Source organism: Coregonus clupeaformis, chromosome 20, assembly GCF_020615455.1.
Source record: "Coregonus clupeaformis isolate EN_2021a chromosome 20, ASM2061545v1, whole genome shotgun sequence".
In the NCBI taxonomy this organism is placed as follows: Eukaryota; Metazoa; Chordata; class Actinopteri; order Salmoniformes; family Salmonidae; genus Coregonus; species Coregonus clupeaformis.
This window is the reverse complement of record NC_059211.1, coordinates 43,902,111-44,027,470: the sequence shown is the minus strand read 5'-3', so window position 1 is coordinate 44,027,470 and position 125,360 is coordinate 43,902,111. Positions and strand designations below refer to the sequence as shown.

Genomic DNA, 125,360 nt, shown 5'->3' with positions numbered 1-125,360 from the left:
TCTGTAAATGAAAAGTTTATAGTACTTGGTGCTTATGTGTCACACGTTGCTATGATGGGGAGGAAATTTGGAGAATAGACTCTTATGGAGTGATGAGGAAAGAGTCAACATGCATAGAAATAGAGTGAGCTGTGTGTGTTTGGGCAGAAGTACAGTGAGAAAAACAAACTCCTCCCTCCCTCCCTCTTCTCTTCTCTTCACTTCTCTTCTCTCTCTATTTTCCTCTCTTTGCCTCTCTCCCTCTACTTCTCTTTCTCCTGTGCTCTTTATAGGTTACCCGACTCCCTGACAGTTTGTTTTAAATTTGACCGTGCAGATGTTTCTCCGGGTGACTGACTTTTATAGTTCAGAAAAGATTATATCAGTTTTCCCTCAGATTGTGTTACTGTATTTAAAAATGACTGGAGAGCAGGGGAGAGGTAAGGAGCACAGGGGGGAGGAAGAGGGAGACTAAGACGGGGCCGAGGGGATTTTGGGGCAGGGGGTCCTTTGGGGGGCTGTAGATCTCTAAATCCTGGGGTCTCATGGTGCAGACTTGAGCAGAGTGGACAGAGAATCACAGGGGAGAAGAGAGAGGGAGGAAAGTAGGGATGGGAGGAGGGAGAAACTTCAGGGTAGCCAGGTTTGGCTTATAGCATTAGACACAGATTCTTTCTAATTTCAAAGGACAACACAAGCGTCAAATTTGAGGATATTAGTTTTTGATAGGCAGCTGGGGCAAAGCACACAAGAGGGTGAGCCACACTGTTTCCTATTACAGCCTCTAACTCCCAGCAAGCCCTGCCTGCCAGGGAATAACAAGCTGTCACTTCAGCCCTCCTCGCTTTTTCACTCTTTCCACCCCCCATCTTTCAGTGGCTCTGCAGCGTATTGTGTGGTTGTAGAAAGGTGAAGAGGTCAAATATACAGCAAGGATTGTGAGGTGAGTATGTTGGCTGACGCAATTACAGTGATTGCTTGCTGAGGAGCATCAGTGATGGAGCATAGAATGGAAGAGCGATAGCAGCCATCAAAATAACAGCAGTTAACTCTGGAGGAAACAGCTTGAACTACGTCTAATAGCCTGGTATAAGGTAGGCTGGGGAGAAGATTAGAAAAGTACAAGGAGCCAAGACAAGCCCAGAAATAAAGTGATGTGGAGAGCAGAGGGGAAACAAAGGTGGACAGAGAGAGAGTTGAAAGGGCAGAGGCAGACAGGGGGAAAATGAAAGAATGCATATCCTTTAACTGGAGCCGTGGTGTCAGATCCATTTTCTCCAGGATCGATGTCATGATGAATCAATTAGGTCATTCATCCACACTCTCACACAAAGCCAAAGCCCCATCAGCGGCACTTCTAACATTACCTTGTGAAAATATGCCGAATAACAACAATAACAATAATGGAAAGATTAAAGAAATGGAACTCCGCCACTGGCCGGCTCATAGCGTCTGAGGTTTTGATCTGCCAGGCAACCGGGAAGATGAAGGAGGGGATAGGGGGACTTTTCTTCACAGGTCCAATCCGTTTGTTTAGAGAGGCGCTCGAGCTGTGGTAATAAAGCTGAGTTCTCTCAGCTCTCTCGGCTCATATGTGTAATGCATAAGTTATCAGACGGCATGGCAGGAACAGTTTGTCCAGCCACTTAACCATGTCCTCACTGACTAACTACCCCACTGCTAAATCACCAGACTCCTAGGACTCTGCTTGTGTGGCATGGGCCAACCATGTGGGTATACAGTATTTATCAGTATGTGTTTACTTGTACGTTAACAAAGGGATAGCTATGCAAATGGTAAATACAGTAGGCTTCTGAGACAAAGCCAGTGGTAGCTGGAAATATTGAGATGATTTTGCTATGATCACTGAAAGTCAGAATATCTTATCTATATGAAACTGCCCCTTTAAACCCCCCACTAGAACAGTCAAAGGCACCATTCATAGTTTGGGAGAAGCTTTTAGCTCCGCAATGGGATATCTCTGTAAACATTATTCCAAGTTATCTATCGGCCCAAATTGTCCTTACAAATTGAGTTTTGTTGTGTCGCAGATTTGATCTTGATATTCCAAATTGAGTTAAGTTAAATTAAATTACGTCAAGTTACCTCATTCTCTGGAATCCGTTTCTGAATGTTTATTTTTACACTTCTCTGTGTTGGCGACAAGCACAAGAGAGAAAAGTACCCTATGGCTTCAACTCCAACAACTTTGCTGCCTAACAGAGGTGTCATGCCCATAGGGGGCACAGGGGCATGTGCCCCCTCAGATTTGTCCTGTTAAAAAATAAATAATAATAATTAATGTAAAAATTAAAATATATCTCTTTAATACTACTAGCCACCTAGCCATTTTTTGAAGTTGGATAGCTAGTCCAGATATGTTCCCAATCTCCAAACCTCATAACTAGCTACCAAGAAGCCATTTCAGGCTATCAATCAAGTTAGAGTAGCTAGCTTGTCTGACTATCTTAGCTGGTATGCCTGCTGGCAAGGTTGGTAGACTTTAGAAAAGCAAACACTTACTAAATGTACTGAATAAGACTCACATTCCTTACAATCTTTTACTCAGATTTTAGCTGAGATGCAGAGAAGCATATATATTTTATTTTAAAAAAAATCCTCCAGTCAAGAGGATAGACAGCTCAAGAGGTATGCTTATATATGCAGATAACTGTACATATTTTTTTTTTTACATAGAATTAAGCATAATGATTATGACTCTAGATTGCAGGAAAAAGCTGTTTCAGGTGTTTGAAAACTGCAAAATTCTCCAACTTCCAAGCGGGGGGCTAGCCTCCCTCTGGACCACCCCCAGCCATCCTCACATAATTTGTGCCCTCTCAGATATTTGGTGTGTATGACGCCCTTGCTGCCTAATACTACTACTAGTATCACAACTACCACCCATCACTACTACTACCACTACTAACTACTACCACCGCCATTTTCAGAATATGGGATATTTTATTTCATTGCGCTTGTCTTTCTACTCTCAGTAGTGACAGTTGGATTGGCACAGTAGTTTGCAGTAATGTGCATCATAGTAGTCAACATGATTGTCTTCAATCAGATGAAAGAGCAGTCTTCCTTGAACTTCCATCTCCTCTATGATACCATGTCCACTCCCCCTGCTACAGTACTCAGAGAGAGCGAGAGAGTGAGAAGATGGTAGAGGACACAAAAACCCCTTTGTGCCTGCCTGTCCCTCCATCACAGTTAGTCACACATGATTATGCCCTGTCGGCTTCAGACCAAGTGTTGCCATTTGCCTGTAATAGCATGACAATCAGTGTCAATCCATGTCCAAGCCAAATGTTTTTCACACTGTGTACCTCTGTGCTTCTGTTTTAGATACTGTTCTTTATAGATACATGCTGCTGGATTTGTGCTTCTCCTGTTCCGGTTTAAGATGGGGTTTTTCTTCCTCAATGCATGTATGTACATATATGTATTGTATTTTTTTGCCTGTTGAGAGCCCCCTCTCCCCCTCCCCAGTCTAAACATCCTCAAGGTAAACGACAATTGTCTTGTCTGTGATTGTCAAATCAGTTTTGTTTCTGACAATCAGTCTTTCGTTTTGTTTGATTATCCACACATTTTCATGACTGGTGTTAAAGAAAGGGGGGAGGGAGGTAATGAAAAAAGAGAGAAAGGGAAAGAGAGCTAGAAGCAGCTGCTGGCAGCCTCAAGTGTCTCAGCTTTACCTTTAATCTATGGAAATGTATGGATTAGATTAAACATAATTGTAAGGTGCTTTGACCATTAAAATATCTGGAGAGCTTGTTTTATCAGGGGCCAAATATAGAACAGCAGTAAGCACTATTAATTTAGATGGGAGGAAAACAAATTAAGTCTCTCCTCAGCCAGCGCTCCATTAGACAATGGCATATATAAATATTTTATTGTGGCCAATACAGGTTAGCAAAGGTTTAGTACATCTCTATTTACACAAGGACCCACACTCCAAGCTGTAGCCTTCATACTCTCTCAGCTCTCCAGCCGAGTGCCTGCAGTCCTCTCCTTCACCCCTACATCCTCCTCTCCTCTCCTCTTCCTCACTCTCTCTCCTTCTCACTCCCTCCCTCCCTAGTTGTTTTGCACCGAGGTCTGATTGTCTGCACTGAAACTACATTCAAGGCCCTTCCCATTGGACAAAACTATAATCAATTTACTAAAGAGTATAGAGTATACCATGAAAAATAGGATACAGTTGACACAGTTCAAAATGTCATAATGATTTATGAATATATCTATAAATCAAGTTGGGGGGTGCATAGTATATAATAAAAACAACTGACTGACTTTACATTTATACTGGAACACTCCATTCAGTGTATTTTGAAATGTAGGCCTAATAAATAGTTAAATATTTCCGCATATATTATTATAATCTATCTTCCTCTTTCAGTTTCCTCAAGACTGAACAATAAAAGACAAACTCTGTCTCATATAATATTATGTGAAATCGAATAATACATGGTTCTGTAAAATATCCTAACCTTGAATGCGACTTTAGGGTCTGCCTGTAAAAAGTGTCTGCAAGGTTTCCAGTGCATAGGGCACAGTTAGCTTACTGCTGAGAGTCAAACTGTCACTTGCTGCTGTTTTAGCTAGTATTGCCAAGGTACTGCTCTGTTTTTGGAGCCTCCTTATCAAAGATATGTCACCCTGGGTTGTTATTTGGAAAGCTCAACACAATCACTATGCAATATTACATAATAAATTCAAGCAATGTTTTTGTAGTGAAGAATCTGACATATCCCATGTTGATTTTGACAAGGAGTATAACTCATTAAGTTAATAATAACCATGATAAAGACAGATTAGCCTACTCTGAAATTATTATTTCAGTGAACATTTTGGTATCCATGAATTTTAGTCTGCATAATATGAATATTAGGATATACGAACGAAACGATTAGGCTACATAGGCCAATATAATTCCCTTTCAGAGTGAACCTCTTATACTGAACCATCCATGGACGGAAGTGATATTGGGTTTCATATAAAATAGCCAGAGTGTCGAAATGATTATCGTGGATGTGTATTTTTGGCATTTTGACTTGCAGACAACAAGGTAACACAACTACCACAGCATGCGGTAATTGCGGGCGGCTCGTGAGTCTGTGCAAGAGGCGATACCCGGTGAGAAACAACATGTGCGCTCCTCCTTCTCCCGGCCCGGCGGTAGTGAGACTTTTGCTCTAATGAGGTGGATTTAATAGATTTATAGTAGTGTAGGATTTCGACGTTCCGCGGGGCTCCTCGTCTAGTCCAAATACGTCCCTAATTGGTGGTCGGTCCTCCCCACCACACACACTCTGCGCCCTTCTGAGAAATGTAGCGGAGCAGAGGAGAAGCAGAGTCCCCTGGGTCAGTCAGTCAGTCCGCTACCACGCCGCCGGTGGAGTGACGGTATGTGTGGCGGCAGAAATTGCATCATAGTGAGACAGTAATTATTTAATAAATATTTGGTCAAGCAATGTTAATGCTCAACGCACTAGCTGTGCTGGAAACGGATGCTTCCGTGGATACTACCACGGCCAATTAGCGCAAAAAACTACAGACAAAAAAAACAAAGACAAAAAAACAGACATTTTCTTTGGAGTCATTATCGGTTCTTCAAGAACGAGTGGGTTATGCAGCCCAGCTGTCACTGAGTCACCGTGTCCTCTCCCTCGTTGATCAATACTAATTTGGTGTTAATATATGTCCATTGATCAACTGTCTCCATGGGCCAGGCGCAGGTCACTTCTTCCCTTCCTCTCCAAGCACGAGATTTAATCCGGAGAATATAAGGACTCCGAACAGAAGGCCTCCGTAGACTGGCCTATAAACAGAAATTATAAAACCACAAAACCACAATGTGAAAATAAAGAATAATAATACTCTAATGCTAATACTACTACTAATAATAGTAAACCGTTAATAGTCTTAGAATCCTTAGTCTATATCTATCATAGCCTAAACATTATTATTAGCATATTAGGCTATTATTCTTAACAGCAGTAACCCAATAATCATAATAATCATAAACATAATATTGACATAGATAAGGTATATTCATGATACATTCTATTAAAACATCGAAAATATTTTCTGATTACGTTTTTCGGGAAACCACATGTAGGCGAATTATGACAATATAGTATTAATATGTTCTGTTATGGGGCTACAATTATGAATGACAAATTAGCCTACTATTCAAATGTAATATGTTGGCCTAGTTGCGTAAATATTTTTTCCTTATGTGCTTTGTCCTTGTGCTCATGACCGGACGTGTTGGAGCAACATATGACTATGACTACAAAGAATATTCTGAAATTTCGAACATGTATTTACATTATGAACATAATATATCATTTTCGTAATGTATCGCATTTTTGTGTTTGATCCAAATCAGTCGGTAAGGAGTGTAACGACCTTTACTCAACTTGCCTCGGAACCAGCTGTTTTTGGCTGAATCTACACATTCATCGAATTCCTGAAAAAAGTATTATGTCAAAAATAAAATTCAAATAAAAGTAATGTGTAAAGAGAAGGAAAATTGAGAAATGTCCAATCATTCTTCCAAAACAGGTTTAATCCGCCCTCCCTTTGTTATTGCTGGTGTCCCCTCACTCACTCACTTCGCCAGCCTATTGCACTCTCCTACCCAACTCAATGAGCTGAGGAGAATGTATACTGTAGGCTATAGGAACCGGCTGGGCAAAATAAACATTTAGTGTCTGCTTGTTTATTCCTGTGCTCTCCCTATGTTTACTTATGTCCTGTCACTCATCTTTCTCCTCCCACCTCTCTCCCCTGCAGCTTTATATCACACACAGGCTGTGTGACGGTAAGCGCTCCGGCAGGGAGCGGGAGAGAGATCTGGGCGACCATCTGAAACCAATTAGGGTGGTGCAGCAGCCACCCAGAAACTCAGTGACGGCTGGGGCTCTGTATTTATAGCCGAGGTAATTGGCAACGCACACATGTATACACACAGACACAGTAACACAAAGACACACACACAGACACAGGGAAACACATACACACACACACAGACGCAGACACAGTAACACACACACACACACACACACACACACACACACACACACCGGACACATGCTATCAGGTACACACAAACAAAGACACTCACACACAGACACATACACACACAGAGAAGTTGCATGTGCTTTCCAGAAGCAAAAAGAAAAGATGGACCCTGCATTTTGATAGCCTTTTGATGAGGACTTAAAGTATATGCTATAAGTGCACGTATGTTCCTTAGGCTTTGCTTATTACATAGTAGCATAGTAGTAACGGTTTGAAAGCTTGAGTATTGACCATACCTGTGTGTCTTGTAGTGTATATGTCAGAGTCTTGACCATACCTCTGTGTCATGAGGCAGAGAGAGAGCAAGGGGTGGATAGGCGTGCTCCTGTGTTCATGGTCTAATCACCATGGGTGTTTACAGCTGATACGGAAGTCAGTCAGCTATGGCTCAGGGCTGCAGGGTTGTACATCTCAGCTATCTGTCCCGGTCTGTCAGCGCGTCAAACCTGCATGTGAAAATATATACAATGCACATCTGCCTCTCGTTAGGAGCCATGAATGGCTGCCATGTGGTCTGCTGATAAGTAGGCCAGTCTATTTATTGGAGCACAACAAATTGGCTACAAACACTGACATGGAATCGAAGAACTATAAATACTTGACGCGATGAAGGCTTTAAAACGTGCTGCAGGTATTTTACGAGAGTCCCACTTCTTTCCCTTTTATGTAGTTGGAGGTATTTATTTTACTCCTTTCTTTCTTCTTTCACGGACAGCCTCGTAAAAGAGGAGACAATGGTACTCTCACATAGAGCTAGGCCAGGGCATGCAGAGCGTGCAGTGGACCCTCGCCACTAAAGCTCTACTTCCATCATTGAGGACGTTAAAAAAAGCACTGTACACTAAACTCCCAAAAAGACATGACCCGAAATTCCTGAATGAATCCGCAACAGACAACCCCTAAACCCTGTGTAATTACATATTTGGAGTTTATCTGGGTTTATGCGAAAATGCACAAGTTTCCCTTCCCTGGTGGTCCTTAAATACATCCATATGTCCTGAGTGTTTCCCTCTCTCTCTCTCTCTCTCTCCTCCCTCTCTCTCTCTCTCTCCCTTTCTCTCCCTCTTGCTCTTTCCTTGCTCTCTCTCTCACACTCCCTCTCTCTCTCAATTGCCTATCATTTTCTTGCTTGGAGAAACATTACCCTGCATACAAATGTGTTATATGACCCGTTAGAGCAGTTTTTTTGTATTGTTAAATTGTTGTTGAATTGTTACACTCACAATCTGGCAGATATAGTATGAGGTTTGAAGTGTGGAGAAGCCATCAGAGAAAGGCCAAGTGCTGGGTGGAACAGTTTGCAAACAGAGGAAACCACAGCACGTCCACATGTACACAGAGGAGGAACACACTGAAATCTGACTGGGGAGACATTTTTTCGTGTGTGGGCCTGCTTACATTTTTTTTCTTGAGAAAACCGATCTGTTTTGAAACACGTGCTAAATATGACCATATTTACATTTTCCTGTTTCAAGAAGGCAGGGAAGGCTGGGGAAGGGGGAGTGTGTTCTTTTTTTTTTGCAGTGGAAAGGTCTCCGTCCGGGGTTAGACTCTGTTTGAAACTCTAAACCACTTTCATGCTTATTTATTTTATGATTCTGCAGGGCACTGTGTTTACACTCAAAGTGCAACATCTGGATTAGATAATTTGTTGGGAATTAACAGAGGCTGGATGCTTATCGACCTAGTCTGACTAAATCTGTTTGATGTTTTTGTCTTTTTATTTTGCAATAATTGTTCTGGTCAGTGTGTCAGTCCCAGTTTTGCCAGAGACATTTATGTTTTATATATTTTCTATAAAGTCAAGTTGATTACATATTACTACAACACCAACCCTGTCCCTCTGCACACACACACACACACACACACACACACACACACATACACACTATCCAATCACAACCATCACCTTTGAACCATAATGGCTTATTTGCAATTAAAGCTCATGGTGACTGTTTGCCTTTCCAACAATGCAATTGGCTACTGGAGTGACCATGTCAGGTACAATGGAGGGCAGTTTCCCCTGGCATAGAGAGGGAACACTAACTCATTCCAGTTTCTCCTCTACAGAGCATATTGCACAGTTTAGTGTGGTGGTGATTATGCAAGTCATACAGATCCTAGAGAAGAAGGATTGGCATTTCTGTAAATCTGTCAAAGATAGACAGAAAAGGCTGATAGAACTTTGGGTATGCATGCGATGTGAGTAAATAAAACTAAATGCCAAATATGTATCATAAATCAAGACTTCGCAATCTGTAAACATTAGAAGCCATCTTTAGATCCTGTAGATTCGTCATACAGGGCAGTAAGTATGAAACATGTTACCTCTACTCCCTAAAGGTTTCTCACCCCAGTTTGATCCATTGCATGTGTTGTCCTCCCCTGGGAGATCCCTGTCCCCCCCTAATCTGCCTCTCCTGCTCTGATTCCATCACACCGCCCCAGCGTCCCAGCACTCCTAAAGAGCCACACAGAAAGATTAGTCAAATGCTGCAGAGCAGATGTGTCAGAGACTTGATTTCTGTGTGTTTTATTGACTCTCACCATCTGTTAATACAGTTGCTTGTTTCTCCCCTTGTGTTTCTTGATGCACAGGCAGGAGGACTGAGTGCCAGAAGAAACAGGGTGAATGAGAGAGAAAATAAAGGGCTTCCTGAAATGGAAAGAGGCTGATGTAACTGAGGGTTCAGTGTTTGTAAACAAGCCAAGTCTGCCTGTGAATTAATTGGAAAAAATATGAAAACCCCTTTTCCCCCCTTTTGCTCCGTCTCTTAACTCATCAATGTCACATTATGTTGTGTTGCAAGTAGAAACATCCATATGGTTGACTGTCCAAGTTCCATAAAAGGGAATTTATTCATTTCTTCATAGATATCTGAAATTCCATTCTGCACCATTCCTTGGATTCCATTTTTACATTGGTGGCATGGAAAGCAGTTGTTGTGTGTGTGCATGCGTGCATGTGTGTGTTTGAGAATCTGACCATGCGAAAATATGGTAATTTATGACAGTTGTAACCTTCCCTTGTTTTGGGTGTCTCACATTCTTCAGCGTTCCAGACTCTCTGCCCCCCGCCCTCTTCCCCTCCTCCCCCCACTGATCGCCCCCATCTCTCCCTCCCTCCCTCCCTCCCTCCCTCCCTCCCTCCCTCCCTCCCTTCCTTCCTGCTGTATATCTCACTCAGTACTTTAATGGTGTGGTTGGAGATACAATTGTTAGAGATGATGGCTCAATTTACGTGATGCAATGGCCTGGGAAGCCACAGAGCCCTAAGAAAGCAAAAAGTGGAATTGCCTCACAGTAGAGGGACATTATAGATTGCATTACCACCATGGTAATAAATCAAAAGGTTCAGCAAAATTGCACACCATCGAATGTTAAGATGTAAACCATCTCAGGTTACATACATGTTATATAGGTACAGTCCTCTCTCCTCTCCTCTTATTCCTCCTTCAGGACCCCTCTGTTTTCAGACGGAGGTGGAGGAGAAGGAGGCGCAGCGAGCTCCCTGGCTCTTTACGGCTCTGCCATGTCATGATGTGATTACTTGGCGTGCGCCGCCCGGCACGTTAAAGCCAAACTCCATGTGAACCTGCTGAAAGGGAGGTGGCGGCGGGCCTGGGTCAACACAGTGAGAGGGGGAGACAGGGAGACAGGGACCACGTAGCTTGTTTGTCCAAACCTGGAGAAGCCTCCATTAAATGTGCAGTGGGGAGAAGGGCGTGCCAACCATGACCTGTACAGGCTCCCTCGGATCTGTGCTACTCTGAAGGACATTTCACTTCACATTCTCTAACGATCTCTAACTCCCTTTGGATGAGTCGGGTTGAACCAAAAGCCAGGTTATACAGTGCTATGAAAAAGTATTTGCCCCCTTTCTAATTTTCTCTACTTTTGCATATTTGTGATACTGAATGTTATCAGATCTTCAACCAAAACCTAATATTAGATAAAGGGAACATAAGTGAACAAATAACACAACAATTACATATTTATTTCATTGATTTCATAAACAAAGTTATGGAACACTCAATTCCCTGTGTGAAAAAGTAATTGCCCCCTTACACTCAATAACTGGTTGTGCCACCTTTAGCATTCAATGACTCCAACCAAATGCTTCCTGTAGTTGTTGATCAGTCTCTCACGTCGCTGTGGAGGAATTTTGGCCCACTCTTCCATGCAGAACTGCTTTAACTCAGTGACGTGTGGGTTTTCAAGCATGAACTGCTCGTTTCAAGTCCTGCCACAACATCTCAATTGGGATTAGGTCTGGACTTTGACTAGGCCATTCCAAAACTTCCAATTTGTTGCTTTTTAGCAATTTTCATGTAGACTTGATTGTGTGTTTTGGATCATTGTCTTGCTGCATGACCCAGCTGCGCTTCAGCTTGAGCTCACAGACGGATGGTCTGACATTCTCCTGTAGAATTCTCTGATACAGAGTAGAATTCATGGTTCCTTCTATTAAGGCAAGTCGTCCAGGTCCTGAGGCAGCAAAGCTTCCCCAAACCATCACACCACCACCACCATGCTTGACCTTTGGTATGATGTTCTTACTGTGGAATGCAGAGTTTGGTTTTTGCCAGGCATCACTGGAACCATGTCGTATCACAAATATGCAAAAGTAGAGAAAATTAGAAAGGGGGCAAATACTTTTTCACAGCACTGTATATGGGGATTGGAATGATCAAAATGTAGTGAGACTGAAGGAACGCTGGGTTCAAACCAGAGCCAGATCGAGGTGTTGGTTTTGTCTATGGGGTGTGGAGAAGAAGGCAGAGTGCAACCCTACCTGAGGTAAGGGAACAGAGGAGTGCTGGTGGAGCCTGTGTTTTAGCTGTGTTATTGTGGTAGGCTATATTACAGTGTTTTTTATCAGCTAATTGTCCCTCAATTAATTAATAATATCAACCTATTATGGACACGTACATTTTTGAGGATATTTTATGGATTAATTTGACTGATTTGGTGTACAGTATTTATGCTGCGTAAGTAAGATGGTTTCAAAGTTAACACATCAGTTCCCCACTTGTATGTGTCACCTTTACAGCAGTAGCAGACTTGTATCCCCCTATCTCTGTCTCTCTCCATGTCTGTCTTTGTGGAAAGAGGACATAAAGCCCTGTTGAACTTGGACTCGCTCACACCCAGACCACTTGCATCGTGTCCCACCCGGGTGGCACCACACAACCCCTGGGAAACATCTCATGCTTTTAATTGGTACTTAATTAGTGAATTGACCCCTGGCAGCTTGTGGGGCAGGTGACAGTGGAGAGGGGTGGCCCAAGGTGCTTCCTGTGTCACGTCACCATTAGTCCTTCCAGTCCTCACAGCCTGGAACAGATTTCACTGGTCAAATACTGTATGTCATCTCAGCCAGGTTCTATGTACAGTGGGGGAAAAAAGTATTTAGTCAGCCACCAATTGTGCAAGTTCTCCCACTTAAAAAGATGAGAGAGGCCTGTAATTTTCATCATAGGTACACGTCAACTATGACAGACAAAATGAGAAAAAAAAATCCAAAAAATCACATTGTAGGATTTTTCATGAATTTATTTGCAAATTATGGTGGAAAATAAGTATTTGGTCAATAACTAAAGTTTCTCAATACTTTGTTATATACCCTTTGTTGGCAATGACACAGGTCAAACGTTTTCTGTAAGTCTTCACAAGGTTTTCACACACTGTTGCTGGTATTTTGGCCCATTCCTCCATGCAGATCTCCTCTAGAGCAGTGATGTTTTGGGGCTGTCGCTGGGCAACACGAACTTTCAACTCCCTCCAAAGATTTTCTATGGGGTTGAGATCTGGAGACTGGCTAGGCCACTCCAGGACCTTGAAATGCTTCTTACGAAGCCACTCCTTCGTTGCCCAGGCGGTGTGTTTGGGATCATTGTCATGCTGAAAGACCCAGCCACGTTTCATCTTCAATGCCCTTGCTGATGGAAGGAGGTTTTCACTCAAAATCTCACGATACATGGCCCCATTCATTCTTTCCTTTACACGGATCAGTCGTCCTGGTCCCTTTGCAGAAAAACAGCCCCAAAGCATGATGTTTCCACCCCCATGCTTCACAGTAGGTATGGTGTTCTTTGGATGCAACTCAGCATTCTTTGTCCTCCAAACACGACGAGTTGAGTTTTTACCAAAAAGTTATATTTTGGTTTCATCTGACCAAATGACATTCTCCCAATCCTCTTCTGGATCATCCAAATGCACTCTTACAAACTTCAGACGGGCCTGGACATGTACTTGCTTAAGCAGGGGGACACGTCTGGCACTGCAGGATTTGAGTCCCTGGCGGCGTAGTGTGTTACTGACGGTAGGCTTTGTTACTTTGGTCCCAGCTCTCTGCAGGTCATTCACTAGGTCCCCCCGTGTGGTTCTGGGATTTTTGCTCACCGTTCTTGTGATCATTTTGACCCCACGGGTGAGATCTTGCGTGGAGCCCCAGATCGAGGGAGATTATCAGTGGTCTTGTATGTCTTCCATTTCCTAATAATTGCTCCCACAGTTGATTTCTTCAAACCAAGCTGCTTACCTATTGCAGATTCAGTCTTCCCAGCCTGGTGCAGGTCTACAATTTTGTTTCTGGTGTCCTTTGACAGCTCTTTGGTCTTGGCCATAGTGGAGTTTGGAGTGTGACTGTTTGAGGTTGTGGACAGGTGTCTTTTATACTGATAACAAGTTCAAACAGGTGCCATTAATACAGGTAACGAGTGGAGGACAGAGGAGCCTCTTAAAGAAGAAGTTACAGGTCTGTGAGAGCCAGAAATCTTGCTTGTTTGTAGGTGACCAAATACTTATTTTCCACCATAATTTGCAAATAAATTCAGAAAAAATCCTACAATGTGATTTTCTGGAGAAAAAAAATCTCAATTTGTCTGTCATTGTTGACATGTACCTATGATGAAAATTACAGGCCTCTCTCATCTTTTTAAGTGGGAGAACTTGCACAATTGGTGGCTGACTAAATACTTTTTTCCCCCACTGTATATGGGACTATCTGAAAATATACAAAGTACAATTTGCCTGGAATAGTCAACCTCAGGATAATTAATCACATATGATGTGTATCAGACATTCAGTTGAGTCATCCTCCCCAGATGTCTCAGCAGGATTAGCCAGTGCTAGAGAGAAGAGTGGCTTTTAAACTGTTACTAATAAACTTTACCCAAAAAGAAAAGGGACAGCATCAACAAATGTTTGCTGGTGTAAATAAAATAAAAACATTTAAAACAATGACCATGGAACTCGTTCACCACCTCTCCCAGATAGACCAAAGGGGTTTTCTTCCTAGTTAATTGAGCAGACATGCCAAATGAGAGGAGTTTTCAGGTCAACTAAACAGGGGGAAGTAACTTTGGGCACCAGCCGCTCTGATAAAGGCTTGCAGGTGTGACTAAGAACAGTCATACATATGTAAGCAAGCTGTGGACTCTTATTGGGGCTTGTGTCAGTTTGTGTGTGGAAAATACTGCTCTGTCGGCATACGTGTTTGCTTAGGTGAAGCATTGCATGTACTCTACTTGTCGTTCTTGGTCTCATCTCATTCTTACACACATAAACCCATTTGTTCTCTCTTTCCTATAGCCATAAACACTATACAGTACTCAACTTCTCATGCATTCATGTGTGCTTGACGACCACTCTCCCTCTTGCACCCTCACTCACAAACTGAGATCCCCCCGCTCTGCTGTTTCCTTGGGGATGGTGGTCTTGGGTAGGGGGGTTGGAGGGTTGTGGGGTGTAAGAGTGGGTCCAACAGCAGGAAGTGTTTTTTTAGGTGAGAGAGAAGCCCCCACATGGGCAGCTGTGGCAGAGGGGGTCCGCCCTGATCAAAGGCCCGGGGAACAAGGGAGTGGGTTGGAGGGAGAAAGCTGGAGGCTGCGCCTCCAGAATAGGGGCTGTAGCAGGGATGAGGGTGTCCTCAGCACCGGGACACTTCAGCAGCAAAGAACAAACACCTGCTTACGGCCTCACTCTTTTTCCGTGGAACGCCTCAACTCTCTGACATGACATTCACTGGGTACATGTATGCTATAACTCAAAATAGTACTGTAGTAATATCATGGCAAATATTATTTGTCCTTGAAGGCTAGTAGTAGTAGTAGTAGTAGTAGTAGTAGCAGTGTAGTAGCATTGTTAGCAATAATTTCTAGCCTAGTTATTGTGTAGCCACATGTCAACAAAGAAGTCTATTTTTCATTTTTCAGTCTACGTTTGTCTATGTGCCAAAGCTGACTCCATTTGTGCCTTAGTAGATTTCCTTGTTTAATAAGATAAAAGGGGAAGCGGTGCACTAGTTTCCAAATAATTAAATCATGTATTTATTCAATGGGCTCAGGGCAGCGGTGTGTTGATTGTCGACAGATTGAGTTACCCAGAGAATGTGTGGGAAGTCTCACAAAAGAGACAACCTAACGAAGCGCATGTGTGCGAGGAGCTACGAGGCTATACAAATGCATTCAGATGAAATTCCTGCCGGTCTCTTTTAACACGCAGAACTGAGAGTTTCACCGACCGATCTTTGCATTGGCCTCAAGCGGACCATATTTCATATGTCCAAATTCTATAACATATTAGCATTTTGTTATGATCTCTCTTTGCCTACTATTTAAAGATGACTTTCTAAACGTAGACGTATCGTAGGCCTATACAAATTATTATGTTGGGGTCAGCTTGAAAGACTGTGGAGAATTTCATTTTATTGTATTTGTCGTTTTTTTCGTTATATTCAAACACATCACTAGTTGCTCTTCAAAAGATTTTGTGAATAGGCTAGACGAAAATCTTTTTTTGTAAAATTGTGTTAGTGCAGTGAATCTGGTTTATTTTGGTAAAGAAACAACGGGCCACTGAATAACTCACACAATAGCCTTACAACTCTGTAAATACTGGCAGGTTCAGCAGAAGAACAGAAACTCATAATGAATTAAATAAATGAGTAGGCTAAATGAAGGCTTTGAAATATGAGCAAGTTAAATCTTCAAACGCGGCTGTATGCACAATTTACAAACACGCTCCTGCAAACCCATGGTTTATTAGCCTTGACGCACTGCGACGGAAATTGTAAATTTTACGAAATAAATTAACAAAATAAATTAATAACAGAGAGCAACGCGGATGGATTTCAGTTGTGCTGTGACTCATTTTATCCTTAAGGTGATCTAAAATGTATTTTTCATCAAAAAAGTATTTGTTAAGCTACTTATTCAGGTGTAGCCTACCAGCCTATAGCAAAAAAAAAAAAGGCCTTTAATTGTTGTGCAGCAGTGTTGATCGGCCTTGGGATTAAACCAATAATAATGCTTTTCATTAGGCCTACACATTTTTATTAAAGTCCCGCACCGGCTGTGCATGCGCTGTAGCTGCATCCCATACAGTGGAGTCTTTGCGCACTCCACAAGTAATTGTATGGAAATGGAAGAAAAAATAACATGTGTTTCAACTTTGGTTCCGAGGAGGCTTTTACACGCCATATTGCACTGGATATGCCGCGGTTGGAGAATCCGTTTAATAATAATATATAATATTAATATGCCATTTAGCAGACGCTTTTATCCAAAGCGACTTACAGTCATGTGTGCATACATTTTAACGTATTTTTACGTTTCATGCCCCTTCATCTCCATGATGTCATGTGATGAAATCATTACGGGGGAGACGTTTCAATAAGAGAAAGGAAACTTACAATGAAGATAAAATGAGGTAGAATTAAATAAATCCTGGCTCTGATTGTATAGTGTAAATGGGCCTCTTTAAATACATTTACATTTACAGGCTATACATTCCTGGCAATATTTGACCCAAGCAATGACGAATTAATAAAGACATAACAAATCAAGTCCATAGGTTAAACAACAGTCTTGTTAGGGGCCCTTCGTCATTGAATGCTTGGTCGCAGCCACTCAGACGCAATCTGATACCTGCAATTTATTTTACAGTGGTGAGACTTCATTATCCTACTGTATCAGTGTAATCGGCCCATTTCATCGGTCTGCCTGCCAAGTCATGCTGAGGCAGTACATGAGGCAAGACTGATGCGATTGTAAGCTATTGAATAATGGCAAATAGAATGATTGTCTATTAATGCTAATTGTATTATCCAATAGACCTACTGTTAATGGATTCCTCACCAAATTGTTATAGTTAGCCCTATATAGGCTATTTTCCTCTATTCAATGTTTTATATAAAATGATAATGAGGAGGGCTTAGCTTTTTTTCTACTTTTGCACAGTGGGAAAATGTTGGCCCTAATCTGCATGCGCTCAGTTCCTGCTCCATGTGCGAGTAATCACGCGCCCATCCTCACCACCAAATGTTCTAAGCGGTGCCCCTGGCTTGTGTGCTCGACATTCACTCCGAGTGTGTCATCTTCTCTCGGGATCCCCAACACCCAAATACTTCCAGAATAGCTATAAACTTTCGAACTGATTGCTTATAAAAGTTGCGAGGCTGTCAAGATGTGTCTGCTGGATTTGGTGTTGATGTTGGATAACTTGGATATATAGTTTAATGTGCGCCAACGGTTGAACATTATATGGCTCTCGTTCGTGCAGTCTGTGCATCCTTTCTACATGGGACCAAACTAAAAAGCAAAACAACAATTACAGATAAATGTATGTGTGCAAACAAGAGAATCAAATGATCCGTTGTGTTCGTCGCGTCGGGTCTATGTGGGATATTTCTCCCTCTGGCCCTCTCTCTCGGTGGTGACCTCCATTTGATGCCCGGAGTGTGAGGCACAAAGGCGAGCAGATGGACGGTCCTCTCTCTCCTTTCGCCTCTCCCTCCACTGACAGACCTACAGCGCAGTGAAATCACAACACAGACACAAAACTAACACGCTTTAATGGCAGTTTTTCTGAGGCCGTGCTTTGAGCTCGATTATAAGGTCTTCAACTCACATATAATGTAAATAATAGAACAATATAGACTTCTTTATATTGAATACATTATATTGAATATAAACAGGGATATAGAACTCATTATATAATTAAATAAATGAAAACATTAACACAAATGACAAATGAACATTGCTTCATCATCAGGCTATTAGACAGACTTGTTGTGCTCAGGATTTGAAATGATGGATCAGTGTGGTTGCTGAGTGTAAAAAACATTAAGAACACCTGATCTTTCCATGACATAGACTGATCAGGTGAATCCAGGTGAAAGCTATGATCCCTTATTGATGTCACTTGTTAAATCCACTTCAGTAAGTGTAGATGAAGGGGAGGAGACAGGTTAAAGAAGGATTTTTAAGCCTTGAGACAATTGAGACATGGATTATGTATGTGTGCCATTCAGTGGGTGACTGTGCAAGACAAAATATACTATATATTCAAAAGTATGTTGACACGCCTTCAAATTAGTGGATTTGGCTATTTCAGCCACAGCGGTTGCTGACAGGTGTATAAAATCGAGCACAAAGAACTTGACTGGCCTGCACAGAGCCCTGACCTCAACCCCATCAAACACCTTTGGGGTGAAATGGAACGCTGACTGCGAGCCAGGCCTAATCGCCCAACATCAGTGCCCAATCTCACTAATGCTCTTGTGGCTGAATGGAAGCAAGTCCCCGCAGCAATGTTCTAACATCTACTGGAAAGCCTTTCCAGAAGAGTGGAGGCTGTTATAGCAGCAAAGGGGGGACCAACTCCATATTAATGCCCATGATTTTGGAATGCAGGTGTCCACATACTTTTGGTCATGTAGTGTATTTAATTGCCTTTGAATGGGGTATTGACCGGTTTGTGTCAATAACTACAACACTGCTTGGTTTTTCATGCTCAACAGTTTCCAGTGTGTATTAAGAATGGTCCACCACCCAAAGGACATCCAGCCAACTTGGCACTACTATGGGAAGCATGGGAGTCAACATGGGCCAGCAGCATCCCTGTGGAATGCTTTCAACACCTTGTAGAGCAGTCAGGTCACCCATGATACAAGTCAATATTCGACGTCCATCCATGTCTGAGAACCTCAGGAGATGATGTGGAAACTGGCCACTAGGGGCAACATTGAGTGCTGTTACCTTCAGGTATGTTTCGGTTTTGCTAGGGTGTTGTGGATGTGGATGAGGGATTGCGGATGGGCGTCAGCATCTGCCTCTGATAGAAAGTTGTTTTTGATATTTTTGTTTTAAGCCTTCACTCTAAAAATTAGGGGTTCAATAATAAACACTGAGAACTAAAATCTTGTGTTATTGTTGTTATTGTTAAGCGTATTCTTATTATTCATAATAATAATAGGGGATGGGGGGTAGTTCAAATATTTACCCCAAAAGGTTATTCGATAATCCATTAAAAGAGGTTCTTTGAAGAACCCTTTTAAAGAGTTATTTGAAGAACTTATAGCGGTTCCCCCCCAGTTTCAATTTGAAGAACTCCTAAAGGATCCTCCAGGAACTTTTACTTTTTAGAGTGTATCCCAAACCTTAACCCTTACCTTAACCATTCGCAGTTAGTGCCTAACATTAAGAATTTGTAGTTAATGCCTGAACTTAACCCTTAAAAATTCTGAGTTAATGCCTAAACTTAACTGTAAACACTTCGAAATTTGACGTTTGGAACAACTTCGAAATGTGACTTTCGAGAAACATGGATGAAAGTCTAATTCTGACGTGCGACTGTGAGAGCTGGTACACTCTAAAAATTAGGGGTTCAACAAGGGTTCTTCTAAGATCCTCAAAGTTCTTCGAAGAACCTTAGGGTTCTTGGCACTGAAAATGGTCCCCAAAAGGTTATTCCAAGAACCCCATAGGAGGTGGGGTTCATCGAGGAACCTCCTTAGTTGGTGGGGGTTCTTGCAGGAACCTAACTGCCCAACAGAAACATTTTGATTTTAATTTGAAAGGACAGCAGGTGCAGGCACTTAACTGAAAAATGTAAAAAATCTCCTCAATTTAAGGTAAGGTTTGTCCCTTTTATGATCTAAATTGATATTGTTTTATGATGATACCATCTATCTTTTCATATTTGTGCAAATCTTTCTAAAACAAAAAATGGACACAATTCAATGGATATCAATCAACAAAGAGGTAAGAATATGTATGCTATAAGAATATGTTGAAGGCTAGCTGTATTGGGTGCAGATGACTGAACTGCTCACTGTTGTGTCTGTGTCTGCAGGTTTACAGATGAGGAGACATACAAAGGTATTATCAAAACAGTTTTTTTCATTCACATTTACCACAAAAACCAAGGTATGAATACTGTTGTGTGCATGTTTTGTTAATCATCTGTATAACTACTATTTTTTGGATTCACAGACTTTACCCTCCCTACACCTCTGATGAATATAACAGGAAACCTGTTCGATCACCATGTACTGCAAAATCATTCTGGCTATGGATACGGAGAACATCAAGACATTAACATCAACACGACAGAGGATATGCCCATTGGACTTGGGGCTCTGCTGGGAGACACTGAGAACTAAAATATTGTGTTATTGTTGTTATTGTTATGGGTATTATTATTATTATTATTATTATGATTAATAATAATAATAATAATAATAATACGGGAGGAGGGGGATACACTCTAAAAAGACAAGGTTCCTGGAGTATCCTTTAGGGGTTCTTCAAATTGAAACTGTGGGGGAACCCCTATACGTTTTTCGAAGAACCCTTTAAGAGGGTTCTTCAAAGAACCCCTTTAAATGGATCCTCAAATAAACTTTTGAATAAACTGTTGGGGTTAATTTTTGAACTACCTCCCCTCCCCTATTATTATTAATAATAATATCCTCTGGCGTGTTGATGTTAATGTGTTGATGTTCTCCGTATCCATAGCCAGAATGATTTTGCAGTACATGGTGATCGAACAGGTTTCCTGTTATATTCATCAGAGGTGTAGGGAGGGTAAAGTCTGTGAATCCAAAAAATAGTAGTTATACAGATGATTAACAAAACATGCACACAACAGTATTCATACCTTGGTTTTTGTGGTAAATGTGAATGAAAAAAACTGTTTTGATAATACCTTTGTATGTCTCCTCATCTGTAAACCTGCAGACACAGACACAACAGTGAGCAGTTCAGTCATCTGCACCCAACACAGCTAGTCTTCAACATATTCTTATAGCATACATATTCTTACCTCTTTGTTGATTGATATCCATTGAATTGTGTCCATTTTTTGTTTTAGAAAGATTTGCACAAATATGAAAAGATAGATGGTATCATCATAAAACAATATCAATTTAGATCATAAAAGGGACAAACCTTACCTTAAATTGAGGAGATTTTTTACATTTTTCAGTTAAGTGCCTGCACCTGCTGTCCTTTCAAATTAAAATCAAAATGTTTCTGTTGGGCAGTTAGGTTCCTGCAAGAACCCCCACCAACTAAGGAGGTTCCTCGATGAACCCCACCTCCTATGGGGTTCTTGGAATAACCTTTTGGGGACCATTTTCAGTGCCAAGAACCCTAAGGTTCTTCAAAGAACTTTGAGGATCTTAGAAGAACCTTTGTTGAACCCCTAAGTTTTAGAGTGTAGTTCAGAAATTAACCCCAAAAGGTTCTTCAAAAGGTTCTTTGAGGATTCATTAAAAGGGGTTCTTTGAAGAACTTATAGGGGTTCCCCCACAGTTTCAATTTGAAGAATCCCGAAAGGATACTCCAGGAACCTTTTATTTTTAGAGTGTAGTGTAGAGTCCATGCCCTGACAAATTTCGACTGTTCTGAGGGCATAAGGGAAAAGGGGGAGGGGTTCAACTCAATATAAGGAAGGTGTTCTTAATGTTTTTTACACTCAGTGTATTTGGAAAGTGCACTTAACAAATCGAAAGACGTCCTTCAAGTGTTATGATTCGATTTTAGATTGAATTCAATGAATGTTGATGCTGTCTTGATGATCCCATATCATTTATGCAAGGATATTTATTTCTGTGTTAGAATAGAAATAAGAGAGCATAGGCTATTTTGTTATTTTCTATAGGCTTACATGCGTGTGTGTGTGTGTGTGTGTGTGTGTGTGTGTGTGTGTGTGTGTGTGTGTGTGTGTGGCGTGTGTGCGTGTGTGCGTGTCTTTATCCACCACAGTAGTGAGTCCATGTCTCTCTGTTGTCCTGGAAAAAACGGTGGTTTCTGAGTTTTGCAACAGGCTCCCAGGCCACGCCGGGAAGGTGATGGAGCTACAGAAGTGTATTTGGCGTGAATAGATCAGGGGTCCAACAAAGCTGTGGAGCTGAGGGGCTCTGTGGGGCTCAGCCCGGTGTTTGGAGGCCGCTGGTTTGTGTGATGAGACCAGAGGGGAGCTGGGGGCTCCCGGTGCATTAGCCAGTAATAGGTTTGAGAAGACCTAAACGATTTGTTGACTGGGACAATAAATCTGTTGTGTGTTTCTTGGCATGCTGAGGAGGGGATTACAAGTTGTTGCACAAAGGAATGCAAATTGCTAGCCAAACTCTCAGAGAGGCCTTTGGAGGAGCTGGCTATTCGGAGCGTTTGAGCAGATTCTTTATTTTATGTTTTTCTATTAGTCCTAATAACTGTGAAGGGTCTGAGAGTAGCCACTGTTTTCATCTCAAATCAATGGATTACCCACGCCGAGCCATAGACCTCCAACATTTGCATTCTATCGAAATGTAGAGCTGAGAGGTGACCAGCAGGACAATTGGTGTTAAGTCTTTTCAGAGGGCCAAATGGAAATCTTGAATCGTAAATGACATTCTGTCTCTATCCAAAACCTCCCCATTCCAAAACCTCTCTGATACAGTATATTATGAGATTTATTTTGTCATGGATTTTATCACTTTGTTTGTTAGCCTTTGGTCTAAAGGTTAAACTCAAACAGGCCTTGTTTTCTGATAAATATACTGTACATACACTACTGGTCAAAGGTTTTAGAACACCTACTCATTCAAGGGTTTTTCTTTATTTTTACTATTTTCTACATCGTAGAATAATAGTGAAGACATCAAAACTATGAAATAACACATATGGAATCATGTAATAACCAAAAAAGTGTTAAACAAATCAAAATATATTTTATATTTGAGATTCTTCAAATAGCCACCCTTTGCCTTGATGACAGCTTTGCACACGCTTGGCATTCTCTCAACCAGCTTCACCTGGAATGCTTTTCCAATAATCTTGAAGGAGTTCCCACATATGCTGAGCACTTGTTGGCTGCTTTTCCTTCACTCTGCGGTCTGACTCATCCCAAACCATCTCAATTGGGTTGAGGTCGGGGGATTGTGGACGCCAGGTCATCTGATGCAGCACTCCATCACTCTCTTTATTGATAAAATAGCCCTTACACAGCCTGGAGGTGTGTTGGGTCATTGTCCTGTTGAAAAACAAATGATAGTCCCATTAAGCCCAAACCAGATGGGATGGCGTATCGCTGCAGAATGCTGTGGTAGCCATGCTGGTTAAGTGTGCCTTGAATTCTAAATAAATCACAGACAGTGTCACCAGCAAAGCACCCCCACACCATAACACCTCCTCCTCCATGCTTTATGGTGGGAACCACACATGCAGCGATCATCCGTTCACCTTCACCACGTCTCACAAAGACACGGCGGTTGGAACCAAAAATATCAAATTTGGACTCCAGACCAAAGGACAAATTTCCACCGGTCTAATGTCCATTGCTCGTGTTTCTTGGCCCAAGCAAGTCTCTTCTTCTTATTGGTGTCCTTTAGTAGTGGTTTCTTTGCAGCAATTCGACCATGAAGGCCTGATTCACACAGTCTCCTCTGAACAGTTTATGTTGAGATGTGTCTGTTACTTGAACTCTGTGAAGCATTTATTTGGGCTGCAATTTCTGAGGCTGGTAACTCTAATGAACTTATCCTCTGCAGCAGAGGTAACTCTGGGTCTTCTATTCCTGTGGCGGTCCTCATGAGAGCCAGTTTCATCATAGCGCTTGACGGTTTTGCGACTGCATTTGTAAAAACGTTCAAAGTTCTTTACATTTTCCGTATTGACTGATCTTCATGTCTTAAAGTAATGATGGATTGTCATTTCTCTTTGCATATTTGAGCTGTTCTTGCCATAATATGGATTTGGTCTTTTACCAAATAGGGCTATCTTCTGTATACCCCCCCCTACCTTATCACAACACAACTGATTGGTTCAAACGCATTAAGAAGGAAAGAAATTCCACAAATTAACTTTTAAGAAGGCACACCTGTTAATTGAAATGCATTCCAGGTGACTTCCTCATGAAGCTGGTTGTAAGAATGCCAAGAGTGTGCAAAGCTGTCATCAAGGCGAAGGGTGGCTATTTGAAGAATCTCAAATATAAAATATATTTTGATTTGTTTAACACTTTTTTGGTTACTACATGATTCCATATGTGTTATTTCATAGTTTTTATGTCTTCACTATTATTCTACAATGTAGAAAATAGTAAAAATAAAGAAAAACCCTTGAATGAGTAGGTGTTCTAAAACCTTTGACCAGTAGTGTATATTTTCACATACACCGGATAGGTGCAGTACAATGTGTTGTTTTAAAGCATCTGGCATCGGTTTGAGAGGTTAGGTGTGTTTGAGAGGTGGTGAAATATAATTGAAAAAGACAATAATAGCAACATTGTAATAATAATAATAATAATAATTATTATTATTATTATCAGTGCTGTTGGTTGGTAATTTATTTTGCATGATTAATTAACTCATTAGATAGTTTCCCACCTTAACTATTTTCGTCAAACCCCCTTGTCAGATTGTGGTCTGATTTATCGTTTTCATTTCTGTTACGTCGTTAATGATATTTCTACCGTGGTAGGTAGGCCTAGGTGGTTGCAAAGCTGGGTGGTTGTAATTGTGAACCATGCATGGGCTCAACCAAGGAAATCAATCTTCATAACTCCTCCTAGTCAATCAATCAATCAATTTTATTTTATATAGCCCTTCTTACATCAGCTAATATCTCGAAGTGCTGTACAGAAACCCAGCCTAAAACCCCAAACAGCTAGTAATGCAGGTGTAGAAGCACGGTGGCTAGGAAAAACTCCCTAGAAAGGCGAAAGCCTAGGAAGAAACCTAGAGAGGAACCAGGCTATGAGGGGTGGCCAGTCCTCTTCTGGCTGTGCCGGGTGGAGATTATAACAGAACCATGCCAAGATGTTCAAAAATGTTCATAAGTGACAAGCATGGTCAAATAATAATCAGGAATAAATCTCAGTTGGCTTTTCATAGCCGATCATTAAGAGTTGAAAACAGCAGGTCTGGGACAGGTAGGGGTTCCATAACCGCAGGCAGAACAGTTGAAACTGGAATAGCAGCAAGGCCAGGCGGACTGGGGACAGCAAGGAGTCACCACGGCCGGTAGTCCCGACGTATGGTCCTAGGGCTCAGGTCTCTCAGTTGGCTTTTCATAGCCGATCATTAAAGAGTTGAAAACAGCAGGTCTGGGACAGGTAGGGGTTTCGTAGCCGCAGGCAGAACAGTTGAAACTGGAATAGCAGCAAGGCCAGGCGGACTGGGGACAGCAAGGTGTCATCATGCCCGGTAGTCCTGACGTATGGTCCTAGGGCTCAGGTTCTCAGAGAGAAAGAGAGAACGAGAGAATTAGAGAGAGCATACTTAAATTCACACAGGACACTGGATAAGACAGGAGAAGTACTCCAGGTATAACCAACTAACCCCAGCCCCCGACACATAAACTACTGCAGCATAAATACTGGAGGCTGAGACAGGAGCGGTCCGGAGACACTGTGGCCCCATCCGAAGAAACCCCGGACAGGGCCAAACAGGAAGGATATAACCCCACCCACTCCGCCAAAGCACAGCCCCCGCACCACTAGAGGGATATCCCCAACCACCAACTTACAATCCTGAGACAAGGCCGAGTATAGCCCACAGAGGTCTCCACCACAGCACAAACCAAGGGGGGCGCCAACCCAGACAGGAAGATCACGTCAGTAACTCAACCCACTCAAGTGACGCACCCCTCCCAGGGACGGCATGAAAGAGCACCAGCAAGCCAGTGACTCAGCCCCTGCAACAGGGTTAGAGGCAGAGAACCCCAGTGGAGAGGGGAACCGGCCCGGCAGAGACAGCAAGGGCTGTTCGTTGCTCCAGCCTTTCCGTTCACCTTCACACTCCTGGGCCAGACTACACTCAATCATATGACCTACTGAAGAGATAAGTCTTCAGTAAAGACTTAAAGGTTGAGACCGAGTCTGCGTCTCTCACATGGGTAGGCAGACTGTTCCATAAAAATGGAGATCTATAGGAGAAAGCCCTGCCTCCCGCTGTTTGCTTAGAAATTCTAGGGACAATTAGGAGGCCTGCGTCTTGTGACCGTAGCGTACGTATTGGTATGTACGGCAGGACCAACTCGGAAAGATAGGTAGGAGCAAGCCCATGTAACGCTTTATAGGTTAACAGTAAAACCTTGAAATCAGCCCTTGCCTTAACAGGAAGCCAGTGTAGGGAAGCTAGCACTGGAGTAATATGATCAAATTTCTTCAGTCCTAGTGACTGCCAAATGTAGTGCAGGAGTAATTGTCTTCAAAACTAGAGTCCTGTAACACTATTATCAGACGTTGTGTTATTGTGTAGGATCCAGGACAAATTTCCTGTAGACTTTAGTTACGTTTTTGACTAGAACATGCAACGCCAAGACTACATGTTTACTTTGGGTTCTTTAACCTGACCGAGGACGTCCCGCCAAGTATCTGTCAAAATACAGATGCTTGAGGGAGGCTGATGAAACCACAGCACACAGCTCAACACGCAGCTCAACAATAAAGGAATTATTTCCCTAAAAACGAAGCAGTAGCTGGTCTGATCCACATCTACTCCAGCTAGTTGAAAATTAGGCAATTCAACTTATTGAATATGCTAAACTAATGTAACTCTGTCATGCATTAGTACCACACCCCTCTTCATCTATTTTGCATGCTATGTTCAGTCTGCTAAATATTATTCATTAAAAAAAAGGATTTTCATAATAATCTGGCTATGATGGTTAATTTAGACATAATATGACTACAAAGAAAACTGCAGTGCCACAGAGCTCAAGTTTTAACTATTGAAAAGTCTATTTTACCTGAGGTTTGGTTGGCAATGCTCTGAATACTCATTACAGTCTCTCTCTCTCTCTCTCTCTCTCTCTCTCTCTCTCTCTCTCTCTCTCTCTCTCTCTCTCTCTCTCTCTCCCACCCTCACTCACACACACACTTGTACACTGGCTTGTGTACACTATTTGGCACTACTAAGCAGTTTATAACATGCTGTCTATTTATGTCTGTATCACTGTTTCCTCTCCTCCCCTCGTTTGGATCAATGCAGATAGATGTGCTGTTTTAATTAAAGAAGAACATTATCTTTATCTTAGAGCAGCTCCACTCCTCACTATAAGGCGTGCCTCCTCTCTCCAGCCCCACAACCAGGGAGAGATTGCCTGTAGTGGCTCACCCAGACCAACCTGGCCCTCACACTCGATGGCCTTTAATGGTGCGATTGTAAAACACCTTGTCACATGAGGGAGTTACAATGATGTTTTACAACCCCCAGCTTTCAGAGATGAGCCATAATATCACCCCCCATAACGTTTAAACAGGCCTCTCTGTTTGCAAGGAGTTGCATAATGCCAAAGACCATTCTTTTAAAATGCACATTAAAACAGATGTGGCCCATAAAGTGGGCACTTAAGCACAAGGCCACAGAGATGGGGAAACACACACAGGCTGATTATGCCTTAATATGTGGGATTCAGAGATCAGGCCATTTAGCTTGGAACACACAGAGGCCCTCTGAAGGCGTCACAGCATTACAGCTGGAGAGAGGGGCAGTTTCAACAGGCTAGTAGGAAGAAACAGGATATATAACATCCCCATATTTAATTTGTCTCTCTCCATGTCAATTCATCAGTGCTTCTTTTATGCAGCTCTTTATTCATCTCTTCCTTTGGTTCGTTTTCTTTTATCAACGTTAGTGTTTAAATCCTGACATGTGTGATGGTTGGCTGATGCAATCGCAGGAGCCCTGGCTGCTGAGAGGAGCACACAATTAAACAGGAATAATTGTATAAATACTATCATGACATGGAACAAAGACGTGAATATCAATTTCCAAGGAAGGGCGCAAGCGGCCCCCCCTTCAGCCTACTGTATGTTTCCCAGGTAACCCAATGGGATGCAGATCAGCCGAGGCAGGCAGGCCCTTGTGTCCTCCTGCAATTCAGCCTGATGATGACTAACACTCCTGTACATGGAGAGGCAGGTGGGAGATAGCCTACAGTACGTTCACAACCATTCCCACATCTTTTTTTCTTTCTGTCCATCTCTGAATTGATCAATTTGGCTCTTTTTCTTTTTTGCCCTTCCACTTACGGACGGCAGAATCCCATAAAACCGCTCACTTACAGTGCAGGCGGCCCGGCAGGGAGAGGTCAGTGTTATCTAAACAGACCCATTGGGCTATTTGCTATAGCACCCTCCATCTGGGAGGAAGCAGGAGGAATCAGCCCATCACTTCAATCAGACACGCCAGCTACAAGCAGCACACAATGAATTTATAATGTCGAGCACAGAGGGATCACATCAGATGAAACCCTAAGAGAGAGGGAAAGCGAGATAGGGAGAGGAGAGGGAGAGGGGGCGAGCAAGAGACAGAGGATGTGCGTGTGTCTGAGAGAGAGTTAAGTTATCGGTGTCAATGGCGGCTATTTTGCATGTGTTGTTGTTTGTTTACAGATGGAAACAAACAAGTGATTGTTGAAGGTGAGGAAATGGAGTGTGACAGTGTCCAGCAGTAAACAGTGAGCTGTGCTGCCTTGTGTGTGTGTGTGTGTGTGTGTGTGTGTGTGTGTGTGTGTGTGTGTGTGTGTGTGTGTGTTACAGGGTGTAAGTGCATGTGTGGTAGATCTATAGATTCTGTACATAGATACTGTAGGTAAATACTGTAGTCACTGCTATGCAGATAGACAGTGTAGATAGATGTAGATAGTGCTGTGTGTTCTCTCTCACACTCTCCCTGTACAGTTGTACTGTATGCGGATGCGTGTGGCCAGCAAAGCAGTGGTTCTGGTGGAGTGCTTTGGCTCTTGGCTAGTTTCCTTTCAGTCCTCTGTCACCTTGAGTGCCGAGCTGGGCCTGGTCCAGAGACTCCAAGCCAGGCCAGGCAAGGGCAGCCAGGCCTCCCAGAAGGCAGTTTGTTGTGCAGCGTGTATGTTTATGTGTGTGTGTCTGCTGACCCCTCCCCAGCCTCTGCCCTTTGACCACATTAACACATGCTAACTCCTACTCTCTTATGGGCTCAACTCCCATACTGCTGTTATCACCTGGAATCAAACATTAAAAGACTGATATTTCGGGAGATGAGAGGAGGACAGAGAACCAGGTTAATCATAAAGACAAATGAAAATGAGGTAAAGGAGGGGCGGGGGGTGAGTGACAGAGAGAGAGAGAGAGAGAGAGAGAGAGAGAGAGACAGGCTTGGTAGAATGAGAGGGCAGAACAACTGAGATCAAGACAAAAGGAGTGACAGAGAGAAAAAGAGAGAGGGAGAAAGGGGGAGAAACATGTAGGTGAAGACAAAGGAGAGCAAGAGAGCCGGGATATACAGTACAGTAAGACAATAGAGGAGCAGTATTGGCAGTGTCCTCTTGTCCTGTGTGCTTCCTGTGAGTCCCAGGTTGACATATGAAAGAGGAGGCTGTGTTCGTTCAGCTCTGGGCAAACAGGCCATTTTACGAGACACCTTTGCAATTACCTGTTACCTTGACTGTCCTGTTTTAAGAGCCCGGTGGCCTTGGAGTTACCTGGATACACCTGGAGGAGGGGGATAAAAGAGCCTAGTGCAATAGAGGCTCAGGACTGGAATAAAACTCCTATCACTGCACTCTGAGAGAGAGGACACTGCTAGCTGGCCCCATCTGTCTGTCTGTGTCTGTCTGCCATGTCTGTACCGTGTTCACTGGCGCCCAGAGTTTATCCTCAGCTCAACTCAATTAAGCAAGATGTAAGAGCTTTCTCTAACTTCTCTCAGATTCTAATTACTATATGGTTCAGTTCTCCTTTTCCCTTAAAGATTTCAGGGAGGCTCTTTGCCGATACTAGTGACAGATAGGAAAATATTTGATGTCCTTAGGATGGGCGTTTAACATTCTCCCCGTGCTCTGACCTTAAGGTGTGTATTTGCATGCGTACGTGTGAGTGTGTGTGTGTGTGTGCTTTTGCGCATCAGCACAGTGCATCTGTGTGTGTTTGTTCATGGAGCATTTAGCCCCAGTTAGATGGTCATACCCCCCCCACACACACACACACACACACTGTGTCATATTAGCAGTGTTTAAGCAGGACTGATCCAGGCCCATTTGACCTCCACCTTCTCCCTGACCTCCAGCTCTGTCCCTGGAGGGAGCAAGCTAGGAAGGCTAAGGTGTGTTTGTGTGTTTGTGTGTGTGTGTGTATGTGTGTGTGTGTGTGTGTGTGTGTGTGTGTGTGTGTGTGTGTTGTGTGTGTGTGTGTGTGTGTGTGTGAGAAAGAGAGAGAGGGTTGGCTCTGGCTGTCTGACTCAAGAGCAAACACTGATGGTCAAACAGACAGCCCCCTCCACCCATTTTCTTGCATACTCTTTCACTCTCTATCCCCCCTTCACCTCTCCACCACCCCCTCCCTCCCATGCTCCTTGGCCACCTAGCTCGATATAAGCTAAGTGCATCATGTAGTTCTATTGAGAGGCATGTGTGGAATATACAAGTGGAAGATGTACAGTGGCTTGCGAAAGTATTCATCCCCCTTGACATTTTTCCTATTTTGTTGCCTTACAACCTGGAATTAAAATAGATTTTTGGGGGGGTTGTATCATTTCATTTACACAACATGCATCACTTTGAAGATGCAAAATATTTTTTGGGGTGAAACAAACAAGAAATAAGACAAAAAACAGAAAACTTGAGCGTGCATAACTATTCACCCCCCCCAAAGTAAATACTTTGTAGAGCCACCTTTTGCAGCAATTACAGCTGCAAGTCTCTTGGGGTATGTCTCTATAAGCTTGGCACATCTAGCCACTGGGATTTTTGCCCATTCTTCAAGGCAAAACTGCTCCAGCTCCTTTAAGTTGGATGGGTTCCGCTGGTGTACAGCAATCATTAAGTCATACCACAGATTCTCAATTAGATTGAGGTCTGGGCTTTGACAAGGCCATTCCAAGACATTTAAATGTTTCCCCTTAAACCACTCGTGTTGCTTTAGCAGTATGCTTAGGGTCATTGTCCTGCTGGAAGGTGAACCACCGTCCCAGTCTCAAATCTCTGGAAGACTGAAACAGGTTTCCCTCAAGAATTTCCCTGTATTTAGCGCCATCCATCATTCCTTCAATTCTGACCAGTTTCCCAGTCCCTGCTGATGAAAAACATCCCCACAGCATGATGCTGCCACCACCATGCTTCACTGTGGGGATGGTGTTCTTGGGGTGATGAGAGGTGTTGGGTTTGCGCCAGACATAGCATTTTCCTTGATGGCCAAAAAGCTTAATTTTAGTCTCATCTGGCCAGAGTACCTTTTTCCATATGTTTGGGGAGTCTCCCACATGCCTTTTGGCGAACACCAAATGTGTTTTCTTATTTTTTTCTTTAAGCAATGGCTTTTTTCTGGTTACTCTTTCGTAAAGCCCAGCTCTGTGGAGTGTACGGCTTAAAGTGGTCCTATGGACAGATACTCCAATCTCCGCTGTGTAGCTTTGCAGCTCCTTCAGGGTTATCTTTTGTCTCTTTGTTGCCTCTCTGATTAATGCCCTCCTTGCCTGGTCTGTGAGGTTTGGTGGGCGGCCCTGTCTTGGCAGGTTTGTTGTGGTGCCATATTCTTTCCATTTTCTATTCATGGATTTAATGGTGCTCTGTGGGATGTTCAAAGTTTCGGATTTCGGATTTATAACCCAACCCTGATCTGTACTTCTCCACAACTTTGTCCTTGACCTGTTTGGAGAGCTCCTTGGTCTTCATGGTGCCGCTTGCTTGGTGGTGCCCCTTGCTTAGTGGTGTTGCAGACTCTGGGGCCTTTCAGAGCAGGTGTATATATACTGTGATCATGTGACACTTAGAGTGCACACAGGTGGACTTTATTTAACTAATTATGTGACTTCTGAAGGTAATTGGTTGCACCAGATCTTATTTAGGAGCATCATAGCAAAGGGGGTGAATACATATGCATGCACCACTTTTCCATTATTATAATTTTTTGTGTAGGTCCATTACATGAAATCCAAATAAAAATCCATTTAAATTACAGGTTGTAATGCAACAAAATAGGAAAAACGCCAAAGGGGATGAATATTTTTTGCAAGGCATTGTATCTGTCAATCAATGGAGCAGACAGAATTGAGAACAAAAAGGTAAAACATGAAGATCCCAACGTCCAGTGTCATGTGAATTCCCTGCAGGGGGACTGACTGCCTTGAGTGCCTTGACCAACACAACAGGACCTGCCAATCATTTGTCCTGTGGACAGTTTAGTACTGACTGAGCCACAGTAAGGAAACAGCAGCATCACAGTGAAGAGCACAGTGGACGACCCCCCTGTTCTGTTTATCTGTGCTGTTATTGTTGAGGGTGAACAATGAGGTTCTTAATCAGTGGACCTCTTACCCTGAGCCTTCGCTGGGTCAAATGATGGTTCATGCTGCATTGTGCTTCCCCAATAGAATAAAATATATGTTTATGAAAAGGAGAATTCATCACAAAGGGTATCTTTGGATAAAGTCATATTTGTTTTTATCCCTTTCCCCCTGGTCTGTGTAGCATGGCTTTCATGTGTGTGTAATTACCATATTTCATTACTGTTGGTTGTCACCGTTGGAGCATCAAAGCGATTGGCTCCCCGCATGTGCGGCCACCACTGCCAGAGTAGTACACAACTATTTTTTTTTTAAAGAATAAATTTGCCTGCGCCTGTTTTTGAGTGCACTCTCCCCCTCAAGCTGCCGTCGATATCAAAGAGAAGCCATTCGGCTGGTGAAGTGCCCCTTGTGCTGAGTAATAAAGCAGTGGATCGTCGCAGAAACCTGTGAAACATAACACTCTCACCTTCTCTCTCTCTATCTTGTACACACGCTGTCCTTTTCTCCCTCGCTCTCGCCTCCTCAAACACACATGTCGCAAAACAGTCACCTCGATGGAAACACGACCATGTTGTAGGGCCAACAGCCACTTTGATAGTGCTTTGAGTTGCCATATGTATGCATAACACAAACGTATGGAAACAGTCAAAACAATAGGAGCCATGTTATATATAATATATTTCTCATTTTTCCCTGTTTCTCTTTGGGTTGGTCTTAGGGCCTTGCTTGCACCTGACTGTAAACCCATTGAACTCAGTCTTACTGTTACAGTATGAATTAAGCCTGGCAGAGACAAGATTAGTAGATTCAAGTAATGTTCTATAGTATACTACCATTAGAGCAGTCTTGTTTCCCCACCTGCAGTGTGCCTCAGCGTCCTTTATCAAAGGGATTATCTGTTAGAGGGCGGCTATCTATCCGAGGGCAAATCCACTTTGTTTTCCGAAGCTTTATTGCTGATGGCTAGACAGTGATGACCAGCCATTTGGTTTGGTGGAACATTCACTAGCCTGTGGTTAGTTAAGTTGATAGAAATTGTCTCTTTTTCTTAGTATACCTTACTATATACAGTGGGGGGGAGTATTTAGTCAGCCACCAATTGTGCAAGTTCTCCCACTTAAAAAGATGAGAGAGGCCTGTAATTTTCATCATAGGTACACGTCAACTATGACAGACAAAATGAGAAGAAAAAATCCAGAAAATCACATTGTAGGATTTTTAATGAATTTATTTGCAAATTATGGTGGAAAATAAGTATTTGGTCACCTACAAACAAGCAAGATTTCTGGCTCTCACAGACCTGTTAAAAAAAAGTTAAATAAAGTCCACCTGTGTACAATCTAAGTGTCACATGATCACAGTATATATACACCTGTTCTGAAAGTCCCCAGAGTCTGCAACACCACTAAGCAAGGGGCACCACCAAGCAAGCGGCATTATGAAGACCAAGGAGCTCTCCAAACAGGTCAGGGACAAAGTTGTGGAGAAGTACAGATCAGGGTTGGGTTATAAAAAAATATCAGAAACTTTGAACATCCCACAGAGCACCATTAAATCCATTATTTAAAAAATTGAAAGAATATGGCACCACAACAAACCTGGCAAGAGAGGGCCGCCCACCAAAACTCACGGACCAGGCAAGGAGGGCATTAATCAGAGAGGCAACAAAGAGACCAAAGATAACCCTGAAGGAGCTGCAAAGCTCCACAGCGGCGTTTGGAGTATCTGTCCATAGGACCACTTTAAGCCGTACACTCCACAGAGCTGGGCTTTATGGAAGAGTGGCCAGAAAAAAGCTGAGAGTAAAATTGAGCTTTTTGGCCATCAAGGAAAACGCTATGTCTGGCGCAAACCCAACACCTCTCATCATCCCGAGAACACCATCCCCACAGTGAAGCATGGTGGTGGCAGATTCATGCTGTGGGGATGTTTTTCATCGGCAGGGACTGGGAAACTGGTCAGAATTGAAGGAATGGTGGATGGCGCTAAATACAGGGAAATTCTTGAGGGAAACCTGTTTCAGTCTTCCAGAGATTTGAGACTGGGATGGAGGTTCACCTTCCAGCAGGACAATGACCCTAAGCATACTGCTAAAGCAACACTTGAGTGGTTTAAGGGGAAACATTTAAATGTCTTGGAATGGCCTAGTCAAACCCCAGACCTAAATCCAATTGAGAATCTGTGCTATGACTTAACGATTGCTTTACACCAGAGGAACCCATCCAACTGGAGCAGTTTTGCATTGAAGAATGGGCAAAAATCCCAGTGACTAGATGTGCCAAACTTATAGAGACATACCCCAAGAGACTTGCTGCTGTAATTGCTGCAAAGGGTGGCTCTACAAAGTATTGACTTTGGGGGGGGTGAATAGTTATGCACGCTCAAGTTTTCTGTTCTATATTTTGCATCTTCAAAGTGGTAGGCATGTTGTGTAAATCAAATGATACAAAAATCAATTTTAATTCCAGGTTGTATGGCAACAAAATAGGAAAAATGCCAAGGGGGGTGAATACTTTCGCCAGCCACTGTAGGTTCACACAAGGGGAAACAATTTGAAATGTGAACATCCAATAATTGATGTGTGTGTCTTTTGTGTATTTTCGTTCCTTTCAATTCATAACCACAACTCACAAACTATAACTCTCATAGAAGCAACATAGTATTGATTTCTAAGGTCCTTGATGGAAGACCTTGGACTGGATAACAATCGCTTTCTTATCTCTCTCCTCCATCCTGTTGCTTTCAATAGGTTCCTGCGAGCACCTAAAGGCCCTCACAAGGCAAACATGCCACTAAGCTTTTTTGTTTGATTTGTAATCCTTTTACCAGAGGTGATTTTTAACAACTTCCTTATCCCCCTCCAGTCAAGTCAACTCAGTCTGGCGCCTGATCCATTGCAGCCCACCTCGGCCCTGGGCCCCGGCAAGCCTTAACCTTGGAACCCCCCACCACCCCCAACCTCCCAGGAAGCGCGTGGAGAGGGGGAGTGAGGCCAGGGGTGGAGGTGTGTGGAGAAAACAAGGACCTGCCACATTATATGCTTTAACATGACTGGCAAATCCACCGCGGTTAAACAAACTTAACCTTCATTTGTGAAACGGTGCAAATCAAAGGGCAAAAAACGACTTGTGCTGGTAATTACCGCTGGGGGAGAGCAACAGGGGAAGGAAGGATGGAGGGAGGAGAGAGAGGGGAGCGCCGGGAGATAGAGGGGGGAGAATTCAAAAAGAAGGGGAATCATTTAAGGTGATGAAGAATTTTTAATGAGTTTGCCCAGAAATTGATTTTCCGCTGTAATCTTTTATTTATATGCAGACTGGTCTCTTTCCTGGGTAGTGTGAGGGTCAGTCCTGTGTGAACCCTGTCAGGACCCCCACTCTGTCAAACAACACCCCAAAGCCCAGGGAAAATGGTATTTTAGCAAAGGCAAACATTGTCCTGTCTTGGCTTAAGGGGTGAAATAGCTGTTAATTTCTTAAAACTTGTTCCCCTCCATCCATCATGCCAGAAACTCTGTCTGGAGGAAGGAAGAGAGGATGTTGAAATTGGAACAAAGTTTAGACAGTTATCATAATTTATTATCCAATTAATATTAATGGGGTTAGAGTGTCATTGGAGCATCTCAATTAGGTGAAGGGGATTTAGTTAGCAAGCAACCACCAGCAGAACAAGTTGGCATAATGGCTGTGGCAGTTAGGATACTACTTGTGAAGGAGTGGCTTTTACTAGAAGCATTCACACTGTTATACTTGATTTGTATTATAAGGTATTGGAAATTGTACTTTATTGAGTGAGTTGTGATTGTGTTTTGTATCTGTCATCTTGCGTCAATTCATTGCTGTTTATTGTGCTACTTCCTTATCTTTCATTTGACAAAAGTGTATGTTTGCTGCCAATTTGAACAGGTGTCTCTCAAGAAAAATATTTTCAATTTCAAATGGATTTCAATCTCAAATGGATTGTTACATATTATCATAGTCTCAGACAGAATGGAATAGATGGATCATACAGGTCATAATTATTGAGCTCATTAAATCTGTTTGGTTTGTGTTTACTATATGGTGAGACACTATTTCAGTCAACCAATGCTTTGTGCATGAGATTTATTATGAAATAGATTAAGAATGCATATTTTGGAATAGATATGAAGCCTATCTCTGCTCCAATATCTAGCTATATGCCTCAATATTTCATAATAATAAACACATTCAACATTGAATGTCTGTTATTACTCTGACTTTTCCCATGTATTAGTATACCTATATTTCCAGTAAATACAGGACAACATAGGTCTAGTATTTTTGGTTTCCGTGCTATACAGATGGCTCCAGTGCAAGGCTCTGTTAGGTTAATTAAAAGCAGCCGGTGTACAGGACTAGAGGAACTTCCAGCAACAACATGCCTGAGTCATATGGGTCAACGTGGATTTCGGGAATGACTGAACGTGTGACAATAACTAAATAAAAATGATAATGAATGAATGAATAAATAAATAACATGTTTCATATAAATAGATAGGCTTGCCTAGATAAGGGTTGAGGCTATGCATAACATTATACTGTGCCATTGAATTAAGAACGTTTTAATCACCGTTGTGGGTTTTGTAGGTGAAACAGTGCTCCCACAATTAAGAAAATTCACAAACCTCTCTTTTCTCTGCATAGTCCTATACTGTATGATGATTGCTCACATTAGGCACCATTAGTCAGAAACCTGTCACATTTAATTTGACATATTGAACAAAGAAACAAAGAAATAACGATCCATTTGTTTTATTCTGCACAAAAAAATTACTTTAACAAATGAAATCCCAAAGGTAAAAATACATCTAAAGAGCTGTAGCCTACTCTGATAGATGCAATGTGGAATAGGCCTACACTGTAAAACATTTTTTAATACTCTTTGGATCAACCTTAAAAAATATCGTCAACTGGTTACAAGTATATGAGTTTCGTTTTCTCAATAAATAAATAAAAAAAATTTTTTTACCAGGCGGCCTAAATTAACCAAATTAATTGAACCACTGAAATTGTGTTTCGTTTTTTTTTTTATCAAATGACATCAGTTTAAATAAATAAAGGTATAGCCCTATGGTGTGATCTACACTGAATTGGATTAGATCAAATAATATGGCACCAGTGAAAATACGACAATCCTAGTTTCTAGTTTTCAAAGTGCTATAAACTAAGCGCTTTGTTTGAGTTCTTGGAATAGTCAACTCACTGTCACCATTGCCACCTGTTGTAGACTAGCCTACTGCAGAAAATAACATTTGCGCTAAAGCTTACGCTGTTGGAAATTATACATAATATATATACTTTGACTACATAAAAGCTAACAAGAGCGTTGCTGAAAGTGGTGGGAGTAGCAGAGGTGTCCATGACCACGGAGCCTTAATTGGTTTCATATTGGAGCTTGAGCATTTTGTGATTTTTGTTTTTTTGTTTAAGCCGCTGTTGCCACCTGGTGGTGAAAGTAGAACCATACCGTGAAACTTGATGACCAATCCCTGCATGCCAATTGGAACCAGTAGAGGGCAGTGAATTCACTTCTTGGAGAATTCCCCTCTACATTTTCTGTAAGTCTAGGCTTACCTTTACATTTGTGCACTGTGCTTGAAATGGAATACTAACTGGCATTAGCATGGACATGCAGGCCTAGAAAAATAAGCACTCCAAGAAACCTGAGTGAATTTCCAAAAGTTTATTTTTCCAGTAATCATCAAATGCAAGAAAATATACTCTTTGAGAAATAATAAATATACAATATTTCTTTATGAACAAAATGCACAATTTACAAAAACTTCACTGTGTGTGTGCTCCACATCCTATGTCTATAAGATATCAGACCTTATTACAGAGTTATAGCTGTTATTATAGTCATTAGTGTGTCTATTCTCATCATTAATATCAATATTATTCATAATAATAACACTTAATTTAAGGTGGTTTTAGACACCTCACAGACTCTTCTGAGAGTTACAGACCTTGTGCTATACTCCTTGTTTTATCATATTGCTTTCTTGGGATTTTAAGACTCGGCCTGACAACTTCATAATATGGATGTCGTATATACAGTATCTTCCATTAGTTCTCTGATAGAGACCGTTTATCCATTTTGTCATGGGTGAAAGTTATTCCACAGTGTGAGTTTAAAGGACTTTTCACAGACTGATCCTGCTCCATTCCCTGAAGCCTGAAGACGGACAGCTCTGTCTCAGAAGTCCTTGGTGTGTCTGTCTGTCTGTCTGTCTGTTGTCCCCTACCCTCATATCCATGTCCACAGGTTCTATGTTCTGTGGATGTTCCAGGCCCATAGCAGTTTATTTCCACCTCCAGTTCCCGTTTGCAGAATCTTTATATGTAGATCTTTGTATGTTCTAGGGTTCTAGGCACATAACAGTGCTCAGGTATGGAGACAGTGTTAGTGTGTCTGTGGAGAGAGCTCCACCGTGTGGTCAGGAGGTGAACAGCAGGTGCGAGGTGAGTAACGTTAGTAGGCAAGCGAGGGCGTGGGTGGTGCCGATGGTGGACTGGGCTGAGCTGGGGGTGGGCAGCGCGGAGGGTGAGGCCTGGCTGGGCGGCTCCAATGGGGGGTAGAGGCCTGTCCTCCTCCTCTGCTCCTGGTGGGTGAGGAGAGGCTCCACCGTCACGTAGCCATTGGTTATCCTCACAGTCGGCTGAGGAGTTGTGCTGCTGGAGGGTGAGAGAACAAGATCAGTCAGGTTAACAGGAACACTGTGGTAGTTTCTGCCAGAGCTTGTTCCTGTCTCTCGCTGTGTGAGTGTTCTATGAGTGTGCAGTTGCACTGTCTGCTGCTCTTCATTTTATGCAATTTTTTTGTTGTCATTGAATGGTTTCAATAAAGAGCTAGAGACAGTGTGTGTTTGTTCCCCTCTTCTCTCACCCGTCACCGATGCGGACCCACAGGTCACTGAAGAGGCGTGGGCGGCCATGGCCGCGGTGGGCCTTCCGGGGGCGCTTGTGTCTCCCAAACTCCTCTAGCTGGCTCAGGCTGTCTGGCAGCAGCATGTGGGGCAGCTCCTCATCCTCCAGCTCCTCCAGACCATCCAGGCTATCATCCAGATCTGAGGGGCTGGTCACCCAGTCAGAGGGAGCGGCTGTACCCGCATCGGAGCCCCCATTGCTGGGGTTATCTGTTGGTTCTCTGTGGGACAGAACACTATATGCTTGTTGAATATCATAGCATTATGGTATAGACCTGGCTGTGTGTTCACTCATCACTAGCATAGATTAAAGATAACAGAATGATGTTGGTGAGCAGTTTATGTAAGATATTTTAGGGAGGTTCTCCTTATATGCTGTGTGTGAATGTGTAATGGTGTGTGGTTTAAGGTGACCTGACTGCCATGGTGCTTTCTAGTCTACCTATATGGTCCAAAGGGCTTTGAACTTCAAACAGGGACACGATGCCCTCTGTGCTTGTAAAACGTTTACTAAGTGTCTAAATCAGCCACAAGGGAGGAAACTGTAACCCATGTGGAGGCTTGTCTGAGTGACATCTGCCCCAACCACCTTGACAACTCAATACCTTAGAAATTCATCCTTACCATATTTATTTCATTGAAGTAGTCACTAATGTAACACGGTCGGATAGGTGAAAGTAAGGGTTCAATTACATTGCTTTGATCAACACAATCATGTGCAAGCAGGAAAGGAGGAAGTTAGAATACATTTCAAAAGTATTGAAACATGGCCCTACACTAATCCACAAGGAGTTCATTCCTTACCTGTCTTTCCCTATCTGGTTACCGGTAGTTGCCTGTAGGCACAGGTCTATGATCAGAAAACCCCCAAACCCCATATACCTTAACATCTAGGGGAAACTTCTTCCTACTATGCATATGAAGGGTCATATTGCTTTCCCATCAGTAAACACCCTGGATGTTTGACATCATAATGAGGCCCTAGGTCCAGACCACACAGTGCTCAGTTCTGTGTTTGCCAGTGTAATACTGACTACAGTGGCTGGCTGTGGGCTATAGCCACTCTACACTGAGTCACTTTTTCCTTCTGTCATAATATCTCTATTGAGCAGAGAACACGTGATGCCTCTGGGTTCAGGCTCAGTTTTGAGGTTTACACTTCATAAACACCCGACAAGCTTCCTGACATATTGTGTTGTTGTGTCACCTCATATCAGAGAGCACAACATGCTTTGAGGGGTTTTGTGTTTTGTGTTTCGACCACAATCAGTCATTCCACTTGTCAGTTTTTGAAACAGAACTGCTGTGGCCTTCAGCTCGGCTGGGGCCTGGTCTGTGTATGAGCCAGGGAGGAACGGTTTGCTTACAGCTGGAATTTGCAGTGGGGAAGTGAGTTTGTAAAAGCAGTGGCTGGATGGGAGATTTTACTGTAGCTCTGCTTTATGTGATTTCCCTTGCTGTTCCTAATTTTTCAATTTTCACCCTAGTTCAAGTGAATGCTGTAACCATTATCGCTGCTATTTTAATGGGCCCGACCTGCTCGGCCCTTGGATCAACCCCCCCCAAGTCCTCCTGCTGCTGCCTGCATGCTGGGGTGTTCGGGGTGGGAGAGTTCACAGGGGAGACTGGGGGCTGGTTTGCGTGAGGAGATGCAGCACCCCTCTCCAGGAGGCAAATGGTTGAGGCCTTTCTATGAGGTGGCCATGCAAGGGGTAGCTGGGAGCAGGCTGGCCCACCTCTCACAGCTGGCGGGGGGAGGGAGTGAGGGTTGGGGGAATCAAAGAATTCCTATTTAGCTGAGCTCTGGTTGTGTAATGGTGTACTACATGTACTGAAACATGTGTGCTACATTTAGCACATCTGTGGGGGTCAATTAGTACATGTAATGTGTTTCTGCTCTGGAGTGAACACGGTTGATGTGGGATTGTAAAGTTATGGGGTAACTTGTGACTGTGTGTTTGTGAGAGGGTTCATATGAATTAGTGCCCAATGCCCATACATACACTACCAGTCAAAAGTTTGGACAAACCTATTAATTCAAGGGCCTTTCTTTATTTTTTCTATTTTTTACATTGTAGAATAATAGTGAAGACATAAAAACTATGAAATAACACATATGGAATCATGTAGTAAACAGAAAAGTGTTCAAATCAAAATATATTTTATATTTGAGATTCTTCAAATAGCCACCCTTTGCTTTGATGACAGCTTTGCACACGCTTGGCATTCTCTCAACCAGCTTCACCTGGAATGCTTTTCCAACAGTCTTGAAGGAGTTCCCACATATGCTGAGCACTTGTTGGCTGATTTTCCTTCACTCTGCGGTCCGACTCATCCCAAACCATCTCAATTGGGTTGAGGTCGGGGGATTGTGGAGGCCAGGTCATCTGATGCAGCACTCCATCACTCTCCTTCTTGGTAAAATAGCCCTTACACAGCCTGGAGGTGTGTTGGGTCATTGTCCTGTTGAAAAATAAATGATAGTCCCACTAATCCCAAACCAGATGGGATGGCGTATCGCTGTAGAATGCTGTGGCAACCATGCTGGTTAAGTGTGCCTTGAATTCTAAATAAATCGCAGACAGTTTCACCAGAAAAGCACCCCCACACCATAATACCTCCTCCTCCATGCTTTACGGTGGGAACTACACATGCGTAGATCATCCGTTCACCCACACCGCGCCTCACAAAGACACGGCGGTTGGAACCAAAAATCTCCAATTTGGACTCCAGACCAAAGGACACATTTCCACCGGTCTAATGTCCATTGCGCGTGTTTCTTGGCTCAAGCAGGTCTCTTCTTCTTATTGGTGTCCTTTAGTATTGGTTTCCTTGCAGCAATTCGACCATGAAGGCCTGATTCACACAGTCCCCTCTGAACAGTTGATGTTGAGATGTGTCTGTTACTTGAACTGTGAAGCATTTATTTGGGCTGCAATTTCTGAGGCTGGTAACTCTAATGAACCTATCCTCTGCAGCAGAGGTAAGTCTGGGTCTTCCATTCCTGTGGCGGTCCTCATGAGAGCCAGTTTCATCATAGCGCTTGATGGTTTTGCGACTGCACTTGAAGAAACTTTAAAAGTTCTTGACATTTTCCGTATTGACTGACCTTCATGTCTTAAAGTAATGATGGACTGTCGTTTCTTATTTGTTTCTTATATTATTTTGCTTATTTGAGCTGTTCTTGCCATAATATGGACATGGTATTTTACCAAATAGGGCTATCTTCTGTATACACAACACAACTGATTGGCTCAAACGCATTAAGAAGGAAAGAAATTCCACAAATTAAATTTTAACAAGGCACACCTGTTAATTGAAATGCATTCCAGGTGACTACCTCATGAAGCTGGTTGAGAGAATGCCAAGAGTGTGCAAAGCTGTCATCAAGGCGAAGGGTGGCTATTAGAAGAATGTCAAATATAACATATATTTGGATTTGTTTAACACTTTTTTGGTTACTACATGATTCCATATGTGTTATTTCATAGTTTTGATGTCTTCACTATTATTCTACAATGTAGAAAATAGTAAAAATAAAGAAAAACCCTTGAATGAGTAAGTGTGTCCAAACTTTTGACTGGTACTGTATGTATCAATGTGTGTGTATGTGTTTGGGTTGTAGCCCTGCTGTGTGGGCGGCGTGTGTCTCTGTACTCACTCTGGGATTGGTTCCTGGTAGTGTGACGGTGTGTGCACCACCTCATAGCCCTCCTGTCTCAGGATGTCCAACACACTGTGGTTCCCCAGGAAGTGACCTAACAGGAAACACAACAGGTCAGTTCACATCTCAGATAGGGCTGTACATGATAGATAGGGCCCAGAGTTTTTCCTGATCAGGCAATGTGGTCCAGAAAATGTATTCTCCTTAGTAATGATAACAGATGGTTACATGATAGTCTCTAGTCTGAAACAGAGGTCTGAAAAGACATGATAGTCTCTAGTCTGAAACAGAGGTCTGAAGAGACATGATAGCCTCTAGCCTGAAACAGAGATCTGAAGAGACATGATAGCCTCTAGCCTGAAACAGAGATCTGAAGAGACATGATAGTCTCTAGTCTGAAACAGAGGTCTGAAGAGACAGGGCAGCCCCTGTTGTGGTGGTAGTGGGACCATCCTTAGTTCCTAACACATACTGGCCCTTGATCATTCACTACACTTGTTCCTAATGACCCCATATTGTAGTGCACTCTGCTCCTGGTCCCCTTCCCCAAACCCTGTGTGTGTGTGTGTATGTGTGTGATTCCTTCACTCTGACATCAAACAGACAGGCCCCAGCCCCACTCTGATGAAAGCTGTTTTATTCCTCTCTACAGTTGATAATCCCAGGTGTCACTCAACCCAGCAATAAGGCCTAATGCTCTCTGACATCACCCCCTCAGCATGCTCCTTCAGCTTATTAACAGCACGCTGACAATCTTCAAGGCCCCTAGCTCGCCAGCTTTTTTCAGATCCCCTATTTTATTATTATGATTTTTCTGATCATTCCTGAGGGGGAAAAAAGCAGTGCTACACTTTCTTGGCGGCGGAGTTCAAAGGCTGCGTTGGGATTGGCATGATGAGTGAGGAGAGGCTGTCGCAGAGTGTCGGCCAGTTCAGACAGCCAGATTACAGCACTCTCCCTCCCCCACACCAGGCCCCTCCAGAGAAGAGAAGAGAGGAGAGAGGAGGGGGGTGGGGGTGGTGGGGGGGTCGCAGGATGGCCAAGAAAATCATCAGGGACCTCAGCTACCCGAGCCACGGCCTGTTCTTCCCGCTTCCATCACTCAGACGTGGGAATACAGGAGCATCATGGCTAAAACTAACAGACTGGCCAATAACTACACCCAGATCATCAGGCTGCTGAATACCCACCACCCCAATTGACATTGAATAGACACCACTACTCCTTCCACCCTCCACTCCGCCTTTCTACTCCTCTCCTCCTCTCTCCTCCTCTCTCCTGTCCCCTCCACAGCTGAAGGCTGCTCCCAGAATGGACGCTGACAGCTTCAGTGACCCTCATGTCTGTGTAAAGCAGATATTTCATTCATTTCAGCTATGAAGCCCTTTTATGGTCAGTGAAAAAAAGCACTGTGCATTCCTCCTGTGATGTCAAGCTGTCTGATGTGTCTTGTTTATTTTGTCTCTGTTTGATGTCATACATAAACAGTCTGAACAGAGTTCTTACAGAGGCGTACGGTTACCACAGGCAGAGGAGGTCATTTAGTCTGGTCCGGGGTATGTGTGGGATGAATTATAAGTATGTGTGTGTGTGTGTGTGCATGTGTGTGTGGTCATCTCTCTTCCTGGCCACCAGACAGCCACAGAGATCAGGACTATAGCCAGGAACACACACCTGCTACAGGGGGCCAAATGTACCCTCACCTCTCTCTGGTCTGCCCTGTCTCTCAGAGTGACTGTGTCTGACTCTAGAGACTATTAGAGGAGGTAGAAAATACATTTCTGATATCTTGCATTCTTCTCTCTTTCTTGATTTGTGAGGGCGCTTTCACATATCCCCTGTATGAGCCTGGAGCGCTTGGTACCCTGATCCGAGCTATAAAGCATGTGCGAAACACAAACGAACCCAGACTGAAACGAATCCTGGACTTGTGTGAGTAACGGTTCCAAAAATCCAGGACGAGAGTACCAGGTATTGTGACGCGGCAGCGCGAGTCGCGTGGAACTTTTTATTTGTTGTAAACTAGCTAGCTTGCTAACGTTATGTAGAATGTACGTCTCTCAAATCACACCCTGAAACAGTTATTTTCAGGTCTTGTAAAAGCAAAACATAATGTTCCAGGAAACCGAATGTCAGTGGGTGCTGTAGGTGGGTGTGGTGCAGGAATCAGATGCAGGACGCAGAAAAATAAGTCCAATAGACTTTAGTGAATAGCACACTCAAAAAAACGAGTCAAACGCCCGGAGGCGAGAAAGTCCGCACACAGGCGAAAACCAAAAGGCGCACAAAACAGTGCGTAAATAACCTCCTAACACAGAGGAGGAAAATACCAAATGCACAAGGCAACAGTAGCGCACAAACACGACAGCGAAACAATCACACACAAACACAGACACACACAACAAGAACTAAATAGAACACTAACGAGGACTAACTAGACACAGGTGTACAACATCAAGACCAAACCAAACGAACATGAAACATAGATCGGTGGCAGCTAGTACTCCGGAGACGACGACCGCCGAAGCCTGCCCGAACCAGGAGGAGGAGCAGCCTCGGCCGAAACCGTGACACCGAACCAGGGTTCCAAATGTCATATGTAAAAATGCCCTCAATCCCTCACCCACACCCAAAACACCCACACACACAAACAAACATTCAAACACACCTGCACCACACACAAACACACACATTCAGTCTCTCTGTCCCCATCCCTCTCTCCTCTATTGTAGCGTGTGTCTTGTTGCCACCCAGGCTGAGGGCTTCGTGGGCCTGACTCCAGCCGTGTCAGCACCTCATTACTCAAACAGCCCGTCCTTGCCTTTCTCCGCTCCTCCCTCCCTCCATCCCTCCCTCTCCCCATCCCTGCACCCTGTCAATATAACCAAGCGACGCTGGATGGGGAGAGGACATAGGGATAATCCCTCTACTATAGAGAGTGATGTGGATAGGCACAGGCAAGAGGGAGATGGAGGCTGTACCAGCGTCAGAAGGAGAGAGGGATCCATGCCCTCAGAGCATGGGCAGGCAGGCTGGTTGGTGGACACCTGAGGTGGAGGAGGGGGACGATGACGCACACCTCCACACACAGAACACACAGAACACACGCTGGGCACTGTTACTATGCTGCAAACAAACACAAGCTGTTGCTTTACAGGCTATGGAACAGCAGACCATGAAAAAAGGGAGAAGAGAAGACAGGGGGTGGAGAGAGAGAGAGAGAGAGAGAGAGGTGATGGATGGAATGGAATAAAACACACAAATCTGGACTCCAACAAAACAAGTCGGCCAAGGAAAATAAGGATGGATTCCTCCACCCTAATTGGAAATATGAGCGCTATCTGATGTTTCTGTATGTGTGTGCGCGCGCGTGTGTGTGCGTGCGTTCACAACGTGCAAGTGTGTGTGTGTATACTGTATGTGGGTGTGCGTGTGTATGCATGCAATCGTGTGTGCGTGTGCGTGTGTACGTGTGCACTCGTGTGTGGGCACGTGCATGTGTGCGTGAGTGTGTGCCTGCCTCTGTAGAGATGCTCAGGGAAGTCCCTGTCTGACTCAGCCCCTTCCACAATGTGAGAATGAGTAATGTAACAAAGCTTTAATAACTCCAGCATCCCTGTACCCTAACCCTGGGTGTACATTTACACTTTTACAGTACCAGCACATCTATAAATCACCTCCCAGCCTTCCAGTCAACCAACCGGGGGAGAGAAATTCTAGCCGAAGTGCATCTGAACTAGCTGAACCATGGTGTTGAACAGAGCACCTCTCGCTTGACGTGTAAATCTAAAGGAGGGAATCAGGAAATTCTACCCTGAAGCTCTCAGGCTCTGTTTTAGTAGTAGGATTAATGGGAATCAGGAGTGTTTCCCCTCCTTATCCCTCTCTCCTCCCCTCCTCCCCTTCATAATGATTTCATTTCCTATGCATGCAGCCCAATAAGTGCTTCCACCGGTGGAGTGTGATGACCGATGACCGGGAACGGTCGTGTCCTGGTCCCCTAATGCATCAAGTCACCACTGGCCATTTTTATATGTATAACATGGAATGATTCCTTGGCTAATAGCACCCTTCTACAACTGTTTATTTAAGACTGCACATTACACCCTCGTCTACCCCCTGTGGAGTGGGTGAGACCCTCTGAGTGCCATTACCGGTGGGGTGTGATGGCCGACAATTGTGAATGGTCATGTCCCGGTCCTGGTCCCCTAATGGATCAAATCAGCAAAAGCCATTTATACTCATTTACCCCCTGTAGGTCAACCACCTTTATGCTGCATACTCAGAGACCCACAGCCTGACCATGGCGACCTTGGTTCTGGACCACATGGACTATGTCAGGACCACTGTAGGGGTCAATGGTTTTCTGTAGGAACATTTAAAGTGTTTCCCGCTGGCTTTCCATATTTAGACTGTGTCTGCCAGACCCCACAGGCTACAGCCACTGCTGCTATGCTGCTGTGTGTGAACCTCCCCTGGCAGACAGAGACAGAGAGAGGGATGGAGGAGGGAAGGAGCGAGAGAGACTGCGGAAGAAGAGAGATGAAAGAGGGAGGTAGCGCGAGAGAAAAGATCAGGAGGAGGGGGAGACATTGATTTGCTGGGCTGGGCCTGTGGTGGGGTTAAAACATTTAGTGAAAATTGCCCCCTCAGTTTGTTTTTGTTGCTGACAGCTGAGGTCTTAACTCCTTCTCTGCTAGGACAAGACGGGAGGGGGGAGGGCAGCTGGCAGGCGTCTGGAGAAAGGCTCCTTTCTTACACACAGACACACACACACACACACACACACACACACACACACACGCTGACGGTAGCTATGTGGTGCATACATATGATGGAAGCCATGGCATCCTCATAGACCCCCACTCAAAGGTCTCTTTATCGCTCTCATCTCATTCCTGCTCCACCTTTCATCATTTAATTTCCTCTCCTCCACCCTTCACCCCCTCATCCCCTCTTTATTGCAACAAGCCCCTCTGCTACATGTTAGATACATTTGTAGCTCTCAGATCCGCTGATACATAGTAATTCATGACAGACTTTAGACAAATTGTGTAAAGAATTGCAAGCATAATCGACATTGTGTGTCTGCGTACATTTGTATGTCCATGCAATACATGCAATGTGTGCCGGTGTGTGTGTGTGGCAAAGAGAAAGTGTGTGAACATGTGTGTTTGTATTACCGAGAGGAGAGTTATGGAGATGGAGTGAGTGTACATGTGTCAGTGCAATGTGGCGTAGCAGCCATTAGTGCTGAATGAGCTGTGATCTGTTGTTCCAGAGGCTAATGAAGTATGTAATCTACCAGCAGACTAATGAGCCCTGCGGATCTAATTAGAGCTGCCTGGGATCCCACCAGCACACAGGGACTGAGGTTGGCTACAGGCCTGACAGAGAGAGGGAATGAGGGAGGCTACAGGCCTGACAGAGAGAGGGACTGAGGTTGGCTACAGGCCTGACAGAGAGAGGGAATGAGGGAGGCTACAGGCCTGACAGAGAGAGGGACTGAGGGAGGCTACAGGCCTGACAGAGAGAGGGAATGAGGGAGGCTACAGACCTGACAGAGAGAGGGACTGAGGGAGGCTACAGGCCTGACAGAGAGAGGGACTGAGGGAGGCTACAGGCCTGACAGAGAGAGGGACTGAGGGAGGCTACAGGCCTGACAGAGAGAGGAAATGAGGGAGGCTACAGGCCTGACAGAGAGAGGGAATGAGGGAGGCTACAGGCCTGACAGAGAGAGGGAATGAGGGAGGCTACAGGCCTGACAGAGAGAGGGACTAGCACTATGGGCCCAACCCCTAACCTTACACCAGATTAATTATTAGTATTTATATTGATAACAGGGGATTGTGTCATACATACTGTATGTAGAATGCTATGGGTCAGGATATGTAATAATGCCAATACTGCGTTGGTGACAGACTGTCATGAGTCTGCTTTGCGCTGTATAGAGACTGTAAGGAGAGGAGACAGAAAAGTGGGGCTCCACACTGAGTCTGTTGCTAATGGGGAGATGACTGAAATATTATGTTTTAATATTGCACCTCTTCAGCTCTGACTAGTGAATCTAATATCAGACAGACCTTATACGCACGCCTGTGTGTGTGTATCTGCCTGCCTACTGTGTGTGTGTGTGTGTGTGTGTGTGTGTGTGTGTGTGTGTGTGTGTGTCTGTCTCTGTGTGTCTGTGTCTGTGTGTATGTGTGTGTACGTGTGAGTTAAAGATGTATGCAAGCCAAAAAAGGCTGTCTCCCTGCCACAGCCCCAGCTCAGCGACAGGGGAGACGGGGCCTGTGCATCGTCAGTCTCACGCACAGGACGGGGCGAGGGGGTGAGCAGGAGAGGGGGAGGCAGGGAGGGACACGTCAGCCCAACAGGGTGGGCACTAAGACAGAGGCACCACTGTTAAATCATACACGCCCACACCGATACAGTAACACACACCATGCCACACCTGTACAAATACAATACGAAACTATCAGAGGGAGACCACTAGTCCTCTTTCCTGGTGTCTCTTTCTCTCTCCTCCTCTCCTCCTCTCCTCTCCTCCTCTCCTCCTCTCCTCTTCCCCTCTCCACCTCCTCTTCTCCTCCTCTCCTCCTCTCCTCCCCTCCTCTCCTCTTCTCCTCCCCTCTCCTCCTCTCCCCCTCCCCTCCTCCTCTCCTCCTCTCCTCCTGTCCTCCTCCCTTCCTCCCCTCCTCTCCTCCTCTCCTCCTCCCGTTCTCCCCTCCTCTCCTCCTCTCCTCCTCTCTCTCTCCATAAAACATTCCTCCTGGGAGGAGGGGAAGACATGGAAAGACAGAGTGAGACAGAGCAGATGGAGTTAAAGAGGAGAGAGAGATAGCGTCAGTGTGATAAAGGGGGATGGAGGCAGACAGGAAAGCAGACAGAGACAGACGGAAGTAGAGAGAGAGGGGGAGGCATTGTGACAAAGCAGGCGACATCTAGAGTGCAAGAATACGACCATGGCTTTAACCCACACATGAACAATAACCTATTACACACACGTAAATAGACACACATGCATGCACAGTGCACACACAAACCCACAAACTTCTATAACAGACAAAAGCGACTTGTCTCAAATACAAATATTAGTATGTATTGTATTACTGTATATATTACAGTTTTTTTTCGATTGCTAACAAGCATTGTTCAATACTGCGGATACATGTGCAAAATTCTAAATACAGTTATCAAAACAACATGCAACTTGGCAATGCACATCCTACATGTCTCAAAAGAAACATTTTCTACTAAATGAAAGCGAATAGTCTCTCACAACATACACATTTTGTCATTCATTGTATCATGACCTACGAAACTCTAAAAACAGCTACCACTTGAAAATGTGTCAATTTGTCTTTAATATCATATTTTTTTAGATGAACCAACAGTCATTTTTACAAAAGAAGAGTGGCAAACCTGTACTGTATAGAATGTCCTGCAAGATATGTAAAGAAATAAAGCAGAAAGGCTGCAATATGCTTCAATATAATTTACTGTATTTTTGCATATTACTGTATTTTGCTTTTTGCAGAGTAATTCCAAAATGCACAAAAATATGTAATTCCAGTACTGTTAAACAAACAAAAAGTGTATACACACTATGAATATGCATAGCATATTGTCCAACTGAAACAGATATATAACAATGCTAGTCAACCCTGTCTGCTGCATTGGGCCACAAGTTCTCATCCACATCACACCGTATGGCCTCTCGCGCAATACACCTGGGAAAGAATATCTTTGCATGCTTGATCCATCCCTGGCAATCTTCTGCAGAGATATCCAGGCATCCTGCATTCATTGCATCCAATAGTGACATTTGACATAAACTTTCCACCTCCATGAGGAAAATAATTATTCTATGGGGTTGAGGAAGGGAGAGTAAGGGGGGAGGAAAAGTGACACCATCCCGGGATGGGCTGTAAACCACTCTGTGACTGCATGGGAGTGGTGAAATGCCACATTGTCCCATACAATCACCCAGGTTTCTATATTTCTTCTGACTTGCCCTCTTTCTTCACCTGGCAAAAGCCTTCCATTGAGGTCATCCATGAATGAAATGAATGACCTCTCAAAGGGAACAGTCTACACCTACTTCATGCTGATATGATGCTTTGTCAAAACCCTAGCAATGGTTGTCGTGCTTACACTTTCAACATTTTGAAATGTATTATTGTCTGCCAACACTCTCTCTTGAATTTCTCTGAGTTTTATGGCATTGTTGCTAATGACCATGTCAACAATTAGAGCTTCCTGCTGAGCAGAGAAAATCCTACCTCTCCCCCCTCCATTTGGTAACCGTTGGGTCCTAAAACAGAAATAAAATTACACACAAGTGGTTCGGAGAGCTTTTGCTCGATTTACTACTCTACAGTAATATTCAGTACAGTTAGATGCCCATGCAGAATGCATATCTTACCTGTTAGTTTGCTGGAAGGTTCTTATAATAGACGACACAGTTGAGCGTTGCAAATTTGGCTGCACTCTGAGACCAGCATCTCTCATTGATAGACCATGATTGACAACATGATCAATGATTGTAGCCCTAATCTCATCTGACACTACAACTCTGGGTCTTCCCCTCAGTCGTCTTCCACCACGGTTACGCAATCCTCTGCCTCTCCCGGCAATTTTTCCACCTCTGTAAGCCACTACATGATCTCTGGCTGGGTCCATGTTTATGTAAAATATATTCCAAAGATGTCCCCTTTTGTAGAGATCGTAATGACATAAAAATGAAAAACACCTGGGTAGGTCTTCAGTTACGTAATGTAGAATGAAAATCAGCTGTGAATAATTAAGAGTTATTATTATTTATTTTAGAATTTCTATTTTGCTATTCCAGCTATTCTTGAGGTGATTAATTTGTTTGGTACCTTCTCGGGATACAGAATAAATTGGAACAAGAGTGAATTAATGCCCATACGGTTACAAAACACCTCCTGGCTAGAACATCTTCCAGTTAAGTTATCTTCAGAAAAATGTATCTACCTTGGAATTGTAGTTACCAAACAATACTCCTTAATATTTAAAGAGAATTTCCCTTCTCTGATGCAAAATCTCAAGGCAAACATACAATTTTGGAGAACTCTTCCAATTTCTCTGCTCGGAAGAATTAATGCCATTAAAATGGTCTTCCTCCCACAACTGCTCAACCTATACCAGAACATCCCAGTATTCATACCTAAATCCTTTCATAAACAACTGGACTCTATTATCAATCCTTTCATCTGGGATTATAAAACCCACAGGATAGGTAAAAAACACCTATGTAAATCCAAGATGGAAGGAGGATTGTCTCTCCCAAATTTTATATTTTACTATTGGGCCGCTAACCTCCGCGCTGTTACGTTTTTGCTGGATGACGCACCTCCGCCATCCAGCTGGCTTAGCATGGAGCGGGAGGAGTGTCACCCCTTCTCTATTGGTGCTGTGATTTTGTCAGCTGTCAATCTGGAGATGTCACTTTACCGTAACAATCCTATTATACATAGCACAGTCCGAATCTGGAAGCAAATTAAAGTCCACTTTGAGCTTAGACCAATATCATTCATGCTCCCTGTTGCCAGGAATCCCTCCTTTGCCCCCTCTAACCTTGATAACACCTTTGAGCGATGGGGAGAGTTGGGGATAAGTACCATAGGGGATTTATATATAGGAGGGACCTTTGCTTCCTTTGAATCGCTGAGGGAAACTTATAACCTTCCCAGAAGTAACTTTTTCAGATACCTACAAATTAGAGACTATGTTAGAAAACACCTCCCAACATTTGGGAATGCTAAACCTTCCATGTTTGACGGATGCATAAAAATATGCCCCACCTCAGACAAACTGATATCTCGTCTATATGACACTTTTCAATCCGTAAGCGCACCCTCTACTGATGCCATTAAGGCAAAATGGGAGGAAGAACTAGGGACTGATATTTCGGTGGCAGACTGGGAGGATAGCTTGCAGTATATCCACACCTGCTCCATTAACTCCAGACATCGTCTCATACAATTTAAGATATTACACAGATTACACTATTCCAAAACTAAACTGCATAGGATATTTCCTGATGCATCCCCTATGTGTGATAAATGTCAGGCTGAGCAGGGTACACTACTCCACTGCTTTGCCCTATGCTCTAGTCTGTATGGTTATTGGTGTGGAATTTTTTGGGTCCTCTCTGAAGTTCTGGAGACTTCAATAGACCCAGACCCGCTTCTGATAATCCTGGGAGTGTCCGATTCCCTAAACGGATTAACCAACTCCCAAAAACAACTCATCTCTTACAGTCTCATTTCGGCAAAAAAATTAATCTTGTTGTTTTGGAAAAGGAGGGAAGCGCCCTCTACCAAATTATGGCTCAGCGAATTGGCAAACACTGTACACTTAGAAAGAATTAGATATATTCTGAACAATAAATTATCAACATTTGATCAAATCTGGCAGCCTTTCCTCTCTTACTTGGACCAGTCGGTGCTGTGAATTTGTACTCTTTAACACATTCTCAATTGTCATATTGTAATCTACCTTTGGGCAGCGTGTGCTGGCCCCGACATTCGAGCAGTCGGGAGGGGAATAGGGTGGAATGGGGGGGGTTACATCTACCCTTTTTCTTTCTACCTGTCCCTGTTCTGTATGTCGTCTTTTGTAATATTTGTTTTATGTCCAGAACTCTGGGTCTTGTTGTTCATGTCTGTTCTCTTATGTTTAGATAAGAACTGTATGTCTTTCATACCTGTACACCATTCTTGTGTGTGTTCAAAAAAAAATATTTGAACAGAATTTCTATTTTGCTTTTACTGTAGCAATGTAAAAATTGCAGTCTAATTCAATTTTCAGTAGCTTTTAAACTTGAGTTTAACAGTTTTGAAAAGGGTATCTTAACATTTGCAAAATGGTCTGTAGATACATAAAGTTTTGTTGGTAAATGTGTTTTTGTGAGACAAGTATTTATGTAATTTGAAAGATGTTGTCATTGAATGCATTTTGTGTCAAAGCAATGACAAATAATAATATAATAATATGCCATTTAGCAGACGCTTTTATCCAAAGCGACTTACAGTCATGTGTGCATACATTTTTACGTATGGGTGGTCCCGGGGATCGAACCCACTACCCTGGCGTTACAAGCGCCATGCTCTACCAATTGAGCTACAGATGATCCACAGGCTGCCACATAGAGTGTTGTGATAACTGTATTTAGAGTTTTGCACATGTATCCGCAGTATTGAACAATGCTTGTTAGCGATAGAATAAAACAGTAATAAACAACTCTCTAGGCCATACAACTCACTCGCCTCCGACCCCTCTCACACACACACACACACGCACTCGCACACACACACACACACACACACACACACACACACACACACACACACACACACACACACACACACACACACACACACACACACACACACACACACACACACACACACACACACACACACAACACAAACACACACACACACACACACACACACACACACACACACTGTAACACACTTTCTCTCCCTCACTGTGTATATTGGTGGCTGGGCTATGGCTGCTGCAGGACATTCCAGGGGATGTTTTCAATAAGGGAATGAAGGCAGCATCAAGGAACTAGCAAATGAAAAAGTGCTGAAACACTGGTCTCCGACTCCAACACACTGCCACACCAGCTCCTCCTCCTACATGTACGTGCGTATTGCTGCGTTATGTAGAGAAAGCGAGTGAGTGTGTGTGTCTGTGTGTGTGTCTGTGTGTGTGAGTGTGTGTGAGTGTGTGTGTGTGTGTGTGTGTGTGTGTGTGTGTGTGTGTGTGTGTGTGTGTGTGTGTGTGTGGGACGTGTTTAACTCTACCTTTGGGGACCAGAAGTCCCCACAAGAATAGTAAAAAAAAACAGAAATTTGACCAGCTGGGGACATTCTGTTAGTCCCCAAAAGTTCAAATACTATTTCTAGGGGTTTAGGGTTAAGTTAGAATTAGTGTTAGAATTAGAATTAGGTTGAGGGTTAGGAGCTAGGGTTAGTTTTAGGGTTAATGTTAGGAGCTACGGTTAGGAGCTAGGGTTAGGTTTAGGGTTAGAATTAAGGTTAGGTTTTCAGGTTAAGGTTAGGGTTAGGGTTAAGGTTAGGGTTAGGTTTAGGGTTAAGTTTAAGGTTAGGGGTTAGGGAAAATAGGATTTTGAATGGGACTGAATTGTGTGTCCCCACAAGGTTGTGTGTGTGTGTGTGTGTGTGTGTGTGTGTGTGTGTGTGTGTATCTATGTGTGTGTGTGTGTGTGCGTGTGTGTTCGTGTGTGTGTGTGGGTGTGTTTGTGTGGTTGGGTGGCTGTGTGTTTGTTGGCCAATGAAAGAGAAAGTGCGTGTGAGTATGCTCTTAACCAATTACTATCAGCTGGTGCTGTGTCATTCTGTCCATGGAAAAGTGTACAACATTGTCTTGGCCAGATCACCAGTGTAGTATGCCATACTGAAACAGTACTTACAGTAGAAGGCTGCTGCCCATGGTTCAGTAATTGTACAGTAACAGTAACAGTAACAGTAACAGTAACAGTAACACTACAGTAACAGTAACAGTAACAGTAACAGTAACAGTAACAGTAACAGTAACAGTAACAGTAACAGTAACAGTAACAGTAACACTACAGTAACAGTAACAGTAACAGTAACAGTAACAGTAACAGTAACACTACAGTAACAGTAACAGTAACAGTAACAGTAACAGTAATTGTAACAGTAACAGTAACAGTAACAGTAACAGTAACAGTAACACTACAGTAGCAGTAACAGTAACAGTAACAGTAACAGTAACAGTAACAGTAACAGTAACAGTACCAGTAACAGTACACTAACAGTAACAGTAACAGTAACAGTACAGTAGCAGTAACACTACAGTACCAGTACTAGTAACAGTATACTAACAGTAACAATAAAAGTAACAGTAACACGACAGTAACAGTAACAGTAACACTACATTAACAGTAACAGTAACAGTAACAGTAACAGTAACAGTAACAGTAACAGTAACAGTAACACTAGCGTACAGTAACAGTACACTAACAGTAACATTAACATTAACATTAACAGTAACAGTAACAGTAACAGTAACAGTAACAGTAACACGACAGTAACAGTAACACTACAGTTACAGTAACAGTAACACTACAGTAACAGTAACACTACAGTAACAGTAACAGTAACACTACAGTAACAGTAACAGTAACAGTACCAGTAACAGTAACAGTAACAGTACACTAACAGTAACAGTAACAGTAACAGTAACAGTAACAGTAACAGTAACAGTAACAGTAACAGTAACAGTAACAGTAACAGTAACAGTAACAGTAACAGTAACACTACAGTAGCAGTAACACTACAGTAACAGTAACAGTAACCGTAACAGTACTAGTAACAGTATACTAACAGTAACAATAAAAGTAACAGTAACACAACAGTAACAGTAACAGTAACACTACATTAACATTAACAGTAACAGTAACAGTAACAGTAACACTACATTAACATTAACAGTAACAGTAACAGTAACAGTAACAGTAACAGTAACAGTAACACTACATTAACATTAACAGTAACAGTAATAGTAACAGTACCAGTACCAGTACCAGTACCAGTACCAGTACCAGTAACAGTAACAGTAACAGTAACACTACAGTAACAGTAACAGTAACAGTAACAGTAACAGTAACAGTAACAGTAACAGTAACAGTAACAGTAGCAGTAACAGTAACAGTAACAGTAACAGTAACAGTAACATTAACAGTACCAGTACCAGTAACAGTAACAGTACACTAACAGTAACAGTAACAGTAACAGTAACAGTAACAGTAACAGGTACATTAACAGTACCAGTACCAGTACCAGTACCAGTACCAGTACCGGTACCAGTACCAGTAACAGTAACAGTAACAGTAACAGTAACAGTAACAGTAACAGTAACAGTAACAGTAACACTACAGTAGCAGTAACAGCAACACTACAGTAACAGTAACACTACAGTTACCGTAACAATAACACTACAGTAGCAGTAACAGTAACACTACAGTAGCAGCAACAGTAACACTACAGTAACAGTAACACTACAGTTACCGTAACAATAACACTACAGTAGCAGTAACAGTAACACTACAGTAGCAGTAACAGTAACACTACAGTAACAGTAACAGTAACACTACAGTAACAGTAACAGTAACACCCTGGATCATACAGTACAGTACAGTACAGAACAAAGCACTGGATAGATAGAGAGAGGGGGGAGATACAGACTGTACACAAAGTCAGTTCCTGCGAGAACAAGACAGTCTGTCCTAACATACTGCTGATGTGCCATAGCCTCAGTGATTTGGTACATAGCAGAGCAGCATATACAATAAATTGCATAACGTGGAGCAGCAATGCCCACTTCACTATAACACCACTCTCACTTTCATGCCAGAAACGTTCCCCGCAACAGGGGGCACCAGAGAGAGTCAGAGAGAGGGCCACTCTTATTGGATGGAGTATTTATTTTCTGCTTGTTATGTTATGACTCCATGATCCCCACTCTATTTTCATAAATAAGCTGTGTATGAAAATGAATAATGTCCGTGAGACGCTATATGTCATTACCCAGTGTCAGACACACACCGTGTACCATGGGGCTGCTAGAACTTTGGAACTGTGGGGAGATTTTGGCAAGGGGGAGAGGGTGTGGGGGGCGGATGCTGTGGCAAGATGAATGGCCTGCCCAACCCACGTTATACACACATCGTATAGTTTAATTACCCCCGGAAGCAGTAATGGAATGACACGGGTAACTCTAGAACGCCTTAACCTGAGCGCCCGCTCTTTTCCTCCCGTTCTTGTTTTCTTTCTGTAGTCTGGACATGGTTCCTGTAGAACGGCATCCAAGGCAAATGCAGCGGGGGCCGTTAATAGTTATCGGCCATATGGAAGGAAGGAGCTCTTATAAACAATAGTTCTCCTCCAGCTCTGCTCTACTCCGAGGAGTCTGCAGCTAGGAAGATGGAGAGGGTGCCAGAGAAGACCCTGGATGGATGGGCCAAGACAGACAGACAGGGACAGAGAAAGACAAACAGATAGAGATGATACAGAGAAAGACAGATGGTTGCAGAGAGAGAGAGTCCCGGTATGTGTTCCCATTGGCCTCCCCAGTACTATGCTCTATGAATGCATCTATAATGTGCTACGCATGTTTATCAGGCATTAGAACACTTCATAAGTAAAGTGGTAGCAGAAGATGATATCAGAAGGTGGCTGTGGGATATTTTGATATCAGCTTCTCTGAGGGTTGCTTCAGGCATATGAGAGAAAACCTAGAGAAAACATAGGTCTCCACGGTCTGGCGCTCGCGTGTGTGTGTACTCCCCGGGTTATCGCCCGGTTACGGCCGCGCTGCAGCCGTTTCCCATCAGCTCACACTACCTGTCAGCCCTCACACACACACACACACACACACACACACACACACACACACACACACACACACACACACACACACACACACACACACACACACACACACACACACACACACACACACACACACACCACACACACACACACAAAAACACACACACACACAAACACACACACACAGGCCTTTCAGCTGAAGGAACGCAGACGGACAGACAGACAGATGGCCCACCCACAGGTGACCTGGCACTCTGGCACTCTCCTGTTCACCTCTCAGGCACCCAGGAGAGGTCATCACAGGCCATTCACCATACACCAAACTCTCTACACCAACCCTATACCTCCTAGTCCACCCTACATCAGAGTCTATACCTCCCAGTCCACCCTACACCAGCCCTACATCAGAGTCTATACCTCCCAGTCCACCCTACACCAGCCCTACATCAGTGTCTATACCTCCCAGTCCACCCTAAACCAGCCCTACATCAGAGTCTATACCTCCCAGTCCACCCTACACCAGCCCTACATCAGAGTCTATCCCTCCCAGTCCACCCTACACCAGCCCTACATCAGAGTCTATACCTCCCAGTCCACCCTACACCAGCCCTACATCAGAGTATATACCTCCCAGTGCACCCTACACCAGCCCTACATCAGAGTCTATCCCTCCCAGTCCACCCTACACCAGCCCTACATCAGAGTCTATACCTCCCAGTGCACCCTAGACCAGCCCTACATCAGAGTCTATACCTCCCAGTCCACCCTACACCAGCCCTACATCAGAGTCTACACCTCCCAGTCCACCCTACACCAGCCCTACATCAGAGTCTATACCTCCCAGTCCACCCTACACCAGCCCTACATCAGAGTCTATACCTCCCAGTCCACCCTACACCAGCCCTACATCAGAGTCTATACCTCCCAGTCCACCCTACACCAGCCCTACATCATAGTCTATACCTCCCAGTCCACCCTACACCAGCCCTACATCAGAGTCTATACCTCCCAGTCCACCCTACACCAACCCTACATCAGAGTCTATCCCTCCCAGTCCACCCCTACACCAGCCCTACATCAGAGTCTATACCTCCCAGTCCACCCCTACACCAGCCCTACATCAGAGTCTATACCTCCCAGTCCACCCTACACCAGCCCTACATCAGAGTCTATACCTCCCAGTCCACCCTACACCAGCCCTACATCAGAGTCTATACCTCCCAGTCCACCCTACACCAGCCCTACATCAGAGTCTATACCTCCCAGTCCACCCTACACCAGCCCTACATCAGAGTCTATACCTCCCAGTCCACCCTACACCAGCCCTACATCAGAGTCTATACCTCCCAGTCCACCCTACACCAGCCCTACATCAGAGTCTATACCTCCCAGTCCACCCTACACCAGCCCTACATCAGAGTCTATACCTCCCAGTCCACCCTACACCAGCCCTACATCATAGTCTATACCTCCCAGTCCACCCTACACCAGCCCTACATCAGAGTCTATACCTCCCAGTCCACCCTACACCAACCCTACATCAGAGTCTATCCCTCCCAGTCCACCCTACACCAGCCCTACATCAGAGTCTATACCTCCCTGTCCACCCTACACCATCCCTACATCAGAGTCTATCCCTCCCAGTGCTCCCTACACCAGCCCTACATCAGAGTCTATACCTCCCAGTCCACCCTACACCAGCCCTACATCAGAGTCTATACCTCCCAGTCCACCCTACACCAGCCCTACATCAGAGTCTATACCTCCCAGTCCACCCTACACCAGCCCTACATCAGAGTCTATACCTCCCAGTCCACCCTACACCAGCCCTACATCAGAGTCTATACCTCCCAATGCACCCTACACCAGCCCTATACCTCCTAGTCCACCCTACATCAGAGTCTATCCCTCCCAATGCACCCTACACCAGCCCTATACCTCCTAGTCCACCCTACATCAGAGTCTATCCCTCCCAATGCACCCTACACCAGCCCTACATCAGGGGCGTGTAGAGTATTCCCGAAAATGGGAAAACATTTTAAAATGGAAAATGAAAACTAGTGTTCTTATCTGACATATTGAAACAGTAAATGTTCTATATGGTCCCGTGCCTACAAACCCAAAAGCACCCCTACTCCCCCACTCAACCCGCTACTCCTCTGATCTGCTCCTCTGATCTGGTTCACTTGTTAACTGTGGTTCACATGGGTTTCTGTGTTCCCAATGAAAACACAGTTTAATAAAGGAAGGATGTATCTTCAGATTCATCAAGCCTTATTTCCTCCACCGGTTCACTGGAATGCTGGCCATGGATTTATTACATGAAAATGAATTACATGAAAATGAACTAGTTACTCCTAATACACATACAGTGTGTACCCACGCACATGCACACGCACACACACACTCCCCTCTCCCCCAGGACACAGTGCACCATTCAGGAAACATTAGCAGCATTAGCCTGGAATGATAATTGAAACAAACAGCTCATGGTTTCTTCATTTCTGGATTTGGGAGGAACTGCTGGTAATTGGCACTATAGCTGTGTGTGTTTGTGCATGTGCGTGTGCGTGCGTGTGCGTGTGTGTATTGTACAGATGTTTCTACATGCCAGAGATCTGGGAACCATTGAAGACTTTTATTGTCCTGCTCTTTCTCCAGTTCTGCTTTCAAACACATGAATGAGATCAAATTGCTCACCAATTGTTCACCATAAACACACATTAACAAACACTCACTAGACACAAACCTAATATATCTTTCTCACGCGCTACCGCACACACACACACAAACACGCACGCACACAGATCTAAATGTAACTGTAACCATGAGCATTCCTTGCCTCCACTGAGATGTGGGGTGAGTAGCACTGTAAGTTCCTCTCCTCAACTCTACGCTCCATTAGTCTTTACTGGTGGCTGGAGAGAGCTGAGGGTGGGCTGAGGTGCAGGGGAGCACTGTGAACATGGCCTCCTGACTTCATCTGTCTCCTCTGCTCTAGCTGCCAAAACCCACCCCTAACTGGGCCATAAAGCCAGGTCATCTACCATTTACTACTGTCCCCCCATCCACCTTGCAGCCACTTCCAGCTCTCTCTGTACCATCACTAAGCTTCAGTGTTGGTGAAAAACAGGCACACAGAGTTTCTGTAAGCACCAGAAATGGGGTCCCATTGAAGTGCCCATAGGCACAGATCTAGGTTCAGATTACCCTCCCTAAATCCTCCCTTTAATCTGTAGAGGTGACCTTAGATCAGGGTTTCCTGGACTCATGACCTCCCAACCCTCCCCACTCACCTGCACCAAAAGCAAAGAAGAAGGTCTGGGAGGGGCTTCGCTGGATGAGGGCAGAGATGCGGCGTGCCATTCGCTCGTTGCGTTTGTAGATGAGCTCCTGACGGAAGTAGCTGTCAATCTGCAGCGCCGTGGTCCTCTCATGGGCCGGCAGGGAACTGTTGATGAAGTGAGGGAGCTGAGAGAGAGTGAGAGAGCAAGAGCGAGAGAGAGAGAGAGAGAGAGAGAGAGAGAGAGAGAGAGAGAGAGAGAGAGAGAGAGAGAGAGAGAGAGAGAGAGAGAGAGAGCAAGAGGGAAGGGGAAGGGGGATGAGAGAACGGAGAAAGAGAGGAAGGGGAAAGAAAAGGAAAGAGAGAGGGACAGAATGAGAGAAGGAGGGTGTTAGTGACATCCTGGCACACGTGTGCCCGTGTGAGTGTGCGACCTGGCAGGAGAAAGTGTTCCTGACATTTCTGCCAGCGTGTGTAGCATGACAGCCTGATGGAAAATGACTACCTGCTACAGAGAGAGAGAGAGAGAGAGAGAGAGAGAGAGAGAGAGAGAGAGAGAGAGAGAGAGGGACTGACTCTACTGATGTGTGTGTATGTGTGTTTGCATGCCTGCGTGTGTGTGTGTGTGTGTGTGTGTGTGTGTGTGTGTGTGTGTGTGTGTGTGTGTGTGAGAATGTGTGTTTAATTGCGGTTTGATTGATTTACAGCCGACAGCGTCCTGGCTGTAGTCAGCTCTTGGCCGGCTCAGAGGGCTAGGCAGGCCGTTAATCTGCAGGGATGATTAGGGGTCCAGGGGGAATGGGAGTGGAGTGGGAGGGGGTCTGGCGTTTAGAGGGGGGCCTCAAGGGCCACCTTTACAGGGGTAGGCTGAGGATCCTGCTCTGCTCTATTATACAGCTGCTCAAAACACACACACACTAGGGCCAGGCTGCAGACTGCATCTGAGCCCCACTGTACTGCTCTCAGGGAGTATCCTGTTCAGTTTCTTCCAGCTCTGGGGTCAAAGTGTTTGTTAGGAACAAGTTCCTCTCCACTTCCTGACCAGGGCTACTCTCCCCAGTGGAGATGGAGGGAGTGAGGGGAGAGGGGGAAAGAAGAGAGAGATGGAAAGAGACAGGAAGGGGTTATCAGGAAAAGAGGTCAGAGGGTACAGAAGTGTGTGAGGGAGTGTGTGTGTGTGTGTGTGTGTGCATGTGTGTGGTTGTGTTGTCTTTTGGGGCTTTGAAGACTGATTGCCCGGAGGGCCCTGAACTGTACTGTATGATGTTGACACCTGTAGCTGCTGATCACAGCCTGTGTCTGATTGCAACTAGCTCTCACAGTCTCACGTCAGTATTTGACGTTCATCCATGTTTCTCAAATGTCAAAGTGTTTAAGGTTATGTTTAGGCATTAACTCTGGATTTTTAAGTTTAGGGGTGAGTTTAGGCATTAACTCAGAAATCTTAAGCTTAGGCATTAACTCCGAATGGTTAAGGTAAGGCTTAAGGGCGGCGCACAATTGGCCCAGCGTCGTTCGGGTTTGGCCGGTGTAGGCCGTCATTGTAAATAAGAATTTGTTCTTAACTGACTTGCCTAGTTAAATAAAGGTAAAATTAAAAAAAATAAAAATAAAAAGGTTTGGGATAGGCTTAAAACACTGGATTCAAAATTGCAACCTTTGGAATCAGAGGCAGAAGCTTACGCCCATCTGCCATCCCCGTCCACAATGCCCTAGCAAAACCGAAACCTACTTGTAGATAACAGCGCTCACTGTTGCCCCTAGTGGCCAGTTTCCACATCATCTCCCGACGTCCTCAGACATGGATGGACGTCGAATACTGACTTGTATCACGGGTGACCTGGCTGCTGATTGACCTGCAGCACTAAATGTGATGAAAAGGACTGGACAGCTGCATGAAAAGCACCTAATTACGTAGGTTTTTATGTGTGTGTGTGTGTGTGTGTGTGTGTGTGTGTGTGTGTGTGTGTGTATGTGTGTGTGTGTGTGTGTGAGTGATGAGCTACGCTGAGACACTGATGAATCAGCTGCTATAGTCCTGTTAGCATCAAGAGTCTCTAGCCATTAAAAAAGTATGGTCCACTAATTCAATCTGAACAACCTTTTAACTGTAACAGAATATGGAAAAATATGATCTTGGCATCCCGTAATACGAACCATCAATTTATACATTTTAAGTTTGTTCACAGACTGTATTTAACACCAAGGAAACGTTTTACAATGAAATTGGCCTCAACTCTCAACTGTTCACTGTGTCCCCTAAATCAGGTAGGCACATTCCTTTATATGATGTGGGAGTGCCCTGAAGTTAAATGGTTCTGGGGCAAAGTTACAACATTTCTTTTGACATACCTTTATATGATGTGGGAGTGCCCTGAAGTTAAATGGTTCTGGGGCAAAGTTACAACATTTCTTTTGAAGTGCTTCAATATAAATATTCAATGCTTTGCATCTATTATGTTACTTAACGATGATAGCTCCTTGAATCTCTCAATCAATCAGAGATGATTACTGCTGGCAGGCAGCACTGCTGCAAAAAAGATGTTGGCTCATAAATGGCAATCACCTCACTCTCTCCCAATTCGCCAGTGGATACAGTTACTATTAGAAGTTACAACATTATAATTATTGACAGCAAGAATGAATGGTGCTAGTCAACAAACAATTAAGGCCTGGACAAATACACTTTACTCTGTAAAGAATAATCTCAGCTAAAGCACAACACATACAAATAAACAATCTATAAAGCCCACTTATTTTTGCTTTCTTTTCCTTTTTATACTGATTTTATTAATACTTAAACTTTAAAATATGATCAAAATGATCAATACTTTGTAGTTACAGTGCCTTCGGAAAGTATTCAGACCCCTTGACTTTTTCCACATTTTGGATTTAAAAAATAATAATCCTCAGCAATCTACACACAATACCCCATAATGACAAGCGAAAACAGGTTTTTAGACATTTATGCAAATGTATTACAAATCAAAAACTGGCACCATCCCTACGGTGAAGCATGGTGGTGGCAGCATCATGCTGTGGGGATGTTTTTCAGCGGCTGGGACTGGGAGACTAGTCAGGATCGAGGCAATGATGAACGGAGCAAAGTACACAGAGATCCTTGATGAAAACCTGCTCCAGAGCGCTCAGGTCCTCAGACTGGGGTGAAGGTTCACCTTCCAACAGGACAACGACCATAAGAACACAGCCAAGACAACACAGGAGTGGCTTCAGGACAAGTCTCTGAATGTCCTTGAGTGGCCCAGCCAGAGCCCGGACTTGAACCCGATCGAACATCTCTGGAGAGACCTAAAAATAGCTGTGCAGCAACACTCCCCATCCAACCTGACAGAGCTTGAGAGGATCTGCAGAGAAGAATGGGAGAAACTCCCTAAATACAGGTGTGCCAAGCTTGTGGTGTCATACCCGTTTTTTATTTTTTATAAATTAGCAAAACTTTCTAAAAACCTGTTTTTGCTTTGTCCTTATGGGGTATTGTGTGTAGATTGATGAGGGGAAAAAAACTATTTAATCCATTTTAGAATAAGGCTGTAACGTAACAAAATGTGGAAAAGGTCAAGGGGTCTGAATACTTTCCGAAGGCACTGTATGTACCTATTGTAATGTTTTTTTTTAAATGTTTTTTTTTATTTGGCAGCCCACAGGTACAATGAATGAAATAATGAATTGAAAATATATGGAATATGAAATTATATCAATTTAAATATTGTACCTGTAACCACCCAACAACAAAAAAAATACAAAATAAAGAAACTTTTTGTCACCAAAAAAAAAGTATCTATCTCACACACTCTCATCCCTCTCTCCCATCTCACACTCTCCTAATCTCCTCTTTCTCTCTCTCTCGTTCTCTCTCTCACACTCTCTCTCACTCACTCTCTCTCTCTCTCCCTCTGTCTTTCTACTCTCTCTCAAGACCTGGTTTTCATGGTACATGTAAGAAGTGTAGTTAAACACTTGTAATTATTGGTCTATATGCCACTGTGTGTAAACAGGGACATGAACCATACTATTTGATACAGCTCTGATCCCTCCTTGTCTATATCCTGTATCTTAATCTCTATAACTCCTTTCCTTCCTCTTTCTAAATACCCTTTTCCCTCAAATCCTCCCTCTCTCTTCTCTTCTTGTCTCTTTCTTGCCCTCTCTCTCTCTCTCTCTGCTCTGGTTAGCACTGGTGGGTCCTGTGGGAGTGACTGGGCTAGAGAAGGAGAATCAGAGAAAAGTAAAGAGAGTGAGGAGGGAGGTCCCATCAGTTCTCTGATGAATCAGGACCGCTTGAGCGTTTAATGGTCGAAGGGGAGGGGTTGGGGGGGATAACCGCATGCAGATAACCTATCACAGGAAGGCCCATTAGCTGCACTCTATCCTGGCTGTTCAGGAAATGAGAAATGACAGGGAAATATTTCCTCCCTTCCTCACTTCTGGTCGCGGCCCTGGCCGGGGCCTCCTCAAGCCTGCTCCCTTTGAACCTCCTAGTTGCTCTACACTCTCTGGTGGATAGGCTGAGGCTGGGACTGAGGAGGCCGTCTGCATTAACCTCTCCTGCCTGCGGCCCATCAGGCCCCCAGTAGATGAAGATGGAGCTGGGAGAGCATGGGGGCTGGGGATTACCGTCCATTTATCAGGGAACACCTGCGACTCCGGCAGAGTTCATAAGGCCTGCCATAGATCAGCACGGCCAGGCACCGCCGTCAACCATTAGATGGTTATAGCATGTGGTATGGAATGTTAATTATGTGTTATTATTATTATTATATAAAGAACCAAGGCTTACTGGACTGGTTTAGTGGAGGGATGCAGGAGATAACTGTAGGAGGCCTGGTCTTTAGGGGCCAAGAAGATAGAAAATAATGTCTTATTGCATAATTTGTCTGGACGTACAGTGAGGGAAAAAAGTATTTGATCCCCTGCTGATTTTGCCACTGACAAAGACATGATCAGTCTATAATTTTAATGGTAGGTTTATTTGAACAGTGAGAGACAGAAAAGCAACAACAAAAATCCAGAAAAACGCATTTCAAAAATGTTATACATTTATTTGCATTTTAATGAGGGAAATACATATTTGACCCCTCTGCAAAACATGACTTAGTACTTGGTGGCAAAACCCTTGTTGGCAATCACAGAGGTCAGACGTAGTTGGCCACCAGGTTTGCACGCATCTCAGGAGGGATTTTGTCCCACTCCTCTTTGCAGATCTTCTCCAAGTCATTAAGATTTTGAGGCTGACGTTTGGCAACTCGAACCTTCAACTCCCTCCACAGATTTTCTATGGGATTAAGGTCTGGAGACTGGCTAGGCCACTCCAGGACCTTAATGTGCTTCTTCTTGAGCCACTCCTTTGTTGCCTTGGCCGTGTGTTTTGGGTCATTGTCATGCTGGAATACCCATCCACGACCCATTTTCAATGCCCTGGCTGAGGGAAGGAGGTTCTCACTCAAGATTTGACGGTACATGGCCCCGTCCATCGTCCCTTTGATGTGGTGAAGTTGTCCTGTCCCCTTAGCAGAAAAACACCCCCAAAGCATAATATTTCCACCTCCATGTTTGACGGTGGGGATGGTGTTCTTGGGGTCATAGGCAGCATTCCTCCTCCTCCAAACATGGCGAGTTGAGTTGATGCCAAAGAGCTCGATTTTGGTCTCATCTGACCACAACACTTTCACCCAGTTCTCCTCTGAATCATTCAGATGTTCATTGGCAAACTTCAGACGGGCCTGTATATGCGCTTTCTTGAGCAGGGAGACCTTGCGGGCGCTGCAGGATTTCAGTCCTTCACGGTGTAGTGTGTTACCAATTGTTTTCTTGGTGACTATGGTCCCAGCTGCCTTAAGATCATTGACAAGATCCTCCCGTGTAGTTCTGGGCAGATTCCTCACCGTTCTCATGATCATTGCAACTCCACGAGGTGAGATCTTGCATGGAGCCCCAGGCCGAGGGAGATTGACAGTTATTTTGTGTTTCTTCCATTTGCGAATAATCGCACCAACTGTTGTCACCTTCTCACCAAGCTGCTTGGCGATGGTCTTGTAGCCCATTCCAGCCTTGTGTAGGTCTACAATCTTGTCCCTGACATCCTTGGAGAGTTATTTGGTCTTGGCCATGGTGGAGAGTTTGGAATCTGATTGATTGATTGCTTCTGTGGACAGGAGTCTTTTATACAGGTAACAAGCTGAGATTAGGAGCACTCCCTTTAAGAGTGTGCTCCTAATCTCAGCTCATTACCTGTATAAAAGACACCTGGGAGCCAGAAATCTTTCTGATTGAGAGGGGGTCAAATACTTATTTCCCTCATTAAAATGCAAATCAATTTATAACATTTTTGACATGCGTTTTTCTGGATTTTTTTATTGTTATTCTGTCTCTGACTGTTCAAATAAACCTACCATTAAAATGATAGACTGATCATTTCCTTGTCAGTGGGCAAACGTACAAAATCAGCAGGGGATCAAATACTTTTTTCCCTCACTGTAATAATACACCTGTGAAGGTAAAGCGATTGTAATATGCTGAATTGACCCTAGTTCAGACTCCTAAACTGTGCTTATATCATGGCCAGTGATGACTGATGATGATCATGAGTGTGTAGTCAGTGTGACAACATCTACATGTATAATGGTACAGTGTTTATGAACGTTGAAATATGATCATACTGTAGTTGGTATGACCATGGAGGATATATAGTACATGGTGTGTGATGACCAGAGTGTGAGGCCATAGTAGGTCCCTCTATGTCAGGGCTTGATTGTAAGGTGTGTTAGTGCTGGGCAGGACCAAAAGCCTGAATCTTCAAGACCACGATGGAATAACACAACTTTAGCCCCCCTGGGTCTTCTAGCCCTGGTGGACGTACCTGTGAGGTGTCATGGTTGAAGATGATGGAGCTGAGGTCTCCACAGTTATAGTGTGTGATGAGGTCCTCTGTGGTGTAGGAGCCCTGCAGACTGCCTGCTCTCACACTCTCATGCTGCAGCAGCGTCTGGTTCAGGGCAAACAGCACCTGCAGAGGGAGGAGGGAGGAACTGTTAGGGACTTTACTGTGTGGAACAATATAATACAATGACAGCATAACAGCACTAGTGGAGGTCTCACTGTATTATGGCTCACACTAACACAAACATACAAGCACACACATACTGCACTGTACAGGCACACTGTAGTGGAATTGTATGATGGATAGTTTACAGAAGCTTATTTCTATTAGTATCCTACTGTTGCCCATCAAGTGCAGACTGGCTGCAGGTAAAAAAGATCACAAGACGGATGGCAGAGCTCCAGTGTCTCCACTCCTCTCCTCTCTCAGGGAAAAAGAAGGCAGAGCTGAAAAGAGGGAGAGTGCCCCTTTAAAAATAGCTCTCTCAGGGCCTCAGCAACGTAAATTTACAGCCCCCATTAAAATAAAAAGTAAACCCTCTTTAGGGATAATTTATGGCGTGCAGCAGCCAACGGGCCCAGCGACACTGCAGCTGTCCCAGACACCAGGGGTTAACCCTCCCAGCTCCCGCCCCCTCACTCCCACGCCCACCTCTGACTGGCCTGGCATCCCCCAGCCAGCTGTCAATCAGGGATAAGCGTTCTGACAGGAGCGCTAGGTGGAGGGTGCGAGGGAGAGAGTGGTTTACTCAGAGTACAGCGGATTGAGTTTCACACTGTCTCACATTCCGCCCACTAACACATTCATATCCTATGGTGGTGCGGTCAGTTGATTTGCACCCTTTATTACGTACGTACGTATGTCTGTATGTATATGTCACTGCTGCTTACTTCTCCATCCAGCCCTTTATTCCTAATTGCCTCCAGCCGGGTCAGTAAAGAAAAGTGATGGCTATGGTAAATACTGATGGTCGACAGCCCATCCGCATGATTTGTGTGTAGGCTTAAGGCCTACAGCTGTGCAACTGATCTATCCCGAAGTCAATATGTTATATGTAATAATTCACACAATTATGTTATGTTTTTGCAATCACTTATAGAACCTTATTGTATTGCCTTATTGAATGTTGCTTAAACTGTTAGTAACCTTAACAATGAGCTCAGCACACCCTAGTTCTAAGCTAAATCCTCTCTCTCTCTCTCTCTCTCTCTCTCTCTCTCTCTCTCTCTCTCTCTCTCTCTCTCTCTCTCTCTCTCTCTCTCTCTCTCTCTCTCTCTCTCTCTCTCTCTCTCTCTCTCTCTCTCTCTCTCTCTCTCTCTCTCTCTCTCTCTCTCTCTCTATCTAGTCTCTGTAGTCTGAGGTCATTGTATTTGCTAACCAGTCTTCCAGGCGGTGCCTTAGTAGTGTGCCTCTGTTCTAATGAGGGGAGACAACACTAGAGAGCTGACAGCATGGATGCCTCTCTCTTCCTTTCCCTCTTCGTTCCTCCCTTCCTCCCTCCCTCAGTCCACTCTCTAACCTCTTCTCATCTTTCCCAATCGCACGCAAGCAACCCCAGGACCTCACTCAGCCTCTCTCACTGCAAAGAGAGCGGTGAGCAATCTTATTTATTTTATTAGTCTTATTTCACATCTATTTTCAGCCGAGAGCCCAGCGGCGTGCTGTCATCCTGCCAAAGCGGTAATCCCAAAATGGGCCTTGATCAAACCTGTGGCCATAACAGCAAATATGCTTTCATTCCTGCTCCAGGACCCCCTGCCAGCTCCATAATGACAATCCCTCATATATTTATTTCTATCTCACGTGTGGTTGCTTTATTGTCTTAATTTTCCCTCCCCCACGCCAGGTCACGTTGGGGGGGTGAGGCCTGGCGAGCTCAGGCACAGATGTGCGTTGGCGTTGCCCAAGCCCTTGACCCACACAGCTATATGCTTGCCCAGGGCTTTGTACAGCTGCCAAGAGAAACGCCAGAACAGGCCCTGGGCAGAAAGAGGGCTGAGGTACGGGCTGGAGTAGGGGCTGCCAGCCCCACTGTACTGCTGCCAGCGCTGGGAGTTTCCTTAAACACAGCAAACTGCACCAGACACTCTGGACCTGGTGGAGGAAGACGGAAGGAGGGAGGGAGTGAGGAAGGGGGTGGAGGTATATTGGGAAACGGGGCTGTGAGTGGTGTGGTGTGGTGTGGTAAGTCAATATTCTTCTCACACCGCGGAGACTGCACATCTCTGTGCTGTTGCCATAGCGCCTGCACTGTGATGTGTTGAATGAGAGTGTGTGTGTGTGTGTGTGTGTGTGTGTTTGTATTTGTGTTTGTGTGTGTGTGTGGAGGCTCCTCAGCAGGGGAAGGGGAGGACCATCTCCTTTAATGAATTTCATAAAAAAAGGGTCTTCCCCAAGCTGTTGCCACAAAATTGGAAGCACAGAATCGTCTAGAATGTCATGGTATGCTGTAGCGTTAAGATTTCCCTTCACTGGAACTAAGGGGCCTAGCCCGAACCATGAAAAACAGCTCCAGACCATTATTCCTCTTCCACCAAACTTAACAGTGGCACTATGCATTCGGGCAGGTAGCGTTCTCCTGGCATCCGCCAAAATCAGATTTGTCCGTCGGACTGCCATGGTGGAGCGTGATTCATCACTCCAGAGAACGCGTTTCCACTGCTCCAGAGTCCAATGGCGCCGAGCTTTACACCACTCCAGCCGACACTTGGCATTGCACATGGTGATCTTAGGCATGTGTGCGGCTGCTCGGCCATGGAAACCCATTTCATGAAGCTCCTGACAAACAGTTCTTGTGCTGACGTTGCTTCCAGAGGCAGTTTGGAACTCGGTAGTGGGTGTTGCAACCGAGGACAGATGATTTTTACACGTTACACGCTTCAGCACTCGGCGGTCCTGTTCTGTGAGCTTGTGTGGCCTACCATTTCGCGGCTGAACCGTTGTTGCTACTAGACATTTCCACTTCACAATAACAGCACTTACAGTTGACCGCGGCAGCTCTAGCAGGGCATAAGTTTGACGAACTGACTTGTTGGAAAGGTGGCATCCTATGATGGTGCCACGTTGAAAGTCCCTGAGCTCTTCAGTACGGGCCATTCAACTGCCAAAGTTTGTCTATGGAGATTGCATGGCTGTGTGCTCAATTTGATACACCTGTCAGCAGTGGGTGTGTCTGAAATAGCCGAATCCACTAATTTGAAGGGGTGTCCACATACTTTTCAGGCTAGGGTGTAGCAACCTCATGATGAGTATAGGGACAATTTGAATGTAGTAACCTAAACCTATCGATGCTACATTGAGCTGGGTGAATGGAATATGAATGACAGTCATCCAATATGCTGTAATAGAAATAAGGTCATGCTCATAAAGAAAGAATCGTCCTCCCTCATCTTAAACGGAACCGACCGCCACTGGTGTATGTGTGTGTTGTGTGTGTGTGCGTGAGTGTGTGCGAGTGTGTGTGTTGACGGACAGAGTGGCTGTCCTTCAGATGAAGTGTCTCTCTCTGCCTAAGGGACAGGTTGTCACAGGCTAGACCACAAGACGCCTGACATTGGCCATCACAGTACTTTGTAGAGGTGGAGGGTGATTACGTGATTATCTCATGTGATTTATCAACACGCTTCACTTCACACAGGTTACTCATCACAACGCCTTCGTGAGAACCTCAAATTATAATTTAGAAAAGATTGCATAAAGAACCAAGCTGGAAAGAGCTCCACGCTGACAGTCTTGGAACGTCAGCATTCCAGAATGTCATTAGTGGTCGGTGGAAAGAAAGAGGGAGAGAACAAACGAGAGAATGTTAACATTTCTTTCCAAAAAGGAGAAGGAGCAGAAAAAAACACATTTATCAACACGTGTGTGCATATAAGCAATTGACCTTGAAGTGTATTAAACTCTGGCTGTTTGTTAGCGTTAGTGTTCCTGGTTTTCCGTCTGATACTTTTATGCTGTTATAACATGTAACGAGTAGGTGCTGTTGACAAGGTGTTGGACGGCTCACTCATCTCAACTACCTCACTCCTCTCTCTCCCTTTCCTCCCCAACTCTCTTTCTTTCTCTTTCTCTTTCTCTCTCTTTCACTCTTTGAAAATAGGTGTTAAAACTAAAACTTTATTTCCTACTCTCTCTCTCTCTCTCTCTCTCTCTCTCGCTCTCTCTCTCTCTCTCGCTCTTTCTCTCTCTCTCTTTTTCTCCACTGAGACTGAGGAATGGGGCACCCTTCTACCCTCTCAAAGTACATCAACAGAACAAAAGAAATTAAGAGCTAAATAAAGAGAAAAAGAGAAAGGGAGAGAATATTCATCAAATAAGGGCAGGTTCTAATGGGAGCATGTGTTATGCAGATGGAGGGGTTTTTCCTCTGTAGGAGTGGGCAGGGTAGGGAGGCATCGTTACTGGAAGTGGGCACTGGGTCTAACGTTGGATAGGCACAGGTGCATAAGAGGCATGAGAAGCATGGAGAGGCCTGCCAGCATCAGGCAAGAGATCTGAGAAGTATCTGAAGAAGTCTGCTCACAGATATTTAATCACCACTGATAAAGGATACAGCTTAAGTCATTGTTCCTCTCCACTGCCTGCCTCTCTCTGGGAGCTCCTAGAGGTGGTTGTGTTTCACCAGCAGACCCCGGACCCCTAACCCAGGGACATGCTCGGCTGGGCTCGGCTGGAAAGGCATGGGGCTTAGCCCAAAGGGAATCGGATTCAGAGTGACCTGGGACTATGGGGGTGAATGTGACTGTAATAACATCCAGAGTTAGCTAGGGTTGGGAAACCAGGATCCAGACATCTCATCATCCGCACATCCTGCTGAGTGGCTCCACTACGGCGGATACTATAGGCTTTGTGAGGGGTGGGGGTGTTGCGATTTTTCGCCGAAAGGGGGAGGGTGCAGAATGTTTTGGGGGGCCCGCTCTACAGACGGCTATATTGGTCCGCTAATACAGGACTAGTAAAGGCCCAGTGCACTGCTTTTGTGAAAACATTTATAAATAATTGTGCGTGCGTGTCTGAGAGAACCTGTGCATCGCTGCCTATGAAAAGACTCCAGGTCACAATCCCCTAAACTCCCACAGACTACTGCCTGATCACAGACACAGTAGAAGGAAGTCTGAAAAGCGTACATTTCCTCTTTTCACCTTCTATCTTTATAATGTCTGCTAGATGCCTGTTTGAATGTCATACTGACCATGTCATTATTGCTCTTTCAAAACCACCGTCGTCTGATCTTTTACGTTCAGTCTGAAACACACCTTGAATACATTACAGTAGGAAATGAAGAGCGTGACACACAAGAACACTTCAAAGTTGTCTGTACAATCTCCGCTGGTAGCTTCACCATTGTCTCCAACAGTTTCATCAGCTATCCCTCATACGTGGTATTTTTTTAGGTAACCCTGTAACCTGTCAGTGCTTAAAGACATAAAAATGCTTTCAAATGTGATTTCCAACTTCCAAGAATTGCCTAAATATTTTTACAACCCCTTGGCGCCTCTTTTGTGTAACTTTCGCTTATTCGAAGGTAAGCAATGCTTTCAACTGATCACATCTGGCAATAGCAACTTTACCCTGGTTAATACCCACTCTAGACATACACACACACACACACACTCACACACACACACACACACACACACACACACACACACACACACAGCCAGTTAAAACTATTGTCCCTTGAATACATTTTTCGACAGTCTTTCCGGTCAGACATCCTTTCTGGTTTTGACTTTCAATTCCTCTCTATCTTTCTTCTTCCCACTCCCTCCCTCCTGCTCTCTCTCTCACCCTTCTGTCTCTCTCACTCTCAGCCCAGGAAATCCGGGGATTACCCGGGGACAATCCCAGTACCCAGCCTGGTGCTCCCAGCTTCTACAGAAAGCTTCCCTTTCTTCCATCTCCTTCCATCTCCTCCCCTCTCCCGCCCCCTTCCTCCTCCCTCTCTTCCCTCTCCTCATCCTTTTCTCCTTTCCCTCCTTTCTGACCGCCTCCCTCGGTCAATCTCTCCGTCTCCTAGCCTCCACTCTTTGCCCCCCTTCAGTCCCCCTCGCTCTCAGTCCAAACTCTGGCCTAGGCTCCCCAGCCCCTCTCCTTATCCTCCAGCCCAGTTAATAAGAACTTTTGTGGGGATCGGCCCTGCTCTCTTTACACTTGTCCAAAGACAAACCCAGCTGTTTGACTTAGCAGCCCCAATACAACACCATTCATCCATTCCTTCCCGCCTGAACATTTTGAAAACAATAAAGTATCATTTGAGCTGGAGAGCAGCTGCCTCTTCACCATGAATACCCAGGAATGGTGTGGAAAAAAAGAGAAAGATAGAGTGGGAAGAATTAAATAAGAAAGAAGGAAAGGGGGTGAAATAGTGCTCAATCTTCCTCTCTTTCAGCACTGCTGGGGGTTGAGGTAAGGGGGGTGGTAGAGAAAGGAGCAGAGGAACATAGCGGTACCGTGGTTAGGTCACAGAAAGACTTGACCTGTGTAAGCCAGTAGCCCACAGCTAACAGGCAGGCCTGTACTGTGAGCACCAACACTGATCCATTCACATTCTGCATATAGCTCCTCTTTTCCCAGGGAATGATCTTATTGAATCCCATGGGCTTTATCTGCCCCCATTATGATGTGTGATGCTATCAGAACCAGATGAGGGGACTCATTCCATAGTCAGAAAGACCAGGGAGACTCCTGCATGTATAAAACATACAGCTCCAACCCAGGGGCCACTTTCCTCTTATCTTGCAGTCTGCTTTGGTTCATTTAATAGCTTTAGACAGTGTAATTCCCTAAGAATGATTTGTATTTCTGCAACGTACCATTCTAAGGTCCTGCTGAAACATGAGAGTAGCACATAATCTTGTGTATGATTGAAGATAAATTGTGTCATGGCCAAAAAACTCATCCAGATTCAGGGGATATGAGCAGCAGTGTAGGAGTAGGACCAGTCCCTTTACAATACTTAATTCCTCAGAGGTTGTGCTGAGTGGTTCCTGTCACCAGAGCTGTGTGTGTGTGAAGGCAGTGCCAGGTACTGCCCATCTCTCACACACAGCTCAGATGAAGTGTGACGTGAAGTCCTCATGCCGCATACATCTGATCTTGAGCCTGTGTCAGTTCAGACTGACGTTACTGGAGCCTGCACTGATTGATAAGTGGCTCTCTCAATTTGCTCCATATTGCCTGGGTATTGTACAGGACTATGGCTTGGTGTAGCATTGAAATAACTGCAGCATTTCCATATAAAAGGAGCATGATTGAAAGGCTATTATGTATGAGTTAATGTCGAGAGAGTGAGAGAGAGAGAGAGAGGGGGGGGATAGAGAGAGAGAGAGAGAGAGAGAGAGAGAGAGAGAGAGGGGGATAGAGAGAGAGAGGGGGGGATAGAGAGAGAGAGAGAGAGAGAGAGAGAGAGAGAGAGAGAGAGAGAGAGAGAGAGAGAGAGAGAGAGAGAGAGAGAGAGAGGGATAGAGAGAGAGAGAAAAAGAGAGAGAGAGAGAGAGAGAGAGAGAGAGAGAGAGAGAGAGAGAGAGCGAGAGAGAGAGAGAGAGAGAGAGAGAGAGAGAGACATGTGTTTATAGTTAGTAGGAGAGCAGGAGTGAAAGCCTCTGTGCTCTTCCCCCTGCCCCCCCATCCCTCCATCCCCCTCTCAGATCAGGTCTGGAGCACAGCTGGCCCTGCATTGCCCTCCACCAGCCCACCTCTCCTCACCCCTCCTACCCTCCATTCAGACAGACCTGGATCCTCCACACAGTTATCAACAACATCACTCACCCTCTCTGTTCATCCCCCACTCCTCTCCTTCTTCTTCTGACTGGTTGCCTTCTTCTTCTTCCTTCCTGCGTTCTGCTCATACTCCTTTGTACATTACTTATGCGTGCGTGTGTATATGTCTATGTGTATGTGTGTGTGTGCCACGCATGTGTGTAGCGTGGACAGTGTGTATTTGTGTGTGTGTGTGTGTTATGGTGCGGTCAGTGTGTATTTGTGTGTATGTGTGTGTGTTTGTGTGTTATGGTGCGGTCAGTGTGTATGTGTTTATATGTGTATGTGTGTGTGTGTCGCGCGTGTGTGTAGCGTGGGCAGTGTGTATTTGTGTGTATGTGTGTGTGTTTGTGTGTTATGGTGCGGTCAGTGTGTATTTGTGTTTATGTGTGTGTGTTTGTGTGTTATGGTGCGGTCAGTGTGTATTTGTGTGTATGTGTGTGTGTTTGTGTGTTATGGTGCAGTCAGTGTGTATTTGTGTGTATGTGTGTGTGTTTGTGTGTTATGGTGCGGTCAGTGTGTATTTGTGTGTATGTGTGTGTGTTTGTGTGTTATGGTGCGGTCAGTGTGTATTTGTGTGTATGTGTGTGTGTTTATGTGTTATGGTGTGGTCAGTGTGTGTGCTGAGTGTACAGTGCAGTGTCTGTCTAACTGAGCAGTAGCAGCCAAAGAGAAGAGGGTAGGCTCTGCTCCCGTCAGTCACGGCTCCTCCAGACACTAAACACTAACGCAGCGTAATCCCAGACAAACACACCATTTCACGGCAAATCAGAGGGAGAAATGTCAAATTTTACGGAGCACAGTCAATCTGGAGAGGCTGTACCTTGAGGGCAGTGAAAAACACACAAAGATAGAATGTGTGTGTGTGTGTGTGTGTGTGTGTGTGTGTGTGTGTGGGTGGGTGGGTGGGTGTGTAGTTGTGTGTGTAGGGGAGTTTCAGGGGTAATCACAAGGTGCCTGAGGGTCACGCTGCCCCGTCATTTTCAATGTATTTTATTATATTTTGAAAAACTTCTGTCAGCATATCCGTGAAGGGAGATCAGAAATCATGTCCCCAATGAGAACAAGCTGTCTGAGACAGAGTGTGGAAGAGAGGACGCACAAACCCCGCTCGGCTCTCCACTGCAGGCCCGACGGCCTGCTCTCACAACTATGGGAGCGCTGGGAAGAACCCCAGTACAGATGCCATATCTTAATTTGATCATCCTGTTCCTGCTGAAGGAATTTTCCAATGCAAACTTGTAGTGTATTTGAGGTTTATAGTTTGTAATAGTTTGTAATTTCCACTTTAAAATGTCAGACTTGATTTGCCCTAATAAAAAATGTATCAACGACTACAAAAAATGTCAAATTAATTATAATCCACATAATAATTCAAACTGCCTCAAATTAAGATCCTATATCTGTCCTTCAAAAGACACGCTGCTTTTTTCATGGTGGAAAATATGACTTCGGTTGTCCCCATAAGAGAACCCTTTTTGGTTCCAGGTAGAACCCTCTATGGAAAGAGTTCTACATGGACCCCTAAAGGGTTGTACCTGGAACCAAAAGGGTTCTACCTGGAACCAAAAGGGTTCTACCTGGAACCAAAAAGTGTTCTTCAAAGGGTTCTCCTATGGGGACAGACGAAGAACCCGTTTAGGTTCTAGATAGCACCTTTTTTTCAAAGAGTGTAAGCACTCAGGTTAAAAGAGTATATAAACATTGTTTCCAGAGAAAAGTGATATATACTTTGGTATCTGGAAGTGTGACCTGTCACATTCAATGAAACTCTCATGTTCTATGACTGAGTGGAATTTCTTTGAATTGCACTGAATAAATTCTACTTCCTGTCACTCAAACTCAAATTCTACACTATTAGAAAAATTTTTTCCAAAAGGGTTCTGCGGCTATCCCCATAGGAGAACCCTTTTTGGTTCCAGGTAAAACGCTTTTGGGTTCCATGTAGAATCCTCTGTGGAAAGGGTTCTACATGGAACCCAAAAGGGTTCTACCTCGAACCAAAAGGGTTCTACCTGGAACCAAAAGGGTTCTACCTGGAACCAAAAGAGGTTCTTCAAACGGTTCTCCTATGGGGACAGCCGAACCCCCCCCCCCCTCCCCCTCCCCCTCTCTCTCTCTCCCCCTCTCCCTCCTCCTCTCTCTGTCTCTTCAACCCTCTCTCCCCTTCTCTTTCTGTCTCTCCAGAGGACTGTCCAAAAGTATCTTGGAAGCGGAGAGTGTGAATTGAAAGCAGATGAAGTAACAGCCAGTCTGAAGCGTTTTATTCTTTAATCTACATTAACAAGGGTACACTTGAGCCTTCTCTTTCCACTTCCTGACATTCTCTGCCAACACCGCTACAACCCACCAACAACCACACTTTCACCACTGGCCGATCCATGACAAGGAGCCAAGCCAACCCAACCTGCATGATGGACAGAAAAAGTTAAAATACTGAGGGAGTGATGGAGAACGATCAGAGGGAGAGAGAAACAGCAGGAATAGAGAACAGAGGGAGCGTGAGAGTTGCGAGAGAAGGGAATTGTAGGGAAGAGTTGAGAGAGAGAAAGAGAGAGAGATGAAGAGATGCAGTAGTTGGATACAGTGAGTTATCCAGCAGGCTGGCAGAGAGAGAGAGGCTCCCTGTTTACTGCTGGTCCTAATTAGTCCACAAATCGTCCCCCATGCCCAACCTCCTAAACCTACTGTAGAATCAACAGCTCTTATAATCCTCTACCCTCTATTACACCTAGCCTAAATACAGCTCTCACCATATATAACCTTTATACACCCTGGCTACACACAGAGCCCTAGCCCCTTAGACCTAGCCTAAACACAAAGCTCTCCCCCTGGCCATACCCTCTCCAGCACCCAGCCACAATAGTTATATAATAAATAAAATAATAAATTGGTCATTTAGCAGACGCTCTTATCCAGAGCAATTAGGGTTAAGTGCCTTGCTCAAGGGCACATCGACAGATTTTTCACCTAGTCGGCTTGGGGATTACAACCAGCGACCTTTCGGTTACTGGTACAACGCTCTTAACCACTAAGCTACCTGCCGCCCATATCCCTCATCCTCTCCATACCCAACCTACACAAAAGTCTGAGCCAGGATCCACTATAAGAGAGACACTTGAAGTGTATCCCAGACCCCATAGTCCGGTTTGAAATGGAAACAATGGGGAGTAGAGTCAATCATATTGGGCAGCAACCACTGATAGCTCTCCCACACAGTCATAACTCTGTGGGTCTGATTGGTGCATTAACACTTATCAGGACAGGAGGTGTCCTATGGGCATACTGTAGTAGATTAATAATAATAGAGATTAACAGTAGGGGGTTACTGTACTGGTGGGGGGTAAAGTGGGTCATGGACTCCCTCGCAGCACAGTGCTGGCCGTTGGTGAGAACAGAGCTGGATGTCATATCAGAGCTGGGGCATTTTACTACTCTCATAAGCCTCTAATTATTTAATGACTCTTTAGTTAGGCTCTAGGTTGTGTTGATTTGAGCGTTGTCCAAGACTTAGAATGTTTATGTAATCTATCTAATTTATTTACAGAAGGTTTATTCCTTCTCATGTTTTGTGGTGTTTGTTTGTTGTTTTGTCTGGCTCGCTGAGTACATGCATCTGGGTGAGGTGGTGTATGCAGGCTTTGGAAAAAGGATGATAACAGAGAGGCGTAAACACTACCCTGCTCTGTCCCTGTCCCTGTCCTGTACTGTTATGTCCCTGTCCTGTTCTGCTCTGTCTCTGTCCTGTTCTGCTCTGTCCCTGTCCCTGCTCTGTCCCTGTCCTGTTCTGTTCTGTCCCTGCTCTGTCCCTGTCCTGTTCTGTCCCTGTCCTGTTCTGTTATGTCCCTGCTCTGTCCCTGTCCTGTTCTGTCCCTGTCCTGTTCTGTTCTGTCCCTGCTCTGTCCCTGTCCTGTTCTGCTCTGTCCCTGTCCTGTTCTGTCCCTGTCCTGTTCTGTTCTGTCCCTGCTCTGTCCCTGTCCTGTTCTGCTCTGTCCTTGTCCTTGTCCTTGTCCTTGTCCTTGTCCTTGTCCTTGTCCTTGTCCTTGTCCTTGTCCTTGTCCTTGTCTGTCCCTGTCCTGTTCTGTCCCTGTCCTGTCCTGTCCTGTTCTGTCCCTGTCCCTATCCCTGTCCCTGTCCCTGTCCCTGTCCCTGTCCCTGTCCCTGTCCCTGTCCCTGTCCCTGTGCCTGTGCCTGTGCCTGTCCCTGTCCTGTTCTGTTCTGTTCTGTCCCTGCTCTCCTGTGTTCTGCTCTGCTCTGTCCCTCTCTGCTCTGTCCCTGCTCTGCCTTGCTCTGTCCCTCTCTGCTCTGCTCTGTCCCTTTCTTCCCTTCCTGAGACGTGAGCTAAAGCAGCTCTGGTGTCTGTCTGGCTCCGCACAACAGAACCACAGTTTGGTAAATGCTGCCACCAGCACTGCCCCCGCCCCCGCCACCCCTACTTCCCCCTGCTACTTCTCTCCACCAATATTGCCACTGCATCAGCCAAACACTCCCTCCCTCCCCGCTTCCATAACCTCCCACAGCCTGAAAGCCAGCCACCACGGCCAAGGGGAAGAAACTGCTCACTATGCAGAAATATGATGATGACTATGATTGAGATTAGTAATAGTTTTAGCACTCCCCTTCTATTTGGAAAAACATTTGGTTTGAACCACAGCTGAGCGGAGCTCTTGATAGGGCGAGTTGGTGCAGGGGAATGGCCCGTGTAAGAGTAGCAGCTTAAACACAAAGCCTGCTGGGCTCAAGGGCAGACGCGGTCTAGCGCTGAGGGGCTGTGGTCAGGGCGACCAACAAATCACAGGATTGTGGTTTTAAATGGCCCGCTAATCATCCCCCACGTCTACAAACGAGGGGAAAAGCCAAGAAAGACAGGCAATGTAAGCAAGATTGGGACTCCTCTGTAGTAGGGAAGAGTTCTCCTTTCTGAAACCATTAATTGAAGAGTACAGCACAGTTAAGATGAATGGACAGACAACAGCAGAGACTGGACTAGTATCTCCCTTGTATTTGCGAACTACAGAATTCAACCACATCCATTCTTGTTGTTGGTGAAGTAGCCAAACAAAGTGTCATAGCTGTTCTCCTCAACAATATCAAAATGGCAGATAGGTAATTGTAGGGTAGTGTTCTGGGGATTCTGGGGTAGGGTTACCTGTTCTGGACCCAGACCTTATGTGTGTACAATAGTAAACCTATGAGTAAAGTTGGGCTGCCTGGTTTCTGCTGATTGCATCCAATGAGTCGTTCTCTTCCTGCTCTGGAATGGGAAGTCCTGTTCCTCCATCTGTCCCTAAAACAGAGCAGCCTCCATAGGCCAGGGAAGTCAGAGTCAGTCACCCAGACACTGTACTGGTCCATACATTTCCAGGCAGGATGCCTCTTAATGTGGGAGCTATAGAGAGGCTGGAGGGAGTGTAAGGAAACCTATACTTTAACAAACGAGGCAATTACTAATGGTAAGGAGGGAGGTGTCCTTTAGGGTTTGAGTCATGCGACTCAACGGTCAGTGGAAAATTGGTATTGTGTTTCTGCACCACACAGGGTTGTATCCATGGAGTAGGGACATACAAGCTTTCAAGTGTGCCCACATTTGAGTAGGTTTGATGATGCACATATGTAGTGTGGTTTCCTATTTCACCATACTGAAGCTACAGTGGACCTCTTGTTCTTTTTTAACAAACAGTTAGCTATAGAAAAGCAATGACCCCTTGCTGCTAGGATCATGTGAATCAGTGTGTACTACCACAGTATATCCTATTCTTTACTGTTCTTTACTGTTGCATTGTGGGTCCTGAGACGGACTCAGTCTGGCCCCCATGGTGCATCTGGCTGCTGTGTCACCTCTGGGTCTGGGGGGAGGGGGCTGTTAGAGCACAAACACCCTCCATACACTCCCTACACACATACCCTTCTCCTCTACCACCTCCTCTCAACCTCAGCCCACTCTGACCCTGTCCTGACCGTGATGCTATCTCTCCTCAGATCTGTGCCTGAGAGCTGAGACTACAGCCCTACTGTCTGCCTAGGCTGACCATGGGGCCTGAGCTCCCCCCACCATTCACCCTCTCTCTACACCCACACCCTACCCCACTCCCTCTCACACCGCTCCCTCTAATAGGCCAGGGTCTCACCACAGAGGAAGCAATTTCCCATTGGCCACGCTCAGTTTCTAAAGCTGTTTATTTCAGTGCTGTTGTAAAGGAAGAGATCCCTGGAAATGTCTAGGAGCAACAACGGCTCAGCCGCGAAGTGGTAGGCCACACAAGCTCACAGAATGGGACCGCCAAGTGCTGAAGCGCATAGCGCTTCAATATTTTCTGTCGTCGGTTGCAACACTCACTACCGAGTTCCAAACTGCCTCTGGAAGAAACGTCAGCACAAGAACTGTTTCCATGGCCGAGCAGCCGCACACAAGCCTAAGATCACCATGTGCAATGCCAAGCGTTGGTTGGAGTGGTGTAAAGCTCGCCGCCATTGGACTCTGGAGTAGTGGAAACGCGTTCTCTGGAGTGATGAATCACGCTTCACCATCTGGCAGTCCAACGGACATATCTGGGTTTGGTGGATGCCAGGAGAACGCTACCTACCCAAATGCATAGTACCAACTGTAAAGTATGGTGGAGGAGGAATAATGGTCTGGGGCTGTTTTTCATGGTTCGGGCTAGCCCCCTTAATTCTAGACGATTCTGTGCTTCTAACTTTGTGGCAACAGATTTGGGGAAGGCCCTATCCAGTTTCAGCATGACAATGCCCCCGTGCACAAAGCGAGGTCCATACAGAAATGGTTTGTCGAGATCTGTGTGGAAGAACTTGACTGACCTGCACAGAGCACTGACCTCAACCCCATTGAACACCTTTGGGATGAATAGGAACGCTGACTGCGAGCCAGGCCTAATCGCCCAACATCAGTGCCCGACCTCACTAATGCTCTTGTGGCTGAATGGCAGCGCTATCTTTCAGCTATCCTTCAGCACCACAAGTTCTTTAACATCATTGCGAGATCCTGGCACAGTGGCGCTGTCCTTTCCAGCGCCACGAAGGGCTCTCCATTTACATAACAGAAAATAATATAATACCATTGCATAGTAGACCTATAAAGTTACTGTTACACAAAAAACACCTCCTCATTTCTAATGAGATTTTTTGGATGGTTAGATGAAGTTGAATAGTCCCCCAAAAAGTATAATTCGCCAAATCTCAACAGAGCGCACAACTAGGCAGGATGAGCAGTGCATTCGGAAAGTATTCAGACCCCTTCACTTTTTCCACATTTTATTACGTTACAGCCTTATTCTAAAATTGATTAAATTGTTTTTTCCCCTCATCAATCTACACACAATACCCCATAAGGACAAAGCAAAAACAGGTTTTTAGAAGGTTTTGCTAATTTATAAATATTCAGAACATTTACTCAGTACTTTGTTGAAGCACCTTTGGCAGCGATTACAGCATCGATTCTTCTTGGGTATGACACTACAAGCTTGGCACACCTGTATTTAGGGAGTTTCTCCCATTCTTCTCTGCAGATCCTCTCAAGCTCTGTCAGGTTGGATGGGGAGCGTTGCTGCACAGCTATTTTCAGGTCTCTCCAGAGATGTTCAATCGGGTTCAAGTCCGGACTCTGGCTGGGCCACTCAAGGACATTCAGAGACATGTCCTGAAGCCACTCCTGTGTTATCTTTGCTGTGTGCTTAGGGTCATTGTCCTGTTGGAAGGTGAACCTTCACCCCAGTCTGAGGTCCTGAGAACTCTGGAGCAGGTTTTTATCAAGGATCTCTCTGTACTTTGCTCCGTTCATCTTTGCCTCAATCCTGACTAGTCTCCCAGTCCCTACCGCTGAAAAACATCCCCACGGCACGATGCTGCCACAACCATGCTTCACCGTAGGGATGGTGCCAGGTTTCCTCTAGACGTGATGCTTGGCATTCAGGCCAAAGAGTTCAATCTTGGTTTCATCAGACCAGAGAATCTTGTTTCTCATGGTCTGAGAGTCTTTAGGTGCCTTTTGGCAAACTCCAAGCGGGCTATCATGTGCCTTTTACTGAGGAGTGGCTTCCGTCTCGCCCACACTACCATAAAGGCCTGATTGGTGGAGTGCTGCAGAGATGGTTGTCCTTCTGGAAGGTTCTCCCATCTCCACAGAGGAACTCACCTCCCTGACCAAGGCCCTTCTCCCCCGATTGCTCAGTTTGGCCGGGCGGTCAGTTCTAGGAAGTCATGGTGGTTCCAAACTTCTTCAGTTTAAGAATGATGGAGGCCACTGTGTTCTTGCGGAGCTTCAATGCTGCAGAAATTTTTTGGTACCCTTCCCCAGATCTGTGCCTACGGACAATTCCTTCGACCTCATGGCTTGGTTTTTGCTCTGACATGCACTGTCAATTGTGGGACCTTATAGACAGGTGTGTGCCTTTCCAAATCATGTCCAATCAATTGAATTTACCACAGGTGGACTCCAATCAAGTTGTAGAAACATCTCAAGGATGATCAATGGAAACAGGATGCACCTGAGCTCAATTTCGAGTCTCATAGCAAAGGGTCTGAATACTTATGTAAATAAGGTATTTCTGTTTTTAATTTTGTGTACATTTGCAGAAATGTCTAAAAACCTGTTTTCGCTTTGTCATTATGGGGTATTGTGTGTGGATTGATGAGGATTTTTTTGTATTTAATCCATTTTAGAATAAGGCTGTAACGTAACAAAATGTGGAAAAAGGGAAGGGGTCTGAATACTTTCCGAATGCACTGTATGCTTTGATTGAAACAAAATACAAGAAAGGCTAATACCTTGTTAACACCATCTGCTCTAATTCGCTCACAAAATAGTAATTCAAGAAGATCTAAATGCATATTCCCATGAAACTGATTTTGATCAATCAAATGATCTGCATGGAGATGCAGTTTCGAACTTTCACTGGTAAAATGTGAAGAATTATCATTTACGATTGACAATGATGATGACCTATTTTGAAATGAGGTAGCCTATGCCCAGCTTGGTGGTTATTACAAATATAACATGTTCTTTAGACAATATGTATGGGCATAGGCTGATGTTGCAATTGGAAGATGCATTTTATGCATATTCTATAATTATAGGCTATTCAATTTGCTACATCTGTCGGTACAAACATTAATTGAGATTATTATGTTAAAAAATAAATAATAACATACACCACTGCTCATTGCCAAAATCCCAAAGTCTCCCTTTAAAGATGTAAATTCCCCTGTTTTGGGGACCTGCATGGTTCTGGTACCGGTTCCGACCGACATATGGCTTGCATTGAGCGGTAGCCCTGATTCTCACGGACACAGGACTATGTCTCTTCTACCTGTGCGAAGCAGGATGTGAAATCTAACACCACTTGAAGCTGGGATGTCCCTCTCACCATTTTATTCGCTCTTTCCATCAACTCCTGGCTGAAACCTACATCACAGCCACTAACAAAGCATATGACTGGAATCCAGTAGCGGTGTGTGGGTAAAATCACAGGGGAAGCCAATGCAGAAAATAATTGTGTTGTTTGCTCTATAACCTGTTAGTTCATACTGTATGCCTTAACACCGTGATATAAAGGTCGAAGGCCGAGACAATAAGAAGACAGTGGCAGAATAAATTCAACCATACATTTGTTTCATTACAAAACCGGAGAACAACATCAGTCTGGTGAAGTCCACAAAACATATTGTATGTAACAAACAGTTACATGACCAACAGCATGGTCAAGCAAGGTAACGTTTCCGACATTTTCGGAGTTACCACAAGTCGCAAAGAAAACGGGAGCTGCCTCCACTATTCCAGCACCATTTCAACATAATCTAATCACCTATGCTTAGTCTAATACACTGACAACTAAAAGATACCAAAATAACGATTTCCAATCAATGTAAGCTAAATATGATGTGGCTGTCCATGGTACTGATTTCTGTGTGTGTGTGTGTGTGTGCATGCAAGTAGAAAAAAACATGTTGACCCTACTTGTAGAGAAACACCAATGCCATCCTCCTCTTTCATGTTGCCTAAACGGTCTATGACTCTGTCATACAGTACATGCTTTTAGTTTTTGTTGTCCTAGGCTACCTGGATAAAATACTTGCTCGCTAGCCTAACTTCCTTTCATGGACAATGATGCACCAGGCCAGCTAGTTAACGTTAGTATTCTACAACCAGCTACATGTTGAACTTCCATCCTAACAGGCCAGGGGCACAATGTATGATTTTATGGTTGGATCAGAATCGCCATTACAATCATTGGCCAGTACGGACAATTAAGTAAAACCACAAGTCCAAATCCCTATCTCCATCCATGGCTAATTTAGGAAAGGGCCGATTTCAGCTAGCCACCAGATGACATCAACACAACGTGATGCAACAATTCAAGTTTTTTTCTGTCAATAATGCCGTTTGGCTTGTGATGTGATTGGCCTGAAGCCAAATCCAAACTGGCTTCCCTTGATACTTTTTTTGGGTGCGCCAGGACCATTCACAGCTGAGCTCACTTAGTTTAGCTCAACGCTGATTGGCTATTATTCTTTATATTTTTTTTATCAAGGGAGGCCAAATGCTCGCTGACTTCCCTTGCATTCAATGCTACAGGCGGCAACAATGTCATTCTCTTTCTGACCAGTCAGCATCAGATAGATACGCTACACATACTGAGACAGAGGGGCACTGCTTCATTCGCTCAGATGCTTTCTCCGGTGAGATACATTCAGCCTCTTGCGAATTGAAGGAACTTTATGAAACACAGAGAGATGAAAGAAAAATTATTTTGTATGTTTTTGTCTTTTTTCGTCTTTTTTTCTTGGTAAATTTTTTGGGGAAGCCTGGCATCCATGAATACACGCCATTGCTGGAATCCTTACATCGTAACGCAGCAGGAGAGAGTGGTTTTGTCGCTATATCACATTCAGAGATCGATGTATAACCAGTCATTTAAAATAATTCAGCGATTTTAAACAAAAAACACTTTTTGTTTGTCATAGATGGACAATATTAATATGAGATGAAAGGCGAGTAACTAACGAGATTAGGAAGCCAAGCAAGACCTCTGTGAGACGTTCACAGCGATGGGGGCAGACGTTTTGATCAAGCGACACCTTTAGAAAATATGTACATTTTCTGTAACACTAAATATACAAAAATGTATTTTACAGTTATAAGGAAGGTGAAATCTTATAGTTAGACATTTTATAAATGTATTATGCTATATTTAGAAAAAAATATGTCATTTCAAGCCTTACTTATACAGTTTTGTTGAATAGGAAATACATTAGATAAAATATTTCATATTATTTATCATATTTGTACTGTGTACTTGAGCTTGTGTCCTCAAAAGTGACTACATCTCAGCAATTCATAACTATTTTTACCAGAAAGGTGAGATTTTATCCTTTCTTGGAGTATGCAGCATTTTTAGTTACTGTATATGGCCCTCTCATGATCAATAATTACTTTTGGGGATTACTTAGATTACATTTTCTATTACATTTAGTTAAATTTAAGAAGTTATAAGGCAAAAACTTAAATAACGCGAAAGTCTAGCAACCCAAAGGTTGAGTGTACAAATCTCACTACAGACAACTTTTAGCTAATTAGCAACTACTTACTACTTTTTAGCTACTTTGCAACTACTTTGCATGTTAACTAACCCATCCCCTAACCCTAACCTTAACCCTTTAACCTAACTCCTAACCCTAAACTTAACCATAACTCTTAACCCAGAGTCTGTGAGTCTATGAATGTGTGTAACTGTCTTTACTGTGCATGTGTCTGCGTGTACATGTGTGTGTGTGTGTGTGTTTGTGTGTGTGTGTGTGTGTGCGTATGTTTGTGTGTGTGTATGTTTGTGTGTGTGTGCAAAAATAAATAAAGTCGCACACTAATAATGCTCCCAAACTTTTAATGGGTATAGCAACCAACGTTTCGGCATGCAGTGGCTTCTTCAGGGCTGTGTGTGTGTGTGTTCGTGTGTCAGCAACATGCTTTTGTGAATTTGTGTGTGTGTGTGTGTGTGAGTGTCCCAGGCTCAGAGTGTGTGAGTGGTGGTGGTTGTCGTGGCTCCACGCCGGCGGTCTGTAGAGCATTAATGACATAGCCATGCCCCGTACACACAGGCATGTTGACCACAGCTGTTAAACAACCATGTTTGCTGGAGCTCACATGAAATGCTGGGGCCTTTTACAATGCCGGGCCAGGAGGGTAGGGGGGCAGAGGGGGGAATCAGTGCTCCAACACTGCTGCGTCCTCCCACAAATAAATACCCTCATCACCACAACCATGTGAGTTAACATAACACAAAAACACAACTGCGTACATAAAATACACACATAATGTTTGTTGTAAAGGCAGAGCAGAGGCCTTTTCTGCCAGAACAACAGCAACACGCATCAGAATGTTTACCCAGATTTTTTATCTATAAAGGTTAAGAGAGAATGCTCTCTTTCCTCCTCCCTCCCTCCCTCTCTATTGCCCCCTCTGTCTCCCACTCTCTCTCTCATCTTTCTCTACCCCCTCTCCCCCCTCCACTTCTCCTTCTTTCTCCTGGTTCATTTCAGGCCAGTCAGTTGCCCATGGAGAGGGGCCAGGAATGGCCATGAGTCAACAGACTACCATAGAGCTCCACTCTAAACCACTGTCTCCAGGGGGAACCTCGTATTTACAGCCCTCGCTCCCCTTCAACCAGAGATCCTCATTTGCTTTTACACACACAGGGCTGCAGAGAGAGATCCCTAAATGTCTGATATTCAGTATGACACCATGACTGAGAGCAGTAAACAGTGGAGAAGAGGAGGAGAGGAGGAGAGGAGGCCTGGCGTCTAGTGGTGAAGGGAATCGAAGGATGAGTTGAGTTGTTAGATGCCTTGGTTAGTGCTGTGGTGGCTGGCTGCTGGGGCCAAGTGGATAGGGAGAGGTGTTGGTGTGTGTCATCGTCAGCAGGAGCGTCAGTGTGTCGGTCACACAGCGCCTGTGAGGCGTGCATCATCAGACTGGAGGGCTGATGGTGACAGAGACACATGTTTATCATTGAGAGGATTGGGGGGATTCCTTTCATCTGAGACTGGCTGACTGTTCCCTCACTCCCTGCCTGACCTTTCTACCTTTATCTCCCTCCCTCCTTCCCTCCCTCCCTCCCTCCCTCTCCCCCCGTTCCACTTTCACCCATCTGCTTTTTATCTCTGGGTAGATAGACAGGGTGGAGTGGGATGATGGTGGTTGGAGCAATGGTGGAACTGGGATTGGGAGGAGGTTGGCTATTAAAGACGCACTCCGGGATCTTAAGCATAACAAATTCGCAACATATTGCACAAATAGTATTTGTAACATATTACACGAATTGGATGACGTAGTACACAAAAAACGGGTACCCATTTTGGCTAGTGAGCACCACTTTCAAAACTATTGGCCAAAATGATTTAAAAGTTTGAGAGTACATCTTTAACCCTTCTTATTAAGCTGCTATATCTCATTCATTCCTGTCTGATTTGAAGATGTTAGCAGTGCGTGCGTATACGCATGTGTGTACTGTACTGTACTGTGTGTCAAAATAAGTGAACCACGGCTGTTTGCCTCCCCAAAGAAATGCACACAGATATTTGGCACGGCTGAACGCCATCCCCCCAAACCCAATACCCCCACCCATCCCATCCCAACCCTCCCCAAACCCAACACCCCCACCCATCCCAACCCTCCCTAAACCCAACCCCCCCCACCCATCCCAACCCTCCCCAAACACATACACACTCATAAACACGCACGCACACTCGTCACTCACAAGAGCTGTCAGTCCCTGTTAGGCTTGGCGTTCTCATTAGCAGACGGTTTAGATCCCCTTTCAGAGGAGCTGAACTCAGGACCTTTCCCCTGAGCACTTCCAGAGAGAGATAGAGGCCAACGGAGGGAGGGATGGAGGGAGAGACAGATAGAAGAGAGAGAGACAGAGGGAGCCAGAGGAGATGGAGAGAGAAAGGCATCTTAACTATTGGGTGATACTCCTCCTAGTATCATCAACACCATTATCCCAGAAACCCTTAGACCCACTCCAATTTACATACTGCCCCAACAGATCCACAGATGATGCAATCTCTATTGCACTCCACACTGCCCTTTCCCACCTGGACAAGAGGAACACCTACGTGAGAATGCTATTCATCGACTATAGCTCAGCATTCAACACCATAGTGCCCTGAAAGCTCATCACTAAGCTAAGGACCCTGGGACTAAACACCTCCCTCTGCAACTGGATCCTGGACTTCCTGACGGGCCGCCCCCAGGTGGTAAGGGTAAGTAACAACACATCTGCCACACTGATCCTCAACACGGGGACGCCTCAGGGGTGCGTGCTCAGTCCCCTCCTGTACTCCCTGTTCACCCATGACTGCATGCCAGGCACGACTCCCACACCATCATTAAGTTTGCTGACGACACAACAGTGGTAGGCCTGATCACAGAGAACGTTGAGACAGCCTATAGGGAGGAGGTCAGAGACCTGGCCGTGTGGTGCCAGGATAACAACCTCTCCCTCAACATGATCAAGACAAAGGAGATGATTGTGGACTACAGGAAAAAAAAGAGGACTGAGCACGCCCCTATTCTCATCGACGGGGCTGTAGTGGAACAGGTTGAGAGCTTCAAGTTCCTTGGTGTCCACATCACCAACAAACTATCATGGTCCAAACACACCAAGACAGTCGTGAAGAGGGCATGACAAAGCCTATTCCCCCTCAGGAGACTGAAAAGATTTGGCATGGGTCCTCAGATCCTCAAAAAGTTATGCAGCTGCACCATCGAGAGCATCATGACTGGTTGCATCACCGCCTGGTTTGGCAACTGCTCGGCCTCCGACCGCAAGGCACTACAGAGGGTAGTGCGTACGGCCCAGTACATCACTGGGGCCAAGCTTCCTGCCATCCAGGACTTCTATACCAGGCGGTGACAGAGGAAGGCCCTAAAAATTATCAAAGACTCCAGCCACCCTCGTCATAGAATGTTCTCTCTGCTACCGCACGGCAAGCGGTACCGGAGTGCCAAGTCTAGGTCCAAAAGGCTTCTTAACAGCTTCTACCCCCAAGCCATAAGACTCCTGAACAGCTAATCATGGCTACCCGGACTATTTGCATTGCCCCCACACCCCACCCCAACCCCCTCTTTTACGCTGCTGCTACTCTGTTTATTATTTATGCCTAGTCACTTTAACTCTACCCACATGTACATATTACCTCAATTACCTCGACTAACCGGTGCCCCCGCACATTGACTCTGTACCGGTACCCCCCGTATATAGCCTCCCTACTGTTATTTTATGTTACTGCTGCTCTTTAATTATTTTTATTATATTTTGTTATTTTATTCTAAATGATTTTAACTTATCTATTTTTTACTTAACACTTCTTATTTTCTTAAAAACTGCATTGTTGGTTAAGGGCTTGTAAGTAAGCATTTCACTGTAATGTCTACACCTGTTGTATTCGGCGCATGTGGCAAATAACGATTTGATTTGATCAGCCTCTCACCAGAACTCTACTGTCTGTACTCTCACCCAACACAGACAACTTGTCTGAGACAAGCTAACTCAAGCCCAGAAATCATGGACAGCACATCCAGTAGCCTACCTCAGTATCTTACGTAGTTTAAAAAAGCGAATTAGTTTACTTGAACAGAGAATCTATTCTGTACTTCTAAAGTAGACTGTTGGAAAATGTGTCTTCATCAAAACTCTGCCTAGATTACCCCAGAGTATATCAAAGGAAAGCGGGGAGAGAAATCAAGCTTAGGAAAGCACATTTCACCTTTTGAATAATGTTACTTTAAGTTTCAATAACATTCCTTCCAAATGAGCCTCAAAAGAACCCTTGGCTGATTGAAAGGAATTTATTTGTGTTTCCCTTTCGAGGAGAAAATGGAGTTCTGAGACTAAGCATCAGACTGCGTTTCAACTGCCAAATCAGCAGGCACTGGCTGGGCACTGCCCTCAAACAATGATCCTGGGTCCATTGCCATTCACTGGGTTTCAACCCAAATGAGGGAGAACTAATGACTGAAACTGATCCAAGAGCAATGGTTTTGACCCACCCAAGAGAACATACAGAAGCAAGCCTCACTTACAAGAACACACACCATGAAAGAGATGAGAGAGCGATAGGTACTCTAGTATCCATTCAATGAATGAGGTTCAACCTGTTCCAAAAACATCTCCCAAACTGTGTGCCCCTGCTTTAGAACCCCCTTCCTCAGCAACCCCAAGCTCGCCACCACAGTGAGGACTGATGGAATTCTTTAAATATCTAACAGACTGAAACCACACTTCACACGTTTTACTTCTAACTCTTTTCCCCTCCTTTTAAACTGCTGAGGTTTTAACACATAATCAGGGTGTCCCAGATGAGTGCGGTTGGAATGTCGAGGGAGGAGGAGGAGGAGGAGGAGGAGGAGGAGAAGTGTTAAAGCTTAAACAGCCACTTGAACAGAATGGAGCTCAGCAGCTCAGCTCGTCCATGTTGGCACCAGCCCACAACGTGTCGTACAGCGGAGGGCAGTCAGGATCACTAAAGGAGCCCAGCGCTCCCTCTCCGCCTCACTAATAACACGCTCAGCTGAAATAACTATTTTTATTCTCTTCCATTTCATTCTCTCTCTCTCTCTCTCCGTTTCCCCTCCGTTCCCTACGCCTCTTTAAACACTTTGTTTGGAAAGCGCCGAGTCGTCATGGTCTTTAGCTAACGTGTCAGCGGTGTGAAGGTTGGCCTACCAGGTTGTATTGTTGGGGCAGTGAATGAATGGTTCTTAGTGGTGTTTCTCTTCTCCCTTCATAGGGAGATGCTAGGCTGAGGAGCACATTGTCTCCTGTGTAACCATGTAACACTGCACTTTCCCAGTAACACACTGCATGGCACACACATATTCTCCTACTGACAGGACACACAAACACTGAACTTCAGTCCAGCAGAGCCAACAGAGCCTGTGTGTGTTTGTCTCTTACCCTGCTGGTCTGGGTCACACATTACCTCCACAGACAGGGGTCAACGAAACTCTGAGAGTCTGTGTTTCCTGTGAGGGTAAGGATCTGGTTGGGATTGGCCCGGTAAGACATTAGGAAAAGTAGACGCATGCACGCACGCACGCACGCACACACACACACACACACACACACACACACACACACACACACACACACACACACACACACACACACACACACACACACACACACACACACACACACACACACACACACACCAGAGCACAGGTCACTCAGCTTTCACATTTGTCCCCACGCATCCCGGATGACAATGTCAGAGGTGTCAGAGCCTCCCCATTTTCGCACCCTAACTCCCCTGACTTCCCTGGCTGTGACCTATGGACTCTCCACACAGTGGGTTCAATGGGACGGTTCCTCCAGCTGTCAGTCTCACTGTATGGTACAGTACATCTGTTCCAGGTAATACACATGCACCACATACACTAACTGCAGTTCAAAAGTGATTCATGACTGTCTGAACATTAATTGGAACTTTGAAACAGAGACAGTCTTGTGAGAACAAAAGCATACAGTATCAATGTGATGATATTATGTCCTTGAGGAGTTTTGTGTATGGTGTAACTAACCCTATGACTGTACACAGTGTGTTAATAGGGTGTAATAAAGGTACAGAGAGTGTACACAGTGGGTGTAATAAAGGTGTTGTAATGTAGTAGTCATGTGTCAGTGTGTAAGAGGGGAAGCTGCAGGTGAAGAGGGTCCCGGGCCCCTGGGACAGAGCAAGGAGTCAGCAGAGCAGGGAGTCCACACGCTGTCTGTCGTCACCCCCATCCTATCTCCATCCCGCTAAATACTCAGGCTGTTAGCAGGCATTAAAAGGCCATTCACACCACTGGCGCAAGTGCTTGAGTTGGCTGCCACCACAGCTGAGCATAGGCTTTTGGGGGGGGTCTGCTCCACTCAACCTCTCTCTCTCTCTCTCCCTTCCTCTCTCTCGTTCTTCCTCGGCTTTTGGCAAGGCAATAAAAAAGGCATTTCCATTCCAACTCTCTTTCCCTATCTGTGAGCTTTGCTCAGAGAGTTTTGTCTGACAATGACATATACACATGTAGTGTCTTTAGGATTCAGTAAGCTGTGTTTGAGGGTATTACCTGCGAGTAGCAACAGTATGTACATATATCAAAAAGAGGGGATTTGCTAATGCTTCTCTGTAAAATAACAGGGCTTGAGCTCTAAACGGTTCTGGCGTTCTCGGTCTAGGCCTCATATTTTTCATATTAAGAGATCTGTAAAGTTGCTTTGTGACATAAGAGCCTGTGGCCACATCCGCTGGCATCCAACAACGAGGACAGGTCTCCATGGGCCCCCCCAATTGGCTGACTGACCATCATAATAAAGCCTGAGCCAATCAGGGACACAGGCCACATACTGTAAAGCTTGCTACAGCCCGGAGCCATGGGGGCACAGCCAGGGCTATGGTGAGAGGGTTGGTTATGGATAGCTTCGGCTCGGGCTGAGTTGGGCATTCGCCTTGGGTGGCAAATGGAGAGATGCTGTTACTCAACCTTTTCCTCCCCCTCCTCTCCTCCCCTCCCCTCTCCATCCTCCTCTCACCCCAGGCAGGTGGTCTGGCATTGGGCTGACAGGGGCATCAGAAACCAATTACCCCGGCTGCTTACACATTTGCTTTTCGGAGCCATGCTAAACTCACATATCTGAATGGGCCTGCATGCTCAGACGCTTTCTTACTTCCTCTCCCTCGCTCTCTGTCTCCTTAGCTTTACTGCAGGAATGCTGATGGTGTGTGGAGTCTACTCACTAAACTGAGATTTATCTCCTTTCTCTCGAAAAGTGTCTGTGTTCACAGCATAGTCATATAGGCTATGGTACAAGGACGACTGGACAAGTAACACTATACTAGGGTATCTACACAGTGTCTCTGCTGTTTGCATGTACTGTGTGTGTGTGTGTGTGTGTGTGTGTGTGTGTACGTGCTGCAATGTGTGTGCACGGGTGTGGGAATGCATGTACTGTATAAGTAAATTGCTCCACCCCATCACCATTAATCCATTAGTCCATCAAACTCTTTCCCACACAGGCCCACATCTGTGATTCAGACAGCACAGAAAACACATTCACCTCAGAGCCCTGCGAGAGCCCTGCAAGCCGACATGTTTCCCTGCTAATCTGTTTGCACAACTCTGGTGGAACCACAGGCCAATTACCCATCACATGACGCACACCACAGAGGCAGCTTCAGAGAGGCAGGCCTGACAGAGAGAGGTGAGAGAGAGCCATGGACCCAGCTTACAGTACCTTAGCAGGGATACATACAACCCCTCTCTCATGTTCTCTACTGATCTTTCCTGCTCTCTCCTTCTTTCCTCTTCTCTCTCTCCTGCTCTCTTTTCTGGTCTCTCCTGTTCCGGCCAGCTCTCTCCTTCTCTACCCTCCTATCTCCCGCTCCTCCCCAGCTCTCCCCTGCTGCTCTCACCCCTTCTCTCTCCTTTTCTCTCCATCTCTCCCACACTGTCTCCTGCTGTCCTCTCTCTGTTTGGGGATATAATGACATATATAATCCCTCAACAACCACTGTCCTCAGGGACTACGGCTGTAGGAATCTTTTAATAAATTTGATTTCTCAACTCATTTGCCTTCTATAAACGCTGCCATATGTTTGATATATTTCAACTGTTCCAGCGAGCACAAAAGAGAGGTAGAGAACGTTTGCCTTGGGAGAGGGGGAAAAAAACACACTGGTGAATGACAGGTGAAATTGAGTGGAGAGACAGAGGAGAGAGAGGAGAAAGCGGAGAGAAATCGCACAGCAGAGAAAAGCACCATCTCTTTTGTTTTGGCAAAACCTGCCTAGCGGGGAAAGTAAAAGGTTTCCTGTGTTTCTTGCCCTTTCTCTACTTCTCTTTTCCACATCCAAATTGAGTCATTTATTTTCCTTTCTTTTTCCTCTTGCTCTGACTGAGTGGCGTGGGTCTCCTGAATCTTCTGCTCTTCTCCTTCCCTATTATGTTTCTATCTCCTATTTCTGTATATCCTCTTTTCTCTCTCTCTCCTATTCTCCTTTGCGCTCCCTCCCTCCCTCCATTCTCTCTCCTCTCCCTGTTTCCTTGCTCTCAAGGTAAGGCCTATAGAGGTCACACGTCAGCAGAAGGGGAGCCAACATTCCATAATCCCAAATCCCAGCTCTACAACTGACCTGAACAATTGAGCACAACCACTAACCTGCGCTCCACCATTGAGCCAGTCACAGGGAATCATGTACGACAGCAGAGAAGGTAGGGAGGGAGGGTGGGTGGAGGGATTGGGGGATGAGGGTCATTTGAGGGGCAGGGAAGAGGGTAGCTGACTAAACTCAACAGTTTCTGATGAACTCCACCAACAAGGTTGATCAGAGACCAGGGTTTGTGGATTTCAGCTCCAACTACATCGATTCTCCCAAGGTCAATACATCAAAAATTTTAAATTATGAAAAGGTCAATATATTTTTTAACAATTATTTTGTACCTTGAACCTATGTTTGTCCTCTGTAGCTGCGTGCCTTTCTTTGTTTGCTGAAATCCATACTCTTAATAAAACCTTAATCAAATGCAACCACCGACAGTTTCCTTATTGAGATTTAATTGGCACATTACATTAACATTTATTGAAAAAGTATGGATTTCAGCAAACAAAGAAAGGCATGGAACTACAGAGGACAAACATAGGTACAAGGTACATAATAATATATATTTTTTATATTGACCTTGGGCGAATCGATGTAGTCGGAAATTCAATTCACAAAGCCTGGTCTCCGCTCAACTCCGTTGGTGGAGTTCATCAGAAACGTCCTTCACCATGGAGTTGAATTTAGTAAGCTAAGAAGAGGGCAACCTACTCCCTCAGTCAATTCAATCTGGCCCTAAGCAGTACCTGGGAATAAAACTTTGAAAGGTGAACCCGAGGCCTGAATGCGGCAAATTCCTGAACTCTTCCGCCAGTGGCGGGAACATGGATGTAGAATGTGTTTATTGTCCAGAGATTAGCAGTTGGGGTTTTAACAAAGTGAAACATTTTCATGGTCGCAGCATTTTTTCTGTATTATTAAGCCTCCCCATTGAGGGCCTGAGCTGTTGTTTTGGCATGGGTTTTCAAAACGCTACCCCCACTCTCAACTGTGTTCAATCATATTTCAAATGCACCAAACATGCACACACGCACACACATCATTAGGTATGCACATACACATGCAAACACGCACAAGTACACAAACACACACTCCCACCCCCAGACACACTATGAGGTCATGTATTCCAGTTACACCCTTGCCGATCCATCAGAGCCGGGGATGGGGAGTGAAACATGACCTTCCTCTCAGATCTCTGTGAAAGATCTCCTCCTTACTGATAACATTGTGTTAACACTGGTGGGCACTGCAGCTATCCCTTCCAGCCCTGACCTTTCTACTCCATCACTGGGTCAACCCAGAGCCAAGCTGGACCCAGGGATCAACGTGTTCTCATGAAACTATCCATCAACGAAAATAACTTTAACTGAGCCGAGTGCTTATATACAGGGATGAATAGGGTTTGGACTAACTGCTCTGCTGTAATTTCTCCCCACAGTGCTCAGTGAGTTGGTACCAGTGCCTGTGTGTTTGAGGCCTTGTTAATGTCAGTGGAGCCTGCGTCCTGCCCTCCCTGCCTCCCTGCCTGCTGGCCTGGGGAGGGGCAAGGGGACTAGGGGGGGCGGGCGTCGATCCACGCGGTTGCGTGGGGGAACAGCGGGAATCAGTGGATTTATGTGCACCCCAGTAAAAGTTTATGAGAGAAGCTCCGTTTCAAGAGCTCCAACTGGCGGGTTTCACATCAGTCTGTGGGTTGGGGTGGATGGACGACCTGAGTCATCAACACTCTGACTCTGTTAGTGGCAGTAGAGGAATTGTCTGGGGTGTGACCTCAATCAGGACTGATTCAACAAAGAAAATGGCCAGTCTAAGAGCATCCCTGCTTAACCAATCATCATCAAACAGTTATGGACTCCTTCCTTAGGGATATAGGTAAAGACTCAAAGACTCAGAACTGAGCCATGAGTTCGACTTCCTCTTTAATAATACACATGATTGGTACAGAGGTGCAGAGTCAGGCATCAGACGCTTTGAGAGTGTTGAAGGGGAAGGCGGTGAGGTGGGGTGAGGTGGGGGTGAGACGGGGGTGAGGTGGGGTGAGGTAGGAGTGGGACGGAGGTGGGACGGGGTTGAGATGGGGGTGAGGTGGGGTGAGGTGGGGGTGAGACGGGGGTGAGGTGGGGTGAGACAGGGTTGAGACAGGGTTGAGGTGGGGCTGAGCGGAGCTGAAGTGCTCTACTGAGGTGTTTATAACTGGGGACAGGGCACAGAAGGCAGAGGAAACGCATGGGTCATATTAAAGCAGGGTTCAGTGAGAGGCCTCCACTTATGCTCCCCTAAGCCCTGACAAGCCTGCCTATGAGGGTGACACACACACACACACACACACGCTCGCACACACACACACACACAAACACTTCATTTCTCAAGGGTAGTGATCTGTGACTGTGAGCATTTGTGCACAGACAACAACACACCAACACCAAGTCATGGAGCAGCAATGTTAATTGAGGTGGTTGTAATATATGTGATTTGGATCTAAGATGGTTATCACGCTCTGACAGACAACAGGGTTCCAGGCAGGGAAACTGTGGTTGCTCAGGAGTCACATTCCTGTCTGCGATCAATCAGCCGCTACCTCAGACAACCCAATCCAACCCACCCTGCCTGGAAAAAACATGCCCCTGCCCAGAGGCACAGCGAGACCACCTCCAAATCCACTGTTTTGTTTCCATTGTTTTGTTGCCCCTAGACTGATCTGCTTGGCGTTCGTTACCCATGTTCTCATTGTCTGTGTGTGTACACGTGTGTATTTCACTGCATGGAAAGAGAGACAGTGTCAGCTATGAGAGAAAGAGCAGGCATAGGAGGAGGATGATCCATAGCGTGACGCAAGGCCATTAAAACAAAGGTAGGAACCACTGTTCCGTTTGAAACAGGAATGTGGGATAGAAAAACGGGATGATTTTGGCACTGGGAACCCAATGGTATGGGATAGCACTCTATCTATCCTACTCTGTCTCGCTATAGTGGCTACCTCAGCAGCAATTTGCTCAATGACAATGTAGGGACGACAGGGATATGGTGTTTCTCAAGACGACAGGGATATGGCTCTATGGAGTAACCATAGAATGGAATAGAATAGAGATACTAAGTCTTATCCTTGACCGGCAAGAAACTGACCAACTTGTGTCTTACTGAACCTACAGTATATGACCCGTATTCACCCCATCTTTTTTATGTCCTGTAGCTACGGTCGTCACTCCCACCACTCACGCTACATCCACATCTGGCCTCTCCTCCTCACTGAGTTCCACCGTCAGCCTCTGTTCTGGCCAGTGTATAATAGTCTAAGTGGTTCTGGGTAGCAGAAGGGCAATTTAGTCATTAAGAAGCCAATTAAGTAATTAGAGCGGTGGTTGGCCCTCCGCCTGCCAACGGGGCCAGGAGATATCCTGTCTGATACGTGTTGCCAGGCAGTGTTCTACATATTTGTACTAGGAGTCATACAAGGCTTGACATCATCCTCTAACGTCACTCGTAAAGAGGATGGATGTTGCACGTCTACCAGTGTTTCCATTGGGGGTTCTTTCCAACATTGTAACAACATAGTATCAACGTAGTTGCAGAGTCGTAGTACCAACCATAGCGGATACATAGTAGGAGAGGCCTGGTGTTTGAACTATACTCTCCTACTCTTCTGTTCTGTGTGTTCAGATGTAGGTGTGTACAGTTGAGCAGTGGGACAGCGAGAGCCCCAAGACATGGAGAGCGAAAGAGAGAGGGAGGGAGCATGGAGCCAAAAGGAGCCAGGTTAGGGAGCAGAGGAGACAACTGTGTTTTCCATCACTTGTCTCCAGGCCCTGCGGCCAGAGGAGTGCTCCAGACCCATCCTAACACATCAGCCATGGAATGTAAATATTTGACTATGGACCAGGTCAGATGTTACCTAATTCCTCCCTTTAAATATGCATTCTTTATACGAGAGCCATCTAATAAACACACTGAGAAGTGTTCTGTCATGATTTGATATGACACCCGGGAGATGTGTGTTTTGAAAACAGCTTGTCTTCGTTAGTGCTCTCCGTGACCCTGTCGAGACAAGGGAGATCTTTATTTCTCTGGTCACTCAGCGTATCATCTCAGACTCAGAGTATCATCTCAGACTCAGCGTATCATCTCAGACTCAGAGTATCATCTTCAGTTTAACACTGTGTATGCATAGGAAGGCAATAACCCCTGGATATTTTCACCAACCTAACCACAGTATGTGAGAGGCCCATTTTGTATGCCATGTCAGCACAGCAGAAAGTCTCAGCCTAACGTCTTTACTAGAGCAGATAGGGACAACTGAGCTGTGTCAGGGGCAGGGCAGGGCTGATTGAAATGGACATCTCTATCACAGTGCACCACAGGGCACCCCAAGCTCCTGCTGAGGAGAAACCAGATCTGTCCTTGCTAAGGTGAACATGTTAAAGCTGAGGAGACTCCCTCTCCAGGTCACAGTGAACATCGCAACAAGCTCTCACTGTCTCACGTCAGAATTAGGCGTTCATTCATGTTTCTCAAACGTCAAATTTCGAAGTGTTTAAGGTTAAGCTAATGCATTAACTCCCTATTCTTAAAGTTAGGCAATAACTCTGAATAGTTAGGGTAAGGGTTAAAGTTTGGGATAGGCTTAAAACAAAAATATCAAAAACAACTTTCTATCACTGGTTTCGAACATGCAACCTTTCGAATCACAGGTAGATGCTTACACCCATCCGCCATCCCTGTCCGGAATGCCCTTTTAAAACCGACAGCGCTTACTGTTGCCCCTAGTGGCCAGTTTCCACGTCATCTCCCGACGTCCTCAGACTTGGATGGAAGTCGAACACTGACTTGTATCACGGGTGACCTGCCTGGTAAATAGCCCAGTGTGACGACCCTCCCACTCTGTCTGACAAATTATTTCTCTTTGCTCTTGTTTTCCTTAATAGGATGTCGGTGGGCGGAGCCGGGAGGGTCGTCAGTGAAATGGGACACACCTGGGCTCGGGTGTGTCCCGGGGATAAATACACCTTTCCCCCATACATCGAGGAGACTCTCTCCACGCAGACACACTGTTGTTTTTGGGTGTGGCATTTTTGGGGCTTCTTTGTGTTCATTTGTTTTGGCACCTCTCAACAGCCATCATTATCACCATCTATGCACCCATCCACTCACTAATATATTTTTGTTATTTCTTTATCTCCGCGTTGTTTCCCTCTTTGTTACGGGCTTACGAGCCAGTCTGTAACACCAGTAACTCAGCCTGTTCTGTTCTGGGGCCCCAGAAACATTCAGCTCCTAACCCAGAACTCACAGAGTCTCCTCACGGCCCACTGCTCCGCCAGCACCGCCGCCACCTCTGATCCCCGCACAGAGACGGGCGCCACAGCTGTGATGTCATATCCCGCCGACAGGGGCTGTGCTTCAGCTGCAAAATGACCCAGAGTAAATAAATAGGGGTATTTATACACCCGGCCAGAGAATGAGAGACGCAGGCAGCAGAGGCTCTGATCTAGATGTAGATATAGATGTAGTGCACTGAGATGAAGGAGTGGGAGAGAGGAGGCTGTGGTTGTTGTTGACTCTTTCACAAAGCGTCTGCTGGACGGTGACCAGCTTGCACCCCTCTAGACGGCCTGGCTTCCTGCAGGTTCCCCCTCGCTGTGGATAGCGTGCCTTCGAAGAGTGTTTGGTGCTGGCTGGCCCGCCCATCTGTCGGCCTGCATCGCCCTCCACAGCTCTGGAGATGTAACATGCTCTCCCCAAGCCTTTGTTTCCACAGCCTCACTGCTGCCTCACTGCAGCTGCACAGAGAAACCAAAGTGCTATCAGGTCTGTAAGAGCGCCAGAGCTCCATCTGTAGGGCCCAGTGCCAACCTCTCAGGGCCCAGCATCCCAGCCTCCACACTGGCCCCCCTACCACCACCACCCCTACCACCACCTCCACTGCTCTCCCATAGGGTAGAGGTCTTCACGGATCCACCTATACCCGAAAAACCCGAGACCAGATCCGGTACCCGAGCGGGTCCTGATCCAGAATTCTAAATAATGTCACGGGTCTGGGTCGGATCTGATATGATTGTCACAGATCTCGGGTGGATGTAATTTTGTCTGACTTGTCCGGAAGGACCATATACACTGAACAAAAATATAAACGCAACATGCAACAATTTCAAAGATTTTTAATAAATTCATTAGGCCCTAATCTATGGTTTTCACATGACTGGGAATACAGATATGCATCTGTTGGTCACTGATACCTTTAAAAAAAAAGTAGGGGTATGGATCAGAAAACCAGTCAGTATCTGGTGTGACCACCATTTGCCTCATGCAGCGCGACACATCTCCTTCGCATAGAGTTGATCAGGCTGTTGATTGTGGCCTGTGGAATGTTGTCCCACTCCTCTTCAATGGCTGTCATCGATCCAGAGCATCCCAAACATGGTGAGTATGCAGGCCATGGAAGACTGGGAAATGTTCAGCTTCCAGGAATTGTGTACAGATCCTTGCGACATGGGGCTGTGCATTATCATGCGGATGAATGGCACAACAATGGGCCTCAGGATCTCGTCACGGTATCTCTGTGCATTAAAATTGCCATCGATAAAATGCAATTGTGTTCATTATCGTAGCTTTTGCCTTCCCATACCATAACCCCACCAACACCATGGGACACTTTGTTCACAACACTGACATCAGCAAACCGCTTGCCCACACGATGCCATACACGCTGTCTGTTGAAACCGGGATTTACAGTTGAAGTCGGAAGTTTACATACACCTTAGCCAAATACATTTAAACTCAGTTTTTCACAATTCCTGACATTTAATCCTAGTAAAAATTCCCTGTCTTAGGTCAGTTAGGCTCACCACTTTATTTTAAGAATGTGAAATGTCAGAATAATAATAGAGAGAATGATTTATTTCAGCTTTTATTTATTTCATCACATTCCCAGTGGGTCAGAAGTTTACATACACTCAATTAGTATTTGGTAGCATTGCCTTTAAATTGTTTAACTTGGGTCAAATGTTTCGGGTAGCCTTCCACAAGCTTCCCACAATAAGTTGGGTGAATTTTGGCCCATTCCTCCTGACAGAGCTGGTGTAACTGAGTCAGGTTTGTAGGCCTCCTTGCTCGCACACGCTTTTTCAGTTCTGCCCACACATTTTCTATAGGATTGAGGTCAGGGCTTTGTGATGGCCACTCCAATACCTTGACTTTGTTGTCCTTAAGCCATTTTGCCACAACTTTGGAAGTATGCTTGGGGTCATTGTCCATTTGGAAGACCCATTTGCGACCAAGCTTTAACTTCCTGACTGATGTCTTGAGCTGTTGCGTCAATATATCCACATAATTTCCCTTCCTCATGATGCCATCTATTTTGAGAAGTGCACCAGTCCCTCCTGCAGCAAAGCACCCCCACAGCATGATGCTGCCACCCCCGTGCTTCATGGTTGGGATGGTGTTCTTCGGCTTGCAAGCTCCCCCTCTTTTCCCTCCAAACATAACGATGGTCATTATGGCCAAACAGTTCTATTTTTGTTTCATCAGACCAGAGGACATTTCTCCAAAAAGTACGATCTTTGTCCCCATGTGCAGTTGCAAACCGTAGTCTGGCATTTTTATGGCGGTTTTGGCTTCTTCCTTGCTGAGCGGCCTTTCAGGTTATGTCGATATAGGACTCGTTTTACTGTGGATATAGATACTTTTGTACCTGTTTCTTCCAGCATCTTCACAAGGTCCTTTGCTGTTGTTCTAGGATTGATTTTCACTTTTCGTACCAAAGTACGTTCATCTCTAGGAGACAGAATGTGTCTCCTTCCTGAGCGGTATGACGGCTGCGTGGTCCCATGGTGTTTATACTTGCGTACTATTGTTTGTACAGATGAACGTGGTACCTTCAGGCATTTGGAAATTGCTCCCAAGGATGAACCAGACTTGTGGAGGTCTACCATTCTTTTTCTGAGGTCTTGGCTGATTTCCTTTGATTTTCCCATGATGTCAAGCAAAGAGGCACTGAGTTTGAAGGTAGGCCTTGAAATACATCCACAGGTACACCTCCAATTGACTCAAATGATGTCAATTAGCCTATCAGAAGCTTCTAAAGCCATGAAATCATTTTCTGGAATTTTCCAAGCTGTTTAAAGGCACAGTCAACTTAGTGTATGTAAACTTCTGACCCACTGGAATTGTGATACAGTGAATTATAAGTGAAATAATCTGTCTGTAAACAATTGCTGGATAAATTACTTGTGTCATGCACAAAGTAGATGTCCTAACCGACTTACCAAAACTATAGTTTTTGAACAAGAAATTTGTGGAGTGGTTGAAAAAAGAGTTTTAATGACTCGAACCTAAGTGTATGTAAACTTACGACTTCAACTGTATCTGTGAAGAGCATACTTCTCCAGCATGCCAGTGGCCATCGAAGGTGAGCGTTTGCCCACGGAAGTCGGTTACGACGCCGAACTGCAGTCAGGTCAAGACCCTGGTGAGGATGACAAGCACGCAGATTAGCTTCCCTGAGTAGGTTTCTGGCAGTTTGTGCAGAAATTCTTCGTTGTGCAAACCCACAGTTTCATCTGTTGTCCGGGTGGCTGGTCTCAGACAATCCCGCAGATGAAGAAGCCGGATGTAGAGGTCCTGGGCTGGCGTTGTTACACGTGGTCTGCGGTTGTAAGGCCGGTTGGACATACTGCCAAATATTCTAAAACAACATTGGAGGTGGCTTATGGTAGAGAAATGAACATTAAATTATCTGGCAACAGCGCTGGTGGACATTCTTGCAGTCAGTATGCCAATTGCATGCTCCCTCAAAACTTGAGACATCTATGGCACTGTGTTGTGTGACAAAACTGCACATTTTAGAGTGGCCTTTTATTGTCCCCAGCACAAGTTGCACCTGTGTAATGATCATGCTGTTTAATCAGCTTCTTGATATGCCACACCTGTCAGGTGGATGGATTATCTTGGCAAAGGAGAAATGCTCACTAACAGAGATGTAAACAAATTTGTGCACAATATGTTAGAGAAATAAGCTTTTTGTGTGTGTGGAATTTTTCTGGGATTTTACATGTTGCGTTTATATTTTTGTTCAGTATAGATCCGAACATGACCGCTGCAGTAGACAGAGAGAGGGAGAAATGTTATAATTTATGCTGCTGCTCTTTACTTTTCACAAGAGTGGCGAGTGTAGCTTGTTGGCCAATCATAAGTCATCAAAGCGGCAATAGTCTACAGTCATAGAGCCTCCATGAGGGGCAAAAGTTAGGAGATATCTAATCAATGGGAGATGGAATAAAATGATGGAATTAAAAGTTAAAGGAGAAGGATAGGCTACAATGACCAAGAGCCAACAGGTAGGCTGCTACTTTATATTCTGAATGGAGTTGTTGTTGTTTGTTACTGTGTAGGACGAGAAAGCGCATGCAGCCTCAATTAGCCTAGCTAGCTAGCTTAACTAGCTTCTCCCGGTTTGATGCAGTCAAGACATGTACTACCTAAACATATTGGAAGATAAATAATCTAGCTATGGCAGCTGTTATTATACTATAGTGCGAGTCGGCTTGGTTGGTTGCGGTCTCTCGTCTCTCCCTCCTCCCTGTTCCACATGTCACTCGCTCACACTTACAGTAGCCTACACACAGCACGGCCCCTGCTAGAGTGTCACCTCTCTCTACCTCCTCTCCCTCACACTTTATCAGCTCCGGTTAATAAAGTAGTTTAGAAATTGACTTTTCTGCTGCTTCCCTCAGTCGGATCGGACGATGTCTGGATCCAACCAGGTCTATACGAAATGGGTCTAGTTGTTCTCGGGTCAGTTCGGAACAGGTCTCTATATTTAAAAAAATTATTTATGCATATTGGGTGCGGATGGGAAAGCACCATGTCCATTTCGGGAACGGGTCCAACTTTTTGGACCCGTGAAGGCCTCTACCACAGGGTGCACTTCTCACTGTGGGGGAAACTGTTCATCAGTTATACCTCTCATCTGGACAGATCACTTCCTGTGAGGACAGGAGACCCAGGGCGATGGTTGACCCAGTGACGCCACCACCCTGTCCCCATGCTGAGAAACCGAGGGGAGGGGAGGGCACACAGTTCCAGGTCACTGGCTGTGCAGGGGCCAGGTGCCTATGAAAAGACTTATGGCAGATGAAGAATCACCATCAGAGACCCTCTTGGTGAGGCGGGAGTGGCAAGTTACAGGATATTGTAAGCAGCTACGTTTATTGGGAACAAATTATATGTGGGACGGTACGGTTTGGAGCTGTTCCCAAGTCAGATCTAGCCACCACAGAAGAAGTAGAGCTCATGTTTCAGATTAGGGTTCGCACTGACATGATGCACATCAGTCTTTCCCTGCTCTCCCTCCCACACCATCACTTAATCACCATCACTCACTCACAATCACTCCCTCACCATCACTCTCTCTCGCGCGCGCGCTTTTCCTCTCTCGTTTTTTTCAGTCCATCTGTCAGCCTGACCTCATCTTTGTTCCAATCAACCATAGAGAGAGATCCAATCAACCATAGTGTTCAAATTACATCTCAAATTATAATTGACTATAATCGTTTCCATGTCACTTTCATTTCAGGTTTTGAACTCTTTTCATACAATTTGACATGGGGGGTAAGTTGCTAGCTCAAAAGTCCAAAAGTTCATTATGCTACAGAGTTTATTCGAGTTATTCATTATGATTTTATAAAAATAACCTTCAACAACACAAATGGTATCCAACAATACACCTGCCTTATAAAAAGTTCCCTTCCCTGGAACAATAGAAAGGCAGGCAGTCGTCCAACATTTTGTATTGGTGATTTACTCATGTTCTCATTGGAAATAACAGGCATTACACCAAGAGCTTTAACGATAGAGTATTAGCTCCAGGCTGTGGTAATTAGAAATTAGCCCTTATATTATCACTGTATCCTGTATACTACTACACTGAAATGCAGTTCATGCCTTGGCCTTGCAACATTGCTCCGTTGTAGGTCAGTTGTGTTCCAGGTTCCCACACGTGTGTGTGTGTGTGTGTGCGCGTGCGTGCGTGCGTGTTTATGTGTGCTCTTTGACAGCATAGTTAGGAGGTGCTGATGAAAGAGGAGAGGCTGTGTGGGCCTAGTGCCTCTCAAATTAGCGCAGGAGCCCCGCAGCCTGTCACATGGAGGCCTAGGCACGCCAAGCTTCTGTTGCACTGTGTGTGTGTGTGTGTGTGTGTGTGTGTGTGTGTGTGTGTGTGTGTGTGTGTGTGTGTGTGTGTTTAACTATACTTGTGGGGACCAGAAGTCCCCACAAGAATAGTAAACCAAGAAACATTTGACCAACTGGGGACATTTTGTTGGTCCCCACAAGGTCAAATGCTATTTATAGGGGGTTTAGGGTTAAGGTTAGAATTAGTGTTAGGGTTAGTATTAGGTTTAGGGTTAGGGTTAGGAGATAGGGTTAGTTTTAGGGTTAGGGTTAGGAGCTATGGTTAGGTTTAGGATAAGGGTTAAGGTTAGGTTTTGGGGTTAAGGTTAGGGTTAAGGTTAGGGTTAGGGTTAGGGTTAGGGTTAGGGTTAGGGTAAGGGTATGGGTTATGGTTAGGGTTAGGGTTAGGTTTAGGGTTAGGGGTTAGGGAAAATAGGATTTTGAATGGGACTGAATTGTATGTCCCCAGAAGGTCAGCTGCGCAAGACTGTGTGTGTGTGTGTGTGTGTGTGTGTGTGTGTGTGTGTGTGTGTGTGTGTGTGTGTGTGTGTGTGTGTGTGTGTGTGTGTGTGTGTGTGTGTGTGTGTGTGTGTGTGTGTGTGTGTGTGTGTGTGTGTGTGTGTGTGTGTGTGTGTGTGTGTGTGCGTGCGTGTCTGAGAACCAGAGAGCACACGTATGAGTATAAATTACAGGGGAATATCCTCCCAGTCCTAGCACATCAAAGACATGCTTGGACCTCCCAGAGTTAGGAAAAATTGACTTGAGTTGACCTCCCCCTACCATTCCTGGGCCATCCTTAATTTAGACCTCCATGTTACCCTTCCTCTATAGCCCTTCTAAGGAGATATAAAACACGGATACTCCCCATGTTTATGTCATCAAGTAATTTGGTTATTCTGTCCATCTTTAAGTGTTAAGTTACAGAGCAAGATACTAGCAGTGGTAGTATCATAGCACCAAGACAGGCAGTCAGCCCAGTGAAAAGAGAGCTACCCGTCCCACACGCTCTTTCACCTCACACCTTCACTAATTCATGTTACACTTACATCTGTCAACCTGACAACTCGTCAGCTGATTCAGCTCTCATGCCTGTTTGTTTTGTAAGGCTCAGGCACATTAATAACTTTAAAACCATCTACACAGCTTTGAAACATACTGTTTCGAATCATCTTTTTCTCCTCCCATTGTCATCTTCTACATTCTCCACCATCTCCACCATCTCCTCCCAAGACATCCTTTCTATTAAATCTCCAGACCCCCTGCCCCCAGCAGCCAACAAAATGCATCCAACAATCACATATCCCCCAACTCCAATGATCATGTCCAACCCCCACCCCCTCCACAGCCCCCTCTCTTACCTGGGAGAAGTTAAGTCCGTTGAGGGGGTGACACTGCTCCTCCACCCGCTCCACCGCTCCCGTCCTCTTTCCCATGCGGTCAGCCTCCTGGGCCAGGAACAGGTCCAGTACAGGAGTCCCACGCGACCTCACATCTGACTCCGTCAGAGAGTTAACCATCAGCATCACCCACACAGGCCTCTTCCTCTCCCAGTTCCCTGCGATGGCGTTGAAGAGGTAGTCAGCGTACAGCCCCCGGCCCCGCTGGTCCGCCGTCATCCAGTAGGGCATCATGTGCTTGACATAGTCCAGGTGGCGTTTGAGGCGGCGGTACAGGTCCCGGGGCAGCAGGGTCTGCAGGTTCTCCCCGTGGGGCAGCAGCTGGCAGCTGGTCAGCTTGGAAATGGTCAGGGGGTCAGTCAGGTCTAGCTCGAAGAACACGTTGGCGCTGGTCTGGAAGGCCCGTTTGGAGACGTCTGGGATGAAGTCCCACACACGGGTATAGGGCACATGGATGGTCCCAAAGAGATAGGAGGGGGGATAGGGAGATGGGCGCTTCACCGTCCAGAGGAACGAGTTCATGTCGGTTTGCTATGGGGGTGGAGGGGGGTTGAAAGGGAGGATGGGGAGGAGGAGATGCGAGAGAGAGTTTATGACAATCAGCATTTTGAATACAGTAACTTAACTTAAAACAGCCTATTTAGTACATCTGGTTGAGATACAGGTCAATGCAATAGAATCTGTTGAAATGTCAGCTGGAGATAAAGGCAAGGGACTCAATGAAACCTTGTCAGCTAACTTCCACTGTGCTGCTCTCTGTCTGTCTGCTGTTCTGAGGCAATGAGTTTTAGTGAAGCTTTCTCCTTGTAAACAGACCCCAGTGTATTGTTGAGGTGCATAGCTGTGCTGCCAATGCCTCTGTGAAGCTGGGAAGCTTTTCAACAGTTGCTACGGCAGTATAAACATACTGAACCATATAAAACTGCTGCAACCCACCTAACTGGGATATCCTTTACTTGAGGAAATACTTTTTTGCAAAAGCCATTGGGTAGCCTACACAAACAACAAAATGCACACAAATAGGCCTTTGCTGAAAATGTTGTCAAACGTGGCTACTGTATCTGGTTTACTGAACACTAAACTTCTGATCAAATGGAAAAAGCAACGTTTATGTGTCTATTTCTTACAGGGTCCTTCTGCCCTCTCTCCAAAAAAATCCATAGATCATAGCTCTGCAAAACATAAGGCAAACCATTGAGATGCTGGTATGACAGGAATGAGGATGTTTTTTTATTTTTTATTTGGTAGGCTTAGTAGCAGTCTCTTAGCGCAGTTTCGCGGGTCCACCCGTATGGCCCATTTTTATAGCAAATCTCATGCTATTTTATATATTTTGCCATGAGGCTGAGAGAAAATGTTGCTGTCTTAGAACTAATTTCCTGACATTCTACACATTTTGCCAGGAGGCTGAGAGAAAATGTTTCAGTTTTAAAGCAAATTTCCTGTCATTCTAAACATTTATTTCATGTCTTATGATATGTTCATATGCTATCTGGGGGGCCGAGCCCATTCAAATGTTTATTTCTACCCTAATTCAATGAAAACTTCCCCAGTTGTAATTACAATGCCATGCTGCCATTTGTCATTTTAAATTAGATTTTTTAAAGGATTTCAAAACCCTGCCAAAAGGCATTACATCTTTGGAAATATTATTGTTTTTGCAAGGGATTGTTATTGTCATAAATAACATTTGCATAATTTTCTGCCGTAGGCCTAATTATTGCATTGAACTATGTTTTATACTGGAATGTTCGCACATCATCTCACACTTGCAATTTGTGATTAAGACGTTTTAAAACGTTTCTTTGGAAATAATTTTTTACATGACTATAGCTTAAATACAACAAAAGAAATGCATGGATGACGCCTACCTCTCTTACTATTATATTTTGACTATATTTTGGCTATATATTTTGGTGACTTTATACATATAATTTGTTAATCATGAAATCGTCAAAGTCTGTTCGTCAACTTCACGGAGACAGGAAGACTTCTGTACGATCGAATAAGGATAGATGAAGTCCGTTATACTTGACTTGGCCGAGACCTGAGGAGAGCTCCTCGCGCGCTGTTTTCTAGTGAGCACTCGCTCAGGAGCACTGACGCGAACAGTTCAATTTTATTGGGTAATTACTTTTAACACAAAACAGAGAGCTCTGTACTGACGTATTACAAATCACATGAAGGGGGAACAACATATACAGTTAATCCCTGGACCCTGACCACAATGCCATTATAAGATACAGGTTAACAATACCAACACTTTCATTATTTTGTGGACTATGTTGTCGCAATGCTATCAAGTCACCCCTGATCAATATTTTCAATAATGTATATTTAACACATTTGTATTATATTAATAGATTACATCATGCCCCGTTAAAATGAACTGTAATTAACGTTAGTGCTGAAGTCATGTAATTTCAGTTATGATGTAGGCCTATTGCGTTTCTATCTGGGAATTTGTAGCCTATCCAAGCCAGTCATGTAGCCTACGCGTGCGGCACTCACTGTCTCTCTCATGATTCTAATTAAGTTTCTTCTGATTCTTCTCTTGTGCTGATGATAAATTCACACTGAGAGACATACAGACGGGAGCGAGCGCAACACGGCCCTGGCCAGATAAAATAACAATACAATTAATTGAATTCGAATGGGCTGACTCCCTTTGTGAAAACTAGCCCATTCCAAAACTTTGCAAATATGCCAGATAACTGTTTTAATGGGTCGTGTTTCATTTAAACTTAATCCGTTTTGATTGAAAGGTCCTTGCAACTTTTCCAAATAAATGTATGTAAAGTCAAGTCACCCGTTTGTGTTCCCCACTTTCTTTTGTCATATAAACAGGCATAGGGTTGGTGGGCAAGAACCATATTGCGCATGTACACATTTTGCCAGGAGGCTGTTTCCATTTTTCAGGCCCAGATTTATGTGAGGAAACTCAAGAATAGGCTATGTCAAGTATGATACATTATTTTTTGAGGTGCCATTGGAAGCAACTTTGCTGATTGGAAATGGTTTCAATTATAGGCCATGGGCTTTCCCATATAATAATCCCCAATAATGGATTAGCCTAACAATATATGATGGCATAATAATAGCCAAATAATAATAATAATAATAATCATAATAATAATAATATTAATAATAATACATGTGATAATTATACTATAATAATACGGTAGCCTAATAAAGTTGCTATAAACATAATTATTGTTCTTGTTAAACGTGTAGGTAGTTATTATACCATGTCAATATTTCCATGACAATAAAACTCAAAAGTTGTTGTTGTTATTGTTAATTTGGTTGTCATACAAAACCCAATAACTACACAATAGCTCACTATTTTTCTATAGGCCTACCCGTCGCACATAAGACAACTGATTCAGGAACGTTGTGTAAGCAAAGTGCGTTTATTTAAATTGTATAATTTGTTTTAGCCTACTGTGACAGTTGTAGGCTAGACACATAATTTGCAATTAACCCAAAATATTTAGCTAAAAGGCTATCTATCCATTCAAGGACATCTTCATGTGTGACATTGCTTCATGACATTACTGAAACAGGTAAGTAACTGTAACCACCCAGCACAACTCACCGACTTCGGTGGGTCACATTGCCTCGGTCTCTCGCGGGTGTCCCCGGGTGCGACAGCGTGCAAGAGGACGGTAAGAAGGAACCATCGAAGTCCTGGAGGACAGACCATCTCGAGATGAGAAGAGAGTGGTGTCGACAGGCTGTTGTAGATACTTCAATCTTCCCCCTGTCTCTTTCTCGCTGTTTACTGTCTTTCGCCTCCTAACATGTAACAAAATAGACCCGGAGGAGACAGGGTTCGGCTCACATGTGCCATTCGAAAGGAGGGCATGGATCATTCCGACTCCGCCATTCCCAAACCCCAGGCAGCTATTAACGGGCTACGCGTTCTGCTTTCCCTGTCTCTTCTCACTCGGCGCTGTCCTGTGTCAGTTGGTTATTCAGCAGTTGCAGGGGAAAGTTTTCGCAGTGCACTCTAGAAGTTTGAAGCCTGGCTGGTTGAGTGGAGGAGGAAGAGGTGGAACGCTTCGAATATTTCCCCCCACTGCTAAATGTAAGAGGAGGGGAGCGTAGGTTCTGAGAGGAGAGGGAGAGCACACCTTTGCATGTGAGTGAGAGATGATATGGGAGATGGAGTTATACAAACTGTCATCTGTAATTCCAGTGCTTAAAACCCTGCACGAATCAAAATAATGCAATGCCAAATTGCCAACAACTGAAAGGGCAGGTGAGACAATGTTGCAATGCCAGTCTGGTGCCTTTCAAGCCAGGAGTCCTTCAAAACATCTTAATTAGTTATATTAAACATGTCATCTGTTTCTTTTTCATTTGGTTCGCATTTATCACTGTCATTGCATGTTTGACACTTTTTGCACAATACTTTAATATGGGCCCTTAGACCCAGTGTCCCAATCATGAATGATGAATGCCTACAATTAAACATTTCAGTAAAGACAACTGTGAAGAGTGTTTTATTTATTTATCTTATAATAGCCCTCTTAGATATGGTCATCTTGTGTAATTCTGAATGGTTCCGATGAATGTCCATGTTGAGAGACAAAGTTTTCCCTCTCTTCAGGCCACAGTGTCAAAACTCTGCCATGACCCATGTTATTGTCCAAGTGGCAGACAGTGTGACAGAATCAAGTAGCGGGCCATTTATCATGGGAGCACCTCAAACAAGTGTCACCCGGGCCTCCCCTCTGGGCCAATGGCAGAAAGGCCCCAGACAAGCCATTCTTTGTCCTCTGTCTTGTTTTAACTCTCTCTCCTCACTACTCTACTCTCATCTCTGGACGCCTGGTCTGTGTTTGACTCTGACTGTCCTCACGGTTCTCCAACTGGATTCTGGATACACATGTAACAAATTATCTGTTTGTTCTGGGGTTGTTGCTTAAGTGTCTTTTATCTCCCTCTACATTCACATTGCTGAACTGACTCGTGATTGTTTCATCTAAGAACTGATCCCACATCAGTCTACTAAGGGTTTGATTTATGGATATGTCTACCCCACAGTATTGGTATGAAAACATTTTCAAAGTACCTTTTTTCATGCATCAGTGCATGTAAATTGTATATATATAAGAATACCTCCCTCCTAGACTTGGCCTACTCATATCTAATCTAATCCAAATCTACGTATTTGACCTTGCAACTCCTCTTGCAGTTAGTTCTTGTGCAAGACAGGTGTGTGTGATTTCAGTTGCAGACTCCTCTGTTGTAATGTGACCACCTGCAGACACAGTTACCTGCTTTAACCACACCTTGTGAAAGGCTTCTCTTTGAAGGAGGCTGGTTCACATTCTTGGCTGGTTAGACAAGGCTTATGAGCGGCTGCATGCAGGAGATTCCTGGACAAGGGCCAGGATTTACAGCATATATAGACCAGAGACAGACGGCATAAGAAAATACTTAAAAGTTAATGTTCTGTTTGCAAACCACAGAAAACGCTCACTGCTGAAAATGGATGTCTGAGGACGTGTTAGCAAGACACAGGCACAGAGGGAGGGAGGGAGAGAGGGAGAAATAGAGAGAGGGAGAAATAGAGGGAGGGAGAAAGAGAGGGAGAGAGGGAGAGAGGGAGAGATGGAGGAAGAGAGAGCGCGAGGGGGACAGTAAGTGAGACAGAGCTCTTATTCTGTGCATGTGTACATTGTTTCAATTCCGTTCCTGAGTTATCTTGGTAGTGGGGAAACTTATACAATACATCCATGATTGGACCTGTCATTATTGATATGCATTTTCAATGTCCATTTTTCTGACATTGATCACTTACTACAGTATAATAATGATTCTATAAGAAAAGGTTGTGCATGAGTATGATGAGCGTACACACACGGACAAAGAGAAAGAGAGCACCAACAAAGGCCCTGACAATGTCCTCTGGTAATGTCCTCTGTTAATGCCTGCTGGCCCACAACTCTATGGGTCTTGTGTATACATGTCCTTGTGGCTTCATGACAGCCGGCCTGATGCTCTGCAGAAGACCACGGCCACAAAGCTGAGGTATTAGCTCTCAGTCTCTCTCTCTGTCTGCACCTCTCTTTTGTATAAAAGAGTAACTGTTTTAGTGTGTCAAAATGTATGATGGCGTTCATCTTGTGAAGAGGGACCCCTAGTGGTGGAATACGGAATTGCGTTGATACCTACAGTTTTTACGGTAGCCTGCAGTCAAAGGACAAGGGGTGAGAGAGACATAGCCTGACAATAGTCAGAGACAGATTTTGAAATGTAGTGATTGATAGATAAAGAAAGAAAGAAAGAACATCACAGAGGATGTGAGTATGGATGATGATGGATGAAGATTACTTATCTAGAGAATGGCCCAACATTGCTTTAGGCTTCTTTACTTCAGAGGAGAGGCTGACAATGTGATTACTCTGGAGCCCCCCCCCGTCCTCTCTCCATGTTCAGCCTGCTGCTATATCTTCCTGCTTTGTGTACTTGGAATAATATTGACTCTGAGTCCCTGGTAAATGTTTTATTGTGGTTTCACCTTCCGGATGTCCTGGGGTAGCGAGGGGTAAAGGGCTGTGGAGTAGTGGGAACGGGGGAGAGAAGTGGTTTGGACAACAATGTTTTGGACGACATAGTCGAAAGTGGGAGGTTGACTACTGTACATTAGGATGCTCTGGGGTTGTGTATGTTTTCCACTGTTTCTGCTGTAAGATCACCCCACATGCAGTGGATGTCTATCTCTCAGAGATCAGGAGGAGTGAGAGGAGGGAAGAGATTGGAGAGAGAGATAGAGAGATAGGATGACAGTCAGGGGTTGTTTTGCTGCTTGGAATGTGTTTTCTCCTCTCTTTTGAATTATATGTGATTGAGTGGAAAATTTGAATAATGTAAGTTTCCATTGTGGAAAATTAATAATTGTTACTCTCTCTCTCTCACACACACACACACACACACACACACACACACACACACACACACACACACACACACACACACACACACACACACACACACACACACACACACACACACACACACATATGGACCCCTGTGTTTGTCTTCTGAAGCACATTGAGCACTCACATCAAAGGACTGGCTGGCACACTCACTCATCCTCTGATCCCATGATGCATTGTGTCTTCCCATTGATCACAGCCCATGGGACTCATTGTATGATATATTTTCAGAGGCCCCTGTTAGCCTTTTCCCTCCAGACGGGAATGACTGGAGCTTCTCCTGCTGAAAAGTAAATCTATCTGCATTGTAAAAGAATCAGAGAAGAAGAATAACACTCTATCTCCACTCATCATGTAGGATTACAGCAGCCATTGTGACAGGACTGTAGAGTTCAGAGCCAGACAAATGATGCTGTGGATATCATAATATTATGGAAATAATATGACATTGTTGTATGACATTGTTGCCAGTCAACAATCCTTTCACATTTGCTATTCTAGTCCCTCAGACAGCTTATCCTGGTTGGAGTGATTGTGAAACCAATGCGCCAAACCACGGCTTCAGGTCTCATAGAGGAACACATAAACACCATGCAGTATGTCATACCAGGTCCTACTGGTCCACAGACACCACTGCATGCTGTTTTTAGGATCCGTCTTTCTTTAGACTCAGTCTTCTTTAGACTGTATTGAAAAGAGATCTAGACATTACCTTCCTTTGAAGATTAACATTTAATTTAGTTATTTTGAAAAAGATGAAATTACAAGCAGCTTTCATTTCTAGGTTTTGCAACAACGGATCAACGTTGAATTCAGTAAGCATATCAACCAATAAGGATATTATCGCAACCAAAGAAATGGGCTCACAGACGATACTCAGATATAGCTGTCCGTCCCATGTTATAGGGTGTCATTTTGGTGCTCTACCTTTTCCTTCTGTCTGTAGTGGGAGCAGACCAGGGACAGGAGCCATGAGTCCAGTGCTCTGCCCAGAGAAATAAAGCCTGTCTTCTGTTGGAGCCAGAGCAAGCTGTGTGTGTGGCTGCCCGTGTTTTCATCAGGGGTGAAACCTTAACCGTGTTTATGCTGCGTTCATCCACAGTTTATTTAGTATTTGTCTAGAACATCTGACTGACTCACCGACTCTAGGGTGGTACTGTGTTCTGCTGCTGTGCCTTATAACATTATTCAGGATATGACTTTATGAGTGGATGGTTTTGTGTCTGTGTATGTTTGGAATGCTCAATCTTCAGTATATTGAGTTCACTCCCAAGTCAGAATATTGACCCATCCATTTTACATCAATCATACCTGTATGATCTACCTTGACCAGAACTAACTCTTCTTTGTCAGCTGCTGAACACCTTCTAGTTAAGGCTTTCAGTAGTTCAGTCAGTCAGTCATTACATGATAAGATGCTGGAGGAGGTCTGGTATTCCTCAGATCCTATCAAGACATCTATCCTCGAGTGCTGCCTGTCCAACATGGCCGACACTGTGCGCCGTTGGGTCTTCCTGGGCTGCAGCGCAGGGAGCAACATGCCTCCAGCCTGTAACCCTATCCCCAACTCTCACAACCCACACAGATATTGGCGCGAGAGTGAAAACGTTTTAACTCCGACGCCTTGACTGATAGCGCAGTATGGAGGCTTCACAGATAACACTCAGATCTCAGTGATTAATAAGGTCTAGAGAAATACCAGGACGGAGCGCGAGGCCGTGGGAGAGAGAGGGACTAAGAGGTTTCTAGGGAATTTCATTTGAAAGTCGCTTTTCAAGGGCATGTTGACTATGAATGTAATGTAATGCAGAGCTACTTCTCTGTTTCCTTTCTGTTATCATTTTTATGGTCTTCCCCCTTATTTTTCCAGTTTCCTCTCTCTGTCGTCTCGGTCTGGTCATTGCTTGGTTGTCTTGGTTTCCATTCCTTGATCAAAGCAAGGCGCTCAGAGTGGCAAAGACTCTGTGTTGGTCTACCATAACCCAGAAGACCCTGGTCCATTTGTCATGGTAGTAAATCCACTGAGTGACAGAACTAAAACCACTGATGGACTGATGGACTGTACACTCCTAGAAAAAAGGGTTCCAAAAGGGTTCTTCAGCTGTCCCCATAGGAGAACCCTTTTTGGTTCAAGGAAGAACCCTTTTTGGTTCCAGGTAGAACCCTTTTGGGTTCCATGTAGAACCCTCTGTGGAAAGGGTTCTACATGGAACCCAAAAGAGTTCTATCTGGAACCAAAAAGGGTTCTGCTATGGGGATGAAAGGTCGAGGAAAGGAGGAAAGGTCTGCTTAGTGAAGCTCTCCCCCACCCCTCCTCATGTGTGTAGTCAGCCTGCTTCCTTGTCCAGACTGCACGCCTCTCTGGGCGTCTCTACAGCCTCTCCTCACTCACACTTGACTTGTTCTCCTGCTAGACTTAGAGCAGAAGTGCTGTCAGCGGGGCATGTCAGGAAGCTGCCTCAGCTCCCCCTCTCCCAAACAGAGCAGAAACACATGAAACAGCCAGGCCTTTATGAGTGAACTGCTACATACACACACGTACAGAACAGAGGCCTTCCAGGAAAAGAGTAGAAGTAATCTTCTGCTTCTTCAGCTGATCCCGAACATGTGTCAAGGTTTATACTGTAATCTACTGTATGCCTAAGAAAAGAAAGTGCACCCCGCTCTAATTTCATTTTTTATTTATTTATTGTCCTGCCAGGACACATGTTTGTACTTCTGGGAGGATGTTGTGACTGTGTCTCTTTGGCCGTGTGTGTATGTGTGTGTGTGCATGTGCATTTTTGTGCACATATGAGAGTATGCGTGTGTGTGTGTGCGTGTATTTATACTGTATACAGTATGCCTCTCATCTACCTGCACTGCACTGGATGCACTACAGTGCCTTGCAAAAGTATTCATACCCCTTGGCGGTTTTCCTATTTTGTTGCATTACAACCTGTAATTTAAATGGATTTTTATTTGGATTTCATGTAATGGACATACACAAAATAGTGAAATGAAAAAAATAACTTGTTTCAAAAGAATATAAAGAATAAATAAGGGAAAAGTGGTGCGTGCATATGTATTCACCCCCTTTGCTATGAAGCCCCAAATAAGATCTGGTGCAACCAATTACATTCAGAAGTTACATCATTAGTTAAATAAAGTCCACCTGTGTGCAATCTAAGTGTCACATGATCTCAGTATATATACACCTGTTCTGAAAGGCCCCAGAGTCTGCAACACCACTAAGCAAGTGGCACCACCAAGCACCATGAAGACCAAGGAGCTCTCCAAACAGGTCAGGGAAAAGTTGTGGAGAAGTACAGATCAGGGTTGGGTTATAAAAATATATTCCAAACTTTGAACATCCCACGGAGCACCATTAAATCCATTATTAAAAAATGGAAAGAATATGGCACCACAACAAACCTGCCAAGAGAGGGCCGCCCACCAGAACTCACGGACCAGGCAAGGAGGGCATTAATCAGAGAGGCAACAAAGAGACCAAAGATAACCCTGAAGGAGCTGCAAAGCTCCACAGTGGAGATTGGAGTATCTGTCCATAGGACCACTTTAAGCCGTACACTCCACAGAGCTGGGCTTTACGGAAGAGTGGCCAGAAAACAGCCATTGCTTAAAGAAAGAAATAAGCAAATACGTTTGGTGTTCACCAAAAGGCATGAGGGAGACTCCCCAAACATATGGAAGAAGGTACTCTGGTCAGATTAGACTAAAATTGAGCTTTTTGGCCATCAAGGAAAACGCTATGTCTGGCGCAAACCCAACACCTCTCATCACCCCGAGAACACCATCCCCACAGTGAAGCATGGTGGTGGCAGCATCATGCTGTGGGGATGTTTTTCATCGGCAGGGACTGTAAAACTGGTCAGAATTGAAGGAATGATGGATGGTGCTAAATACAGGGAGATTCTTGAGGGAAACCTGTTTCAGTCTTCCAGAGATTTGAGACTGGGACAGAGGTTCACCTTCCGGAAGGACAATAACCCTAAGCATACTGTTAAAGCAACACTTGAGTGGTTTAAGGGGAAACATTGAAATGTCTTGGAATGGCCTAGTCAAAGCCCAGACCTCAATCCAATTGAGAATCTGTGGTATGACTTAAAGATTGCTGTAATCCAGCTGAACCCATCCAACTTGAAGGAGCTGAAGCAGTTTTGCCTTGAAGAATGGGGGGGGGGTGAATAGTTATGCACGCTCAAGTTTTCCGTTTTTTTGTCTTATTTCTTGTTTGTTTCACACAAAAAAATATTTTGCATCTTCAAAGTGGTAGGCATGTTGTGTAAATCAAATGATACAAACCCCCCAAAAAATCCATTTTAATTCCAGGTTGTAAGGCAACAAAATAGGAAAAATGCCAAGGAGGGTGAATACTTTCGCAAGCCACTGTATAAGCTGAGACTGTGTACTATAATACTGTGTGTTGGGTAAGGACACTATATCCTTCCTCAACCTGGTAGAGAGCTGAGTTCAGCTCTATAGCTCAGTCCCTTGTGCCTCCAGCCTAGCACATCAATAACACTAATGTTGGCAGCCCCTAGTTCCCACCTGGCCTCTTGCCCTCCTCATAGAAGATGAATTGTTGCTGATCCCACGGGTATGTTCAACCTCACCCCAAGCATAGCCAGTCCCAGACCCAGGTAGCAAGCAGACAGCAGGCATGGTGTGAAGGTTAATACCCCACCAGGGAAGCCCGTTAGTAGGAATGTGCTCCAGTGGGTAGCAGAGTCCAGCTTCATTCATTACCCTGACACCTGATGGACACACATCAGCTCAATGCAGTGCTGTGGAGAGGTAGAGAGGGCTAAGCCAGCAGGCCAGCCGGTAGGTTCAGGTCCTGACCACTGTGAGTGGAGTGGAGTGTGTTGGAGGCTGGACCGCTTGTTGAGGTATACACAGGGTTTGTTTTAGTGGTGTGGGTGTGTGGGAAGGACCACGGAGGGTTAAAACACACATAACACGCCGGGAGTTTAAAAACTCAGCAGCAGCACACACAGCAGGTCGCCCACTTGATTTATGAGTGAGGGCTGAGCACAGAACAACCTACTGAGGCGAGGAACGGGACCATGATTCAAAATCACATCGGCTCCAATATAACGGCCACTCACTCACTGGAAACGCTTGGCGATGACTGTCACATTTTGATATTGCAGTCTTCATATTGAAGCTGCCCAAATATTATTTCATGAGTAATTTCTGGCACACGCCGCGAAAGCCCGCTGTCCAGCTGAATTGGATTTCTGCTCCGTCAGTGAGTGGTGTGTCGAATCCATAAAGGTCCTTCACAAGGCCTGCTGTTCTAACTGTCACTGTTCTCTCGCTTATCATGATTCTAGAAGTGCAGCCATTTCAGTTCACCCAGGTCATATAAAACCTCTGAGGATTGTGTTTGTGTTAAATCCATTGTGGGCAACTGGGCATGTCAGAACTGGTGTCAGTGGTTAGTTTTCAGTTTATCATGTATCTCCAGGGTCTAAATTAGGCATGGCTGGTTGACAGGCATGTGATTATAGATAGATAGACAGTGGGGGCAGATAACACTGACGATGCAGGCTGTGATTCAACACCCACTCACAGTGTATACAGACCATATCATAACACCACCACGCTCCATAGGTTTGAAAACATGATCTCTGCTCAATTAGTGGTTAAAGAACATTATAATTTAGTTGACGAGACATGTAACGTTAATGGTAGATGGCTTATCTAAATTATAATAATGGCACACTTTGTTTACATCAAGGCCCCCCAAGTACCAAAGTCGTGTTAAAGCATCAAAACACAAATGAGTAAGAGAAGTCGAAGGTTGAAGACACAGAGACAGTCATGTGTCTCTGGTTTTCTCAGAAGTATGCAAGTCTCTTTTTGTTTGATAATGTCACAATGTTCCATACAGATGTTCTTTACAAATGTGTTTCTTATTTCCTGTTATTTTCAGTAATTCATGTCCACACAGGGCCATCCCTAGCCTTTTGGGGGTTCCCCCTCACATCGCAGGCAAATTATTTTAAATTTCCTGTAATTCACATTTTGCCATGGGGAGTAGAGAAAATGTTGCAGTTTTAAAGCTTTCTGCAATTCTACACATTTTGCCATTGGACGGAGAGCAGTTTAGCAATTTTAGAAAAAATGTCATGCAATTCTACTCATTTTGCCATGAGGCAGAGATAAAAACGTTTCAGTTTTACAGCTAATTTCCTGCAATTCTACCCATTTTGCCAAGACTTGAGTGAAAGTGACTAACAAAATCAATGTAGGCCCCCTGAAGGTCAGGGGCCCTGGGCACATGCCCTGCGTGCCCAGTCGGTATTTGGCCATGATTACTACGAGTTTAGATAGCTGGCTAGACTAATTTACCAATCAAAAAATTGTTACCTGACATGGCTAATTGAGTGACTGTCAGTGACTGACATAAGAAGAGGAAAACTGCTGATGCACAACCAAATCTCGAAATTGCACATTGTGTGCTCTACTATTCTAACTCTCAACAGTAAATTGAGACCCCGACTGAGTATCTAAAAACTTATGTCGCTTATGCCTGGAGCCTGTGTCCACTCCACATGTCCACATTTTGTTTAGAAGACTCTGGATTCTAAGACTATATGAACTGCAGTCTATAATTTGAGATTTAATCCCCTTTAAGCCCTGACAGAGAATTCTCTGTTTGGTGGAAACATTTCAGAGTCCAACCACCAGTTACCATCCAGAGAGAGGGGGAAAAGATGGAGAGATGGAGAGAAAAAACGGCAACAATCCCAGAGTTCCTGTTTGTCTTGGCTTGCTCTATTGCTATGTGTCGGTCTGAAAGAAAGAGAGGATGGTGTTTGAGGAAGGAGAACTGGATCTGATGTCAGGCAAACAGTGTATGAAGTTGAATTTAAGGTTGTAGAGCACAATATGTGACTGCTTCGGTCTTCCTTTTTGAGGAAGGACAAGTAGATATGAAAGTATCTGATTTCGATATGAAAACTTTGAAATGGCTGTTTTTATCTACATGGAACAGAAATATAAACGCAACATGTTGGTCCCATGTTTCATGAGCTGAACAAAAAATCCCAGAAATGTTCCATATGCACAAAAAGCTTATTTCTCAAAAATGTTGTGCACATATTTGTTTACATCCCTGTTAGTGAGCATTTCTCCTTTGCCAAGATAATCCATCCACCTGACAGGTGTGGCATATCAAGAAGCTGATTAAACAGCATGATCATTGCACAGGTGCACCTTGTGCTGGGCACGTTGACTATGAATGTAATGTAATGCAGAGCTACTTCTCTATTTCCTTTCTGTTATTATTTTTATGGTCTAAAAAATAGGTTTTTGGACATTTTTGGACATCCTGTTGGAAGGTGAACCTTCGCCCCAGTCTGAGGTCCTGAGCGCTCTGGAGCAGGTTTTTATCAAGGATCTCTCTGTAATTTGCTCCGTTCATCTTTGCCTCAATCCTGACTAGTCTCACAGTCACTGCCGCTGAAAAACATCCCCACAGCATGATGCTGCCACCACCATGCTTCACCGTAGGGATGGTGCCAGGTTTCCTCCAGATGTGACGCTTGGCATTCAGGCCAAAGAGTTCAATCTTGGTTTCATCAGACCAGAGAATCTTGTTTCTCATGGTCTGAGAGTCCTTCAGGTGCCTTTTTGCAAACTCCAAGCAGGCTGTCATGTGACTTTTACTGAGGAGTGGTTTCTGTCTGGCCACTCTACTATAAAGGCCTGATTGGTGGAGTGCTGCAGAGATGATTGTCCTTCTGAAAGGTTCTCTCATCTCCACAGAGGAACTCTGGATCTCTGTCAGAGTGACCATCAGGTTCTTGGTCACCTCCCTGACCAAGGCCCTTCTCCTCCGATTGCTCAGTTTGGCCGGGCGGCCAGCTCTAGGAAGAGTCTTCCATTGAAGAATGATGGAGGCCACTGTGTTCTTGGGGATCTTCAATGCTCCAGGAATGTTTTGGTACCCTTCCCCAGATCTTTGCCTCAACAAAATCCTGTCTTGGAGCTCTACGGACAATTCCTTTGACCTCATGGCTTGGTTTTTGTTCTAACATGCACTGTCAACTATAGGACCTTATATAGACAGGTGTGTGCCTTTCCAAATCATGTCCAGTCAATTGAATTTACCACAGGTGGACTCCTATCAAGTTGTAGAAACATCTCAAGGATGATCAATGGAAACAGGATGCACCTGAGCTCAATTTCGAGTCTCATAGCAAAGGGTCTGAATACTTATGTAAATAAGGTATTCATGTTTTTTATTTGTAATACATTTGCAAAAATGTCAAAAAAACTGTTTTCGCTTTGTCATTATGGGGTATTGTGTGTAGATTGATGAGAAAAATATATATTTAATCCATTTTAGAATAAGGCTGTAACGTAACAAAATGTGGAAAAAGTGAAGGGGTCTGAATACTTTCCGAATGCACTGTAGATATGAACAAATTACACAGCATTAAATATCGGTATATTAGCCATGTCTCTCCATCAGATCTTGGCTCAATAGAAGAAGCATCATATGAGCATGGTACGTAAACATTACATAAATGTCTCTAATCTGTAGAAATATAGTAATCACAGAGGTCATCCTTGTGATGGAAGTGATGCATGGAGTTTTGAATTACAGTCCACTAAATAATTGTTATGCTTCTAAAAACAAACACCTTGTCCTTCACTACTGAGATGTTTTTTCCAACAGACAGACAAGGCTATCTGTTTATAGTGTGTGATGGTTCCATGGATCTGACAGTGTCACAATAAGGCATAGAAGGAGGATTAGTGATTAGGAAAATCCTTTGGTTTGGAATACTAGCTGATATGTCCTTCAGCACATTACCGTAAACCTGGATTGTCTCGTTAAAAATCTAATGTTATGTCAAATACAGGCTGAGGTGCTGGAAATGGGATGTCTGCTAATGAAATTACTGTGTGTGTGTGTGTGTGTGTGTGTGTGTGTGTGTGTGTGTGTGTGTGCAGCCCAGTGTTTTCTATGGCAGGCCTGCTAAAATGCATGCTAAAGGAAGGCTGGCCCTGTGGTCTCCTCCTGCAGTGTCTGTGATTTATCACCCAGCCGCCCCTGTGCCTCTTTGAGCCTCCCCAAACTCAGGAGGCCAT

At 44.7% G+C, this 125,360-nt stretch overlaps 1 protein-coding gene across 3 annotated transcripts; it reads right to left on the bottom strand.

Moving 5' to 3' along the window:
- Nucleotides 1–38,305: 38,305 nt before the first annotated feature.
- Nucleotides 38,306–113,369, bottom strand: trabd2b (TraB domain containing 2B). Of its 3 annotated transcripts, none has more exons than XM_041839431.1 (7): nt 112,898–113,369; nt 109,261–109,830; nt 68,807–68,953; nt 61,943–62,117; nt 43,225–43,321; nt 39,524–39,799; nt 38,306–39,312 (listed from the first exon to the last, which is right to left on the bottom strand). In XM_041839431.1, the coding sequence occupies exons 1-7, from the start codon at nt 113,003–113,005 to the stop codon at nt 39,075–39,077; spliced, it is 1,611 nt and encodes a 536-aa protein (XP_041695365.1). In that variant the 5' UTR covers nt 113,006–113,369; the 3' UTR covers nt 38,306–39,074. The 3 variants fall into 3 exon arrangements, with proteins under 3 accessions (XP_041695365.1, XP_041695366.1, XP_041695367.1); XM_041839432.1 differs by having other exon boundaries at nt 38,306–39,309; XM_041839433.1 differs by having other exon boundaries at nt 39,524–39,784.
- Nucleotides 113,370–125,360: the final 11,991 nt, after the last annotated feature.

Coding starts and splice junctions, on each gene's coding strand:
- trabd2b (XM_041839431.1), bottom strand. CDS start 113,005: ATGGTCTGTCCTCCAGGACTTCGATGGTTCCTTCTTACCGTCCTCTTG. Junction 43,322..61,942: donor CTTCTTTGCTTTTGGTGCAG/GTGAGTGGGGAG, acceptor GTTTCCTGTTAG/GTCACTTCCTGGGGAACCAC. Junction 39,313..39,523: donor TGGGTCCGCATCGGTGACGG/GTGAGAGAAGAG, acceptor CTCACCCTCCAG/CAGCACAACTCCTCAGCCGA.